The following is a 125,000-nucleotide window of genomic DNA, read 5'->3' as shown; positions in this document are numbered from 1 at the left end:
ATTTAAGTTTCTAAGGAATGTTGGTTTCAACTCCCACCGCTAAAGACCGCCCCCACCCCTTGTCTCTCCCCCCAACACTGCAGCAGTAACTGATCGTGATAAAGAGCCAGTAATTTTACATCGCCCCGGGGGAGACGCGAACCCGCGACATTTAAGTGACATGCCACGACACTAACCACTACACCAGCGGCCAGTTAGTTCGAAGAAGGAACTTGTACTTAGAAGATGAAGTGTCATAGGATTAAAAAAAGGGAATGTTAGATCGATACTCTCCAGTCTTGCGTAGAAATCGCAGTAAAACCTTAAACAATATATTTAAAAGCGTCATTTGGAATACATTTCACTTCATAAGGTTTTTCGTTCGTCACAATAAAGGCTCATTTGTCTTTAAAGATGGCTTCAGTTGCCAATTGAAAATCGTAAAAATTCATAATATCTCATTCAATAAACATTTCAGTAAACAAAGAATAAATTGGAAAATCAACTCAAAGTTACAGTAACTGTCTTTATTTATTTATTATCTTTTTTATTCACGAACCTGCTATAATGCAACCTGTACTATTGACAATGCAAGCATGCATGACCATACAGTAATAAGACAGCAGGCTATCCAGTTCACGTGATGTGGCATTTAACAAGAGGAAAGTATTGCCATGTTGGAAATAACACGTCAGTTCAACTTCAGTGTAACCTCGACATTGCATGTCATGTGCGGTATAATTATTCAAATGAAAGTACAGATGCGTAGGCTGTCAATATATTCTTAGCCTTCATGTAAAATCAATAGATTGCACCGTAGAAGATGAGAGAGAGAGAGAGAGAGAGAGAGAGAGAGAGAGAGAGAGGTGGGGGAAAGGGAGGCTGGAACCATTCCTCACCTATTCGTTTTTATAATGCCCGCTGCTAGCTTTCGTAATAAATGCTATTTGTTAATAGTGAGAGAGAGAGAGAGAGAGAGAGAGAGAGAGAGAGAGAGAGAGAGATCACTCTTTCATCCGTCTTTATAATGCTTGTCACCAGCGCTATCGTGAAAATTATTATTATTATTATTATTATTATTATTATTATTATTATTATTATTATTATATAATATATAAATTATTCCGAGACCGCGTCCATCGAACGAAACGTACCGATGACATCCCGTAGACTTTTTGAGAAAACTATAGTTATCGTAATTCTACGGTTCTACCTCACGTGCTATCCAGTCCATGAAGGTCTGGAGTAGACCTTGCACGCCACAGATGTATCTGGTTCGCGCCAGTTTCCCCTGCAAGACAAATTACAGACGCAAAGAAAACTGGCGTCTCAGAAGTGATGACACTCCTTGTAAAAAAAAAAAAATAAAAAAAAAAAAAAAAAAAGAAATACCAAAAAAAAAACTGGTGTCTATACTTCCTGATTCTGGGAAGGAAATGGCTACCTAAGACCTGGCCATGGATATGAATAAATGAGTTTATGGGAATATTTTTTTTTTTTTTTTTTTGCTTATATCACAGTCCTCCAATTCGACTGGGTGGTATTTATAGAGTGGGGTTCCGGGTTGCATCCTGCTCCTTAGGAGTCCATCACTTTTCTTACTTATTATTATTTATTATTATTATTATTATTATTATTATTATTATTATTATTATTATTATTATTATTATTATTATTATTATTATTTTGCGATTTTCGAGTAATATTACTCATACGTTCTAAAGGTGAATGATAGCCATCTTCTGAGCAAACTCGACGTATCAATTGTAAGAGGCATCGTTCAAGTGCATTTTTTAGATTACGAAGCATTTTCTGTTTAGCCGGCTGGAAATATCTGTAAAAAGAATTTATTATAATATTATTATTATTATTATTATTATTATTATTATTATTATTATTATTATTATTATTATTATTATTATTATTAGATTATTATTATTATTATTCAAGAATGTTATCTTCCCAACGGTCGGAGTTTATTGTCCACGTTTAGAACGATAACAGAAAGGCTTAAGTGGTACGATTATTCTTGACATTTTTTTTCAAAGGAGATTTCGTCAACGTCAAAGTCCAAGTTATTGTATCATGATTCATAAAGGTACCTATTGATTACCTGTTAGAATTCTGTCTCATCTGATGCCTCAGAGAACAGACAGCTGATATATCGAATTTGTAAGAACACTGTAATGGTATTCATCAAATTATTTGTTTAAAAAAAAGTGTAAATTTTAATTCTTCGGGAAATTTACTCTCAAAATTTTGATGCAGTTATCTCCATTTACCTCCAATCTCTAACAATTTGTGTATGAATTTTTTCAAAACAGAATATCAAACAGAATCATTCCACACATTTTTCTTTCAGCTGTTTGTACTGCCATTTTAGCATATAGTATATATTGTATATATATATATATATATATATATATATTATATATATATATATGTGTATATATATATAATATTATATATACTATATATATATATATATATATTACATATATATATTATTTATATATATATATATATATATATATATATATGAATATATAATATATATCTATATATATATTATATTATATATATATATATATATATATATATATATATATATATATATATATTATATATATATATATATATCTATATATATATATATATATATATATATATATATATATATATATACTTATATATGTGTGTGTATGATATATATAATATATATTATATATAATACATACATACATAATATATATATATATATATATATTATATATATATATGTGTGTGTTGTGTGTGTGTGTGTGTGTGTGTGTGTGTGTGTACAATGTAAATTTCTACCGTTGTGCATCAGTCTTCTCAAAGGATTCTTAGGACTAAAAACGAAAACGATCAGGAAGCATTCCCACCAATTCATCTTTCCCTGTGGTGTATCTGCACACACACGCACACACACACGCACAAATGACAGTAAGATATAGTCGGATCACAAACTCCCATAGAATCTGAGATCTTATGATCCCGTCACATCCCATTTGCCTCAGCTAATGACCTCTGCAACGCCTCTCCCTGAAGTTCTGAAGCTCTCTCGAGTGGACAGCCTCTCATTAGCCGAGGGCAGAAGTCCGCTGTTCAACGGCAGATCTCTGACAAGATTCAATGTTATAACTTTTTTTTTTTAACGTGCAATTTTATCTTTTGTCCATTCACATGGAACGCGAGAATTTGAGGGAGATGGGGGTGGGATCAGAGAAGGGTGAAATGAGTGTAGGAGTAAGAGGGGAGGAAAAGAAATGACAGAGGAAGAAGAAGAAGACGACAGGAAATACACGCCAATGATGATAGGACATCAGTAAACAGCAGATAAGAGAGGACTTATGATACAATATGATTATTGCGATGAGCACGGATCCTTGCTTTCAGCTGGTGTATGTTTACGATTCTTAGGTGAATGAATGAGAAAAATACATCCATCGAACATTGCTACTTATGCACATCATCCTCTGACCATCTGTCTCGTGGGTGAAGTAATGACATTCATGTTAGGATTATTATTATTATTATTATTATTATTATTATTATTATTATTATTATTATATTATATTATTATTATTATTATTATTATTATTATTATTATTATTATTATTATTTAATTTTTTTTGTTACTCTATCACAGTCCTCTAATTTGATTGGGTGATATTTATAGTGTGGGGTTCCGGGTTGCATCCTGGCCCCTTAGGAGTCCATCACTTTTCTTACTATGTGCGCCGTTTCTAGGATCACACTCTTCTGCATGAGTCCTGGAGCTACTTCAGCTCTAGTTTTTCTAGATTACCTTTTCAGGGATCTTGGATCGTGCTAGTGTTCCTATAATTATGGGTACAATTTCCACTGGCTTATCCCATCATCCTTCTTATTTCTATTTTCAGATCTTGATACTTATCATTTTTTCCCTCTCTCTCTTCAACTCTGGTGTCCCATGGTATTGCGACATCAATGAGTGATACTTTCTTCTTGATTTTGTCAATCAACGTCACATCTGGTCTATTTGCACGTATCACCCTATCCGTTCTGATACCATAGTCCCAGAGGATCTTTACCTGATCGTCAATATTATTATTATTATTATTATTATTATTATTATTATTATTGAAAAGTAAAACACAATAGTATGTCTGTTGGATTTTGTTATCTAAAATGTAGATAAAAAAAATAACTATAAATAACAAAATCCAACAGACATACTATTGTGGATTTACTTTTCAATTTTATTGACTCGTGTGATTATGAGTTTTCTATGGATTATTATTATTATTATTATTATTATTATTATTATTATTATTATTATTATTATTATTATTATTATTATTATTATTATTATTATTATTATTATTATTATTATTATTATTATTATTATTATTTTTATATTATTATTATTATTATATTATTATTATTATTATTATTATTGACTTGAAATTCAACCTTCCAAAGAATACGGTATTCATTAAGAAGAAGGTGGAAATGCAGAATAAACAAGCAAATAAAGACGCAAACAGTAATAACCAGTCATTTAGAACGTGATAAGGTCAGGTGATGTGCAAGTGACATTCCAGCATTTGCGTATGTTGCATAGAGACGATTGGAAAACAACTTTTGCACTGTTACCAAAACTAGATGTCCTCGAGGAGTTACTGGGCGCGTTCCATGATTATCATGTAGGTAAAAAAAAATTATTTTAAATTCAAAAGAAGTAGCTGTTTATCGCTGGAAAAAGAAGTTCACTTATCAATCCATGTTAAATAATCCGTGGATGAGCATCTTGCAAAAGCTAGGTTCACATTTCAGAACTAAATTTCTGATATTGTTCCCATGATAAATTACTACTTATGAAACAGAGCTTTTGACAGGTGGTAAATTTTTCTGAAATTGTTCCCTTAATTGATTCTATTCAGGAAACTGAACTTGTTATACCTTATAAATTCCACTCACGTTTAATTGACTGGCGTGAGCAAGTTCTAGAGAACACAAGGTCTCCATCTGTTACCCAAAATAAAACTTATTCCGCGTCCTTTTTAAAAAGGGGGATTGATAATATCCTGCAAGTCTTTGCTTAAGTTGTTTGAAAGGTTGAAGTCAAAATGTAATATCTCATACATAACCACCCACACATTATATCGAGATGGACTACTATACTCGGTTTTTTCCATCTGTCCACCCGCCTGTGGTGTTTGCGTATGGTAACACTGCGTCCCGGGCTTTCGACAGTTACATTCATCCTACATTCAACAATTATAATAATATCCTATTTCGAATATCAACGGTGTAATTCGCATACAGTAAATTATTAAAACTCTTTTCAGTTGCAAATGTACACCCAGATATCCTTTTATTTACCTAAAACTTACACATAGCGTAACTATCTAAAGCCCGGGAAGCAGTGCTACCATACGCAAACACCACAGGCGGGTGGACAGATAGAAAAAAAAACAGTATATTCTTTTTTTCATTTTATTTTTATATAGTTTTTGACAAATGTGAGGATGTTAACAGCACCCATGGCCAGTTGCCGTCAAATGCCGTGTAAGATCTCTTGTTCTTGTTGTTGGAGATTAAGCTGGCCTTATGCCAGCGCGGGCTCTTGCTCATAGAACAGCCCGTAGAGCAAAGATCTCACTTATTAGGAAAAGAGCTCCATGGTAAAAGAAGATGGTGCTGTGGATAATATTATGACGACGAGTTATTTTTCACGTATCCCTGATACAATGAAGCTCCGTTTCCAGAAAGAGATAGCAACTCGGCAAGCCGGAACTATAACCCTCTCTTGCGATGCACTTTTGTTTACCAGATGACGAATCATCAAAAGAAAATTACAGAAGGAGAAAGTTTACTTTATTTTAGTGTCTTCGTTGCTCATAAGTTTCCACAGTACAACTTTCTTGCATCATAAATGCCAGCTGGCGGTGACTCTTTGATTAATGCTATAAGCAGAGGAGGAGAAAAATGAACTGAACCTACCGAGGATTTTCTCGGGGAAACTGAATGTGATGGAGAAAAACTTTGCAAAGTGTTCCCTCTTCCGTTTTAGAAAATGTATAGACATAAGGTCTCCAGTTGAAAAATCATTTACTATTAATGTGACACGATCAAAGAACCGTTCCACATAGCTACACAACGCAATTCATATTATATGTTCCCTCGCTTAATTTTGGCATTTAACAAATTCAGGAGCAAGGCCAACGTATCCTTTAAAAAAATTGAAAAGGTTTAAAAAAGGGGCAAACCTTGACTGAAACTAAGGGAGTTAAGATCTAGAAGATCCTATATATTCTAGATTGTCAAGTATCAATCACAATGTAAAAATTAGTTTATTATTATTATTATTATTTTTTTTTTTTGCTCTATCACAGTCCTCCAATTCGACTGGGTGGTATTTTTAGTGTGGGGTTCCGGGTTGCATCCTGCCTCCTTAGGAGTCCATCACTTTTCTTACTATGTGCGCCGTTTCTAGGATCACACTCTTCGGTGATGAGTCCTGGAGCTACTTCAGCCTCTAGTTTTTCTAGATTTCTTTTCAGGGATCTTGAGTTCGTGCCTAGTGTTCCTATGATTATGGGTACAATTTCCACTGGCATATCCCATATCCTTCTTATTTCTATTTTCAGATCTGATACTTATCCATTTTTTTTCCCCTCCTCTTTCTCTTCAACTCTGGTGTCCCATGGTATTGCGACATCAATGAGTGATACTCTCTTCTTGACTTTGTCAATCAACGTCACGTCTGGTCTATTTGCACGTATCACCCTATCTGTTCTGATACATAGTCCCAGAGGATCTTTGCCTGATCGTTTCTATCACTCCCTCAGGTTGGTGCTCGTAACCAACTATTACTACAAGGTAGCTGATGTGTTCTTGCACAGGACTCCAGTGGAGGGCTTTTGCCAACTGAATCATGCTCTTCTGTACTGGTTCTGTGCAAGTGCCGGCATTCGCTTGCTATGTGGTTTATGGTTTCATTTTACGTATTGCACTTCCTACATATGGGAGAGATGTTATTCCGTCTATCGTATTTTGAACATATCTGGTTCTTAGGGCCTGATCTTGTTGCCGCTGTTATCATTCCTTCAGTTTCCTTCTTTAGCTCTCCCCTCTGTAGCCATTGCATGTGTCATCGCTGGCTAGTTCTTTAGTCTGTTCATGTATTGTCCGTGCATTGGTTTGTTGTGCCAGTCCTCTGTTCTGTTTGTCATTCTCCTGTCTCTGTATATTTCTGGGTCTTCGTCTACTTTTATTAGTCCTTCTTCCCATGCACTCTTTAGCCACTCGTCTTCACTGGTCTTCATATATTGCCCCAGTGCTCTGTTCTCGATGTTGCGACGCAGTCCTCTATAATCTTAGTAGTCCTCTCCCTCCTTCCTTTCGTGTTATGTATAGTCCTGTCCGTATTTGCTCTTGGTGTAGTGCTTTGTGTACTGTCATATGTTTCCTGGTTTTTCTGATCTATGGTGCGGAGTTCTGCCTTCGTCCATTCCACTATTCCTGCACTGTATCTGATTACTGGCACTGCCCATGGTGTTTATGGCTTTTATCATATTTCCGGCGCTGAGTTTTTGACTTGAGTATCGCCTCAAGTCTCTGCATATATTCTTTCCTGATCGTGTCCTTCATCGTGTGTTTTTTATCCCTCCCCTCCTTCCATTATTCCCAGGTATTTGTATCCAGTCACATCTAGTGTTTGATATTGCTCCATCTGGTAGCTTTATCCCTTCAGTTCTCGTTACTTGCCTTTTTTATATGTTGACTAAGGCGCATTTTTCTATTTCCAAACTCCTTCCTGATGTCCCCAGATACAATCCTTACAGTCTGGATTAGGGTATCTATTCCTTGATGCTCTTACCATACAGCTTGATGTCGTCCATGAACATCAGATGGTTGATTCTGTTGCCTCTTTTCTTGAGTTGGTACCCGGCATCCATCTTCTGTAGTACTTTTGTTATGGGAATCATGGGTACTACGAAGAGTAGTGGCGCCGTGGCAGAGTGGGTTAGGTCGTCAATGGACTGGTTAAGCAACATTGGGGCTGGTCAGTCGTTGGATGAGTGACCGCTCTCCTCGGCGTTGATTCCTTGGGAAAGGATCTTTACCATAATTTCCCAGTCTACTCAGCTTGTAAATGAGTACCTATCCCTGATGGGGTAGGGTCCAGCTTTGGGTTAAATTAGCAAAACTCAGCAATGATGTTAAAGAAATGAAGGAATAAACGACAACGACGTAAATGGAACCTCTGGCAACAGAGGAGCTTCGTCCGGCAGCCAGGTATTCAACCCAATTGAAGGGGAAGACGGTCAGGTACTTGGAGGTCGTCATCCAGCAACTGATCACCACAACGACATTATTATTATTATTAGTTATTAATTATTATTAGTTATTATTATTATTATTATTAATTATTATTATTTTATTATTTTATTATATTTTGGTTCCATAAAAGTCATCCTATTCGACTGGGTCTGTGTGTTTTTATCATAGTGTGAGGTTCCGGGTTGCATCCTGCCTCCGTAGGAGTCCATAACTTTTCTCACTGTGTGCGCTGTTTCTAGTAGCACAGTCTTCTGCACGAGTCCTGGAGCTACTTCGGCATCTACTAGTTTCCCAAGGTTCCTTTTGAAGGATCTTGGGATCGTGCCTAGTGTTCCTATGATTATGGGTACAATTTCCACTGGCGTATCCCATATCCTTCTTAGACCTATTTTCAGGTCTTGATACTCATAAATTTTTTATAGTTCATTATTATTATTATTATTATTATTATTATTATTATTATTATTATTATTATTATTATTGTTTAACCAGACCATTGAGAAATATTAATGAATTCTATTCAAGGCAAGCCAACGTATGTACATATGCTGTTTAAGTATCTTGAAAAAAACATTTTCTTATTTCGAGACCACTTCTGGGAAAAGTGATCGGGCTTCTTCTTCCAAGACCGTTTGGCGATGTTGACTCACCTTTCCCCGTCAGTCACGTACGTTAGGGCAGTAGAGGTCAAAGCTGTCATAACGCTTATCTAGAAATTTAACACATCTGATTACAGCATTATTTGGCCTTCCCTTCATAAACAAGAATCGCATTCATCTGTAATACGACTAGTATGTCATTAGAATTGCATCACTTTATCTGTTATGTGTATAGGTGTTTGGGAGAGAGTTTCCAGCTGATTGTACGGGGATTTTCCACGCTCGTGCAATGACGGTTCACCGCACTCTTCTAAAAGAACCAAAATAGTGTTGTCAGTTTCACTGAAAAATGCATTTGGCGGAAAGATAGGCAATTAAACTAAATTTTTTAAGTAAGCGAATGTCGTAATAACTCAGACGATGAAACTAGGAAAAACAAATTTATAAACTGAACATCTAACCAATAAAGGTCTGTTAAATGACGTTTGCATAGAATATCAACATAACAGGGCTTCGAACGAATATGATTGACAACGAAGAATTTGCATCATAAGTTACCATGACATTGTGCACCATTTCTTAGGGGGTGCTTACGACACGCTATGCATATATATTATATTTGAGCTCATTGCAATACGCTCTCGGCGATAATATTGGAACGGAGGGATGGCTGCGCGGAGACGGTGCGCAGTGACGTCAGCTGTTGTGCAGCCGCCAGCCAGACTTTGGTCGTAGGAGCAAACGTGTGGATGTGTCGTCGGCGCTCTGTGTCAGTTCTCTTCCTCACAAAGCACCGCAAACACCACACTTCCATATATCCACCATGAGGATTCACAGGAGTTTATTTCGGCCGGCCAGGGCACTTATTGACAAGAAGCTCGATTTTTATTCGCAATTCAACCCGTCGCCACTTTCGATGAAGCAATTTACGGATTTCGGTGAGTAGTATATACTACATTGGTTATTTTTTTTTTAGTTTATTTGTTTTTAAAGCTGACCAGTAGCAGCATGATGGTGACATAGCATACCGTTAATTCTTTATGGTTTTTATGTTTTTAAATAATTTGATTACCGCCTCGATGTCCAAATGGCACCCAACGTTTTCCTCAATGGAAACTTTCTACTCCGCACCAGCTTACTCCATCGGAAACGTTATGCTGCTCACGTAGCCCGTTGTCATTGGTACTAACGTTTGTAAAGACGATTATTGAATGATTTGCCATGACGGTGCAATGACTCCATTATATTCTAGGTTAATGCCTTTGCCATTTAAATAGGAAACTCCAATCATTGACATAAACGTGGGTACTCATTGCAATGTGATTGACGGGTTGATTCTGGCGTTGCAACGGCGCGGGGTACCAATGCTGCGTGTACTCAATAACCCCTGCGAATATTTATTGAAAACTTTGCTATAACGACCGTTGGGTAATCGTTGTTATTTTGCTAAATGCCTTCACATTGGCTTTCTTTTGAGTAGTTATTTGGCTAAATGCCTTCATCATTGGCTTTCTTTTGAGTTTTTCAGACGTATGTAATACATGACTAGATTTTATTCCTCCTAAAGTTTTTTTTTTTTTAATAGTATTGAAGTAGACGCAATTTTAGTGACGGCTGTTAAATATAATTGTAGCCCAGAATTCCTACAATGTTAATTAGATCTCGTTTAATAAATTTTAGCTCATAATTTTTAAATTTTTTTTTATTAGATCTCGTTAAATGTAATTTTAGACCAGAATACCAGTAATTTTAGTTAGATCAGGATGTCTTCAGCATGTATCATGCCAACTTTTTTTTATTTATTCAGGCCCCGTAGATGGCTGTATATTCCATTGACCTTGCATAAACTTAGGCCTAACCAGGTACTGTTAGGCCTAACACGTGCCTTTCGTATTGATTCAGGTGTGATGACCTAGTTTAAACCAGTTGCATATAATGCATAATGAATCTGTCTTCGTATATAATATAATTTTAACAGTTCCTTAGGCCTATCTTTTTTTAATTATATAGTAGTTACTAGGAAAAAACAGGGTAGGCCTAAAGTGAAGCTGGTAGTAGTGCCAAGGTGTGGCTTCTTCAAAGTACCAGTTGAAATGATAGGTTGGGATTCGCATGCGCTTACGCGTAACTGGATGCGTGTATACACACATGTAATGTTTGTGTGCGTATAATATATTTGTTCGTGTATAAAAAAAAAAAGAATAAAAACACGCGCTCTCTCACAACGTGAAACCAAAGAAGTTAATAATTTTGAATAGGTATAGTTTTTTTTTATATAATTTTTGTGTTGTTGAATTATGAGAAACCTTTGTGTAGTGCAATTTTCATGTGTTTTTGTTGTCTCCCAATTGTTAACTTGCACCATGTACGTCAGAATTTCGTCAATTGGAACTGGTGCCAATCCCTTCCAAAGCGCCTCAGTGGCGTGGTTGGTATGGTGTTGGCGTCCCCCCCACAGTGGTCGCGAGTTCGATTCTCGGCCATTCCATTGGGGAGTGAGAAATGTGTATTTCTGGTCATAGAAGTTCACTCTCGACGTGGTTCGGAAGTCACGTAAAGCCGTTGGTCCCGTTGCTGAATAACCGCTGGTTCCACGCAACGTAAAAACACCATACAAACAAACAAACAAACCAATCCCTTCCATGTGATTTTGAGAGTAATCATGACTTCATATGTGTGTAACCAAAACAACGTGATTGTAAGAATGTAATTACCACATGATTCACATATACTCGCAGTAGGTGTTATATGTCAAGGATGATGGCTGGTTTTGACAGTAGGCCGTACTTTGGAAAATAATTTTGAATGATTTCTAGGTCGGTCAACTTATAAGCACTGGGAAAGACAATGACTTACATAATTTCCGTTTTCTTGAAGTTAGCCATTAAAAGTTGTTTATAAACAAGATTTGCGTGAACGTTTTATAGATGGATGAATAATAATTACATGACGGTGTTCCCCTTGCAAGAGGAGGGCCATTATGCCTCTCTTTGAGTGGGACTTGCGTAGTAGACCTTGAGTGTGGTTAACAAGGAAGGAGAAAGGTAATGGCTAGGCCTATAGGTTGCTTGGGTTTGGGGGTGGGGGGATGGGGTGACCTTACATCGAATAATGCGCAGTCTCCTAAAACTGTGGGCCACTGTATCCTGGTTATTCATTCAAGATCTTCAGTGTATTTTGGTCATTGTGTTGTTGCGGTGTTACTCGGGGAGTAAGCCTACAAACTATTTAGTTGTTGTTCGTGTTCTTGTTGGGGTGGGGTAGGAAAGGTCTATGAAAGAGCCCAAAAAGGTCTGAAAAGGATGTTTCGCAATGAGTTACAGAAACGGAAATTTTAGGATATGATATTTATGATTTATTTATTAAAAGATAATGTACTAAAAATAATGTCCTTGTTAAACAGTACAGAACAATTTCTAATGAATTATAGCATTTTTATTGTAATTTTCGTTGGTGATACAAGGATCTGTTTGACTGTAGATTTTAGCACGTTGAAATTTATGTTAAAAAGTTAGGAATATAATGTTTACAACTTACGTGTTAGGGGAAAGTCATGCACGCGTCCCGAGTAAGCTGGGGGTCGGATTAAGCCTTGTTTTAGTTTTTATGTAATTTGGTCTTAAATTCTGATAATTTAATGTAATGAGGGTTACCACTGAGTCAGTGGTAGGGGCCTCGAAGATAGTAAACAGAAGAGACTCGTGTGAGGGAGCCACACGTGTACTCAAGGACCGAGGATAAAAAAAAAGTTACCATACATCAAGGACATATGCCCCGGGTATATGTGACGTTGCAACCATAAGGGATGGAGGTCACGTGCGCCTTCCACCTATATAAAATATAGTGAAAGTTGTGCCCAGATCGTGTCTTGGCTATGTTGTAATAGATAGATTTTTTGTTTATTTTTTCTGGAAGGAGATTGAGTTACATTGCCACTGGAAGAAGTTGCAAGTCATTGTGGGTCAGTTCTTCTAAGATGGTTTTGTCGACTGAATGGGGGCTGAAAATTAGCTTCAACGTAGTGGTTTTTTGTTTTTATTATAGTTTCATATATATATATTATATATATATATATATATATATATATATATATATATATATATATAATTTGTGTATGTATGTATAGTGTCTGTGTGCTACTTAAATGGGTTACACGAGGTACGAGGACTAAAGATGTAGGTTTATATATATATATATATATATATATATATATATATATATATATATATATATATAAATACCACGGATATAGGATATCACTTTATATATAACATCATAAGGAGATATATAATCTATAAGAGACATGGATTATGATCATTTCCCAATGGTAATCTTATTTATAAATCATGTGCATCTACTATATTTTTTAAGCATATATATATATAATATATATATATATATATATATATATATATAGATATATATATATTATATTAATTGCTCGCATTCGTCCGAACCAGTCCCTTTATGGAAACAGCATGCGCCCTAAAATTATAAATTATACGTGTATGTATGTATGCATGCATGCATGTATGTGTGTAATAGCGCGCCCGTCCCGTATTCAAGTCCGCAAAAGCCTCGCTGTCGACCTCCCACGTAATTGATGTGTCATTCTAGAAAGTTCAGGTTGCTTTGGGGAAGCCGACGTGATGTGCGCAGGGGTCAGAGCTTCCTCTGTATTTCTCTGTAACAATGAACCCCCCCCCTCCCCTCTCTCTCTGTATCTCTGTTGTTGTTGTTGTTGTTATGAGCTGTCATCCTGAAGTTAGTGAGTTTCCTGTTTCGTCACATCTCAGAAGTTATTGTTTGGATTGTCAATGACGCTTTCTTGGTGTTTATTGGTTTTCATTGATTTAATTTATTTCATTATTATTATTATTATTATTATATTGCGGTTGGTCCTGGATTTCACGTTACTGAATGTTGACTGTGGAAAAAACATTCATGTTACTTATATTTGAGGCTGTTATCTAAGAGTTTTGTTTTTTTCTGGCAGTATATTTAAGCTTCCAAGTTTGTTTTCATGGCCCAGCATTAAATGTTTAATGTAGTACTTTTGTGTTAGAGCTTTGTTGCTCATTTACGTGTGCTTTGTGCCCCGAGGAGTTGAAAAAAAAAGTACTTGGCACACTGCCTTTTCTTTTCCAACTTCTCCCTTGGCTGTCATGATGGTTGTTTTGTTTTTAAGATTAGCGAGAGTTGAATAAGTTTCTCGGTAATTTCATGTTGAAGCTATCTTATCGATTCAGTATCATAAATGGCTTATGATAGTTTTAGAATGGGAATTTTTAGCTGTTCTCTATGTTTTATAGTGAAATTTGTTTATTATTTTTTTTTAATTGCGGGAACTTGAAGACGCTTTGATATTAACAGAAAAACGTTTCCGTGTACTTCAAGGTTCTAAAACACTGGGAAGATGGTCGATAATCCAGAAGATGGTGGCTTTTTATATCTGTTTATATAACAGCTGTACTTTTCTCCCTAGCCCTGAGTTAAAAAAAAATACATATATTTCTGATTATGTAACTACCGCACATTTGTCCCATGTCCCGAACTTGTAATAAAACCCCAAATGAAAAGTATTTCCGTTATGTCGAAACCTTTCATTTTCTGCCGATTCCACGAATCCACGTATTAGATAGAAATGCAGTCGCTCGGTCGCCGCGCTGTCTACGTGCGCTTCGTCTTCCGTTCTGCTCGTCAATTGATCAAACTGGTCGTCTCTTTCTCTCTCTCTCTCTTTCTCTACGTCACTGCTTCTCGGCAACATTCCGGTTTTTACCGGTTTTGAAGTGGAGCGATCCACCTGGTGTATGTCAGGCTTACCGGAAGGCCTTGATATGAGGTGTAAAGGAGAATCTGGCCATGCTGGATGTGCAGTATCTTACAGAGAGCAAGGTCTGTAGAGATTCTGTGTTGATCTTATGGCCTTGAATGATTGCCAGTGCTACGGCTTATTTTTTTTGCCTAGAATGTTACGGAAGGATCTCTTGCAGTTTTTGGGAAATTGAGTGGTATTGCAAGGTTGATGCACTCTTGTTGATTTGAAAAAAAAAAAAAATGTAATCTTTGGTGGCCACAATGTTGTTTAGTTACGCCAGTTTGGTAATTTTTTTCAAAAATAATTTTTAGACCCAGCCTTTAAATTATTCCGTATGTAAGGGCACTGACTTGGAGATTTTCAATATCATGGATTCCACGTTGATAAGTTTCTCTCTCTCTCTCTCTCTCTCTCTCTCTCTCTCTCTCTCTCTCTCTCTCTCTCTCTCTCTCTCTCTCCATAGGTAAGGTCACTGTCCTATTTTTTTTTTCAATAAAATGGGTTGCACGTTGGTAAGTCTCTCTCTCTCTCTCTCCATAGGTAATGTCACTGTCCTAATTTTTTTTTTCATTTTTTTTAATAAATGGGTTGCACGTTGATAAGTTTAAGTTTCGTCTTCTCTCTCTCTTCTCTCTCTCTCTCTCTCTCTCTCTCTCTCTCTCTCTCTCCCTCCATCCTGTCACCGTGTGCTTGCATTGACGCACGTAGCCTGCCAGCTGGTTGCGTCATCACAAGGCGTCGGTCATCCGTTCCCGTCTGTTTCCCCACATGGGTTTCCCCGCAGTCCTACCTGAGCGTTTTCCTAATGTCAGAATGGTTTCCCTTCTCCTGAGCGGGACGGTCTGAACGAGGGCGCCTGATGATGGCGTAGTGGGTTGTTGTTTCTAACAATTCACTGTAGCCTAATGAGAACCGTAACTCTTTAATTCATTCTCCCGTTCTTGGGCTTTCTCACTTTTGTTTTTGTCAGTCACTACTAGACGGCAGATCTGCGCATGCGCAGTAGGACGATTCCATACGTGAAAGGCAACGGATCGCATGCCTAGGAAAAATACAAATTGCTGTTCTAAAATTTGGTCTTTAGTTGGTTTAATGTGTTATGCCGTATTCGATTTCATTTATTCAAATTTGTTTATTTAATTTATTTTCATTATTTTTGATAAGTGACCTCTCTTTCTGTATTTTGCATTACCTCTTATTGCATTCTTATGAATACCATGATATTCTTAGGTAGCTTGAATTTCAAGTCCATAAACACTTTATTCTTCGGAAACTTCTTGAATTTCAAGTGAGTGGGGCCTTTGGGCTTGTTCTATATGAATAGTGTTCATCTTCTGAATATATACTAATGATAATAACATTCAAAAGACCATTTTGACAGATTCTTTTCATATCTTGGATGCTTTTGTATCTATTCTATATTAATAAATTGCCATACGTCATTTTCAATGGCTCAGGACGTGAATATTTAGTGGTGCTTTTAAGCTGAGGATTTGCTTTGACAAAGGGTTTGAAGTACTAAATAAAAATGTACTCTATTCGCACTTGCTCTAATTATGTTGCATTGCTTGATGTTCACTTGTTGTGCGCGGGTGTTTTATGGATCTTGCATTTGTCACAGACGATGATTCCGGTATGCAATGTTTATTACTATTAATTCAGAAGATGAGCCCCATTGACTTGAAATTCAAGCTTCCACGGAATATGGTGCTCATTAGGAAGTTGATCTCAACTTGGGAGAACCGTAGTGGGCGCCCCCCCCCCCCCCCCTCCCCCCCCCCCCCCCCCCCTCTCTCTCTCTCTCTCTCTCTCTCTCTCTCTCTCTCTCTCTCTCTCTCTCTCTCATAACTAATTAATTATTGGTTTTCGTTAGAGGGCATTGGATTATGTTCGTGAGTAAGTTCGATTGTTGGTCATTTTAGCCGGCTGTGTTGTGACGTTACATGACGGGTAATAGTCTTTCAATATAATTAATTATTTCATAATAAATATATAAATATATAATATATATATATATATAATTATATTGGATATATATATATATATATATATATATAGTATATATATATATATATATAGTTATATATATGATATATATATATATAGACTTATACTCTTAGATATCGTTTGATATGGAATTCATATGTTGAGAAAGCTTAACAACTGGAAATCACAGGGAATTATTATGAAGTGCTTGTGCCCGGCCAGGCTTCAAATTTTGGCCTTTGTTTTGCGAATTGTCAAGGCAAAAGCACATGACACTTTTAATCTTTTCCCTCTGAATGCAAGTTATTTCCAAGGTCTGGTGGATTCGATGTCGAGTAGTGATGTTTTATGAAGCCGTTCGTCTTAGATAGTCTGTAGTTCCTCTGGCTTCGATCTATTTGGTGTCCTGTAGCAGGCGAGGGTAGTGTCATAACCACTACAAGAAATTTTTTATTTTCTGTCGTTGTCGTATTTGTTCTTTTATTCACTTTCATTGTTTTTTTTCTTCGTACTAGGTTGCTTTACCTATTGGGTACTTTGGATTCAGCTTTTCCAGCTTGGGTAATAATAATAATAGTAATAATAATAATAATAATAATGGAAGAAGAAACCCACCAGATTACCAATTATAATTTTGTTACTTGTAATTACATAGTATTAATTATATGTAAATACTTACAAGTAATTGTTACTTTAAGTATTTACATAGTATTAATTCTGTGTAAATACTTACAAGTAAACAAGTTATACTCGGTAACCTGGTGGGTTTCTTTTTCAATCTTCAGAAGAAAACTGAAAGAAGTTTTTGTTTGGAATAATAATAATAATAATAATAATAGTAAAATTAGTGATGATAGTATTTCGGTCCAAGGTGAACGTGCCTGCGTTTGCTTGCTTGCCCCTGTGCTTGCTTGCCCCTGTGCTTGCTTTCCTAGATTCACGTTACTTTACTTCTCAAACTAGTTTCATTTCAGGAGCACTGGACACGTGATCCTAATTTGGAATGTCCGCGACATAGTTAGGTGTCCGAAGGATGGTTTTGTGTGTAGTTCACGTTCTTACTATTGTAATAATTGTGATGGTTTTGAAACATAGCCAATCCTCGCTGGTGTACGTAGGTGCCTAGCATTTGGATTTTCTTGTTTTAAGAAAGACATTTTGAGCTGGAAACTTGGAATTACTGTAGTTCAAGTATGTTGTTCTGCGACGTGGTGATTTTGTTGTTAAGAGTAAGCTGGTTAAAATATGGTATATATATATAGATATATATATATATATAGTATATATATCTATATTTTATATATATATATGTATATTATTATATTATTTATATATAATTATTTAATTTATATATTCTATTCCTCTAATATATATTTATAATATATATATAATATCTATATATAATATATATATATATAATGTGTGTGTGTATGCGAATGTGTATGCAATATTTAGTGCATGCATTATAGAACCAACGTACATCCAGGCTTTGTTGACCATCTCCTTTTATGTAACAGGAATAAATTAAGAGGTCACTGGTAGGAGAATGCTAAAAAGCAATGCACCGGCTAAATAACGCTTTACCAGGTGGTCCTGAATACCAACTACCTGCTGTCCTGTGCTATTAGCAAACGTCTCGACGAATACAGATTTATTACTGCAACCTGGAAATGGCGAAGCTAAGGAACGATCGTGCAGTTTGGTGAAAGAATAAAAGACTAAACAGGCATTGACACAGACAATGGAAGATCTTTAGATATGCGTAATATATATTATATATATATATATATATACTATATATATATGATATATATATATATAAATATATATATATATATATATAATATATATACATTATATATATATATAGACATATATATATATATATATATATATTATATATATATATATATATATATATAATATATAAATATATATATATATATATATATATACTATATATGCAATGTAGCTGTTGTTTGTCCTGCAATTTCAGATTTGATCAGTCACAGATTTTTGACGACGGCAAAATTGCATTTAAACTTACGATTCAAGCAGAATCGGGTCTCACGTCAGCCATGGAAAATCCATTGCAACTTCATGCAACGACAGCACGAATTGGATTACGTTCTTGGCAGTCCATTACGGAATTATTGGAGCAAATGGGGCATCCCGTTAAATGGCGCCAAGATCGTGCAACGTTGCCATATTCCATTCGCGTCGTGAATCATGTCTTTGCATTTATCCTGTAGTCAGACACTTCTGTTGATAGATTTGGCATCGCCGCCGCAAGTGCTTTGCGGTAAAGCAATCGCCCCCCGACCCCCACCCGCCCATTCCTCCACCTACCCAGCCAGTCGCCCAGTGGGTATGCTTTTTAGCTCTTTTTATGCCTGCTCCTTGTTGCCGGCTGTTTGGTTTTTAGTCTCTGGCCAGAAGTCCGAAATTGTCTCCTTTCAGCTGGTGTGTTTCAAGGTCTGAACAAATGTAACTATGCTAGAAGTCTCTCTCTCTCTCTCTCTCTCTCTCTCTCTCTCTCTCCCTCCTCTCTCTCTCATCTCATCTCCTCTCTCTCTCTCTCTCTCTCTCTCTCTCTCTCTCATAGCTCCTTTTTGCTAGTTGACTATTTGTCAGGTACATGAGTGTTTTATGATTATGGTACACTGCATCTGCTATACACAACTATCGGGCAATGCATTGTGTGTGTGTGTGTGTGTCCGTGCATTGTTTTTAGCATACCCATACCCCAGTGACTCCTAGATGTACCCTTGTTACGTAAAAATACTGCGTTGTATAACTAGCTGCCTGTGCCCGCCCACTGAAGCTTGTTTATGCAATGAATGCAGATCGAACGCCTGCTACAAGCAAAGATTCTTCTACTTCCCAGTTATAGCTGTTATGCAAGATGAATGGAACGAGAATATTGTCGTTAAAGAAGGTGATATTCATGCCCGGCTCCCTCATTGGTCAGTCTTGAGAGGGCTTGGTTGGGCGTGCGGCGTTGCTATTGGCTCGGGCAGGGGGCAGAGCCGGCGGGGCATTGCTGCAGAAAATACCCGTGGCCTTGTTTTGAAGCTTTTGTTCCTCGTTTTTGTAAACATTTTCTTATACTCGTGACTAATGGATGTAATGGATTTTAAATATATTTGATACGGATATTTTCGAGTATATTGGAATTGCACGCACCTGCTTGCCTGTCTGTCTGTCAGTCAGCCTGACCGGTTTTCTTTTTACGTAAAAGGTGGTATTGCGTCGCGTGGTGATGACGTCATCAACCATCTCCCAATCTTGGAGCAGGACTGGGAAAACAGGAGTCAATTTCGCTAATGCAGCGTCGGACGATAATGTAATACAATACTAATACATACTATGTATTACCTTACTCCCTCCTATTGAACACCGTATTCTTTGGAAGCTTGAATTTCAAGTTAGTGGCCCCTTTGGTGGGTTTGTTCCATATGAATAGGGTTCTTCTTTTGAATAATAATAATAAATTATTATTATTATTGTCGAGGAGAAAGTGATATTCCGTTAAATAAAGCTGATTGTGTACAATAAAAGATGCACATTGTGTAGAATAAATTCTGTTTTGGAATAAATCAGGATATTCTTAAAGGCGTCTGTCTCTGTGATATGACTTCAGTATCATGAAAACAGGCTGTTGTTTGACCTTGGTAGTCAAGATAAGATGTTTGTACAATACAAGGGCTGTTATCTAGTTATATCTGTACGAATATTTTTTTCTCCAAGCATCCTCATTTTTATGAGGAAATTGAAGGTTGGAAATCTGTGTTTGTTTGTAAAAAGAAAAATCCTTTTCTGAACAAAGTGCTGATATATTAACATCATTGTTAATATTCTAAATGATTTAGCAGATTGTGGTATATTTTGAATTGTTATTTGACCGTCTCTAGGCGTATTTAGAATAGTGTGACCTCTAGTGATGGAAGTTCACTATCGACGTGGTCGGAAGTCACGTAAAGCCGTTGGTCCCGTTGCTGAATAACCACTGGTTCCATGCAACGTAGAAACACCATACAAACAAACGACCGGTAGCCAAGCTCAAAGAACTTGTCGACATATCGAACTCTGAATGTCTTCGGATACGCATCCCGCTGAAAAACTTGAACCCTAATTGGAAATGAAAGGGGAAAAAAAAGAATTACTTCAGAATTGCCTCCTCCATATCTTTCCACTCTCTTATCCTAATTCTCTGTAGCAAGGCTTGACGGAGTAGTGTTGGCTGAAGCGTTGCTATGTGCTAAGCATAGCTCCTCCCACTACTTCACTCCAATCACGGTAGTGTAGGGGGGGGGGGGGGGGGCGTCTCTGGTCGCTCTGAAAACCACCTGTTGCCTGCACTCCGCTGAAAGGGGACTTTGGGTTTCGCTGCTTATGTGTAGTAATGTCCTCCTATCATACGTGACCTATAGCTCCTCTCTAGCGTCTAGCTTAGATTATTGTCAGGATGGGTCCTTTGGGATTCTTCTTTCCCACCTTTATCCCTACATTAAGGGGTCGGTTGCCTGACTGCACCTTCTCCACTGCCTTCTATCAGACATCATCCTTTGGAATTATTGAACGTTAATCTTTGTAGGCGATGGCAGGCTCCTCATTAGATTTCTTATCCTTCCGGACTTTTAGCTTTGTCGAACCTCATCAGGTTTTCCTTGGTTCCTCGTTGGATGAGTGGTTTTCGCGCTCGGCTACCAATCCGGTGGTCCGAAGTTCGATTCTCGGCTCGGCCTGCGCGAAATCAGAGAAATTTATTTCTGGTGATAGAAATTCATTTCTCGATATAATGTGGTTCGGATCCCACAATAAGCTGTAGGTCCCGTTGCTAGGTGACCAATTGGTTCCTAGCCACGTGAAAATATCTAATCCTTCGGGCCAGCCCTGGAGAGCTGTTAATCAGCTCAGTGGTCTGGTTAAACTAAGATATACTAAACTAACTTTCCTTAAAGCCTAACGTAGCTTTGTCTCCTTGAGATCGGGTTATAAGCTACTTTCCTTGTATGTCAGGTCTAACTTTTAATCCTATTCTCCTTACTTTAGGCCTAACGTGATCCTGGATTTTTCCACTGTAGGCTTTTCTGAGGCCTCAATTTCTTTTCCGTTCAGGCTTTTACATTGCAGACCTGACGCGAACCTCAATTTTTTTCTCTCTCCATTTCTCCATTTTAGGCTTATACCTTAACCTTACTCTTCTTATTTATTTAAGACCTCACGTGACCATTAAATTAGCTTGTGTGTGTTCAAGGCTGTTAGCGCCCCCCCCCCCTCCCCCCCCGCTGGAGTTGCAACCGATTTATGTGGGATTGTTGGCTGGTGCCCAGAATGCTTGAAAGTACTGGGTGTGAGGTCTTTGTTTTTTTACTGCTTGCCGTCTGAGATTATCCAGATCAACTTAATTTAAGACTTAGTTGTCTACTCAAACTATAGGGGTAGAGTGCCGTCAGCGCACCTCATGCGGTGCACTGTAGGTATAACTTAAGGTCCTTTGCAAGCATGACCTCGGACCCTAGCTGCAACCCCCCTTTCATTCCTTTTACTGTACCTCCTTTCATATTCTCTTTCTTCCATCTTACTTTCCATCCACTCCTAACAGTTGATTCGTAGTGCAACTGCTTTGAGGTTGTCCTCCTGTTACGCCTTCCAAACCTTTGCCTGACAATTTCCGTTTCAGCGCCGAATGACCTCGTAGGTCCCAGTGCATGAGCCTTTGGCTTAAATTCTGTATGCAATTCAATATCGTATAGTTTACAGTGACGTAGCTTTGTACTTATGTATTCATACGTCAGTCGGTTTCACTTTCTGCCTTAAACAGTGGGTAAACTGAAACTGCTACTCGAATTATCCTTTTGAGAGCAAGGGACACTTGAACCGGGAAACCGCTAGTGTTGCGTATAGTTTTGCACGAGGAAGTGTGTGTGTGAAATTAAGACGCGGCTGGGTACCGTTAGGCGCTGAAATTCAAGGCCGCCCAGTGTAACTTCTCACTGGATTAGTCTGCTTTTGTGCTTTCGTGCTTCGAGTGTGGGCGATTTTTTTTTTTACGTATATTCAGTTTTTTATAGTGCGTATTGACTTTTGCATCTTCATTTATTGGAGATTATTAATGTTTGTTAGCTGGTGTCGGTGTAGTGTGTTTATTTTTTTATTTTAATTTAATTTTTCTTTAAAAAAAAACAATTCGTCTTTCAGTATTTCCTGACATTCAAATGACGCTGTGTTCTTTGGAATCCATGTGGGCTTTTCCATACGAGTAGGGTACATCTTCTAAATAATAATGATAATAAGCAAATCTTAATTTATAGCATTCAGTGCGAGCAAGCTCATTTGTCTGCCGTTTTCAGGACAGGCGAACTTGTCATGTTGCAAAGCTTCTCTCTCTCTCTCTCTCTCTCGCTCGCGTGTTTCGCACCCTCCTCTCGTCGCGCTCTCTCTCTCCGGCGGAGGATCTTGATTGCAGTGACGTCATTGCATTGATTCAACCAACAAGACTCGTTTTGCAATGCATCATATAAGATAGCTGCTCTTTCTCTTCCCCTTCAGTACCGAGCCTTCTCTTCATTCGGTGGCTGAATGCATTTGCATTGTTGCATTGAATTTATTTGTCTTGGTTAGGCAAAGTAGTTTACGCCAGTCACTGGGTAGATGATGAGTCATTCTTGTTTGTTTTTGGTATCGGGTGGTCGTCAGTCTGCTCATTTGACCTTCTGTATTGTACGTTATTGAGACGAGGCTCTTGCGATGAAGGAAGTTGATGTTGCGAGTGTCATTGTTATTTGATCATGTTTTGATGATGATTTATGTTGATATGTCCTGTCGCTGGTATTCAGCACATTACTGGGGCAGAAGTATTTGCGTGAGGTACTACTGCACTCCGCAACTGATTGCATGTTCACTCATTGAGTTCACTGATCAGAACAAAAGGATTCAGTCGTGGTTCGGAAGTCACGTAAGTAAAGCCGTTGGTCCCGTTGCTGAATAACCACTGGTTCCATGCAACGTACAAACACCATACAAACAAACAAACAAAAGGTATAACTGAATCACTGGCTTTATTTTCAATCCTTGCCCAAGTTCCAATCCCCCCTCCCATCCCCTACAATATAAAAAAAATTGCTCTAAGGACAGGAACATATTTTATGAAATCAGATTTGTCAATGTTGCCTGTGCTATTATCAAAGTCGATATAGAAATGTCGAGCTCTCAGGAACTCGTGTGTGTGTGTGTGTGTGTGTGTGTGTGTGTGTGTGTGTGTGTGTGTGTGTGTACTCCTTTAGCCGCACTGCAATTGCCAGTATTTCTGCCAGCAACGCGAGACACGTCCAGCCCTGCAATGATTGGGCAACTTTAAAAGAAAATCTTCCACCACGACTGCCTTTTAGCAGAGAGGACACGACGGCGACGTCCCTAGGCATGACAGCCTTCTGACAATCCTGGCTTGACCGTGTGCCTTACTCTGATTGTTATTTTTTTTTTTTTTTTTTTTTTTTGTGGGGGGGGGGGGTTGTTGTTGTTTTTGTTGTTTATTGTTATTTCCCCTTTTGAGTACTGACGTCTGTAATGGCTGTCCTGCCGGATGTATGTAAACAGGTTTTATTTTAGTATTGCGATCTGGAATGCCGTAAAATGAAGAAGAAAAAACTTCGTCTGTAAATTCGTTGGCTCGTGTATGAAGAAGCTCTGGCTCGTAGATATGACACCGTTGTTGGTGGCTGTTGTTATGTATATCAAAATGTGATGCCAGCGTTACGTTGTGGTCATTTTTGACAATTGGTAAAAGCGTGGCATGAATGAAAACACGATTATTATATATATATATACATATATATATGTATGTAGTATATATGTGTGTATATATATATATATATATATATATATTATATATATATAATATATATATATATATATATATATATATATATTATATATATATATATATAAGGTTTTCATACAATGTTGCTTTTTTGTGAATGCAGTGGTCATCGAGGGTTGTTTGGTCTGCATCTCGTCGTGAAGTTGAATATATTTGCAATGCCAACTACGTAGAATTTAATTTACGATGTCTGATTTTATTTTGAAAAGAGGAAGCTGGCTATACTTATCTGCAGTAGTTATCCGCAGTAGTGCAAAGCAAAATTTCAATTTTTGCCTGAGTAAGAGGAATGATATGATGTCTTGTGCAAGTGCGCTTGCGATTGTAATCGGGCAATAATTACACATTTTCTTTGCACTCCTGCAGATAAGTAGCCTACTTATCTGCAGTAGTGCAAAGAAAAACTGTCATTTTTTTTGCCTGCTTAAGATCGCAAGCACCACTTCCCTGAGAGATTACCATCCCTCTTCTGTGTTACCTGATAGTAAATAGGATTTTATGTTGTAATCGAACAAATGTCCTTCCTCGGGAGTATCAGAGATAGGAAGGTACTCCTCCTCCTCCTCCTCCTCCTCCTCCTCCTCCTTCCTTCCTTCCTTCCTTCCTTCCTTCCTTCCTTCCTTCCTTCCTTCCTTCCTTCCTCCTCCTTCTCCTTCCCTTCCTCTTCCTCTCCTCCTCCCTCCTCCTCCTCCTCCTCTATTATTATTATTGTTCATTAGATGAAACCTACTGATATGGATCAAGCCCACAGGAGCCATTGAATTGAATTCAATCTTCCAGAGAATATCATAGTGTTCATTAGGAGGAAGTAAGAAGTAGTAAAGTGAAATTACAGAAGCGGGACATCCCACGTGTAGACAAAATTAATCAATAAATAGATAAATAGGTAGAAATGTATTCAAATGCAAGAAGAATAGTATTAGGGTAGTAGCGCATTGTATTTTCGCTTGAGCCTCTCAAGTTCCAATAATTAGTGATATTAAGGTTCTATTGCTTTTATTTTATATCTTGAAGGAGAAAATCTGTTCTATCTTGATTGAATTTTTTTTCTTAAACCTTGACGTATTTCCGTAATAATCCGAGTTGGGCTGCAAAAACTTCATAAGAAGCTTGATGAAAAGTTCTCTCTCTCTCTCTCTCTCTCTCTCTCTCTCTCTCTCTCTCTCTCTCTCTCTCTCTCTCTCTCTCGCATGATTCACGTAAATCTCTTGCTTCATCTTCTCGCTTTTGTTCCTTATAAGTCTTCCAGTAGGCCTATTTTTTCTCCCCTCGGCCAGGGTTGGCCTCATTGATAATCTCCCCTCTTCGCCGGAAGGGAAAAGATGAGAGTTGGTTCAAACCGGTTTCACAGCCGGATCCTCCTTGGAGCGAGAGACACGTGCCGTTCAGCTCTTATTATTATTATTATTATTATTATTATTATTATTATTATTATTATTATTATTATTATATTATTATTATTATTATTTAAAAACATTCTAGTTGACGAACAAAGACTATAATATATATACATTCATTATATATTCAGTTATAGGAAGCGGTTGTGTACAGAAATATGAAGCTTTAGTGCTTAGTGAAATATGTAAATAATATTAACATTAACAGGAAGCAGTTGTGTTTAGAGAACCGAAGGAAAAGAAGCATTGAAATATATATACGTATTTCGCAACAGAGGGCAGGTGTTTACGCAGGTATATGCACAATCAGTAACGGGAAGCAGGTCTATACGTACGCTGGTAAATTAGGGAATATGAGTTAAATGTGCAACGTAATATGTCGAGTAAATATTATTAAAGTTGATGATATAGTCAGATCTGTTGATAATGAATTGCCGTTCAATATCAAGAGTTTCAATATAAATTAAGTCTCCTTTTACACTGAAGTTAAAATACCATCATCTTAAGTTTAATCATGGGAAAATATTAGTTAGTATCACAGGAGTCTTTCAAATTTTTATTAGCACTGCATTTATCGTAATTGAGCTGTATTATAAGTCGCCTTGAATACTGACTGGAATACTGATCAATTATATTTAATGCTTAATTAAACCACGGTTGTACCCGGTCTTGCGGTAGTAAGTTGCCAGAGTTTGAAGGCGTTTCATGCGATTTCTCAAAACTTGGCATGCTCGATATTTTCTCAAGTTCGTTTTGTGATTGTGGTCGCGTGCTTGCTATGGCGTGGGCATTGCGTGCGAGAGGCAGGAGAGGTCAGTCACCTGTAATGAGAGAGAGAGAGAGAGAGAGAGAATTTTAAGTTATTTTTTTTTTCTTAATATGCGTAGCGACGCGTCGATGATGGGACAACAGAAATTGGAAAATATCGGTTGCTAATTTTTTAGTAAAAAGATTCAATAAAAAGACTTGTAGAAGAAACAATGAAAAGAATCTTAGAAGAAACAATTAAAAGACTCTTAGAAGAAATAAATTAAGCCTGTTCGAGCGAAACTGTGCTTTGAAGAATTGAAGAACGGATATAGGAGACAATTTAGAATCTTGGGAAGGATCTTTTCACTACAGACTGCCTCTATATATATATATATATATATAGATATATATATATATATATATATATATATATACAGAAATCAGCATTGATTTTTAACTCTTTGCAGCTACGTCCAGTCCCAGGAAAGTATTTTCATTTTTTTCCAAGCGAGCGGCGCTCAGTAATTTAGTGTAGTTCCCATTCAAAACGGAAACAAAAACTTCATTTTGTATAATATATTCTGAGTTGAGAATCCCTGCAAATAGAAAAATCAATAACTCTATTTTACCATTACTCCAGAGATTTTTTATTTTTTATTTTTCCAAGCGATGCTCAGTCAGTAGTTTAGTGTAGTTGCCATTCAAAAGGAAAAGAAAAACTTTTATATAATAAATTTACCTTGCGATTAGAGGCCATGCAAATGGAAGACATCTCTTGAGGTTTTATGCAATTTTTTTTTCGACATTCTACTCCAGAAACTGAAGTCCTTTTACGACGTGGCATTCGTATCGTGACTCGCGCCGTTACGCCTGTTTTCATATATTTGGGCCCCGAGCGCCGACGGTTCATTGATTGCAAGCACACCCAGAATACTGCAGTAGTGATGTTTCTTACTCGGAAATGATCGCATTTCTTACGCGGAAACTTATGAACTGAATCTATCGTCTGGTCAGAAATGGCAAGCAGTTGCTATAGCAGATTCACATCAACGTGCATTTGATGTCTAGGCCCGTCCCTCAAGACGCTCTTGATTGGCTGTTGATAAGCCAATCACAGGGCTGGAACCTCGGTCTCTCGAGAGAGTTCACATAGGTAGGATGTATGTTCCACCTCTCCTGAGGGATAAGTCTTTCAAAAGTATCCCTCGGGAGAGGTGGAACATACATCCTACCCATGTGAACTCTCGAAGGAGACTGAGAGTTTCCAGCCCTGTGACTGACTTATCAACAGCCAATCAGGAGCGTCGTAAGGAACTGGCTTAGACATCAAATGCACAGTTGATCTACTATAGTAGTTTGTTTTTCTTTTCCCAAGAGCTTTTATAAAGCACTTTGGGTTTTGAAGTTCTGGAGTTTGTTTGCTTTGTATATAGTGGTAATATGTTTTTCCTTTCATTTTTTATTTTACATTTTTGGGCGATATTTTGGTCCAAGTTCAGGGTCCCAGTATTCGGCAGAACAAAAAACCTTTGCACGATATTGGTCACCGTTCGTGTAATTAGAATTGATCCAGGCTTGCTTGCATGCATAGAAAATAAGTTGAGAGAGAGAGAGAGAGAGAGAGAGAGAGAGAGAGAGAGAGAGAGAGAGAGAAAATTTCGCCAATAATCCTAACTATGAACTCTTGACGTCGAGAACAAACTTCAGCTTTATGATTAGAAGTGAAAAAAAGAAGGGTGATGGGGTTGTGGGTTGGTTTGCCTTACGGATTACTGGACCCGAGCCGGTTGTGATAAAGTTCACGTTACTTTTTCGTTTTTGTTACTAATAAACTTCAATAATGTAGACAAGACACGACAAAGGTACAAAGTCGTCGACGCGTTGACGTGACTGCAAGGTACAAAGTACGAAGTCCACCACAGAGTGATGTGTCAGAAAAAAAGCCAGCGGAGTAAATTGTAGCGTGTTAGTTCTCGAGGTGAATATTATTATATCTGCTTGAATAAATTGAGCTTGTTTTTACCGAAGCAGAATTCCATCATGTCCGTATCATCGCAGTGATATCGTGTTATCCCGTAAGACATGTCTGGCACCGTTCATCGGTTCGATTGCAAAAGTCGTGCTTTTAAAGCAGGCACTCGTCATGCAACAATGCAGCAACACAATGAGACTTACAGAGACTACAATGAGACCACAATGACCGTGTTTGTTCGCTCATTATCAAAATTGAGATAAACTTTAATGTAACCGTTGTACTATAGAACATTCATGTCCATCGTAAGTCACTCTGTGCACTGCTTGTCGTAATTTCTTTACCGACTCACATTCCGCCTCACGTGGTTCACTGTAGGCATTACCTCAGGATCTCTGCAACGTCCCTTTCGGCCTCTGGATGGAACCCCCTTCGTTCCCTTTACTGCAACTCCGTTCGTATTCACTTTCTCTCCTCATACTTTCCAACCCGCTTCTAACAAAGATTTCGTAGTGTAACTGTCACACGTTTTCCTCCTGTTAAACCTTTACAACCTCTCTCCGACTCTCGATGTCCCCTTTCAACGCTGAATGACCTCGTAAATCCCGGCGCTTGGCTCTTGGCCTAAATGTTATATTCTAATCCATTCAGACGTAAATTCCTCTCTTAATATTTTTATACCATATATAAGGTTTTGAGGATCAGGAATGGTGAACAAAGCAAGGGGTGCCCTAATTCCTAATTGTTGATGTTGTCAGGACCTCTCTCTCTCTCTCTCTCTCTCTCTCTCTCTCTCTCTCTCTCTCTCTCTCTCTCTCTATACATATACATATATATATATATATATATATATATATATATATATAACTGAATCACGAAACTTTGGGACTCGATGAATATATAAATAAAGGCAAAATGCACTGAGGGAAGTGAAACTATATATTATATATATATATATATATATATATATATATATTATATTATTATACCAGTGTACATTGTATATGTATATATATATATATGTAATTTTGGTAAATGTGTACATGTGTATATGTATATGTATAGAGAGAGAGAGAGAGAGAGAGAGAGAGAGAGAGAGAGAGAGAGAGAGAGAGAGGACTTAACCAATAAGTGCCACGTGACAGGTAAAGGTTTACATACACTTCATTGAAGAAGAGTTTCGGCCGTCAAAAGAAAACCAGTAGTGTCTGGATCTAACCAAGTCTTATCAGCAGGAAAATCCCCTGGCAGTGTCAAATGAAAACAAGATAATGAGAGAGAGGGAGGGAGGTCATGACGTCAACATTTCTGATCCTCATAACCTTATAAAAATGTTACGTGTGAAAGTTATCGTCATTACAAAGGCCCAATTGTTGAGAGATTCATGTTTACGACTAGATCGATCTCCAGGTAAATGCTGGTCGTGGTTAAACTCACGCAACTATCTCCCAGGTACCTCTTAGTTTCGTAGGCATTACTAAAGGTTCTTTGTAGCGCCCCTTCGACCCCTAGCTGCAACCTCTTTCATTCCTTTTACTGTACCTCCATTCATATTATCTTTCTTCCATCTTGTCATCCGTCCTCTCCTTATAGTTATTTCATAGTGCATCGTCGAGGTTTTCCTCCTGTTACACCTTTCAAACCGGCCTACTCTCGGTTTCCTTTCCAGTGCCGAATGACCTCATAGGTCCCAGTGCTTGGCCTTAGGAGGCCTAGGCTGTATATTCCATTCCAATCCAAAAAGTATGTGTACTTCTGTTTCATTCTTGTTCATTCTGTTATCTTTGCTTTCGTTAATTTACCTTCTCTTTTAAGGTGTTTTTATACAGTTTTTTTCAAATGTACTTTCCCGTTTTGGAATGATTATCAGAAACTAGGTATATATTGGAAGGAGACCCGACCCTCTTTCAAATAAGTATTATCGAAAGATATTGCTGCATCAACTGCATTTAACTTTTAAATAGTCTTCTCTAGGAATTTACGTATATATATGTATATAAAATATATATATATATATATATATATATATATATATATTATATATATATATATATATATATATATATATATCAGACATTTTTTTTTATAGCGGCAACTGACTTTTAATCCTTCTCGTGGTCAGGTTGGTAACGTGACCACGTTCGGATACTCCGTATGCGGGTTCGAATCTTGCTACGGACGTGAGAATTTCATCATATTCTTGCATTTGGATATCAGGCTTTGCAGTGACGAGATATCCAACAAGTGCGAAGAATTAGGGAAGCTAAGAGGGAACTGGGTTTTACAATTACATATTTAACATGTTTTAATATGATGGTGAATTAGTATAGTACATGTGACACCATTATTCTCTCTCTCTCTCTCTCTCTCTCTCTCTCTCTCTCTCTCTCTCTCTCATATACTAAAGGACCAGTGGTCCTGAAACTGCATGAAATGTTGATAGGTTTATACAGTTACATATTGAACATGTTTTGGTGAATATTTATATTACATATGACGCCATGATTCTCTCTCTCTCTCTCTCTCTCTCTCTCTCTCTCTCTCTCTCTCTCTCTCTCTCTCTCACTGAAGGACCATGAAAAGTTAACGGGTTTATCGCAGTCGACTACATTAGCTTCTGATAGGGAAAGACAACATTGTTATTGAGTTAATTTATATAACAGGACCGTCGGGTCGTCGATTTAGTGAATAATTTTTTTTTTTAATCATGTTTTACTGGTTTTATAGGTGTTCTTTCGTGTGCTTTGTAATCGATCTATTCATCTAGAACTGTTTATCTAGAACCTTAGCAACACTAGGTTCAAGATGCTTCTAGACACACTGCTAGTAGGTGATCAGAATACTCCTTTTATCTAGAAATATTGTATAGATACAAAGAGGCACTCAAGTTGACCCATTAAAATATTGTTCGATCCGCTTTACGTACTCTTATCAAGTGTCATTATCTAGTATAGTGGGCTAACTCTCTCTCTCTCTCTCTCTCTCTCTCTCTCTCTCTCTCTCTCTCTCTCTCTCTCTCTCTCTCTCTCTCTCTCTCTCTCTCTCTGGTGGTTTGAATACTTTGAAGAAATTCTTGGCTGTACTAAAGGTTTTAAGAAATAATCAGAAATTATATGTTTAATTAGGTTGAAGAAAGTAGTTTTGGATAAAAAAAATTAGATTTAATTAGGTTGAATAAAGTAGTTTTTGATAAAAAATTATATATTTAATTCGGTTGAATAAAGTAGTCTGGATAAAAATTTATATATTCAACTATGTTGAATAAAGTAGTTTTGGATAAAGAATTATATATTTAATTAGGTTGAAGAAAGTAGTTTTGGATAAAAAAATATATTTAATTAGGTTGAATAAAGTAGTTTTGGATAAAACAAATTATATATGTAATTAGGTTGAATAAAGTAGTTTTTAATAAAATAATAATAGTCTTCTTTTCTGGGCTCATTAGGGTGACGTGGATGATATTTTACCTATTAATATAACCCTAAATTGAGTGTTCTGGTTAATTTGCAGACTTTCATCACTATTTTTTTTTTATATGAAAGATTTAACCTGGGCCTTCAAGAAGATCAGAAACTGGAGGACACATAATTCTCTTCTCTCTCTCTCTCTCTCTCTCTCTCTCTCTCTCTCTCTCTCGTGTGTGCTTGCCAACAACTGCTGACGTCACGAGGCCAAGACTTTTCTCTTTTTCTCTAAATTCCACTTGTCTTATTTGTCCCTGCGTGAGAAATGGTTGTGGGGATTTTAAACTTGTCAGCTGTTCTCCGAAGTGACTTCAAGTATTTATAAAGTAGTTATATAATATGCATATATTTACAACATACGTACATAATAGTATACATATAATACACACATACGTATTTGTATAATATAATATAATATATATATATTATATATATATACATACATATACATACATATACATACATACACATAGATATACGTATGCATATACGTACCTATGAATTGGTATCAATATAAATTTAGTGTATATATCATAGGATGAAAGCTCATGTCAGAACATTTAAAAACAAAAAAAAAAAAAAAAAAAAAAAACCTTGTTTTGACACAGCATTTCAAGAGAAATGTGTAAACATAAATGCATTGTCAAGTCCTTACACTGGTCCAAATGATATAACGATACTCGTATCACTTGATACTAAATAATCCAGGTCAGGTGGCCCTGGAAACAAGATCTATGACTAGCACGCCCACTTTCTGTCCGAATGGCACCGTTTATTTCTCGTAGGTGTCAACGGCCTGTTATTATTAGTTTATTTATTTTTTTATATTTATGTGGGCTTTCCTTTTCTGTTGTGTATAAGTCCTGTGAAAATGGGAAATGCCATAATGGACGAAACCGGCAAGGAACATATTCTTTGTGTTAATTAGTCTTCGTGGAATTTTTCATATATATATATATATATATATATATATATATATATATATATATATATATATATATATAATGTATGTGTATAGTGTGTGTGTGTGTGTGTGCACGTACGTACGAAGAATACCAGCAATAGTTGTTCCTAAATTAAACATCCCGTAGAATCTCTATCCCCACACAAACCACATACATGTGCATTCCAAACTCCCATTGTTCAGTGGCACAAACAGATCAGGTGGTCTTCGCCATCCAAACAAGAACTGTACTAGATCTCGGATGCCACCCATATTCACGTTACCGCGAACCTGAGTAGGTTGTATGGTTAGTTCTTCTGAGCCTCGAGAGATCTCCTCATCTCTGTTCACTGGATGCTGTCGGGTGCATCTGTAGCCTGTGTGGCTGACGAGATATGACTGCTTCTGTGTAATAGGTTCCATCAATTCATAGTAAGCGCTATTGTTGTGTGTATGCGCTATAGAGGGGGGGGGGGTTGTTCTTACATTCGGTCCCCCCCAGAAACCACTGATATGCCCTTCTTTGCATTGCAGTATCTAGAAACGAAATAATAGGTAATACTTGAATAATTCACGAATAGGCACACTGGCGACTTTTGTCCTGGTATGATAAGTTTTATTATTTACATTGTAATTTATGAATTGCAAGGGTTCTTGGGGCTAGTTGGTTTTCCAAGGACATTATTTGTCGGCGTAGATCGTGAAATTTTTCTGCTCTCGGGATAAGGTTGGAGCGTCCAGTAGTATTATCCTCCCTCCTTGCGACCCACCTCAGTCGATTTGTCAACAATGGAGCAACTGACTCAAAGCGTCCTACGGGCTGCTTAATGACCAAGAGCCCGTTCTGGCATAAGGCCAACATAGGCTAAAATGGGACCTTACGGAAAGTGAGGAAAACTTTCTACTTTCCTGAGGATCGAACCCGGGCCATCTTTACCAGTGGTGGCAGGTGATGCGACGAATTTGGCACCGGGTTTCTGACGAAACTCGGCGCCAAGATGCCTTGGAAAGCCGCCAGGACCCGGGTTGTGGTGCCTACTAGGTGTCATATGTTTTACGTTTACTTGTCCCACATGGACAGGTTTTTGGAAGTATGTAGAATTAGTGGGGGGTTTTCGAACCTTACTGGAGAAGGAACGACATGAATAGCCCTAGGTAAAGATTGTAAGTCGTTAGGGTATAACATGTCTTCAGAGGTTGCTTTTTAATTTGTTTATTTTTGTTGATGTGTAATGTCATTATAAAACTTGCATTTTAAGAATTTTCTTTTTTCAAGAGCGAATGGAATTTTAATGTTTGTTAATTTGTTTGGTTTTATGTACTACAGCCCTCCACAGGGATGATTCCCTTTCTGGTGGGCTCTTGTACGTTATCTAAGTTACCTCTCATATTTTATAATTGTCTTTTAAGTGTTTTCAAATCAGTATTGTAGTTCCTGCAGAGTAGGAGAGTCATTAGTTCTTTTTTTTGAGTTTGCTTTCTTCTTGTATGATCTTATATGTGAAAAACTCTCTCTCTCTCTCTCTCTCTCTCTCTCTCTCTCTCTCTCTCTCTCTCGAGTGTGTGTGTCTGTCTGTGTGTTACAGTAGCACTTACTTTTTACTAGGTTGTCAGAACATGGGCGTGTGAGAATAGATTGGCGCATTCTTAATTTCCGTTACTTTGATTCGTGGATGAATTTCGTCCTCCTTTTGTATAAAAAATCGATGTATATAATAACGGTAGATTCCTTGAAATGTAGAGCACATTCCCCGATCCACCTGTGGAACAGGTGTCTGACGTTGATTATGAACTTAGGTTAGGTAATATCTATTCATTTTGCGCCCTAATAAGTTAGAATATCTCCTGGGAATTTTGGTCAAGTTAAAAAAATAATCTCAGGGCCTTGGTTAGTGAAAAACTGCTTGAGATTTTAACGACTGTGTCACGTTGTGGTCAAATTTTAAAGATAGTCTCGGGGTACGTGCGTTGAAGATGTTTTGTAAACAACCACCGCTCGGAGGGATCCCTTCTGCTCGTATTTTTGGGGCTCGTGTTCTCGTTGGAACGAGGGGAAATGGCCGCGTGAGTGTGACGTCATTTCAGTGTGATCATGTTCGCCTTACTTTTACTTTCGTACCTTCGCCTTTTTATATTTCTAGTTATTTTTTTATTTCAACAAACACTAGCTTATAACTGTGTAACTCGTTACATAGTTGTTGTATTTCTCTAGATGGTAAATAAGTTGTTATTGGCACTCGCGATCGATCTCGAAGGGGGAAACGTGTATGGGTTGCATCTGTCAAACTATATTGTGAATCATGTATCTGGTGGCGGTTAGTCAGCGTTGCTTATATACACTAGATATGAGAGAGAGAGAGAGAGAGAGAGAGAGAGAATGTCCTCCAAACGTCCTCAATGTATTTTTGCATACTTGAACTGCTTGCCAAATGTATATCGGCATTATAAGTACGTATTTATATTAATTAGCCAGTTTAAGAGAAGAAGTCTAGTCTCTCGAGAAGAAGTCTAGTCTCTCTCTCTCTCTCTCTCTCTCTCTCTCTCTCTCTCTCTCTCTCTCTCTCTCTCTCTCTCTCATGTTCCGCCCATTTAGCCAAATCCTTCCGTGAGGCAATATCCCGTTTTGCCCATTTTCCACCTCCATGCAATCGGGCCGGACCAGAAGGGGGAATGAAAGTCCTTCCTGAGAAATGGGAGTCCTTATCGCTGCTTCCTTCGGGTCGTCTCAGTCCTTCCACGTGGAGGAGGTTTTCTAATCTTTCCTATACACTCTTCCGCCGCCGGTCTTATTTATTTTTGCTCTTTCGTATTTATAGTTTTCCATCTTGGGATGAAATTCTTTTAGCTTGAAAGTTTCAGGGATTGACCAAGTGCTGGAGGCAGCCCTGATTCATATAGGGTACGTCTGGCTGTGTCTTACAGCCTGTATGTATGTATTTATGATGTATGTATGTATGTATGTATGTATATGCATGCATATGTATGTATTTGTGGTGAGGTATATTTTTTATCAACTGAGTAGTTTTCCTAGCATCGCTCGGATGGCTTCAGATAATAATAAACCCTGCTATATTCATGAATTTATTCCATCGTTAATGTCTAGAAACTTCTTAACATAATTCGCTTCAAACTCTTACGCAAAGGATCACCAGCTATGGGTAGACCCCCCCCCCCCCCCCCAAACACACACACCCAAGCAAACACTACGTCCTTCATTTTTTCGTCTCTGACCTCAACTGTCTCTTGCAAGTATTCTCAGATTTAACTTCACCTCTTCCACTCTTACATCATTCAATTCTGCTCCAATTTATTTCCCACATTTGAATATATAAAAAAACTAATTCGTTCATTTCCCCATATTTAAACTAATCATCCAAATAACTATAACATTCATTTCCCCACATTTAACTAACCATCTAAATAACTGGATATCGTTGGTTTCCTTTAATCTATGTAGATAAGAGCAGTCAGAGATTATCCAGGTGTACTGAAAAAAATGCCATTAAGTTGACACATGTATCATTGCACTTGATATCTAAAGTCTAAAGGTACTATATCTTTGGACGTTGACTGATAGAAAAAGGTTGATAATACTAATGAGTTGATATTTTTCTTATACTGTATTACTGGTGGAGTTGTAGACTTTTATATTATTATTATTATTATTTTGTTTTATTATTGTTATTCGGATCCGTTAATTTCGTACGTTGTATTAACAAAGAGTTAATCCTCCTCTATATTGGAAAGAACAATCTTCAAAAATAATATCCCTCTGATTTGCCTGTCATACGAAATCTGCCTTTATGCTCAGTGAGCAAATGGTCTATTTTAGTCATTTTCGTGTGATGAAAGCAAATTTTACTTCAGTCTCTTTAGAATATACAAGGTTTCTGGTCCGTCCGTCCGCTTAGGCTCAAGAAAATTAGTCATTGTAAATTATAAGCATTTTTTCCCTCATTGTATTTTGGCTTCGTTTATTCGAGTAATACGTATTTAAGGGAAGAGGAAACTTTGTGGGCCGCTGGACTCTTTTGACTATATAACTTCTCGTGCTCTTCGAATTTTTAATCAACAAATGTCAACGTTCCCTGAATTATTATTGTTTATATATTTTGCTTCATTTGTCCATAAAAATAAAACTCTGAGTTCTTATAACTTCGTCAACTTTTTAGTGATTCGTCAGCTGATAATAGTAAGGCATTATGATGTCAGTTTGAACAGCTTCGTGAAACTTCCTGGTTTGCCAATAATGCCTCTTCTTCATCATCTGCATACTCGCCTCGTAAAGTAACGAAAGAATCCAAGGGGGATACGTTATTGTAAGAAGGTCAGCGTGGAGTAGGCGTGCAACGTCGTCAGCAGCCAAGGGAGATGGGTTTTTATATTTCCTTCTCCCGTTGTTTCATCTTTGTCCTCAGATATGTTTGGAGGTGTAGCTGTTTACAGGCTCCTTGTTTTGTTCTTTGTTTTGTTTTGCTTGACGATGAATAATTCTGCGTTTATTTTGTTTTCTCTAGTAGTCTGTTCAGTCACTGCTCGCGCGCGCTCTTGCTAACACACACACACACTCACTCACTCACTACACAGAGCATCTCACATGGTAAACATAATTTTAATTCACTTATCTCACAGCCACCAGACTAAACTAACTAAGCTTAAACATTTGAGACAAGTTTAGAGAATGCTGCAGATCGTCCGCCATAAACGAGCCTGGATTTTAATGAAGAATGATTATTGAAATTCTGTTATATTTCTATTATCTAAAGAAAAAACGAATGAATATTGTATTATACCTCTCTTCTGGCATTCTTGGTGCGTAAATGAATTTTAATATAATGAGGCCATGTTTATATAAGCCTTTAGTTTCATCGTTAATGTTATTTTTCGAATAAAAGGTGAAGTTATATAAGAAAGTAAAGTCTGGTCAAAAACGCCAGAGGTGATTTATCCCAGGAATATTTTTACCCTTTGAGAGAGAGAGAGAGAGAGGTTGGGGGGGGGGGGGGGGGGTTTAGTGATTGTCTGAAGAGGAAATGAAGTAGAACTGGTGTTCTAAGTGTCAGCTGTTACACAAACATTGTTATATAACGAACGTGTGTTCACAAGGGACCTTTGTATTACTCAAGACGAGGAAAAATTTTATACAAAGCCTCGCGTTGAATTTCGTAACAAATACAGCAATGTATTGTTCACACTTGAGAGTGCGTATTTATTATACGTGGTCTTACGTGAAAAGAATTAATTCTCACTTCTGAAAGCAATGTTTTGGTTCACGTTGCTTTTTTGCTATTTATTTTCACGTCTATTTCATGCCCACGCTCTCTTCAGCTTCTATCAAGACTTGAATCAGCACAGGTTACTCCATTGTTCATGTAGCGGGAAATAGTTTAGTTAAATGAACCTTGGATTCATTCTCACGTATAATTTAGACTGAATTGACTCTATGCCCTGCCTAAATGAAGCCACATTTGTGCCACGTGATGTGAATCTAGTTTGTGAATCATTTGATCCATGGAAGATAGAGTTCGTAATAGGAATCTCGAGGCTTGCTCCAAATCTTCAATCTCGTGCTGGATTTGAATTTTTTCGTTTCTCGCGTGTTGATGATATTCGTGGCCAGGAGATGTAGGTGTATAAAATGGCACAGGGTGTTCATTCGCGTGATTCGGTAATCAACTTATGAATGCGGTAGTAGTTAACTTTATTTACTTTTTTTTCTGGAGATACTCCCTTATAGGGGAGACTGCTGAATGCATAAAAATATATATTCCATACTGATATGTGTTTGGTTTCTGAATATGCTGGGTATTGGTGGGTTAAAACTACTGCTTTGACTTTTTTTTCAACATGTTTATTTACTTGTCTGCAGTGCCTAGTCCTTCAATACTCAAGAGAGTTTGGACATCCTTTTTATAAGTAAACCTTTATGTTGAAAATGCTCATTTGTGGTAAAAAGCACCTTGAAATAGGACAATAAAAACTGCTCATTTGTAGTAAAAAACACCTTGCAATAGAACAATAAACTTCCATGAAAAGTTGATCGCATTTGCTTAAAGAAAACAAAACAACGAGCATGTTGATAAAAATGGACAGATACTGCAAGAATGCTCTAAATCCCGTATTTTTAACTCTAGTGTTTTATACAATGCCTGTTGAGTGTAAACTCTAGTGTTTTATACAATGCCTGTTGAGTGTAAGCAAATGTTAGTGTAAGATTCGGAGAGAGAGAGAGAGAGAGAGAGAGAGAGAGAGAGAGAGAGAGAGAGAGAGAGAGAGAGAGAGAGAGAGAGATATTCTGTGAAAACGTATCTAACAATATCTTCTATGAATGTGGTTGATAAATGGTTTGGAGACATTCCTATTCCCTTGAGTAAATAGAAACGTTTAAGTTCTCCGTAGCTGCGAAAATATTTTGTAAATAAACTTCTATAATCCAAACTTCACTTGAGTAACAAACTTCTGTCTGTTGCATTTTTATATTGGTTGTATTTCATGCACAACACGAGTGATACTGTTCTACTGCCACTTTTTGCCCTTCCAACTCATGATCGGGGCCAATTAGATGCGGTGCTAAGCGTGTAATTAAACTGTGTTTACGCCGATGTGTTGAACATCCTGTTTTAATGAACTAACTGTGTTTACGCCCGCACACATGGTGTTACCAACGCACGCGTGTTTTGAGTTGGCTTCGATAATTTCTTCGAAGTGATATGCTCCCTTGGTGTTAAGACTGGAATTTTTGACTTGAGCCGAAAAGATTGTGATATATAGCTGATGCTATGCTACTCCCGTGACTAAGTGCGCAAGCGAGCATGTGTGTGCCTGTGTGGTTGTGTGTGTAGTGTAGAACTGCGCAGGCCAACTACGCAACCTTTTAAATTCGTGTTAGCCTTGTTATATAACCATGATGTTCTGTACGTATAACCACAGGTATCCCTAAAAATAAATATTTAAACCTACACATCTATATTTGTTTAATAAATTCATTGACGACAAACACAAGTCAGTCGTTTCAATCAAATTTACATTTCCACTTCGTTTGAAGGTCACGTGCTTACGTCACGTGAGGGTGTTGATCATATACTACAGTAGGTTAGTTCCCACAACATCTTTCACGTTAAGACTCTCTAGTATGTAGAATTGTACCCTCAAGGAGTTACAAGGATTAGGGATGTCTCAAAGACTTATAAAAAGTTATTGGAGAGTGACGTCGTCATTCCTTCGTTTCGGATATATATATTTAGACGGAAGCTCTCCCGTGAGTTTACATAACTAACTTTGCTTGTGACGTAAGCAAGGGCTTCGGTGAATCCCTGAGCTTGGCAACGTAGTCAGCCGTTTATGCCTGGGTACGTGCGCTCCGTGTTGTTTGTACGTATGAGGTATAATATTATAGAATCTACTGGTTACATCTATCAGATAACGTTTTTAATTGTAATAACTGCAGTGCCTTCTAAACCTCTCGAATTCTTCACGATTTTTTAATACGCTTGGTATTGCAAAGCCTGGGAGTATTGTGATTACACACACACGCATATATATATATATATATATATATATATATATATATATATATATATATATATATATATATATACACAGACAGACAGACATGTTATATCAGACCTTATTATGTGTGACGTGCCATAGGGCAACAGAGCTTCCTGACAATTGAATTCGTGGGAGAGTGTGAATAGGGGCTTGATATACACACCTTGGAGGAATAATAGCTTGCGGAGATGCCCTGACCCAGATTAAGCGTAGCCATAAAGACCCAGACTCACCAGTCAAAATGACAGTTCTCGATTCCCAGTCCGCCACCGTATTGGAATTCGGAGTCTGTTCTATTCAGACCTTTGTTTAGAGAAGGTGACTTTTATTTTGCTTTTCACGACCGATGGCCCCTTCCTGTGCTGCTGCTTGTGTATGTAGGCAAAATTTCAACAAGATTTAAAAAGCCATCTATTACCTTCCATCTGTGAGTTAATTTTATCTACCGGAGGACATATAAATCGTGTTTTTTTTCATAATAATGCTAGTTCATATGAATGTCCCCCTTCTCTCTCTCTCTCTCTCTCTCTCTCTTTCTCTCTCTCTCTCTCTCTCTCTCTCTTTCTCTCTCTCAGTATCATTTCTCTACAGGGCTGCGTTCCCAAATGGGGCTCTTATGTTTGTAGCATTCTGCTTTGTAGTAATTTCAAACGCGTTATGATGTGGGTTATGAATCTTCCTTGGAGAGAGAGAGAGAGAGAGAGAGAGAGAGAGAGAGAGAGAGAGAGAGAGAGAGAAGGAACTAGGTCATGCCATCGCCAATCCAAATCTTGGAAAACAGGAAAATACGTCACAATCAGCATCAAACGCCCCTTTTTTTGTTCCAAGCGCTTGGGAATAAGCCTGGCGTGATGCAATATACCTGCTCACATAACACATCAGATGAATTGATGGGAATCACAAACAGGAAGGCAAGTCGCGCCCTTTAAGGTGGTTTTTCATATAGCTTTTAATGTAAGCTCAGTTCGACTTCAAGAGGAAGTCGACTCGTCAGATCATGTTACGTTGAGGCGTTTTTGGGTTAAATTTTCAAAGCCGATGATGCTCTTCGTACATTTCCGAGTCGGAGTTCTCGCTTGCTTTGTGAGAATTGATCATTAGATGTCTAGATTTCATTTTTTTTTAATAACAATGTTCTCCATTCATTTGATTTCCTCATGATTAGTCATTAAATTTCTTGAATACGGGGTTACTTGAAGCTTCTATAGCTATTAATCAGCTTACACACACACACACACACACACACACACACACACACACACATATATCTCGGTTATTGTATTAAGCAGAAATAGCAGAGCTGGGGATGATTTTTTTTCTCGTGTTTTTTTTCCCCATGCCTAATATGTATATATAAATACAGAGGTGATCCGTACGTAGACACACGCACAACATACATGGAAAATACACAGTCGTCCTCCCGTGATCCCGGGGCTGCGCCCGACGGTCTTGCCTTGCAATTGTTAAGTTGGCGTTTGATATTGATCAGAAGCAACAGGTCTCCCCTGACGTTGAGAGAGAGAGAGAAGAGAGGAGAGAAAGAGAGAGAGAGAGAGAGAGACACGAGAGAGAGAGAGAGAGAGAGAGAGAGATGAGGAACTAGGTATGAATTATTACTGAGCATAGAGGCCAGGCTCTCGAGCCCACCTTGCTAATGATAATACTGAATATTCTTCCCGTAGAATATCAGTATGACCTGTGCTTTAAAATAATAATCCCTCTAAACAGGTCACTAAAGGTCATGTTAATATGGACGGTCATGTAAACGTCAATATTGACGTTTTTGGGAAAGGGTTGTGGAAGAGGGGGGGGGGGGGGGGGGGGGGGGGGGGGGGGCGCTGAGTGAGGCTGGCTCTCCTTTCGTCGTCCAGTCCTAAGGTCGGCTAATAGCAGGCTACTGCGTTGCTTGGGAACGGATTCAGGCCGCGAGAGTATTAGGGGTTTGACGTTAATGCTCTACCTAGAAGGGCTGTTTTTATTACAGGTAATCATTATTAAGGCCTAATCTGTATTACATATATTCCAGTATATTTGTATCTGATGACTAGTAGTAAAGATTGTAACTTGATTATTGATTAACATTTACTTCAAGGAGTTTTACTTACCTCCCTCCCTACCCTTCGCAATATTGACCTTGAAAATAATACGTTGATTTAATCAGTCGCGTAGATCGATAGGCCTCTTCGTTGACTCTATATCGAGCGAGGTACCATGTCTACTCGGTGCTCAGGGCATCTGATAATATAAATATATATATATATATATATATATATATATATATATATATATATATATATATATATTATATATATATATATATATATATATATATATATATATATATAGTAGTATGTGTAATGTGTGTGTGTATATGTGTGTGTTTATATGTGTATGTGTATGTGTGTGTGTGTGTGTGATAGGCGAATACCACAGGAAAATGATAGGCAGAAATCCAAGCGCTTTCGTAATGTCTTAGTAAAGACGAAAGCGCTTGCATTTCTGCCTATCATTATCCTGTGGTATTCGACTATTTAATGAAGTCACGAGCATCTGTGATATTTTAGGATATATATATTATTATATATATATATCATATATATATATATATATATATAAATATTATATATTATATATATATATATTTCTATTACTCAAACGCGTCACTTTTTTTTAACATTCACAAATGCTAAGCCGTAAATATCGAGTAATGTCTTAAATTCACTATGCCTTGGGGACCACCTTAAACCCGTAAGGGATTCCTAAGGATTCGAAACTGGGCCTTTGGTTTCGAAACAGCGGCAAGCAGTCGACTTTGACCTTAATTGATTATTTACACTTCACCTTTAGTGTAAGTTGTCCTTCAAGTGTGGCGAATTTAATATCGTACTATACCAATCACCTATTTAAGCTAAGTGACATGAGATTATTCAACAAGGAAATCAAAATAATACGTAACACCTCAGGTTTTAGTTATGCAACACCAGATTTTTTTCCCCTATGACTAATCGGTCTAGTGCCAAAAGCTGTTGGTAGATGCCTGGGCGCCTTTGTTAATGGACAAATGTATGTTCTTCTCTCTCCTGCTCTGAAAGTCACCTTGAAAGATAATGAATGGGAGGTGTTTGTGTTAATACGATGAATAATAGAGTGTTAAAAGCTATTTTGAATTTTAAATCGTCGTCTGTTGGGTACCTATTAGCGCATATACTGACAATGGTTATAAAATTTATTTATTACTGGGTATTGGCATATATGATAACGAAAATTATACAATTATATATTAGCATTGGAATGTATATATCCGCGATAATTTATAACCTCTTGGCAGTGGTATATAAATTTTAAAAAAATCACGCAATCATGAAAATTGTATGACATATTTCATAGCGTTTAGTATGCGGTTTCTTCTGTCGTACAATGTTGCCGAATTACAGTTTGAGATCGCTCAATGTTGATAATATTTTTCAAAGACTTGCAGTAATATTAAAGTATGCATCTGTACTTATGTCGTAACACACACACGAATTTAGGCAGTGATTATCTCGCATAAGCCAATCAGGTTTTGTGCTTGCCTTTGTCCATCTAGAGAATATTCTAGTCATTTGCCGGCGTCACTGTGACTAAGTACTTTTTTGTGTATGTTTGCAAGAGTTCGTATCACTACTGAGTGCTGCCATGCAAGGCTATGCTGGTGGCAAGTTTTCTCGATACAGTGCTTTTTTTTTGTCGACAAGTTTTTAAATGAATTCCGTATCGTGACAATCGAAGAACATTTTCGTCAGCATTCTGCGAGTTTCATCAACTATAGCTGGTGTTTTGTTTCTGGCATTTAATGATTAAAAACCATTTTAATTTTGGTTTTAGTTTTGATTAATAAATGTGGGAAAATTACGATTGGTCAACAGGACAAAATATGAAAGTTGAGGTGTGAATAACATAGAATGTTGGTTCACAGTCACTGCCATGATGCTGGTCGATGTGACCAGCGCTGTGGTACGATTTGGAAAGTGCATTTGTCTCAAGGCCAGCAAATAACAGCTGCTCTCTCTCTCTCTCTCTCTCTCTCTCTGTGTCATGCATTAACGTGATATGATAAGAAGACCACAGAAAGTTGCCAGAAGTCTTATTGTTGCTTGTTTCTTTAAAAGCTAATTTCACAGGCGTGTTAACAAGAATGTTCGTGGTATTAATTTGTGTAATTTTTTTAAAGATAAGCACGAAAATCATAGAAATGATATGCAATGCATTTCAAATGATTTAATCTCCGTATTTCTCTCTGTAAAATGAGTTTCTTCATGGTGAGTGGGGCATTAAATGTTACTTAAAGTCGCTGTTATTTCTCTCCCTCTCAAGTGATGTATGTCATAGCGCAGCATCTGTTATCGATATTTCCCTACACGGGTGTATTTCTGGATGTCTAGAATCAAGAAAGTAAGTTTTTTTTTTTTTCTTTTTATTCCCAGGTCGAAATGCAACCCGGACAGAATCTTACCTGTTTTTGCGCAAGGAACTTCCCGTCAGATTAGCCAACATTATGAAGGAATTCAGCCTTCTGCCAGAGAATTTGCTCCTCATGCCCTCGACACGGGCTGTGCAAGACCTCTACTGTAAGAGTTTCGATGATCTCATGGAATTTGAAGGGAAGGAAGCAAATCCATCCATTATTGACAAGTAAGTTGACAGAGCATTCAGTTCCCCATCTTCTCAGAAGGTTTGTTCAAGGTTATTCAGAGGTTCTACTAAGGTTTATGCATGGAAGCCTAAAAGGTTTTTTCATTGCCTGAAAACATACATTATTGCATTTGATACGAGAAAGAAATGAATTTAGCTTATCTTGTTGATCTGGTTTTGAGAAGTAAAGGGTATTTTCAGCCTGAAAATTGTGAACCTGCGTAATGTATTATAATAATACCTGTGAAAGTGACTGTTGCTGCTGCATGTTGTGTTTATACACAGAACGTCTTTCTGTACTGTAAACATCACATAAATTGTTCAGTTGTGGATTTTTGTCTCGTGAGATGATGATTATTAGAAACATGAATGTTGGGATGAATTTGGTGACTTTCATTAAATTAATGGAAATAAAGTACGTATATCTTATGAATTTGCATGTTGAATACTTTGCAATATATAACCAGTTATTAGAAATGCTACAAGAATTTCATTTTGCTAAATATTATTAAAATATATCTTTCATCTCGGTTATTAAAACTATAATTCTTCATGGCTTCCATGTTTTGTTTGCTCAATTGAACTCATTTGGTAATAGTTTTTTGTTTTTGTTTAACACACTTAAATGCATAAAGATAAACATAAAGTCAAACTCAATAAAAAATTTAACAATTTTAAAGGCTGCGTGTTATTAAGCTGTCGTTTGTTATTACTGGACCTTAAAAGCTTAAGAATTAAAAGAATTAATCTTGTCAGCTCGAATGATGGTTGAACTGATGGTTATTGATGTGTATCATAGCGAATTTTGACAGATTTACAAACTTTAAAATTTTGATTGTGTGAAGTGTTTGTACTATAGATGTACTGTATTTTGTATGTTGCTTGCATTCTCCCTCCTCTTCCTCCTCCTTATCTTAAAATTTGCCTTATAGATTTGGGAAACACATCTTGTTTAGGAAACACTCCAAGGTTTTTACTGTTTGGTAAGTCTTTCCAGCGGCCATCACATTCTCACTCACTCATACTTAGGGCCTTAGGTATTTAGCATTAAAAGTACTGTACTACTATTCATTTGTTCTTTTTTTGTGTAATTACTTTAACCAACACACACTCAACTTGTAACCAACACACACACAACTTGTATGATTTCATCTTCACTTTTACTTTTAGATGGCATGCATGTTACTTTCAGTAATTACAATGTGAAAGGAGGACCCAGTTTTCCCCCCTAAATCTTTTATTTCATGAATTAGTCAGGTTGCAGTGCACAGTCACTTTTATTAATTATGGTTGTGGAACAAAAAATATCTAATAATAGACAGTGTGTAGTAAGTTAGTTGTGAATTTCAGTGCAAGATGAATAAAACTAGAAAGTTAAAAAGTTAAACATTAAGGCAGCTCTTACAGATGACATCTTTTTCAGATTCACAGATGCTCTAACAAAGATTCGGAATCGTCACCAGGATGTTGTCATGACAATGGCTCAAGGTGTCATGGAGCTGAAAGATGCCCATCGTATTGACAATAATATGGAGGCATACATCCAGTATTTTCTTGACAGATTTTATATGAATCGCATTTCAATTAGAATGTTGATCAACCAGCATAGTAAGTCGATTGTGATTTCTAATATCCTGAACAATAATGCCTCTTATATTGCTACTTTTACCTTGTTCCCATGGAATGACTGTTAGCAGAAATACTGTACTGACACATTATAAAAGCTTAGTAATTCACAAGATTTATTTTTTTTTTCCAGCATTACTCTTTGGTGATAGTATCAACTCTCACCACCACATAGGATGCATTGATCCCAGCTGTGATATTGTCCGTGTAATTGAAGATGCATATGGCAATGCACGCTTCCTCTGTGACCAGTACTACCTCGCTTCGCCAGAACTTGTTGTGAAACACCATAACGGTATAGTAACGTTTAATTAGTTGCTAAAATGTCCAACGCATTTTGTTTAGAATCTTGTGTAGATATGGTAATTTGTCATTGTTATTGTGCAAGGTCTTAGAAAACCAGGTTGCATACAGTATTGGAGTATATTTCTTACAGTTTTCACTTGTTTGTGATCTTTTCCAGAGAGGAATTACTTTTGTACAATGTGTAATAGTTTTGGTATTGCTTATGGGACTGTTGTTACTCGGTAGCCTGGGAGTACCCTACATTTGGTAAAATGCCTTTTAAAGGAGTTTCAGGCTGGGTGTCATTCTGTATGTAGAGTTTCTTGTAGACCTGCAAAATCTGAAAGTGTTGCTTGGTAATCTCAGCTAGCCTGTACTTATTTGTATTTAAGGTGCTCTAATTTCAATTTGATAAAATTTTCAGTATCCCAGCTCTAGATTTTGGTGATGAAGTTTGCTTATATAGCAGCGTAAATTCTTGAATATAATTTAAAATCAAGTGGAATTTAGTCAGATTGCTGGCATCTTTGGGTTATTAAAAATTTTTATAACTTTGTAATTATAGGTGTAAATTTGTACTATATGTACTCTTTTGGCTTTTAAATTTATGTATTTGTTGGTACGTGCTAAATAATCTTGGCTGGTCAGTTTTATTTTCTCAATTATTCAAGTGTTCAAAACTTTATTCTTTAGGATAATTTGAAAAAGTTGAGTTAATGTATATTGCACCCTTGTGATCAACATTAATGCTGTTTATAAAAATTAATGCTCCTTGACCATCCAGAATGTGCAGTACATAGTGTGAAACTATGGGTTTGCACCATTGGTGATAGTACTTTCTGCTAAGGAAAAGGGCCAGATTTCAGTTCTGATGTAGTTTGTCAAATTTCTGTCAGTCTAAACAGTGTCTGAATTATACTTGCCACTTTTTGATGCAAGATTCTGACACTCTTCATGAATTGGTGTGAGTTTGTCTGAGCTACTTTTTTTACGTCTTTTCATAATTATTTAAGATATTTTAATATTCTCCCTAGATAGAATATCTTTACACTTTTTATTTCCTATCTTTAAAATTCAGGGGTTTGAGATGTGATTTAAGAGGCTAAAGACTTGAAACGTCACTAGCATACTGTGACGTGAATATAGATTTCTTTGATTTTTAGTTCAAACCTTGCCCTCCTTTTTCTGTGTGAGAGGATTTTTGTTTGTGTTTCTCTTTATATGTGTTAATTGTATTATTTAGTGACTGTCCCTCTTAAAAAAAAAAAAAAAGAAAGTTTCCCTTTGTTAGTACTTATATTCCAGAAATTTCCCTGTTCAGCAATTTCACATTTTAGACCATCTTTAGTTTACATAAAGTATAATAAATTCATCACAGGTTCTATGCCACAGAATATCTTGGTTAAATTTATGCCATATTTAACAACATACCAACCTTTTTAAAACTTAAATAAAATAGATGTAAGCCTACAGAATATGATACGTACTTGGGAGTGAAAATTCTGTTATTTTGATGGTAGGTTAATCAGAGTTGCAGAATTTCTAAATTTTGGATTATAGAGCAACTAATCTGACTACACTATATTTTAGATGCAGAACATTACGTATGGTGGTGCTTATGCAAAGGAATTGAATGGTAGGAGTGTTAAGAAATAGAGTAGAGTTAGCCATCATTGAGAAAAGCTTTATATTACTCAACTGACAAGTGAAGTAGAAGTAGGTTTTACCTTTCACAAAAGTTTTAACAGGTGAAATGTGGTTTAGCGTTACATGTGACACGTAAACCACCTGAATCAGTTTTGTTCACTGACATGAGAATTTTGTTTACCTGTTGTGTAGTTAAAGGTCTGTTTAGCGAGTAATATACAGCATATATATTACACTTCATAGCCTTTTCCCAATTTTATTGATAAAGTATTTGGAAATTCCCAGTAGTCAGTACTGAAACCAAAAATTTTAAATTCTCACAGTACAGCACATATGACTTTTTGACTTCTAGAAGTTTTTTTTGTTTTTCTTCTGGTGAAAGTGTTAGGGTTATATTGATTACATCTGGATATGTTTTTTGGTTTTAATCTTAAGATTCTATTCCATTATACAATTGTCATAATCACATTTAGGTAACATAGTGTTTGTGTGCGTGTGTGTGGCATAATTTTACTATTTCATAATTTTATTTGTTTGTAAGGTTGTAGGCTTATAGTTTTAATTACAATAAAAACAACGGTAGAGCACTTAAAATCTAATAACCACATTAGAGTAGTAATCTAAAGTAGATGTTTCATGTCCAACCTTCTGATTTCACCTTGCTGTACCTGAAATAATGAGAAAGGAATATAATGTATTTGAATAAAATTTCAGAATAATAAAATTGAAAGGTGGAATTAAATAAAAACTTTACACTGACTACATGTACTATTGAGAGTATCAAAGATTTGAACAAATGAGAGAAACAGGTCATTGAAGACTTGAAACAAATTAATAGCTCCCTTCAAGCATTGAAAAGGAATAGTACTTCTTCACTGACTGCAACTTACAGCATAACAGCTATTCATTTAGTGGGACAAAACTGATCCTAGAAAAGTTTTAGATTTTAAGTGCTCATCTGTGATGTCTAGAGTTAAAAAGTAAATTTGGGGCTATGCATTAGTTAATGTTTTCATAGTATTTTTAAATGTTAACCTTACTTAAAATTAGCATTTGATTCCATAACCAGTGAATTATTAGTGGCAAGAGTTTAGCTGTAAACATTTGATTAGTTTAATATTTAGTATTATTGAAGATTTAAAATCCCTGATCAGAAGTGTGCGTTCATTAGCAACACTAATAGTAGATTGCTTTTGCTTACTTGCACCCACAGAGCACGACAAGAAGACAAATTTCATTAAAGAAGCAGGAAAATCAGGTACTGTGTCTTTTATATGTCCATGTATTTATCCTCCTGTATATGTGGTCTTTAGTCTCTTTAATTACTTTATTGCTTTCTCGCTTATATTTACAACTGTGAGATCAGTGTTTGGAGCAAACTATTAGGTTTAAGGAAGTTCTATGGTATAGGTTGTGTAGTAACTGCAAATATATGGCAAATCTGGTATTTTGTAAATTGTAATTATATACAAATTTTAAATATTTTCCCCTATGATAAAACTTTAAAATACGTAACAGCAATGTCTTGCAAGGCTTCTATACTGTAGCTTTTCAGTGTGTGATATGTCTATTGGCTGGGCCGTGGCTTTAACCCTAATTGAAATTGGGTTTTTAGTTCAGTAGCTAATACTTTGGACTGGCAACATGTGCCGACAATACATACATCATTTAGCAACTGTAATTTACATATTTATAATCTATGAGTACTGTACCTTACTTTGCAGCAATTTATAATCTATGAGTACTGTACCTTACTTTGCAGCAATGTAAGTTTTCGTATGATTGTAATCATGTGAGTTTTATTATAAACTATTTGAGATCATCTTTGTCTTTGAAATGTAAAGTTTTACAATATTCAAATCTTGTCCACATGTAGCAGAAACAATTGGCACTTGTTACTAGTTCAATAGTATCAGTAGTATCTTGGTCTCATTTCTTTATAAAATTTGGGGCTAAATAGTTACACTTGGTTATGTTTCTAGTTAAAGTTTTGTTCATAGTTAAAGTAATAAACTTTTATTTGCTGATAAGGAGTGGTTCCTAAACTTGGTTATGCTGCAGAATTGCGTACAGTAATGGATTACAAAGTAAAGCATTGTACTATTTTGATTCACAGCCTAGTTAGGAAATTTAAGAAGGTTTTTTTGTACTTCATGAAATACAGTGAATTAAATAGAGCAGAGCAGGTTTAGAAAATTAAAGTTTTCAGTTTGAATCAATGTTTTTGAAATGGCCTAGGTTTGTGGTTGGTGAATTCCCCCAGACATTCAGTTCATTCCAAAACCACAACTTTTGGAGTGGTAGTTAAGTATGTCTGTCCTCTAAATTCCCTGGATATCCAAAGAGCCAGCTGGTCACTTTGCTTGTTGTTTGGTTAATAGTTGTGAGAAGTGTTGAGTTGGAAGGTGAAAACTTATGTTACAAGTAATGAGATTGTATTGAAAAAAAAATTATTTTGCTTTTTATAAAGCTTTATTTGTTTCACAACAAACACATTACTGTGCTTATATAGTAGCCCAATCCAAATATTAAAAAGGGGGAAGCTCAAGGTAATGAAAAACCCAAGACTGGGTGACTAGGAATCAGGGTTTTGTGTTAGAACTCCTGGATCTTAACAATAATTACCTTGGCTCTTCCCAACAACAGTCATCCAAAAGGTTGAAAGAAGTTCCAAAATGATCTTGGTAAACCTTGACACTGAGTGAAAAGCTTGCACTAATAGGTAACTTAGTTCATATGAAAAAAATTAGTACTTAAAAAAGTTGCTGGAGTGAAAAACATCTGAAAATAACACAATTATTACTTTGTCAAAGCAAACTGCGCATATGTAATAACGAAACTCATAATTTTGAATAAATTGATTTGTGAATTTGAAGTACAGAAGTTAAGTGCTAAAATGTTTTAAAATTCCAGGAAGTTCACAGGCACACGGAATGTGATTTATGTACTTGGCTGCTTGATACCTGGATCAGAGTATCCCTTTGCCTGTCTATAGCTATTCTCTTCAAAGTGACCAAGTGTCTGGGAGAATTCACGTGCCACAAATTCGGCTATTATAAAGTAATAGGTTTGTTGTTGAAACAAAAATTTTATAACTGGAATTTTGTAATTATCAGTTGGTTGGTACCGTCATTTATTGGATACACAAGCTAACACCACCAATAATGTTGAAAGTAAAAGTAAGTTTTGTAAATAAAGAAATTTTTGCATTTACTAACTCATGTATAAAATTTCCAATTTATTTTCATTATCGCAATGTAGTGTAGTGTGTCGGTTTGACAACCATTTATGATTCATCCTTGAATGCATAGCAGCATCATTGATGAAATCTTTCTCTACGTTTTACTTTGCACTTTGTATTTGCTACTGTGGTAATATTGCACAGTCCTGTTCTTGTTTTGGATATTTTATCACCAGTGATAATTTTTTTTTTCTTTTTGCACTTCAAATAGAAAATCTTAATAAAGGTATGCTATACTTGAAAAACCACCCAATGAATTTTTACCAAAGTTTAAATATAAAAACGTAATATAATGCTATTTGGTAAAAAAAGGTTTAAACCTAAATAAAAGAGTTCAATTTTATTAAATAACTGCACTTCCTGGCGTTCAAGAACTTCTGGTCATGAAAGTCTAAATACGCAAAGCTTAATTAACTTCTACCAAATTTGTATTCTAGGATACAAAATTCTATTCTTCTGGTTAAAGTTACTGAGATCCTAATAGGGCTAGATAGGAGGATTCATTCTGTTTGTCAATGAAGGTAAAGATTTCGACTCGTGTAACAGGTTTTGAGGTGGGGAATCCATCGCATTCTGAGACTGGTGGTTGTGGTGCCCACTGTACATATCAGTTGGAGAAAAGATGTGTAGTTATATTTTGTGTTATTATTTGATCTTAAAAGTAAAGTACATACTGTATTCATAACAGGAGCATATACGTAGCTTTATGCAGTTTTTTTTGCATGTGCATGATACTAGGGTATAGCCTTCATAAAGTTAAGGTCTATGAGGTAAATAATTATTAGGATAACTAATGGATATGTAGAGATATATGATCACTACAAAATTATGCATTGATTATACAAAATTATGCATTGATTAGTACCTATCATGAGCGTGGATAATATTCAAACTAATAATGGCTCCATATATTATGTTAGCAATCTATATTCAAACTAATAATGGCTCCATATATGTTAGCATTCTATATTCAAACTAATAATGGCTCCATATATGTTAGCATTCTCACCGAGAAGGAAGTCAGTAAACACATGGTGCTTAGTTTGGGAAGCTATGCATGTCCTGGTCTTTGTCATAAAATCAGTACTATTGACCTTTTTGCTGAACTAATGATTTTTGTTAGTTTAAGATTTAAGGTTTTATGTCAGTGGTCTGGGTAACTAAAACTAATAAACTAATAGTGATATTAAGAAGTTACAAATAGAAAAGAATATAAACTAGTATTATTTACCTAATCAGCACAAAAAGATACTGTTTATTTAGCATTTCCACCTCTTCAAAAGTCTGTGAATGTTAACGTGGGCTTTAGTAATTTAGAACATCATGTTTAATAACCCATTTATAAGAAATATTTATCACAATAATTGTATTGACATCTCATTTAGAAACAAAATCTATGATTCTAGTTATGCTGTTTTGCTCTTTATGAATTAATTGTGAGAATGTTTAAAGTTGAAGGTTTAAAAAATTGTGATGACAGTGCCAATAAAAAATAAGTTTTGAATGACTGTTTACATTTAAGAATTGCTACTTCTCTAAAGTAATATTAATGGTTTACTAAATTTTGATTACAGGGCTTTTAAGGTTATCTATTGCTTCTTTAAAAGTAACATTACAATATCTCATGGTTCCCCTGCTAAATAAGATGTTCTTATGCTAAGAAATGAAATCTAGTTTTTCAAATTTCTTGACTATGTAAGTTAGTGACGAGGTTTGTATTTATTATTTTACACAACCTTTTAATAACTTTCTTGCTATTTACACTGCACCAAATACGTACCTCCTTTCTGGTCTCATTGACGCTATTGATGAATATGGAATTTTCATTTGGTTTAGGTTTGGGTTGATTTAATATTATCATCTCTCTTTAAAATGTTCAATAATTCTTTTCTTCTTCAACAGCTGACAGAACATCAGTATCTGTTGTGTATGTTCCATCTCATTTATACCACATGCTGTTTGAGCTCTTCAAAAATGCCATGCGAGCGGTGGTTGAACACCACAGTACAGGAGGAGATGATTTCCCTCCACTGGAAGTCCTTCTAGTCAAAGGCAGTGAAGATCTTACCATAAAGGTAAATACCATTTTGAGCATCATAAGGCCAGTTCTGTGAGCTTGGATTTTGACTCTCCAAGGATATTTGATGTTGATAACTAAGGGCACTTAACAGATGATGGATGTTAATTATAGTTTTGTTTTTTCCAGCTATCTGACCAGGGTGGTGGCATTCCAAGAAGTCATATGGACCTGTTGTTTAATTACATGTATTCAACAGCACCTCAGCCAGCTGCCTCTGGTATGGAAACTCCACCTTTAGCAGGCTATGGGTATGGTCTTCCACTCTCCAGATTGTATGCCAGATATTTCCATGGAGACCTCGTACTAACATCCTTTGAAGGATATGGTACAGATGCCTGTATATTCCTGAAGGTAAGGCAGTGCATTTATTCTTTGAGGTTGTTACAAAGTCATTACTCTGTATACACTGTCTGCTAGAATTTCTACTTGGTCAAGGACCATAACTGTGCTGTTCCATAATATCTTTGGTTTCAACTAGTCTTCATCTTAAATCTTGTATTTTTCCAAATTCTGCTTTCTCTCTTATATTACTTTCATCCAGTCTGTGAGATCTTAGCCCATTTTCTAGCTTGTGGATACAATCTCTGCACTTTAATTATTTGTAATAATTCAGTACGTATCTTAAATTTTTACTTTAAGTACATATTGAGATGCTCTCATCAGTTTAGCAATATCTTCCCACTTCATCCATGATGTTGCTAATCTTTCTATCTTCTCTCTCTGTATCTGCTTATATATTTCCTTATGCATCAGAACCTTCACTCCATTTATATTTTAAATCTTGAGCAAAAAGAATGGGAACTTTCATCATGTCACATTTGATATTTGATACTTAAGGTAATATTGATCTCAGACCAATATTTCTAAACATCATTTGCATAGTTATTTTCGTGGACTACCTCATCCTTTCTATTCTACTTCATATAGACTTTGTTCAAAGTTAATTTGTAGTCATCTCCATCCCAAATACTCAATCTTGTAAACATTTGTGGGGCATCTTCTAGGAAACTTCCTTTCTTATATGTCTATAACTCCTACATCACTCCAATGAACAATAAGTGCTAAAAGCTGACGTTGATGGACACAGTTTATCTCAAATTATTCTTTCCCACCATTATCCCTACATTAAATGGTCAGTTGCCTGATGCATCTTCTCCGCTGCCTTTATCAAAGGCATCATCCTCCAACAAACCTCTTCTATCTATATCTTCCTTCACTTTATCTCGCCATGTAATTCTCTGTCTCCCTCTTGATCTTCCTGTAATAGGTTCCTCCCAAGCCCTCTTCACTTGCCTCCTTGTCATCCATCCTCAACACATACCCATACCATCTCAATCGTGACTCTCTTATCACCTCTGTAATCTTTACTAAGCCTGCCCTTCTTATTTCCTCATTTTCCAATCGCTCAAGCAGCAATAATCCCATAATCCACCTCGGCACTCTCATCTCTGATCTGAAGCTTTACTTCCTTTTTTCTTCTTAGAGCCCATGTTTCTGCTCCATACATTAACTCTGGTCTTATCACTGGGTTACCGTATATTTCGGCGTATAAGTCGACCCTTTAGCCCCAAAAAAACTTGCCAAAATTAGGGGGTCGACTTATCTACCGGTAACAAAAAGGGAATCTATAATTTTGGCATATCGGTACATGAATCCAGGCTTTACAGTTGGCTAATAACAATGACAGCCTTGTTGAGGTAACTATGTATGTAAATACCAGTATTAAAAACATTTCACACTGTAATACGACAATAATAATACATTAGAACATCCAATACCTTAAATAAAATTAAACAAATCAAAGTAACTTGAAGAAACCCAATCGCACAGCAAGTGTAAACATTGCGTAGCCATTTGTAGTACAGTAATTGAGAAGGATGCGTTCACTCTGACAGTTTTGTATATACCGGGGTATTGTTCAAAAACATTTTATGGTATGAAATCTTTATTTATCACTTTAAATAAAATAAAAAAAATTGTATTTAATAGTAAATATGTATTTAAAATCCTTCAAAATTACTTGAGTCATCGTCACTTGATTAAACAATTCATCAGACAATTATCATTCACGGTTTCATCTAAGGATCCCAGTTTGGATCTGGTGAATCAAACTGCAGGTTCGTTTCCCTCAAATGAGCCTGTTTATGCCATAGAAGAACCAATGGTCAAGGAATATTCCAACATAATAATAAAATACCGGCACGTCGTTTCAACAACCCAATCAAAACATTAACTTGAGTGACAGTTTGTACATACATATATCCGTAGGCTGAAATGCAGCGTTAGTTAGCGCTTTGTTTGTTTACATTACACTCGAGTAACGTATCTTTCATTTCGTCATTTCTATTTATATTTGCCGGTATTCATCTTTTATATATTACACAGATTTGTTAATATACCGAGTATATTACCTGTATTTCTTATGGTAAGTAGAGCAACATATGTACCGTAATAACATTCAGGTTATTTTGTATGATACGTTTTACCCTGCTGGTTATTTTGAGCGTACGGTTGGCCTCACATTTTATAGGTTGACTAATATACCTGATATTAGTTAAAATCATAAAAATTTACTCAGAATTGGGGGGTCGACTTATCTTCCGGTCGACTTATACGCCGAAATATACGGTATATATCTTGACTGTAGCTTGATTGGCATTTTTTTCTATCACATACCACTCCAGCTACCTCTCTCCACTTCCCCCATGCAGCTTTTATCCTACTGTCAACTTCAGCCTCACATCCTCCCTCTTGGCTTAAAGTAAACCCTTAGTATTTAAACGTTTCTGCCTGTTTTATAAATTGTTTAACAAATAAAACACAATTTACTTCAAATTACTTATATGTACACAAATGTAAAAAAAAATGAATATGTATACGTATTACTTTACACTATTAAATGTTATTGACTAAAAATTTAGTACTAGTTGTGATGTACAGAGTTCTCTACAAATCCTCCTATGCTATGTTTTTTTAACAGGCACTATCCAGTGAAGCTAATGAGCTGCTTCCAGTATACAACAAAACTTGTCAACGGCAGTATTCTACTCCTATCCAAACACACGACTGGTCTTCACAAGGGCACTCAGCTATGTTTGTTCGACCATTTAGCACGAATTCTTTGAACAAGCTGACCTCTGCATCAAGTTAATTTATATATTTATTAACAGTTTTGTTGATTTCCTACTTTGGAAAGATTAGCATTTAATGTTAACCACTATTAATTTGTATGGCAGTATTTATATGATGGTAAAGGACGAGGTCATACGGATTAAAATGTGCATAGAAGTTGGGATTTTTCATCCATTCAGATGTTGGTATGATTCAGTAAGATTTCTTTCTTGCACTTAAGTAAAAAGTAGATTTTAAATTGGGTCAACATCTGGTTATTGATTAGTACCAATTGTCATTTTAGTTGCACAAGATTTGTTACCATAAAATACGCTTTGTTAAACTGCAAGATGGAATTTTTAAGCTAGGCACAATACTCTGTCTGGTGCTTATGTTTCTTTAGATGATTTGACATACAGCTTGTGGTAGATGTAGCTTTGCAAAAATGGATGAGAAATTTACCATTTATAAAAAAAAAAAAATAAAGCAGGTTTTCTTTTGACGTAAAGTAAACAATTCTGTTGCCATGCCGAAAGCAACAGATGCCATGACAAACTTTGATGTACAAAGCATATTTGCAGAAAGGAAAAATTGTGTGACTAAAATAGATATGAAGTACAGTACATACATACTAATAATAAGTACTGATTATGTGCTCTGAGAACTTTGTTGTAGAGATGTGTATGCATGGTAAAAATTTATATTTCTTTTTTTTTTTTTGTGATAATGTAAATATTATTTTTGCTGTAGCATAATATTTTGACAAGGAAGGCAATAGGGCAATCATATCACAGGTATCCTGCAGATAGCTGTAGTAAAACTAAGTAAATTTCAGATCTTCTGCAGGTAGCTGCAGTGAAACGAAGTAAAATTCTTGTAAACTTTTACACTTGTGTAAAGTATTGATTGCAGTCTTCTGTCAATTTTTTTTTAAACCAAGACAAAAAACTATTGTGTTTTGATTAGTACTATTAGATAATACAAGTTGTAAGTTTTGTATGTTACTTTGCAGTGATTATTTAGCACATCCTGTTTTGTATGAGAGGTAATTGCAGTATTAATGAGTTCTGTAGGTAACTGCATGTAAGTTAAAGTACGATCAGTGATAACCAGGGGTGGAGGAATTCATGGCATTGTGTTGATTTGTGAATGTTGACTTTTGTTTTTGCAGGTGACTGAAACCTGTTTGTGAACTATGAATGCATTGTAAATGTTTGCTTTTAGTCTTAATATTTTGTAAATAGAGAAGAATTATTTTTATTTAAATAAAATTTTACATTTTGGATCAGTGACCTTGTAATTTTTCCTTTGTTTTGCATTTTCTCATTTTAGTTTGACATCCATTCTGTGGACCAGTAGATTAAGATGATAGAAATTAGCAGCAATATAAAATTAAGTATGAGAAGACCAAAATAACAAGATCAGGAAAATTGTCTAATGAAAACTTTGATTGAACAAACTTTGTGCTCAGAAAGGGCAATCTTTATAATGACAACCCCTCTATAATCAATATGATATTCAACTCTTAGTGTTTTAAATGCAGCTATGTACATGTAGGTCTTGTACTAAAGGCCTTACGAATATCTTCCATGAATAATAAAGCACAACTTAGATAACTATTTTTATATTGGTTAAGAAAAGCATTTATCTCTTGACTTTTTTAGAGCCAGAATTCAGAGTCAATTTTGTTCAGTATACCTGTATTATATCATTGCTACTTAATATCTAGTTCAATAGTTGCCCTTACATGTAGTTGTCAAATGTTGTGAGTTTGATGTCAGTGATGTAGAACTGCTGCTTGTAAGGAAAATTCACAACTTGTAAATCTCACAGGTGTGTGGTTAAAAACTATGGCATCATATATTGTCCATAAACATGTACAGCGCCTCCATTCCCCTAACTGTACCATATAAATTATCCAATACACAAAAATCCCTAAATCATTTCTTTTATACTCCCTGCTGCATGATTAGGGCTGCCCAGGGCTCTATGATTTCACTTGTCAATGCAGTTTAATTATACAAAGCATTCTAGTCAGTGAGTTCAGTTATGGTGTTTGTGATGTTACTTGAAACCAGTAGGTTTTCTCGATACCTGTCTAGCAGCCTAAGCTGTAAGCTACAGCTTCATCTTGAAAGTTATCGTATTATGCATTCTTGAACAATGACTCTACAGTATAGTGCATCCTCTACAGTTGCAGAACCTAACTTCTAGAATAAATATAAAATTGATACTACCCTTATTGTGTTCTTTTAAGCCGATGGTATCAGGCCCTAGTAAGGTAAATGCTGAATTACTAAAATTACTAATGAAGGCCTTGAATATTTACCACCACGAATTTGGGAGCAGCCATAAATACTTTTGACTTGTATGTGACATAATGGGAGCCTAATATTTATATGAATTATGACTAGGCTAACAATATCATCAGGTTACTTTTAACTAAATCATATCTCATTCAACTCACATTGACTTGTTCATAGGAGTATATTGTAGTCACTTCCTATCTCATCTGTACTACCCATGAAAGGTGACAGGGTATACTCTTCACAAAAGAGATAAGTTTAGCTAAATATGCTCAAATGCATTTTAAAATATACTTACGGGAGTAGGTTGGAATCCCAAGAATGACCTGGTCTTGACTGCAAGGTATCTCCCTCCTATCTCCATGTCATGTCATGTCTTTCCAAGATCAACCTGCTGAAATGTATATTTATGTATTTTTGTATTATTTTATATCTTGATAGCAGCTTTGCTTAAAATGCCACTGACTGTACAACCATTTGCATTAATGTTCAATATGTACGATGAAGACTGAAATACAAGCTATATGATCCTGTCTAGCTTTGATTTACCTGAAGTTTGACAATCTTTCCCTAACATCTGTATTTTAAAATTCCCTTCATATAGTTTTAAATGGCAATACCTGCCAAACATCATATAATTACAGATTCATCTGTAAGTAGCGATTAGGAAACCAAAAATAATTGTTGTAACTTACTAACCATTTGTTTAGACCAAACTCGCCTACGATGCTGCTCAGTAAAATTTCAGACCTAACAAGCTAATTGGCAGATGAAAATTACCTGATGTTCAAAAGAACTACTCATATTGCCAGCCTAAAGCTATTTGTGATAGGAAAGAAGGCACAAAGGCACATAAGTAGAAACATAAATCGATGAAACCTATACTACATTGTTTTCAAGTATTTTCAGAGTAATCTAAATCTTAAATACCTTGATATTTACTAAAATAGTTACCCACCACGAATACATGAGGCTGGTTGTGGATGAGTACACCATGAATATGTGAGGCTGGTTGAGGATGAGTCAAGTGTTTGGTCTGATTGGATGAGAAGGGACTTAACCATTCCAGCAGAGCAAATATCAACCAATATGGCAGAATTAAGAAAACCTTGAAGAAAGTTAATAACAACCAGGTGCAACAGTGGCCTGGACACTTGGGTCACGGCCCAGATTTGGTCCTAATCAACCTCCCGAATGAAAGCATCACACCTGGGGTGGAAGGGTTAATGAACTAAATGCTTTCCTACTACCATTAGTCCCCTGCATAATTTAGCCATTTAGGTGTCATACCTCTTGACAAAACTTGGCCAAGGCATTACTGAATTCATCAACAAATGAACAGACATTTCATTTTGAAAAGCATACACAACTGAAAAGTTATTTCTTACACAAAGAACTCTACTGTGGTATCACCAATGTTGAATGAACTCTACTGTGGTATCACCACTGTTGAAATCTCCTAGTATGGTAACTGGTGGTCCTGTCCCCGCAACCCCCATGCATACACACTGTATCAGACCATACAGAATCATTTGTAGTGTTACAGCTTTTGTCCTAAGGTTGCAAATCTTAATTCCTATAAAGTATATCACTGAATGCAATGGTTATAATAGCGGCATTAGTGACAAAATAAAATGACACCTTTAAATTGCAATTTCACGTTAACGGCCTAAATATATTCACATAATTTCATACAGTTACATTGACAGTTTAATAACAAAACTATTGAAAGTAAATAAAAATGTCTAAGAACTTAATCAAAATTATGATGAATTCAATATCAGACTTCACCTTGACACAAGATACATTACTGCAATAGGTTTGTATAATCAGTAACGACTAAAATAATGTAGTTGAAGACAAATGCGTATGGAAACCTACAATTTTCCTGCTATCTGTTAGGCATAATTTGATTCATGCACTCCTCAAACATAAAACAGTATTCCTACACAATACAACACATTTTTAAAACTCCTCATATACAATTCCATTACTTGGAGTACCCATTTATCATTAAACTTCCCACTTAATAATTCTCCAAAGGAAAAAAAAGAGAGCTACTTATGGCAGGTAAGTATTGTTTATGCACAGCTAGGTCCATCAGTTATTGGTTGTCTGCCTGGCTCACATTTTTTCTTTTTGTTCCACCTTTGACTAAAAATGTAGGTCAGAAAAATTTGTAAAAGTAATGGTTTAGATAAAAAATGTTCTTAAAAAAAAAAAAACCTTCATTTCCCAATTTAAGTGGGAAGGAATATAGTTGTGCAGTAACTAACATATAAAGGATGTACTTGGTGCTTAAGGTGATAGAATAAAAACCTTACTTTACTAATGATCATGTAGTTGTCCAAGGTGATGAGTAAAAACCTTACTTTACTAATGATCATGGAGTTGTCCAAGGGAGATAACTGTAGTAAAAATATAAGTAATTTGAGTTTTGGCAACGAAACCCCAACAAACGACCAACCTCTGACAGATCATGCCCTTCACCTAAATTCCTAAAATATGTGAAGGCTAAAAGGAAAGCACTCTTTACAAACAACTGCTGAAATGACAACTCTTGAAGTGTCATAGGCCCCACAGTAAGACTACGGTGATCTATGGAGAGGTTCTATTTGGGCCACTGGATCGACCAACTGAAATTCCTTTTCAAAATGTAAAAAGATTTCTCAGATTCTGAATAGTTACTTCAGTGTCTTGGATTTCCAGCACCCTACAACCACTAATGCAGAGATTGAGTTTCTTCTAGAGACTTGTATGTACAAATCTGAAATTATGGAAATAAAGGTGTTGACTGAGATGCCTCTCTGCACCAAATGTAGAGAGACCTCTTTCAATACTCTCCGGGGATAGAGATGCAAGTTCTAGTAGCTGAGAAAGATCCCCTTCCTGATAAACTGCCTCACTGACCACTTTTCTCCATCATGAGAGGGGTCTGCTACAAGAACTTGTTGACTGAATTGGGGAAAACATAACAGGCCACAGTAAAATTCAGGTGATCTGTCCCTTACTTAATCACTTGTAGTCAATAAGTTGTGCAGGGAGTATTTGTGAAATTAACACAACAAAAAGTGAGACTTTTTACATTCAGCATATGTAATGTGAAAAAAAAAACACAAAAAGCATATCTGTAAAATATATTTCAAATGAGGCTTCATACATGTATATCATACAATAAGATTTCAGATAAGATGTACATTATATAGTTTTCTTTTCCATAATATATACTATGTACATAAAAGTATATCTACAAATATACAATACTATTTACACAATATCTATACTCATAAAAACCCAATATTTATATTATAAACAGCACACATAAGGTGGACTGAAACTTTCATATTCAATTGGTTAGAGAACAATAAGAATGTTTGTCAATAAACAGTACTCTTAACAAGTACAAATAATAGCAAAAACAGTACTCTTAACAAGTACAAATAATAGCAATCATATACAAAAAGTGAACGGATTAATTGGGATCCATCTCTTGAAAAGTCATAGAAAATCAGGAACGCCTAATGTTTCATGAGATTCTTCCTATATATAAAAGAGCAAGCAGCAGAGTACTTTCTAGTATATGTATATCAAAATTTACTGCAAATATTGTACAGTAGTGCTAGATTTAAAATGGACTGGAAGCAGCACCAATAAATAAAACAGGGCAGAAAGTTGGACGTAACCGAGATGAGGATGCTTAGGTGGATGAGTGGAGTAACCAAAAAGGACTGGGTTAGAAAAGAATATATTAGGGGTACAGTAAAGGTCACTGAAGCATCAAAGGAAGTGCAAGAGGCAAGGTTAAGATGGTATGGCCACCTGATGAAAAGAGAAGAGCAACACATGGCAAGAAAAGTGATGGACGTGGTGGTGGATGGAACACGAAGGAGAGGAAGACCTCCGACCAGGTGGAGAGATTGCATTAGAAATGATATGAGGGAGAAGGGAGTATGGGAGGAAATGACACATGACAGAGGTAGATGGAAGAGACTCATTAAAAACGACGACCCCGAATAGGGATAAAGCTGGGAAGAAGAAGAAGTGCTAGACTTAAAATGAGAAAAGACATAAAATGTATTACGTAAATTTGCACAAAATAGCCAGTAATATAAAGTGATTTCTGCATGCAGTATGAAGGAAAATCACTTCTGCCTCATACTAAGAAATGGGAATTTGGTGTTTTTTGTGTTTTCATGAATAGAGGGAGATACCTGCCAGTTTGGCAAAATATTGACAATTACCACCATTCAAGTGCCAAAAGATTAATGTATGAAAAAAATGCACCTTCACACACATGTGCACAATATACATACGTAATAAATTGGAAACTGAAATTAGAAAAACAAATTACTTCAAATGTTGACTGAAGGTTCAAGGAACAAATGACTTTATCATAAAGGAGATCAAACTTTAAGAAATGGGAAAATCAAAGGGATGAAAGAAGTGAGAGAATAACTATGTATCATGTTTGTTCCCAAAAGAAAAGTAACATGTCCTCAGAGTCCAAATGAAGAGATTCTAGGTTTCTCACAGTGTTGGACATGAATGCCAGCACATATAGAAAGAAAAAGAGTACAATGTTCTTTCAAAATACTCTTGCTCTTTTACCACATGACTTATAAAATCTAAACTTTTAAAAATGAAAAAAAGTAAATTATGTATTAATACTGAAATACACCTCTCAAGGTAAGCAACAGTTCATTAAGATCACAGAATGAAAGTCATATATTGATTAATGAATTAAACACTCAATATTGTACTGCATAACTTATAGTTTACCACACCCCTGTACAGTAGTACCTCGAGATACGAAATTAATCCGTTCCGAGGCGGCCTTCGTATAATGAGTTTTTCGTATCTTGGAACACATTTTACATGTAAAATGGCTAATCCGTTCCAAGCCCTCCAAAAACACCCCATTAAATTTCATAATAAAGCTAAATTGACCTATAAACAATGAAATACTACAACAATTTGGACCATTCAATACCTAAATTAAGAATAAAAATCCAAACCTGTAAATAAAGTGTATATTAGTGTACAAAAAATATTATTACTGTAACGTAAAATGTCGAAGCTTACCTTTCGAGTGAGGCTATCTCCGAAAGTGGCGGCAGAGGAGGAGGAAGACAAACGGCAGATACGTACACTTAACTTTACGAAACACATGAAAAAATGTCAAAAAACAAACTAAACTTTACAAAACACATTAACAAAACTGTAACACTTGACTTTACAAAAAACTTAAAATAAAATTTATTTTGTCTTTTTTTGATTTTTACATTTCGTTTTACTTTTCTATAGTTTACGTAATTTCAATTTCTTCACACCGAATGGATGCCAGTCCGTTTACGGAATTTTTTCGAACCACCCATGAGAAGCTTTGAACTCTGGGGTTGCCGTTGATGTCCCCTCTCTGCCGTCGTCTTTGTCTTGGGCAATCAAATCGCCGAAAATAGCGCTGGCCTTCTGGCAGATTGCCGTCTCGGTTATCGTATCGCCATCGATTTCTTTGTCCTCGATCCATACAAGAAGCAGCCTTTCCATTTAATAATGCACATGGCTCCTCTTGGTTGGACAAAAAATAGTGACGCCCTTGGAAGGTGTAGCTGCTTTGCTGGCTTCCTTCTGCTTAAGGATGGTGCCTATCGTCGACGGATTTCGGCCGTATTCCTTAGCGATCACACTCAACCGCAAGCCAGCTTCATACTTTTTTATTATCTCCATTTTTGTCTCCATAGAAAGCATTCTCTTCTTTCTGTGAACTTCAGCAACTTTCTTGGGACCCATGACTCTATGTACTGTACGTAATTAAGTTACGTTCTCACAACACGATAAAGTAGCACAACACGATAATATGTATGTACGCAACGGAAAGCACTAACGAACTTTAACGTTACCCCTAAACTAAATCGTGAAAACCTTCGGATTGGGCGAACAAAATGCCGATTGCATATGGTAAAGTTTCGGGTGCGAAGTGGCCGAGGTAAAGCACGCCAACACGTAGTACGTATGTATAGAAGATGCATGATGGGAGGGGTGCTGTCCAATTAGAGAGAAGGATTTATGGCTTGGCTAGCATCAGGAACTAATGGGAGAGCAGGAGGATGGTGGTGAGTCTACTATAACTAAGATGGCGGCGTGCGGCGCGAGTTTCAAAATTGTTATGGGGCGATTCTCGGACTTTCAGAAACCTTTCGTATCTTCAAAAACTTTAGTATATAGAGCAGTAAAATATTTCGTCTTTGCTTTCGTAACTTGGATTTTTCGTAAGTTGAGCCTTTCGTATCTCGAGGTACTACTGTATTTCATTATAAAAGAATGAAAAGGACACATTTACATAAACAAAAAGGTTTGTGAAATCTATGTATTAACTGTATACATAAAAGGTGAGAAAGAAAGCTAACTAAGATTTTCTAGAATGTTGGTACTGTACAATGTTAGTCTGCTCCCAAAGGGGGGGAGCATTTGGATACAGTTGTGCCTCAAGAAAAAACGTATGATACATCCAAGTTTCCTGTCACAGCTGTTTATGTTTATTAACCAAGTCTCCAGCTTTTCCAGTTTTGTGCTTGCCACTAAATCAATTAATTTTTTTTACATTCTGTTTAAATATTGTTTTTGCTAGATGTTTCTTTGATGTTAACTTTTAGGTGTTTGGTGCACAGACAAGAGATGTTAAAATATAAAGAGCTTTTCAAATTATTATTGATAAGAGAATCAGTTTTTAATTCACTGATGCACAAGTAATAAAAATAGTAGTCTGAATAATTTTCTATTCATTGTATACAAAGTTATAGTCACATGCATAGTATTCTATAACCAAATATCATCAAAAACAAGTTCCAGTCATTACAAGTTAATAAATAAGAAAACTACAAATTTCAAAACTATAATTTCAATTGTTGCTTCAGTATAATAAATGAATGAAAATCAATACTTCAAAAACAGAAAGAAACTCTTTAATGAAAAAAAAGTTTCTTTTAATTCAAGGAATCAAAAACTTATAATAACGAAAATACTATGTCAAAATTTTCTGCTATGAAAGTGAGCCTTCAGGAAGCAAACTCTTTAATGTGTTTTCAGATTACTAGCCTAATTCTAAGTGGGCATACTTTAAAGCTGTGGTGACCTCAAATGTTGTTGAAAGTTTTCTCTTCAGCCTCCAACCCTGTCAGCTCTGTCCAGCACCCCACAACTATTTCCTCACTGCAGAAACACTATTTTCAGCATTCTTATCATTACATCGTAAGTCAATGTCTAATTCATCCTTCTTTCCCATGCCTATTCACTTCTTTTTACTCAGTAAAGTGATGAATGCATGATTTCTTCTCCGCAACAGATGTTTATCCTTCATGAGTGTCCATCTTGGGTTGAGACTTCAGGGTGCAGTTAATACTCAGCACAGTAGTTGCAAAATTATTTATCCTACAAATTACAGTATGTCACTGACTTACAGCGACACTGACTTACAGCCAATTCAATCATACAGCGCTTTCTCAGCACCATTAACGGTGTTTTACTGTGTTGCATCATCAAGTTACAGCACCAAACATCAAGTTATGGCACCGTGTGCACCATTAATGGTGAAACACCAACTTACGCTGGAAATCAACTTACAGCATGGGGCTGGAACAGAACCCCACTGTAAGTCAAGGACCTACTTCAATTCTCTGCAGTTTTTAGCAATGTACAAGTACATTTTTTAGTTATTGTAATCAATTCACAATTGTGACCATGACATGGCTAAGATGGTAAGCCACAACAGAAGAGAAAGACTACTGAGAACATTCTACTGCTACTGTTCTTTACTTAACACTATCAGTGACTTTTTGGATGCTCAATCTCATGAAGCTGGCACCAGCACTGATAAGTCAAGAAGACCATCTAGTACGCTACCATCTTCGACCACAGTTACAGATCACAGGAAACCAGCTGCTGGATGCAAAAGTGACCATGAGACCTCAAAGGAAAGCAACTTGACTTCCAACTACACCAGGCAGTGGGGCAGGTTTGGCAAAAAGGAGAAAGTAGATAATTAACATGACAAATTTTCTAAGACAATTAGTATTTTTCATAGCTACAAATCTGAGGCCTTAACAATAGGGTAATTTCTAGCTGGATCCGGTTAAATTGCAGATGGAAGCAAGGAATCTTGTGAGATCTGGCAATGCGTGCGTATATCGGGTGAAGAATGGTCAAGGACCACGCACCCACATCAGAATGTCAGTCTTTCTTAAAACCGCCTGGACGAGAGTTGTGGTTTTATAAGAAAAGCACATGTTTTGTTTGATAGGAGGGTGCCATGTGCTAGCTCTCTTGTATTGTCTTCCAGGACGTCTCCTCTTCTGATATGGCTGGAGAAGCCTCAATGAAGCCCCAGAGAAGACTTTAAACATGATTAGAGATTAGTAATGCTCCTGCAGACCTAAAATGAAGTGACTAAGTATTCTACTGGCAACAGTGACAAATACACCTTCTATGCCTGTGAAATGGATGCAATTTGACAGGACCAGAGACTAATTGGTACTAGTGGAACAGATGAATTAAGAAAAACTAGAGGCAGTCATAGTATTTCGAGGTGAGAATTCAGAGCTTCATGCTGGGATGACCTAGCCGGCTGTGTTTCTGACCCAGCACTGGCCCACACTTTGTTGGATATTATGACATGTAAATCTAAAGATGGAAGGAAGAAGGACAAGCAGAGGTACCTAAGGCCACTCCATATTCCATTTTGTATTTGTTTCCCTCAATTCTTACAATTTCAATTATCGAAGGTAATGGCTTTACATATTTTTGGGTAAGACTTCCCATTGTTCCTTTCCCCACTTTACCTTAAAAACCCCAAAATTTCAAGACTCAGATTGCTTTCATGTAATGACCTGAAATAAAAACCATGAACATACTGTAGAAACAGGTAAATGAGTTCCTGTAGAGAATAATGATCACTACAAATAATATATAATCACTCAACCTTTCCATATAAAGTGACTGGCTGGAGTTGTAATTACTCAAAAATTAATTATTTTAATATAATATATATAATTTATATATATAGATATATTTATATATATTTATATAATATTAATATTATATATATATATATATATATATATATATATAATATAATATTAACTCTTCAGTCAGGAGCCCATTACATCATGGATAAGGGTTTCATGCCATGCTTAGGTGTAATACAAGTTGGGCAATAGTAACATATTTACTCCTAATACTACTGTGTGCTATTTTAGTTAATGTAACACAAGTAATCATAAGAATTTTATATAGCAAAAGTAACACAAGCAATCAAAAGGACTTTATATACTAAGATGAAATGTTGTTTATGTATTCTACGTGATCTTTGGATGCTGGGAGCTTGGTAGATTTAAAATGTGCATATGGGAACCTCCCAATTCTTTACCCAAAATATTCCACCTCAACATTTTCAAATCAGTGTAAGTGAATCCTGCACATAAAGGGCTGACTGCATCATACTAGTAATTCATATTAATAATCTTTCAACATTATTGTGTGGCAGTTATTAAATTTTGCCTAACATTACAGAATAAAACTTAGAATGTAAGGAGAAACAAAAAATAAAACCTCAATTAGTTATCTCACAAGCAACTCATTTTTCAACTTTTTCTTCACTACCTTCTGTTTCTTTCACTGTTGCTGCTTCATATAACTCATACAACTGATTTATCTGCTCAACATTAAAATCATCTAAGTCTCCCTCCTTCAACTGCATACCAAGAGAGCGAGCAGTGTGAGCCCCACGTAAACCAAGCTGTCTGGCCAGAGTGATAGCGTAGTTAGTCCATTCCACCATAAAGGTATTTGCCTGTTCGGTAGTTGCATCTTTATGCCTTTTGAACTCATCTCGGGCATACTGGTCACCTGAAATCAAGGGAGCACTGTGATCCAACTAACACAAAAAGTGCTCCAAACACAAGCTAATGATCTAATTTCAACTCAGAACTTATATTAAGGCTTTAATGTCTATACTCCAAGAACCTTCAAGAGGTATTTCATTCAATGCTAAAACTGTGATGGTCTTATGTTTATGAGTGAATAAAATGCTATTTTAAACCATCTTGCACCACTGTTTTTCTGACTTCCGTTACTGTATTCTTACCATACATCTATTTCACAACCAACCTTATAATTATAGTATCCCAAAGTCCACGGTCAGTGAATTTCATACCCATACAATTCCTGATTTAAAGCAACTATTCAGCTGGCCAGCAGCACAGCACATGCTTCTCATGGCTTCCATATCCCTAGACATTTCTACAGTTGCAGAATCCTTGAATGAAGATTTGGCATGTATTCAAGAGTGGAGTAAGCTTTAGGAAAGAAGCTTAACCTTCTCAAACTCAAAATATTATTAGTCGATCCAGAACACTTTTGCCTTTGAATCCTCATTTGCATTTACAATTGTACTGGTTTAAATGCCAGTGATTCTTTAATATTTCAAGTGTAACTTTTGATATGAAACTGACTTTTAAGAAGCTTTTACTCAATACATCATCTTCTGTTTTTATGAGTACTGTTCTCCAGTGTGATCATCAGGAGCTGACTAATCTCAGAACTCTTGGACAGAGTTATGACATCAGTCAAGATTATCTAGCCAACACCTAACGTTAACTTGGCATATAAGTAAAGTGAGTTCTTTTTGTTTGTTGCTTAAAATGTACTACAACATCTTTACCTGATCTAGCTGCTTTTCCTAGCAACACTAGGCAAGCTGCTACTGCTGCATGTCATTCCCTAGTATCCGGTTTAATGCTACAGGCAGTCCCCAGGTTACGACGGGGGTTCCGTTCTTGAGACGCGTTTTAACCCGAAAATCGTCGTAAGCCGGAACATCATCAAAAATCCTAAGAAAACCTTATTTTTAATGCTTTGGGTGCATTCAAAACTATGTAAACTGCATTCTTATTGTATTTTTCATCAAAAAAACCTTCAAATATTGTATACGTATAGGTGAGCGAGTCAGAGGTTTCTGACATGTCCAATTTAGCAGTTCTCTGGTACTATAGCAATATTTTACTAGAAATAGTGCTAAAGGAGACATATTTCAAGGAGCGACACGGCTTCCTCACCCAGAAATAGATTTTTCCTACGTTAAAATCCCTTTATTTTGCATTTTTGGTGTCATATTTCTTCTGCCAGATCAGCATTGTAGGCATTGTAACCCTGGAAATAATTTCTGATGAATATAACTGAAAAGCGCCTTAACCTCGGAACGTCGTAAGCCAAACCCGTTGTAACCCGGGGACTGCCTGTACTCAGTTTCCAAGGAATTTTATTTTGGCCACAACGAAAATGTGGAATAGTCTGCGTAATGCAGGTGTGGGACTTCTGATCTCCAAATGTTTATGAAAAGAGCAAATTCATTCCTGCTCGCTGTTGACATCTCTTGAATTTAGGTGTACTGCTTTTATTTTCCATTTCCTCCTTTTTACTAATTTACCACCTTTACATATAACATGTCTCTCTGCAGGCTTATTTCCTTTTGGAGTCCTCTTGGGTATATAATCTGTTGACTTGGTCAATAAATGTTTGTTTGTTTGTTTGTTTGTTTGTTTGTATGGTGTTTTAACATTGCATGGAACCAGTGGTTATTCAACTGCTTTACGTGACTTCCAAACCACGTCGAGAGTGAACTTCTATTACCAGAAATACACATCTCTCACTCCTCAACGGAATGGCCGAGAATCGAACCCGCGACCACCGAGGTGGGACGCTAATACCATACCAACCACGCCGCTGAGGTGCTTTTGGTCCATCAATGTTTTCAGTTGAAGAATTAGACAGAAAGAAAGAAACACAGGCAAATAAGGAGGATCTTCTGGAATGCCCAAGAAAAAGCCCAACAGCAGGAGTGTTAGTCAAGGTAGTGAAAAGCACTGGAGTTTCAATGCACTATTACCTTCAGAGTAGTTAATGGTACCTTCTTTGACTTCCTCCACCTTGACCTGAACTACTTTGACTGAGCAGGCAACCATGAGAGACTAGATGCAGTTCAGGGACAGCATACACTTCTAACTTTGGCAAAAGGAATACAGTAAGTGTACGAGTCAGTCCTCTGAGAGTGCATGAAGCTTCTAAATTCATGCTCTAGGCTTATCATTCCAACATTTAGAAGAAACATCAGACATCATCAGTCTTACAATAACCATAACTGAGATAAGGAACAAAGAAGCCAAATTCATAAAAATTATTGAAAAATGAAATACTTATGAAACATTCAATATCCAAAATTAGGAGTAGCTAAAGATGCCTGTTAGGTAATGAGGTTGAAACGACACTTGTCACTCAACAGCTGCTAATTAATGACTTTGCTTCCAGACTTCAACAACTGGACCAGCTTTAGCCGAAGGTAATCCATACAAAAATACCAAATTTGTAACTGGTAATCCATACAAAAATACCAAATTTGTAACTAATTTGTATTTTTCATAACTAACAAACCTGAGGTTTTAACAGGTAAAGGCCCACCTCGAACCACCCCTCTAGCAGTCTAAACTGGGTTAGAAATATAATTGGTGAGTCACAGGACGCCAATGGCATTCTGGGTATACATGCCCCGTGACCTGGTATAGATGCCAATAGTCCCTGGATCTCACAAGTGTAATTTTAATTCTACTGGTTTCCAGCTTGGCGCTAGTAAATCCTAATGTTAAGACCTCAGGTTTGTTAGTTATGAAAAATACAAATTAGTTACAAATTTGGTATTTGTTCATATACAGAACAAACCTTCGGTCTTAACATTAGGATAGACTTACTTATTGGAGGGAGGTAAGTCTCTATAACTGACTGGGAGTTTGCCACCTTATCCATTTCCGAATATCAGGGGAATTCCAAGAGAATGGACAATGAACCTAGAACCAAAGATATAAGCGAATCTATTGGTTTCCCTCACTGGGTGCTGATACCATTCTATGGTTTACACATTATGGGAGAACAGAGAACCTTCCCTTCTCATAAACTACTCTTGTCCCTTGTATCTGGATCCACCCTCACCCCTCTCTTCCCTATTACCGAGAGGGGTGTGTTGCTACTAAAAAGTATACTATAACCTAAGATAACTTCACAGTATGGCTGACCACCTCACCTGCATCTAGTCCGTTCCAGCATATGATGGTACTCTCATTCATACTGCCTGTAGGTAAAGGAGTAGAAAGAAAGTAGTAAAGAAAAAAGACCAGTCATCCCATTCATTCTACTTTCATAACTTTGTCTTAGACTAGACACAAACTGACCCGCCAGGGGTACCGGATGAGCTATATCACTTGTTGGGCTGCCACCAGTGGACCCAAGGAAAAAGTGTCCAAGGATCTATGGGAAACGTCTTTTAAATAAAATGAGGTGAAAGTTGTTTGGTGTTTCCAAACACCAGCTTTCAGAATTCTCTCCACAGACATATTCTTCTTAAATGCTAAAGAAACACTCAAACCTCTGATGTCATGAGCTCTAGCCCTCTCCTGGCTATTTGACCCCCTGTCTTCTGTCATGTAGGCATTTCTGATCGTCTCCCTTAGCCAAAACGATATTGTATTCCTGGACACTTCCTTCTTATTCCGTCCTGTACTTACGAACTACCTACGGCACCCCGGCCTGAGGTGCCTTGTCCTTCTTAAGTACTCTCTTATTACCCTGACGGGGCACAGAAGCATCTCATCTTTGTCATTGTCTACAAAGTCTACCAAGGAAGGTATGGAAAAGGAGTCGAATCTGCCGTCCATTATTGCTGGGTTTTGAGTCTTGGCCAGGAATTCTGGAACAAACTCGAATACCATTGACTTCCAACCTCTCGAGTGCTTTATGAGATATGACAGGCCATGTAGCTCCCCCACCCTTTTGGTTGAAGCTAGGGCCAATAAGAAGACTGTCTTCAGGGTCAGGCTCCTATCTGTGGACTGCCTTAGTGGTTCATAGGGGGATTTTGTCAGACTACTCAGTATGTACTATGGTCAGATCCCCATCTGGGGGTTTTAGTTCCTTTGCTGGACATGACTGTTCAAAGCTCTTCATCAGCATGGCCAACTCCCATGAAGATGAAATGTCCACACCTTTCATTCGTAAGACTATGGCTAGAGTAGCCCTGTGGCCCTTCACTGCAGATACAGACATATGCCTTTCTGTCCTGAGATATACCAGAAAGTCTGCTAACTGCTGAATAGTGGTACCGAGTGGAGACAAGTTCCCTCTACGACACCAATCACAGTATGCCGACCACTTTCCTTGGTATACTGCCCCAGATGATTTTCTGATATCTCCTGCCATCTGAGTTGCTGCTTTTTGCGAAAACCCTCTCGCTCGAAGGAGATACTTGACAGTCTCCACCCGTGAAGCAATAGGGACTTCACCGACTGGTGGTACCTCTCCATGTGCGGCTGACTTAGTAGGTTGCTCCATGGGGGTAACTCTCTCGGCATGTCTATTAGGAGTTCCAGGTCTGGAAACCACTCTGCCTTTGGCCATAAAGGAGCTACCAGGGTCATTTTGAGGTTCTGAGACCGCATTACCCTGTTCAGAACCTGACGGATTAGACAAAATGGAGGAAATGCGTACACATCCAGATTGTCCCAAGGGTGTTGTAGCACATCTTCTGCTACTGCCTCTACGTCTGGGACTACCGAACAATACACTTCCAACTTTTTGTTGTACCTGGTTGCGAATAGGTCTATGATCGGCCTTTCCCACAACATGAGCATCCTGTCCACTACCTGTTGGTGCAAGGACCACTCCGTTCCCAGTATCTGATCCCTGCGGCTCAACTTGTCGGCCACTACGTTTCTTTTTCCCGGAATATATCTAGCCCTGATGTCTACTAGGTTCTCTACAGCCCACTGATGAAGTCGAACTGTCATCTTATGTAACTGCAGAGAAACTAGGCCTCCTTGTTTGTTTATATAAGCTACTACTGTGGTGTTGTCTGACATCAATACCACTGAATGTCCCTTCACTCTCTCCCTGAATTCCTGTAGAGCTAGAAATGCTGCTTTTAACTCCAGCACGTTTATATGGAGTTCTCTGTCTTCGCAACTCCATTTTGCTGACACCAGCAACTCCTCCATATGGGCTCCCCAGCCTTCTAATGAAGCATCTGAGAACAGCAAGAGGTCCGGGGAGGGTTGTTGAAGGGGGACACCCACTGTCAGATTGTCGTCGTTCACCCACCACAGCAGGTCTTTCCACACTTCTGCCGACAAGGAAATTTGCTCGTATGGGTGATCTACTATTGGTGACCATAACTCCTTCATCCTCCATTGTAGAAATCGAAGGTGTAGCCTCCCTTGTGGTACTAGCTTCTCCAAGGAAGTTAGGATTCCCAGTACTACCTGCCACTGCCTTGCTGGCTGTGTTTGTTTTCCCAGAAAAGGCATTCACCACTTGTTTGCATTTCTCTATTCTCTGGTCTGTCGGGAATACTTTGGCTTTTATTGTGTCTATAATCATTCCCAGATACTCCAAACTTTGACTTGGATCCAACTAAGACTTCTGATTTATCACAATACCTAGACTGTGACAAAACTGTAGGAGGGTCGCCCTGTCCCTGAGTAATTTCTCCCTAGACTTCGCTATCACCAGCCAATCGTCTAGATATCTTAATAGCCTGATCCCGAGTATGCCCCCATGTCGACACGAGAGTGAACACTCTTGTAAAAACTTGAGGAGACATTGTCAATCCGAAGCACAGGACTTTGAATTCGAAATCTTTCTCTGCAAGACTGAAGCAGAGAAATTTCCTTGAAGACTGATGGACTGGTATCTGAAAATATGCGTCCTTCAGATCGATTGTCAGCATAAAGTCCTTGATCCTGAATGCTTGTAGAACCGTTTTTGGAATTTCCATTTTGAAACTGGTTTTTCTTATAAACATTCAATGTTGACAGGTCTATTACTGTCCTCCACTTCCCGTTGGCTTTGGGTACAAGGAAAATCCTGCTGTAAAAGCCCTTTGACGGAATGGATAATTGTTCCACAGCCCCTTTTTCCATCATCTTCACTTCCTCTTGCAGAATAATGGCCTTCTGAGATTCCTGAGCATAAGCGAGGTGAGGTAATGGCTGTTCTGTCAGGGGTGGGGTTACCTCAAATGGAATCAAATACCCGACCCTGAGAACATCCACCACCCACTGCTCTGCTCCCAGTTCCTGCCACACCTTCCAGTGATTTGCCAGGCAACCCCCCACTGGTGTGGCCAAGTGATGAGCCTCTCTCTCTTCCACTTATCCCCCTTCCTCTGTTGTTTCTATTGTGAAAGGGCCGATGAACTAACCTTTTTGGGGAAGAGGGTCTTGTTGCTCTATTAGGGATGTTATGTCTCACTGTCTTCTTCCGAGGTATTTGCGGTTGCCTTACCTCCATAGAGGTAGCTTGACTGTTAGACGTTTTCCTAACTGCCTGCTGTACCAACCTATCATTAGTGTCCATCCTTCTTCTATCTATAGCCTCTTCCAGTATGACCTCTCGCAACAGCAATTGCGACTCCAAGATATCCCCATTCCTCTTCGCTAACAGGGAATCCTAATCAATACTGCTGCTTAGTCTAGCCAACGCTGCATCTCTCCTCATTAACAGGATATTTGTCCAAACATTGGCACTTAAATTTGTCAAGGATGCAATCTTCACCACTGCTGTTGACCAAAGATCTAACCAAGAAGCAGTCTGAAAGACAGAAGCTGTTGCTTCTAAAGTAGCAGCCTCTTGGTAAGTCATCAAAGGGCCCTCCATTTTAACCTGATCTAAGGTTAATCCAGACCTTAACCTTACCACATTAGGGTTCACTTGCCTAGACAGCAAAGGGACCGTCGGTGTCGTATAATATTTCCTTTGTTTTATCATTGGAGGAGGAATACATTTAAATGATCTATTAGATCTTAAGGAATTATCTCTTCCTGCAATCCGTGTGTTTACATGTTGTAAAACAGAGTCTGCATGACTTGAACAAGGCAATTCACATGAGACCTTGGTATCCTTTTTCAATCCAAATACCATATCAATCCCCGGAGGAAGCATACTGGCAGGTGTTTCTGTCTTCTCCGAAAGGTTATTGAATTGACGAATCAAATCAATCACCTCCGCATACGAGGCCAGAAACTCTTGGTTTTCTCCTTCCTCCGGCTCTAACATACTGTGTTCCGCCACAGGGGATGTTATCTCACCCCTATCCTCTGACAATCCTCTGACAAACGGCCGGGAATTTCGCGGCCGCCTGCCCCTACGGCTGCGGCCTCTTTGATCTCTGATGGCCACCGCCAGCTCGATCCCGAATAGTCAGCAGGAGAATGAGAACGCCTCACTCTTTCTCTGCTCACGGATCTAGACCGAGAATCTCATCTAGACCTCCAAGATGAAGACTCCCTTGAAACTGAGCTAACTTCGTCTCTATTTGGATTGTTATCGTTTCCCACCACCGTCGGAAAATTCAGCCTCAATCTTTCATTCAGGCGAACAACACCTTCCACCAATGTATCAGACGAGGTTGCCAACTCTCTATTCTTCGTTCTTTTAATAGGAGCCTTATCATCCTTTGTCCGTATTTTAAACGGCCTTATGGGCAAAACTGGAACCTGCATTCTATTCTTTGCTGCACTTTTCGCCCCAACGTTGATTTTGCCAGCGGTATCGTAGTCTTGCTTACACTCTTTGTAATCTGTACTAGCAACTCCGGGTCGGCAGCTAGTCCATCGCCCATCGCCTCTCTCCCTCGTTCAGACTCTTGCAAACGGCTTCGTCCGCTAGCTTTGCGCTTACCAGCCACTGACTTCTCGACTTTCCTGCTGACTGGGATACATCACGACAGTCCTGGTCTGAAGATGAAGAAGAATTCACTCTTCTCCTCTTAGCCCGAGGATCAGTCACGAAATCCCAAATCCTCCAACGCTTGACTGGCGCTCGCCGTGACGTCATCGAACTTAGTGATGACGGCGAACTAGAGGAAGAAGACGAAGAAGAATACGAATCACGCCTTTTCTTTTTGTCTTTCTTAGCCATTCTCTTCTCTATATCCTGTAATTTCTTCATTACAGTGTGTACTGCCGAGTCAGAAAGCGTATTTGGGTCCGGGTGCAGTGAAGTAGACCGAGAAGCAGTAGTCTGTCACGTCATCGCATCTGCCATATCGGTGTGTGACGTATGTTGTGACGTCACCAATCTTGTAGGGAGAGACTGTACGGCTTCTGCTGGCATCCGCACGTTTGCCGCAAAACTAGCCCCCACGTTCTGCAATGCCGTAAATATAGAATTTAATGGCGTAGCCGCGGCATTATTTCCCATAAATTGCAAGCCAGGGGGATGAGGAACATTCAGCGCTGCCGGACCCTGCTGGAATCATGACGCCATATAATGCGACAGCAAACCCTCCAAGGTTGGTACGCCTGGTAGGCCTAGCGCCGCCCACTTACCTTCCATCCTATGCGCTTTGGGAACCGGCTCCTGGAACAAAGATAGCGATGCTTCCCCCCTACCTGCTGGGAACAAAGGAGCGTACATATTATGCATAAAATTACCCAAAACCCCTCCTGAAGTTTCTGATAACGAATCGCTAGGAGAAACCGAAAGGGTATGGGACAAATCAAAAGCAGGTGGCGAAACATATGGAGCAGTCTGGTTTATTGCCGATACAAAAGAAGCCGGTAAGGTTTGGTCATCCAAAGTTGGCGTCACCTCCTTCCTTTTGTACTTGCCTTCCTCATAAAACTTTTTCCACTGTTCCACCGACCAACCCTGACAAACAGAACATGGATTAGTAATTGTACATACGTTTTCCCTGCACCTACTACACCTTGGATGAGGATCCGTCGACACCGAAATTAGGAATCTAGAACACGGAAAGCCACTGACTCCGGGGCATTTCCTTTGTCTCCTCTTTCGAAACGGCAGAAGATCCCGATGGTGAAGCGAAAATTTCCATCTTACCATTTATACGCTCTTACCGATCACACTCACATCAGATAGACAGTAAACACGTCTTATCTTAAAGGCAGTAGGAATATAACTGGTGGGTCACAGGACGCCAAGGGCATTCTGGGCATACATGCCCCGTGACCTGGTATAGATGCCAATAGTCCCTGGATCTCACAAATGTAATTTTAATTCTACCGGTTTCCAGCTTGGCGCTAGTAAATCCTAATGTTAAAACCGAAGGTTTGTTCCGTATATGAACAAGATAAAGGTTTGTATTATCATAAGAATAAATGACATAATCACAGAAATTCCAGTAACAATTGTGGACAAAAGAACAAAATTATGTTACCAGTGAAAAAAAAAATGTCTGGATAACTTTGTTGTAGTAACTGAAGATGAAATAAGATGATGAATGAGCACTTGATATATATATATATATATGTATTGATAATGACAAAAGCAAATCAGGAAAATATTCTTGGTAAGTGAAACAGTGGTATTGACTAATTATGACAAAAACAAGTCATAAAAATAATTTTGACAGGTGAAACAGTGGGAGTCCAATAATAATGGAGGTTCTAACTATAATTGCAGCTGACTAATATTGCCATATTACTGTTTGTCATATGATTAACAACTTTGGAAAGAGATTTTGGCATTTATTGAAATCTAAACACCAGTCGCCCGACTGACAACATGATTTGTCCATCATACGAGTAAGTAAAAAAAAAAAAAACAGTTTACAGATTGTATGACCAAATCTTTGTAATAAAACTACTAAATACCTAGGGCTTGAAGTTCAAGGGGCATCCCTCGATGTAACTTTAGAATCGTCTTATACAAAAGTCGAACTCGTTGGTGATGTGTGAAAGCCTGCTGTGCAACCTTTGCTCCACCCATGTTTATCACCTGAAATATAACATTTGCTACAAAATTTGATATCAATAGCTCATACTCAAAAAACCATTAATCAAGTCATGTTAAGAAAACAACCTAAAACAACTTTTCATTTCATTTATAGAACTGTTTTATAACACACACTAAATACAACCCAGAATTAAAATCCCCATTTATGATGAAGTTAAGAGATATGGTGTATTCTTTTATATATTTTGCTTCATAAATTCAAATCACAGCCTTACAAACTGAGTGTTCACATAAATACAGAGTAATGCTACCCTAGGGGTAATCTTCCCATTCAGTTTCATAGGAAGATCCTCTTGGCACAGTTGGTTCTCAAAGTTCAGAATAATCAATTATTCCAAATATGAAAACATACTCTCAAGTAACATTAAAAAACTATGTTAACTTTCCAAAGAGAATGTATAGAAAAAGAATCAACAAAACACATCACAGCAATAGCATGAATGTGTTACTACTTCTTGCAGAACACTTAACCTATTAAAATAACATCTCTCTTGGTAAATCACAACATGTCACTGAATAGAGTTTATAGGCTTTCAATAAAAGAAAATGTAAGGTTGTTGTGCTGTTGCTTAGGGAGTTTGGGAAACAATAGCATGAATATCTGCCATTACCCATTACAGTATACGTAGTACTAATATTTAAATAAAAATATTTAAATAAAAAAAGTATGACAATAACAAAATATTAACACAGCACTTATATTGCTCTAAGTATCACAGTAAATCCAGTGCGTATGGTTTACAGGAAGATGTAAGTAGGTTATAGTATATACATAAGTCAATACATATATACCCCACAGTAAGATGTACTATTATGCTTTTACATACACCAATACAGACCATATTTCGCAACCTAAGGCAGTAGGTCTCCACCAGGTTCCCTTAGACTTCTTTCCCAACAATCCTGACCCTAAGCACCATCATCCATAGATAGCATCTATACAAAGGCATCCAACAGACTTGAATTTATCCATTTGTAAAAGTCTCGTGTAGGCCTAGTATAAATCTGCAAAGATACCTAACAACACAGGAGAAATCTAGGGTAAAATACCAAATGGCCAGCCTCTACCATATCTCGACCACCTTCCCGAAAATCGGAAATTGGGTGTGCCACCTGGGTATTTCTACAGAAGCAGTCCGCATGGACTGCAAGGAACATACCTGCGGATACGACATCCAAGGGATTGGGGCGTTCAATGTATTCCGCCGTGTTTAGTACTGGCCCCTGGGGTAACCCCCAGGGGCCAGTACTAAACACGGCGGAATACATTACAGTCGTCCGAATAAATATTAGTATACATAGGTAATTATGAATTTGCATTTCGTGAACTTGGCCAAACCTTATTCAACTCCGTGGTAAGCAAGTTTCATAAAGAAACAATGTGGTTAGGCCTAAAACACGCTGTGCCACCAGGTTATGTAGCTATACTCTGTTTTTTTCCATCTGTCCATCCGCCTGTGGTGTTTTTGTATGGTAACACTGCGTCCCGGGCTTTAGATTGTTACATTCAGCTTACATTCAACGATTATAATAACCTATTTCGAATATTAACGGTGTAATTCGCATACAGTAAATTATTAAAACACTTTTCAGTTGCAAATGTACACCCAGATATCCTTTTATTTACCTAAAACTTAAACATAGCGTAACTATCTAAAGCCCGGGACGCAGTGTTATCATACAAAAACACCACTGGCTGATGGACAGATGAAAAAAAACCGAGTATAGTTACCTAGCTATCACGTACCACAGGTTAGGTTTGGTTGGGCTGTCCTATGCCTTGGCTAGCTATTAGCTATTCCAATGGTCAAACAACAAGGTTAATAAGAGTTACCGGTTAATAAATGGTCTAACTAGCCTATTAAACCTCGAAAATATGGCATAGGATAGGTCTAGCCTACTAGTAGGTATTAGTAGTAGCTACCTACCTAATAGGTACTAGGCTATACCTATACCTTAGCCTAAGTAGGTAAGTAGGTTGTTGCATAAAAGCATATTAACAACACAGGAGGCCTAACTTACCATGATAAATAAGAATAGACCATCAAAAGTATGGTAAATTACCAATTTTAAAACATAGGTACACTTCCTTTACTCCAATAACAATTCGTCTGATAGGCCTAGCTTAGGTAACTAGGTAAGAGAAGTAAGCCTAGCTAGATTAGGTTAGCAACAACTAAAATGTATTCTTTTAAGTATTAGGTATACCTTATTGGCTGCGCTTCCTTTGGATGATCCCGCTAATGTTAAAGTTTTTATAGATAAACTACGAGCCTTGTAGCAAGTTTGCACCTTTAATATAAAAATCTGTATCGTATTATGCAACGGGGTGAGTCAGCCACCATTCAACATTGAAGCACGTTTACGCAATCTATTGCTTACGAGCATTTTCACGTCTGTGGAATTGTTCCTTACACAGTATTTACCTCATTAGTGTATATTTTTCGTTTTTAAATGTCATATATATTATATTGACGTTATAAAACTAAAAATTAAATGGATAAAAACCTGAATCAGAACATCATTTTGAATAGGTTACGCAATATGTAAAAATTGTGAATATTCCTATAAAATATTCTAGTCCCACGGGTGGATCGTTATCCTTTACATTTTGTAACCAAATTTTCTATTTGCTAATCCTGATAGACGTTTTTCCATACCCAGTGAAAGATAGTGAGCGTTGGAAGTTCACCGCATGCAGTAATTTTTCATTTCTTTGGCAGACCACATGACGACGAATATCGTAATCTGCCGACCTGACAAACTTTATTGTAATGGATAATCGACAAAACCTGCTTAAACTTTCTTTTTTTCTGTCTCTAATCCAGTCTACGTTTAAACACCAGAAAGTGTCGTTTACACACCTCTATAATCACATCGCTCTCCTGTACTACACAGTTGCTTTTCCATTCAAAACTATACTACAACTAAATGCCCTTGCAACTCTTGGTTTCCTTACCCGTATAATGGACAAATTATTGCTCTTAACCTTTGCCGTTCGTTCCTAGGCACCTTTCAAAGCTTGGTCAGCGACGATCTTATTGTTTCCCCTTAACTTCTGCTGCAACCTATTCAGTCTTTTAATTGCTCACTTCAGATCCAAAAGCCTTTCCCAACAAGCATTCTCAAAATGACAGTGACCATTATCACCATCACACCCGTGCTACTCTTTCCCACTTTACAATATATTAAAATTATTATCCACTAAGCTTTCAAACTTGTCTTAAAACCACACTTACAAGCGAATGGCCAACTTAGCATTTGCTTTATGTTAATATATATTAAACCTTGCTTCAACCTCTATATTTTTAATACACAAATAGTTCTTTACCATGCCATTCTCTCTCGAGTTTACGTACATGGATCTTTGGAAACAATATTTACAGAGCAGATATATTATATACAAAGTACAAGAGAAAATCATGACCCTTTCTTCTTGTACGTTGTAACTCTTACTTAGCAAATTACTTTTTTTCTTTTCTGTTAAATACCTTTGCATTAAATTTACCTAGCTTACACACACTTAAATACTTCCCAAAGGCAGCCAACACAGACTCAAGCTTGCCCAAAAACACCTCAATAAATACAAACTGTTCTCTCATCTACTTAAGACATCAGTAAATATACGCCGAGGTAGTTTGCTACTGAAAACTCAGGTTGGCTCACCAAAAATTTTTTTTTTTCTTCCATTTGACAAATCCTTGTTTCTATGAGTTGCTTCCACATCAATCTTCTCTTTAGCGATTGCCAACTTTAATTTGGTATGAAAGAACCACCGTCCTCTTCCCTGTTCCAAGAGTTTGAGGAATTGTATAACAAGGCATTCCTTACACAGTAATTTGTGATCTAGTGTTACGTCTGACTTTATCAAAGTTCAAAAATATGTCATGGACTGGATCGGCAATCATCCATAATTCTTTACAAATGTATGCATTTACTGAACAGATTTTTTTTTTTTTTTTTTTTTTTTTTTTTTTTTTTTTTTTTTTTTTTTTTTTTAAATAAAAGTCAGTGGAGAAATAGACAACAAAATACTAAAGAAAATTTATTTCTTAATCGAAAAGACCGAAGCCCATGTCATCATCAGACTCTTCTTCAGGTTCTTCCTTCTTTTCTTCCTTTTCCTCAGCAGCAGCAGCAGCTCCACCACCACCAGCAGCAGGAGCACCTCCGGCACCACCACCACCACCACCGCGGCAATACCTCCAGCAGGCATTGACGACAACATGGTGGCTCCTGCAAAGCAAAATGTTTGGTAAGACACTTGAAAAGTAACTTAACCAGTCCTCAAATCTTCAGAACTAATGACAATTACACATCCATGTTAAACTATCCGAGAAAATGAAGTTTTTATTGTAAAACTAATATTGTAATACCTACCTGAACACCTGAACTAGCCGCCCTGGTCACCTTACCAGCCCGAACCAATCATTCTTTATTAAAAATTTACCAAATCTTTGGTTAAAATAAACGATCAGTGTTGCCAATCTCCTGGCAAACACCCTCGTTACCTAGTTACCAGCCCACCGCTAGTAGCCCTGCCTCACGGGCCGGTCACACCTGCCCTCTCACGTCAATCATAACTCAATAACTCTGTATGAGAGAGGGGAGGAGGGTGGGAATCATTCAGGTGTTCAGGTAGGTATTACAATATTAGTTTTACTAATAAAAACTTCATATTGCAATACACCCCTGAACACCTGAACTAGCCCGATTAACAACTTATTAATTTGGAGGTGGGGAATCAATCTGCCCGACACCACTGTACTAGTTGTCAGTCAATATAATTGAGTACGCGAGTCAGTCTCAAGTTCATTTGTCACTCGTCCAAGCTAATCTCCCATGTGTGGCCTTCTAGGCCTGCCATAGTGGAGGGAAAAAAACTCCCTGCACCTCTACCCTAAGGTCAAAACTCATTGAGTGCGGAAGGGATACAAACCTGTTTCCTCTCAGCTGGCTATGTGCCTCACCTGAGTAGAGGAAAAACTGAAGACCTCCCATGTGGCTCTCGGCCTCTCATGTATGGAGGGAATCTGAAGACCTCCCATGTGGCTCTCGGCCTCTCATGTATGGAGGAATCTGAAGACCTCCCATGTGGCTCTCGGCCCTCTCATGTATGGAGGGAAACTGAAGACCTCCCATGTGGCCTTAGGCCTCTCATGTACGGAGGAGACAACGGTGTCGTCGATCGTAGTGATGTTCCTCTCTTGTAGTGTTGTACCTGCCTGTCTGTACTCTGCCTGGTTGGCACTTGGAAGAATACCCTCAGATAGACCCAGACATGTTCCTTTACCTATCTTTCCTAATACTTAAAATCCTCTTGTGATATATCATATCATGAATACCTTATACATATTCCGAATATTCGCACCCTACTCTAATACTAACTCAGACAGCAGATGTTGGGTTTAAAAATAGAATTTAGGCCAAAGGCCGAGTATTGGGACCTATGAGGTCAGTCAGCCGCTGAAGGGAAATTGAGAAAGTTTGGAAAAGGTGTGAAGGAAAGAAAAACCTCTGTTGCACAATGAGTCCAGTGTTAGGAGAGCGTGGAAAATAGGATGAGAGAATATGGAGAGGAATATGAAATCAGGAGTGAGAGAGAGGAGAGAGAGAGGAGAGAGAAGATGGGAGAGGAAGATGAGCAGAGATGAGAGAGACGAGAGAGAGAGAGAGAGAGGAGAGAGAAGGGAGGGAGGAGAGAGAGAGAGAGAGAGAGAGAGAGAAACAATCGTCTAGGATAAAGAGAGAATATAAAATCAGGAAAAGAGAGAGAGAGATAAAACAGGAAAAGACAGAGAGAGAGAGAGAGAGAGAGAGAGAGAGAGAGAGAGTAGAGAGAGAGAGAGAGAGAGAGAGAGAGAAATTACGATCGTCTAATATCTCCACCTCCGCAAATTGCAGCAAGTTAAAAAGGGATATCTTAACGATATACTCGTATAAACTCCGTACAGCTATGAACAACCCGAACGAGAACTTGTTGCTAATGCGATCGACTCCTATAACAACATCACTTTATTGTATTGATCAGCGTGTGACAGTAATCGAATCCGATAGCAACATCCGTTATTGTATTCATACCGCGTGGGACGGTAATTACTGTATTCATGTTATAAATGCAAGCTGAAGCTAATAAGGCAAAATTACGTTCATCAGCACCTGGACGAAGAATCCCGAGCTTATGTATGAATCCAACGCAGCCGTGGTAAAAGAAACTAATAGCATGAAAGAGCTCATTACTGTTGTTTTCACACAGACAAAGGATTAATAACGTATATAAAGTGTAAGGTTCGTAATACCTATGAAAACGAGTGAAAAACGAACGGAATCCTAAATTTAACGCCATCTAACCCGAGGGAAAAACTAGCTTCCAGAGACGTATCAGTCAAATTTTGGTCTTAAATTACATCGTAAGACGAACAGTATGACTTCGTTACATAAGTTAAGTATCCAGATATTCATTAATATGCTAACTAAGGACAAAAACATTAGCCGAGACCAAGTGATATGGTTGAATCTGAAGCCAAGGAGGAGAAAAAAAAAAAAAATAGACTAGCCGGCATCCTTGTCTGTCTAAACCACACCTCCTTACAATAGTGCTGTTTGACGACAAGCTAGTGTAATTATAATTTAATTAAAAAGTAATAAAAATAATATTTAGGTTTAAATAAATTAATTAACTTTATTAGGCCTAATATTTAATTTCAGTTGTCATTGTAATTTGATAAATACGACTGGTAATAATTTGTAACTGTAATTGACATAAGCTCAATGTAAATACTGACGGCAATAGTCTGTTAAACGTATGAAGAGTCATACATACAAATTCCTTATATCTGACATCTGATTATATGCCCCAAGATAGATACCTCAATGACTATATTAAATGTCAACATAGTTGAAGACACGTCTCCTTTAAGACGTTTGTACAAACTTGGCATAAGTGAGAGTGTTGTTACGTAGTCATTTTAGTCAATCAGGAGAGAATGAGATGGATACGGCGACGCAAACCCGTATTCGTCATCCGCTGATTCCAGCGTGAATGACTGCCGAGTTTAGTGTTTATACTACGCCAATGATGATGATACACCTAATACAATTATAATGCTTTAGTCGGACAGAATCCGATCTTCATTCTGTTCGATTACATTCATATTAATTATCCTCAGATCGGATTCTCGTTCGTTTTCAATTACACCTGTATTGAATATCCGAAGTCAAGAATGCCTTAAGCCTACAGCGTTAGCCAATATAAAAATAACTACCGATATGTTGTACAGCGAATACTTTAGGTTAGGCTAGGCTACTGAATATGCATACGATATATCATCGTGAACACATAGGCTAACCGTAGTTAATTTTATTCGATTTCTCTTCATACTGAATATCGTAAGTCAATATGCATTGAACGGAGAATTAGTTGATATTAACAATTATCGTATCGTATACATAGAGGAAAGTAACCTTAAAGACGAAGGAGCATATCTGAAAGACCAACCCTGGCCTAAAAAGCTTCTGATGCAAGGAACTCGAAGCAGGAAAAAGCCTAAAGATGCTCTAAGGACACTGTGCCTCTAAAAACTACTACTTTTAATAGAAAACCGACCCGAAGAAGCCTGCACTTCTCTTCCTAAACTAAACACTATGTAGCCTATTATCCCTACTCGTCTTATATGACCTAAGTTTTTATCCTGAGAACTTACACATCGAGGGAAGGGGGAATCTGCTGCAACACTGCCTGCTCCGCGCCAGGGGGGACGGCGGATCCTGCCCGTGGGCTTGCGGATCCCCATAACCCCCAGCACCGTTAGGGCTGATTCTGGAACAGGCAGGGGAGCTGGAAAAGAACGATTAGTAATTTCAGTATCCCTATTGCTCGATCTATCCTCACACAATCTTGACCTAAAATCGGTAACAGAGATATCACGAGGGAAGGGGAATCTGCTGCCAACACTCCCTGCTCCGCGCCAGGGGGGACGGCGGATCCTGCCCGTGGGGCTTGCGGATCCCCATAACCCCCAGCACCGGTTAGGGCTGATTCTGGAACAGGCAGGGGAGCTGGAACAGAACGATTAGTAATTTCAGTATCCCTATTGCTCGATCTATCCTCACATAATCTTGACATAAAATCGGTAACAGAGATGTCATACTCGATGTCAGCGTACTCTCAAGTCTCTTAAAGAGCACTGTCTCTAAGTCTTTATCTTGATCTACGTTAGTCTCTTCCTGCCTACAGTTACTTCTTAATACGAGACCTTTCCTATGTTGAGATACCCTAACATCTGTCCAAAGACCACTCCTGACATTCCAAACATCTGGTCTTTACATTATATTGAACAGGCCTACATTTACGCATAAGGAATGACTATCGTGTCATAGGGTACTCATCCTTTTCTTGCATTGTTGGCAAAGACGATACGTTGTTGAACTCCCGCTCGTCGTTTTCTGTGATGGTCCGTGGCCGAGGATGCAGTAGTCGTTGTCGTAGTCTGTGTTGTTTCTTCCTTTGCAGAATCAATGTCTAATGACAAGGTATTAAGAGCAATCCTAACCGTAATCCAAAGGGATGCGTAATTCGTCACCAAATTCAATCAAATCAAAGGTGCAAATGAAGGCCGTGCAAGACCAAAAAGGAGTTCGCTGTGGATACATCTGTACTCCACCGCGAACGATAAGTGATTGACGTGAGAGGGCAGGTGTGACCGGCCCGTGAGGCAGGGCTACTAGCGGTGGGCTGGTAACTAGGTAACGAGGGTGTTTGCCAGGAGATTGGCAACACTGATCGTTTATTTTAACCAAAGATTTGGTAAATTTTTAATAAATGATGGTTCGGGCTGGTAAGTGACCAGGGCTAGTTCAGGTGTTCAGGGGGTGTATTGCAATATTCAACATTACACTACGACTAATGAAAATTACAAGTGCATATTAAACTATCTGAGAAAATTACATGTCAACATTACATTATCTCAAAAAACTGAAAGTCCATATTAAACTATCTGTGACCTTGAACCTTCTTGTGTACCCATAGGACTTATACCATGTCTTGGTAATAAAACTAAAGTACTTAGCATCTCAGTATTTCATTTTTCCTTCATGGCTGTAACTTAGTTCGTATCGTATTTTGCACTACCTGAGATGGTTGCCAAGCGCTACACTTACCAAGGGAAATGAGGTCATTTACATTCTTGCCTGCAAAATTTTTCAAGAGAACATCCAACTGTTTCTCGTCTGCTTCTACACCAACGCTTCCCAAGATATCTTTGATGGCACCTGCTGTGACTTCTTTGCCACTCATCAAGGCAAGCAGGTATGCGGCCACGTGACGCATTCTGTAAGTCAAAGTATCTTGTATTAATTTCACATTATAAACCACATGTAAAGTATACCCCTACGTATATTTTTTTTTCAACATCTCATTGCGAGGTCAAATGGTGGGTGGTAGGCAACAAATTGAGCAACAGACCTTCATGAAGTAAAGCACTCTTACAGTACGTACTACAGTACCTCATAATATAAACATGTTAAGTTGCGTAATTGTTTGCAGAATATACATGGCATATGATCATTCAAAGGTGGTAAAAAATGTAGGGACAGAAAAAGTTGGGAAATAGCAAAATGAAAGCATGGATTAATGTTTAACAATGGCAAGCTCATGTGGACAAATTGGTTGAAAACACATTGGTGAAAAAAAAAAAAAATTTATATATAACTTGGGAGTGTTAGAAGGAGGGTGGAAAGGAAGAACTAGGATAGTATGTGCAATACTAATGGTAAATAAAGGTAGCTGAAAACAAGGGCCATAATATCCACAAAGCGTGAGAGCATAAGCAACATACATAAGAGGTGAATGGCAGTTTGTGCAGGGGTGTATAATATACTGTTGAAGAGCCAAAGTATATGCCACGTGTAAGTGTATGCCTCGTGCATAGGTATATAAGCATAAAATTTTGTTAAAGTTTTCTGCACAGCAGATTAATCCATGATACAACAGATTAAGAATGAATAAATCAGTACCCATACTATGTTTTCCTATGAATAAGCTATATGGTAAAAAAAGTTGTCAAAGCCATAAGTAACCCTATTACAGCATTGGCCTTAGGATAATTTCTACCACAATTAATTTTACTTACAACTTCAATATGAAAACACCCATAATTGCATTGGCCTTAGGATAATTTCTACCACAATTAATTCTACTTACAACTTCAATATGAAAACACCCATAATCTAACAAATGTATTGAAGTGAAGTTTGTCACATACATCCTGATAATTTCAGTATAAATGCAAATTATGCTGCTATGCACTGTTATCAAACTGTAAACTAAAATAGGCTAATGTTAGAATTTGATGTGCAAAAAGAAACAAGGCTGTCATAACTGAACACCCAGAAAGCTTTTATTCTGTACATTTTTTTCTTTTAAAGGAAGAGGTGGGGAATTTGTCGCTGCTCCTGTCAGCTGCAATTCTATTATTTGTTTATGAAGGAGAGAGAGAGAGAGAGAGAGAGAAGAGAGAGAGAGAGAGAGAGAGAGAGAGAGAGAGAGACCCTCGTTTAAGTATAGTAATAAAAGAGGTAATACTATACTGTTTTTTCCATCTGTCCATCCGCCTGAGGTGTTTTTGTATGGTAACACTGCGTCCTGGGCTTTGGATAGTTACGCTATGTGTAAGTTTTAGGTAAATAAAAGGATATCTGGGTGTACATTTGCAACTGAAGTGTTTCAATAATTTACTGTATGCGAATTACACCGTTAATATTCGAAATAGGATATTATTATAATCGTTTAATGTAAGCTGAATGTAACTATCTAAACCCCGGGACGCAGTGTTACCATACAAAAACACCACAGGCGGATGGACAGATGGAAAAAAACAGTATAGTGCGTAACCTGCAGAACACCATAGAAGATAACTTCTTCTTCATTCTAAATTACACCTGATGATACACTTACCCGACCAAAATAGGACAATTTCATTATCACACACTTTCGTTACCAGACAGGATTTTTTCTAAAGTTCCCAGTACTTCTTAATGGGGGCACAAAAGGTCGCTCTCAAATATTACTTCTATGTGTTAAACAGCTTAAAATGCTAAAATACCACTTTATGCTTCAGTATCATTAAATAGACGTCAGTCTGTAGTTGACTTGGTGAGAGATGGAGCTCCCTCGACTTTGTTTTTTCCTGAGTTTTTACATTTTAAAGTGCGTTTTTTAGGACTAATAAGCATTTCCTCACTTAATGACTAGTATCTAAGAATTCTATACACTATTCTCCATAACTCTAGGTAACTACTTTTTAAAAGTCCATTTCCTATAGAATCACCCATAATTCAAGCACTTTTTTGGGAAGTGGCTGCGTTCCGAGCGAGGTGGCTGCTACACCAAATGGCCAGCCTCTACCATAATGGGACCACCTTCCCGAAAATCGAAAATTAAGGCCTTAATTTGTGTTGGGAGAAAAAGCTTACTTCGAGAGGAAAGAAGAGGTTTCGAGACGTTGCTTCGACGGCCGCTAACTCCTGACTGTCTATCCTGGGTTACAAGAGTGTTAAAGTAGTTTTTCGGGAAGGTGGTCGCGCTACGGTTGAGGCTGGCCACTCGGTACTACCCTATCCTAATAGGCTATGATACTTTACCACAGTATTAAGTACATTGTAATACCTAATACCCATAAGGTCATAACCATTTCTGCAATAAAATATTTCTATAAAAAATATAAGTATTCTTTGGCTACGTTAGTAATGAGGATAGTACGCTTGGCACCTGAATATTAGTACTATAGGTCTCGGTCATATTGAGCCTATCATAGCATAGGGCAGGTCCTGGGAAGTGGGAACTAGTATTCATAAAGGTTAATTAGGTCCTGCAGGTCAATAATTTGACAATTAGGCTTCGAAATAGCAAACAATGATCCTGCATAAATGGCTTGCAGAAACTCGTAACCTACGGTAGCTTGTAGCTCCAAGTCAAAAATGGGTACCCAGCCTGAACTTTTGCAGTTATACGCACTCAAGTACATTCAAGCTTATTTCCTATACCAAAATATCCTGCAGCCTTCGTTTAACACGGCTGCTAAACGATAAAAGGCGAAAACAGAACACAACTAGATAATATTTACGTGAATATTTGTGGTGATCACACGTGTACGACGAACGTAGAGATCTTCTCTCACAGAAAGGACGGGAGGAGATTCTTCTTCTTGAATTTGTCAGCGCATCTTGAGATCTTAGTTGATCAAGGAGCCGTTACAAATCCTTATACATTTTTACGCAGTTTAGACATGTTTTCATTAATTTTGTTTGTTTGTTTGTTAGGGAAATATTGTATACCCTAATTCTAATTAGATAAATCGTATTCTATGTGGGTATCGGGACTGGTGTTTTCAAGAGAAGCTGAAAGAAGTGCGACCAAAATTTTCTTGGGTCCAACAAAAATCTTATTGTCTTCACGAATTGTGGTCCTGTTTTTATTCATTTTGGTTCGTTTGTTTCATATTGAATTATTATATGTATGATTGTACAATGTGTGAGTATCGTGATTGGTGTTGTACAAGAAGGTGAGAGAATTACGAACACAGTTTTTGTTATGAAATTCTATCTTCGAGATAACGTAATTTGGTGTGTTGGTGCACCCAAAGTCTTCGACAATTAGTAATTTTTCCTTTTTATAATGATTCACGATCTATTTTTGTATATAAAATCTTAAGTAGCTACAAAATATTGTACTTATGTGTCATATTGGAATTATAATTACCTAATGTCACTTACAGAAACGGCACAGTAGTCAGTTGAAAATGTTCACTATACAAAATTTAAGCATTCCTATAATATCCAACGAGATTAAACAGAACTCATTATTAGTAATATTAATTATAGCTTTGATTGAGCAGAATCAAGAAATGTAAATAATAGAAAACGTGACTGGCATAAGATGCTTTCACAGAAAACGTAATTCTTCATTTTTATTAAGCCTAAACTAAATAATGTTGGATGTTTTCAGCTACTCTTTTATAAATTGATCAATAGCTCACTTACTTTATTGTTCCAGCTGGAATCTTGCCTTAATACCAGGAGATTTAGGCAATTTAATGCATAAAAAACGTAAAAACGACATGAGGGAATTCAAAAAGGCACTACAATGCTTTGCTTTTTAATCGAATTCGTAGTATATAGGTCCAGTTTGCAGACGTTGTACGAATAAATGTAGGTCATCTGTACACGAATAATTATTGAACCAAACTACAGCTTCAGATTTCACATTCTGTTTCGTTATTTCGTGCTTCAAAGTCCTCAAAACATGACCATTATTTTAAATCCAGTTCCTTCATTCTCATCTTCTCTCTCAGTGGGATACTAAATAACTCCTCCATTTCACCCCCTGTTGAAATAAACGATAGAAGTTCCAGTTTGTTACGGTTTCTTCGTAAATTATCTAAGGTATGTGAACATTATTTCATTGTGGATTATATTCATCATAGCCTTACCATTATAATTACTGTCACTCGTCAAGAATCTTCATTCTCACAGATTGTTTGCAAATAATTTATTCCATATCTAATACATTTAACACATCACAAAACATGATTAATCCTTATTTGCAGCAAAATCTTCTCATTTCATCGAATATTATTGAAGAGTATGAGTGTTTCATAAAGCTACTTTTAAAATCGCACTTAGGATTTCTTTAGATATCTAATTCCTGAATTGGTGGGACAGCAATATGTTTAAAATTAAGAAACTTAAAGAAGTTCTATAAATTGTAGAAAATTATTTCTTGTTTTTTACTTTCAGAGAGACATTACATGTAACCCAAGTGTATCATTTGCAACAGATAGTTGTTATTTTACTGTATAATGAAATGGAGTAATAAAAACAAAGGTCGCCGATGATAAATCTCTGGAGTATATGAATAAATTAAACAAAGGTACGAATGACCTTATAAGAAAAAGTAACACTGAAAGATATTACCATAATTTCGGGACTTGGCGAACATCAGCCCCACTGATGAATAGCTTCCGACAGTGCCTTTGTCAATTCCTAATTCATTCTCTCCCAGAACCTGCGACAATATGAGGAAAAGATTAATCATATAAGATTGATATCAAATTAACAATTGAAATTCATTGTTATCATAAGTGTTTAGTCACTACAGAAGGTGCAGTTGTTTAGACTAGCAGTTCAGTGGCTAGGATGCTAGTCTCAAGGTTTCCTTGGCTCGTCTCACCAGGAAGAGGGCTTGTATTCGATTCATGAGTGAATCAAGCACTGTTGTGGGTTGTAGCCAGTACAGATGAGAGTAATAGAAGAGCAATCCCATCCCAGATGATGAAATAAACTCGCCACTAACCTTGGTAATGATTATAGGCACCAAGACTCCAATGAGGAAAACAGCGGCGATGTTCTTGTGCAGTGGCATGTTCTGGAGAAGAAAAAGAAGAAGAAGCCAGTTCAGTGCTGTGTAGAAAACGGTTCTCATTAAAGATGTTGGCTGCAAATTTCCAGAGAATGCTCGAGTACGTCAAGTTTGTCTAATTTATCAGGTTTTGAAGGTATCGGTTAACTTAGGGATACTAACCACTCTCGGTTGAATAGACGGCTCAAGAATCGTCTTTTCCTTGTGGAAGCAGACCAGCGAATGCCTTGAAATTAAAGCTATTCGCACCACCAGCAATCACGCACACTTGTGCGGACCTTTGCTAGACCTATGCACACCTGCACGGAAGCCTTTGGCGGAGATATACTGTATAAAGCTCATTAGACATCTCCCGGATGTTCTATAAGGATACGACAGAGTTACGTGTGTTTTATTTAGTTAAATGAGTCAAATGACGCCTCTATCTCGCGTTAGCTATAGACCATGACAGGCTTAACACAGCTGGTGCTCATGACGCCCAATGAAGATCAATCGATTGGCATTTTGCCAAGTGAACGAACTTTATCGGTAACTGGTCCGGCTGTCATCCAAGATCTAGATAAACTAGATTTTGCTGTCATCTGTCTGGCAATGAACACGTAATTTTAATCGTTATTTATCATGAACCTGGCATCATGTTACTATTCACGGTGCTTCTTGAGAGTCGAAAAGTCAGGAAATGGGACGCTGAGAGATAAGGGTTTGAGATTTGGATGAATAACCTTTCGTTACTGTTTTTAACTTGAACATAAGCTCAGCTATTATATGTATTCATGGTGAGTATCCTAAATTTGTCCCTTCGTTAGTTCTTAGAGATTTTAACAAGTCATTCATTATGATGCGTTTTCATCAGTTACTTTGACGGAAATACTATTCATGTCGACCCATATATCAAAATTCATACGCAATCATTATTTGTATGCTCTCATTATTCATTCCGGTAATCTATACACATTACTAAAATTCGTATTTCAATTTCGAATTGAAAAGTACTTTCCATATGTCTTAATTTTGGTGAATAAATAGCGTTGCAGCCATCAAAAAAAGGGCAAGGACATATATAGATTACCGTAGTGACATCTGTTGGCAAATATTATATATAATTTGAGTTTTATAGTCCTTGCGTCCAACTCACGAAGTTGTGTTGGGTATTGGGGATTTAAATGAGACAGTCTGAAATAGAAGGAAAACTGTGGTTTGGGCTCCACAGGTAAGTGCATTGTCTATATTTAATTTATTGGCTAATATGTTTTATTGGCGAATGTGTGAGGTAACTTGTATGTTTGTGTTTTATTTACATTTTGTAACTCGAAGATTGTTTCAACAGGAGTGTCAATAAATTTTGGCTGTTAGTAAGTAACGTTCATATTATTATTAGCGTCAAATTAGTTTGTTTCGATTTTGTGTGTGTGTGTGTGGTATTCTATTTCGACATTTGTGGTAGCACACATTTAAGCTTTTCATTTACATGGTTATTTCTAATATACTTCGTCTGTGGGAGTGCTTGTAGTTTTGTACCTTTTTAGTTAAATTTTTTTTTACAAGGATTTTTTTCCTTGCAGGTCTGTCCTCTTGACGTAATGGATGGAGGGGAAGTTTGATCCTCCATTGGGACATCTCCGTTGAGCATTTCCTCCATTTGGTTGGACGAGACTATTTTAATTCTTACCTGCTTAGTACTACCGAACTGACGAACGTCTTGTTACGAAGAAAATGTAAATCAGTATTGTAAATTTCCAGAATGGAGGTTCTTCAAATTTTGCAGCTTAACCGACTTTGTCGATTTTGACTAGCTTCTTAGTTTAGCTTTAGTTGATAGATGTAGTGTTGACCATCCAAGATATTAACATTCCAATAGTGGTTCTATCCCAAAGTTGAAATGAGTAGGTAGTTCCACTAGCGCTCAGGCTTGAATTAATTGCGCAAGGCAGTAGCATCTAGTTTATTAATAATAAAAAGGCTAGTCAGTTTCAAGATTATGTTGAACGCAACGCAATGACACTAGTCACTTAAGAAGTCTCAAATGAACCGGACTTTATTGGTTATCTTTAGTTAAAACTTAATGTTTAAGGAATCCTTACTAGCTATACACTATTTTATTGGAAATGTTACAATTTTACTGCCATGTTGTTATTGGATTTTTCTCTTCCAGCTGTTTTTTTTTTATTAGCGATTGCATTGAACATCGCAGGATTAATACAGGGATTGGGGACTGCCGAAAACAGAAGTGTGTAGGCATTTTAGGCGGATATTTTAGCGAACTGCCGAAAGTTGAAATGAGTAGGCAGGTTAGGTGTAGTCCAGATAGTGTACTCAAGTCTGACTATATATATATATATATATATTTATATAGCTCGGTGGCAATTTGATGCTACTTTAAAACAGACTTTATTTTAAGTTGTGAAGAATTTTAATTGGTTTTGCGTATGTTTACTAAATAAGAAAAGTCTTTGTTGAGGTACTTTTCACTTTAGTGTGAGGCTGCTATAACTTTTTAATAAGTGAATCCAAGAATTCTCAACTGTTAGTTGATGTAGGCATATGTTGGCGAAAGTGTTAGTTTCCCATGTAGTAAGAACTTTTGTCTTCAATTTTTCATTTGGGAAAGTAAGCTTTGTGTTCAAGCTGATATGTATGACCATAGAATGTATACTGACAACTGATAGATTTTTTGTTCCTGTTAAGAATGTAACAGAGATAAAAGAATGTTGCGAATATGTAAAGTCCAACCTATTAATGAAAATAAAAATTACCTCAGTTTCGTTAACCCTAAATTTTTGAGATCTTGCTTCCCTTCTGTAACTTTTTTTTGTTGTCGTAGAGTATTTGTAAGTTTCAATCAGATGTTTGTTGAACTAACACCCTGAATGTTGAAGTACACAAGGTTTTGCCAGAGTATCTGATACTGTCAGTAATACCGAATTAAGAATTGGGTATGAAAGCCGTTCCTGAAAGTGGTGGTATGGGACCTTTCATTTTGTGACTTGGGAAGCTTCCTGGTGTTATTTGTATATGCTGTTGTACTGTATTTTGATGTTAATCTGTCTAAAGGCTTTCTAAAGCTTCAATGTTAAGTATGGAGTAACTTAATTGCGTATTCTTACAAAGCTCAAAATTTTAAAGTTACTGGTATGACATGAAACAATGCAAGCGAAATGACACTTAGTGTTATCAATGTTGGCCTAAAATTGTGATTTTTAATTACTAGACAAATTAAACTTCAGAAAATTGGTTATTTACTCCTGAAGTAACAGGTAGTCACACTTAATATGTTAAGCCCCTTTAGTTGTTCTGTATGCTTCCAAACATATTACAACTATTTGCAACACCAATAAAGAAGCAGAGTATACTGTGAATGAAAACTATCGAAAAGGACAATCAATCCGTTTAAAAACGGACCTTTGCATAATAAAATCGGAGTTTTGCGAGGCTCTTCTTACTTTCAGCCTAAAGCCTTTTTCTAAAGACCCCTTTTTATTGATTTATTTATTTATTTATTTTTTTTAAATGATCTGGCCTTGAGAAGAAGAGGGCTTTGCAAGTGACAACTGACAGAAGGACGTGTATTTGAACATACCTAGATTCTGCAGCAATGAGTAATAAAGTGCAATTCCTTCAGCCAAAACAGCAGATAGACTGAATTGAAAGGAAAAGGTTTGAAATGTGTAAGAGGAGGAAAACCCCGCAGTTGCAATATAAAGCCATTGCTATAGAGTGGTCAGTCAGAAAGAGGATACGAAAGGAGGTACAGTAAAACAAAAAAAGGTTGCAGTTAGGAGCCGAAGGGATACTGTAAACACGCTTAATGCCTACAGTAAGATAATGGTTTGGATTGTCTCTATACAATTAAATAATTTTCACAAAACTTAAATTTGGAGAATGATCAACTACGTATTCGCAGCAGTCTTCATGATGTCTATCTTCATTACATATCTGGTATTTAATCTACATAGGTAGAATCCTAATAACAATACTACTGATCTAGAGTGACGACAGATTAAAATTAAAATCATGGTTAGAGCAAAATTTAAAATGTGATTCTAACCTATCTATATATTAATTTCTCCATTTGATCTCTTCTTTCACTCTGTCAGAAGATTCTTTACTAGTCCTGACTTCGTGTGGTCCTGGAATTAAAGTTTTAACAGAAAACATCGTTTCGCGCGTGAATGACTGTCTGTACTTAAGTAGTAAATATCTGCATTACTGAAGGCCAATTACTATTTTGTAGTTTAGTTTCTTTTATACAGGGCTGCAGTTCTTGAGAGGGACAGTAGCTGGAATCAAAACCACAGAATAGAGGGATAGTGTAATTATTTAAAAGTAATTTGGAAGCATCAATCATTTTCTTTAAATTTGGGTTTTGCTGGACATTAAGCTGAACTTGATACACTTGACTGTTTCATGATGCGTCGAAATGCCAAGAAAATTGAACCAAGAGTCCAGGAAGTTCCCAGGCTTCGCTGGAGGGGCACTTGAGTAGATAGTGACCCTCAAGAGGGCAGCTGTCTAGGACGTATTTTTAGTAGGTCAATGTCTTTCCATTTAAGTGTGTTTTGTTTGTTTGTACGGTAATCCCCAACTGGCATGTACTAAACACCTCGCAAGGGTGGACACAGACAAGGTTAAAACTCGTGGGGGTCACTAACTAGGAAAGATCCGCTGAAAGCTTAGCTGTGCAACGCTCCTTTCTAAATAAGGTAATATATTGGATAAAGCTATACAACAAACCTATAGAACTAGGGATGATTAGTTCCAGAAAACAATTTTTATTCTTTAAATATATTTTGATATTCAGCTGCGATTCAGAAATGCACGTTTGCCAAATTCCCCATATTTTAATGAATTATTGTCTTTATTCCGCGTTGATAGATAAAGTAGTACTACAGTCGGTTCTACTTTGGCTCATCTGCGCATCACCTACTATGAGATACTAGTACTAAACATGGCGGGAGCTCCATTGGACGTAGCATTTGTTACTAAATATCGTTTATTGATATAATTTCTCAACCACACAGTATACAAATGGGTGTATATAATACTTTGATCCCCGAGGGATTAGTACTAAACACGGTGCCCCAAGGAGCCTCCGCCCTGTTTAGTACTAGCACCTCTGACTAGGTGACGCGTAGATAAGCCAAAAAAGCACCGTTCAGTCTCCTAAAGGCCTGTCCACACGATCGGGCCTGATCGGCGGACTTCCCCTCTAACGGGCACACTTGACGGGCAAACCGTCAAATTGCCCGATGGGTCTTGTAGCAAAATCACCATGGTGGTACCCGATGGCTTGAGCTTCGACCCTGGCAGACGTACGTGAACCATATACATTTCTTTTACTGAGCCATTATTTGCACCATATTCTTTTCTTTTTCATCACGCACAAAGCAATTATCATGCTACACTATCTTCTTCTTTGCGGTAGGCACCATGTTTATCGTACCGCACTGAACACACTACTGGCATCGTCGGGCACGCCCACCTCTCCTCCATCGCCTCACCCGTGTGGACAACATTCACGGATAAGTCCGCCAGAATTTGCCCGTCAACCCTGGAGCACACCGATCAGGCCCGGTCGTGTGGACAGGCCTTAACAGTAACATTTTCTTTTTACCTAATCAAAGCGTTAATGACTATAGCAAATGATTGTTTAACCACCTATGAAACCTAAGATACATCCGACATTTCATTCAACCCAACCTTACAACACTAACATTTATACTTCTTTCAGTTCAGGTAGCGACTGTAGTACAAGTTGGACCTCTTCAGAGATTGCTCCCACGAGTAGGCAGGCGAGTACCCGAGACATAATTCGGCCCTCATCCGACTGACGACCGAAATGGTCCGGGCAAATTGGTGGAGAGTCCAAATGGGCAACGCCTGTCCCTGCCCGCCCGCGGTCAATCCCATTCTCGTCTTAAGGCCGTCGACCAGATCGGCCCAATAGAGGGAGAGAGAAATGGCCCAGTACGAGTCCCTGGAGGAAGGTTGGAGATGGGCGTGCTCCAGGAATGGGCTGGCCAGGTCGACGAGGTTGTTTGGGGGCGTGTCGTCTGTGATGTAGACAGGCAGGCCGTTGCAGGTATGTAGCTCTGACCTGCCTTCGTCTGTCAAGAGGTGGTTGATGGCGCGGGCGTAGGCTACTGCCACGTTGCCTGAAGTGGATGATAAAAAGAGGGTTTGTATTTGAATATAAATTTCTATACTAAAGGCCTAGCGCTGGGACCTGTGATGTCATACAGAGCTAAAAAATAATGTTGAAACAATTGCTAGGAGAGGGTGGAAAGCAAAATGGAAGAAAGTGAATACGAACGGAGATAGAGCAAAAAAAAAAAAAAAAAAAAAAACAACGAAGGGCTGCAGCTATGGGACGAAGGGACACTGCAAAGAACATTCAAATAATGCCTGCAGTGCACTGCGTGAGGTTTACTTCTGGCAGTAGGTACGCCCCTACCGGCTTAGGACGGATGGGAATTCACGTAAATCGCAATTACGGAAATCAGTGTAGTCTTACCTCTAAATTCAGACTTAAAACTGAAGTTGTCGGAAACGGATAAAGTTACAAGTTGTAGGCTTAAGTGAAAATAGAACTCGATGTAAAACTGGCTTCAGTTTTCATATTCTAGGATATCATCACTAAATCGTTGGTCTGATATTTCGTCTTTATAATATTATAATACAATAAAGGAAACCTTCAATTGTGCTTAGTCGTCTGTACACGAAATTTTCTGAAAATGACGATTCATTGAATTTTGGAGTTAAGAATGCACGGATATTCCACAAAGAAGAACAGTAATGGACTTTATTACGTCACCAAACATTTTTATAACTTTTTTTTTTTTTTCTTGTTAGTTGAACATCCATTATGCTCCAAAATTGTGTCTTTGAGTTTGCAAGCAAAATGTTACCAGGTAATGACACACTAATCTTTCAAAGCATTCTTAACCGTTTGCTTGCATCAAGGAGGTTAAGATAGTATTCTATAATTAGCCGGGGATGATATAAAGATTATCTAATCTACTAGTGGCCGTGTTGCATCAGCAACCTAACCTTGAATTATGCTTGCTGGGTGGTGGGGTCACATTAGATTGGAATTAGGCCAACACGGGTCCATGTATATATATATATATATATATATATATATATATATATATATATATATATTATATATATATATACACGCAGTGAAGGCAAGGGGAGCACAACAACAGGACAAGGAACTTGCATTTTTTAAGTTGTAACGTTTCGAAGCCAACCAGCAGGCCTCAGTTTCAAGCTAAAAAGTAACTATCTAATTAGTACAATAAAATTAAGCTACAATATTAAAATACACAATGTAAGGTACAATGAAACAATCACACTTAAAAATACAAATAAGGACCAACCGTTGAGTTTGAAGACAGAGGAAGGACTAACAAAAAACGTTAACAGTTCACGAGAGGTAAAGAGGTGTAGACGTGGCATGGGTGTTCAGTGAGGGGGGCCAGTTTTTTAATAAACAATGATTCATTAATTGCTAAAACCTTTTGACTGGAAGCTCTGCCCAAAACCTCAAAGTCCTGGTACTGAATAGAATACCTACATTTATCGGTTTGTTCCCTTATGTTGGAAAATTCGGGATTCGAAAGATTCGAAAGCTTAGTGCCAGTTCTATAGCTGACAGCTCTATGACTGTCGATTCGGACCTTAAATAACCTATATAGTGTCTGATCCAATATAGGTTCCTCGATTACATCGAGGACAATTAAATTTGTAAATAACACATAAGGTCATCAATGGATCCAAACGGTCCTTGAAGCTGAAAAGGCTACCGATATGCAATGGGTTTGTGGGTATAATTTTGGTTTTCATGGCAGGGAGATGACCAGATATTAAAGCGTGGAGTTCCTCATAAAAAGTTGTATTGTGAATAAAAGGAAGGTTGGCATAGAAAGGTAATTTAGGAACGTGAGGAGTAGGATGACGTGGAACAAAAATATTATTTAAAAATTTGGAGACATGCTTAAAGAACAACTGGGTGGGAAAGAAGTTGTTGTTAAAATATTTTTGCAAGAACGTGACTTCATTGTGAAAAGATTGCCAACTGGTAGACAAAGCAAAGACTCGGTGAAGCATGGTTAATAAGGCATTAATCTTAAAATACAGTTGGCAATCTTTTCACAATGAAGTCACGTTCTTGCAAAAATATTTTAACAGCAACTTCTTTCCCACCCAGTTGTTCTTTAAGCATGCCTCCAAATTTTTAAATAATATTTTTGTTCCACGTCATCCTACTCCTCACGTTCCTAAATTACCTTTCTATGCCAACCTTCCTTTTATTCACAATACAACTTTTTGTAAGGAACTCCAGGCTTTAATATCTGGTCATCTCCCTGCCATGAAAACCAAAATTATACCCACAAACCCATTGAATATCGGTAGCCTTTTCAGCTTCAAGGACCGTTTGGATCCATTGATGACCTCATGTGTTATTTACAAATTTACTTGTCCTCGATGTAATCGAGGAACCTATACTGGATCGACACATAGGTTACTTAAGGTCCGAATCGACAGTCATAAAGCTGTCAGCTATAGAACTGGCACTAAGCTTTCGACTCCCGAATTTTCCAACATAAGGGAACAAACCGATAAATGTAGGTATTCTATTCAGTACAAGGACTTTGAGGTTTTGGGCAAAGCTTCCAATCATAAGGTTTTAGCAATTAATAAATCATTGTTTATTAAAAACCTGGTCCACTCACTGAACACCCATGCCACGTTTACACCTCTTTACCTCTCATGAACTGTTAACGTTTTTTGTTAGTCCTTCCTCTGTCTTCAAACTCAACGGTTGGTCCTTATTTGTATTTTTAACTATGATTGTTTCATTGTACCTTACATTGTGTATTTTAATATTGTAGCTTAATTCTATTGTACTAATTAGATATTGTTATTTTTTAGCTTGAAAATGAGGCCTGCTGGTTGGCTTCGAAACGTTGCAACTTAATAAATATGAGTTCCTTGACCTGTTGGTGTGCTTCCCCTACCTTCACTGTATAGTTGGGTTTAGAGATCTATTTTATAACTTTACTTAACCAAAAATTATTATCACTTTCAATACTAGTATAACTCATATGCTACCCTTTCAAGCACACGTATACAAAGGGATATATCATTCTAAATACTATAACCGTATGAGCGCGAGTCAGTTTTATTTACATGTAAATAGAAAGCCACATACATTCTACGACGTCGCTTATGTTTTATGAATTAATCAAAGTGTATTTACTTAAAATTAAAGCACGCGTTATCGAGTCGAAAGCTAGAAGGTTAATCTTATAAGCCTGTATTTACTTAAAATTAGCAAGCAAACAAACACGCGTTATCGAGTCGAAAGCTAGGAAGGTTAATCTTGGTTTTAAAAAGCCTGTATTTACTTAAAATTAGCAAGCAAACAAACACGCGTTATCGAGCCGACAACTAGGAAGGTGGACTTTGGTTTTATCAATTCTGATTTTGGTCGGAACTTACCAGCATAGGCTGCTTGCGTGAAAGCTCCAGGACTGCCGATGGAAGGCAACTTGTTGCCCGCAGTCTTCGCCAGGGTGTAGATTAAGGGCACGAAACTAGTGTCCCCCTCACCGTAGATGATCGGTGGCCTGAGCGCTATGGTCCTCAATTTCGTGCCTGAGTAATAGTGATATTGTCATGTTGGAAGTAAATCCTCTTTTAAACATGTTTTATTAAAAAGTAATTGCTTTTTCTAGTTATTGTTTTCTTATTGTTGCTCACCAGTTTTAAGCAACAATGAGAAAACAATAATTAGAAAAATAGAGAAGAACCTTTATCAAATTAACGCAACTGAGGCAGCAATTACTTTTAATAATAATAATAATAATAATAATAATAATAATAATAATAATAATAATAATAATAATAATCGTTATCGTAGTTTTAAAAAGGGAAATGCTTCATTGACAAAATTAACCTCCTCACCGTTAGGGGACACAGTCCCGCTCGCTTCGAGGACCACCCGCTCGGCCTCGAGGCGTCCTCGAGCGTAATCCCCGAGGACAAGGTCGTCCTCGGACACCTCGGGAGAAAGGCTCTCCGTGTGTTCGATGAGGCGCTTCCCGCCCATCTTGACGCACGTGGAGCTGGTGTGGACCAGGGCCAGGACCCCGAGCTCCTGACAGGCTTTGACGATGTTCTTGGTACCTGGGTGAGAAATTTAAAGAAGGGGAAAAATGGTTTTAGTAACGCCGTCAGTGTACCTCACGTAGTGCACAGTAGGCATTACAGTTAGGTACAGTTCCTCATTGGACGAGTGGGTTCCGCAGCTGCCCAGTGGGAAATCGGAGGAAATAATTTTCTGGTGATTAGAAATTCATTTCTCAATATAATGTGGTTCAGATCCCTCAATAAGCTGTAGGTCCCGTTGCTAAGAAACCAATTGGTTCCTAGCCACGTACAAAAAATCTTAAAACTTCAGGCCAGCCCTAGGAGAACCATTTAATCAGCTAAGTGGTCTGGTAAAACTATGATATATTTCTTAAATTACAGATAGAGAGAAAGATTAGATAGACAGACAAGAAGAGAGATAGTACAGCTAGTATACATGTTGTCTATCCGTTTATACCACTGTTGCCAATTGGTATGTGTTTACCCTACAAACTGGGTATAAGATTTTCACAAAACCGTGGAAATAAGTGAAATTAGCGTATCTATTTTGTACTATATATATACATAAATATTAGAGCAATTTTATCATTATTGCATTACTATGAAAACTAGTATTCATGGAAGCCGATTGTAAAGGCATCGGCGTATGTGTGAAGCTCCACTAAATTGGGAACGATGGTTTATACGTGTTATACAAAAACGGCCCATCCCAACTTCTTAATAACTGACCTTACCCTCAACATTGACACGACGCATGTGCTCTCCACATCCCAGGTCCTCCTTGAGGAAGTTCGGAGAGACAACGGCGCAGTTGACCACAACCGAAGCCCCTCTGAGCTTCTCCTTCAGGTCACCGAAGTCTCTGATGTCACAGGTTTCGTAGGTCACACACTGGGCGTCTTGCCTTTGGGCTTGGAAGGAAATTGGGAGTGGGGTTAGCGTGGCAAGAAAATTGTGAATGGGGTTACTGTGTCAAAATTATGTAGTATGGGGTTACTGTGTCAGGAAAATTATGTATGGGGTTTTTGTGTCAGGAAAATTATGAACTGGGTTACTGTGTAAAAAAAAATGTGAATGGGGTTACTGTGGCAAGAAAATGGTGAATAGGGTTAATGTGCCAAAATTATGTATGGGGGTTGCTGTGTCAGGAAAACTGTGTATGTGGTTACTGTGCCAAGGAAAATTATGCATGGGGTTACTGTGTCAAGAAAATTATGCATGGGGTTACTGAGTCAATAAAATTATGTATGAGGTTACTGTGTCAAGAAAATTAATGTATGGGGTTACTGTGTCAAGAAAATTATGTATGGGGTTGCTGTGTCAGGAAAACTGTGTATGTGGTTACTGTGTCATGGAAAATTATGCATGGGGTTACTGTGTCAAGAAAATTGATTCTGTATGGGGGGTGACTGTGTCAAAGGGAAAACTGAAAATTATGTATGTGGTTACTGTGTCATGAAAATTATGTATGGGGTTACTGTGTCAAGAAAATTAAGAAAATGGGGTTATGCAGGGGTTTGACTGTACCCTGTCAATTAAAATTATGTTAATGGGGTTACTGTGTGAAGAAAATTATGTATGGGTTACTGTGTCAAGAAAATTAGTATGGGGTGGGGTTACGTGTCAAGAAAAATTAGTTATGTTATGATTACTGTGTCAAGAAAATAATGTATGGGGTTACTGTGTCAAGAAAATTATGTATGGGGTTACTGTGTCAAGAAAATATGTATGGGGTTACTGTGTCAAGAAAATTATGTATGGGGTTACTGTGTCAAGAAAATTATGTATGGGGTTACTGTGTCAAGAAAATTATGTATGGGGTTACTGTGCCAAGAAAATTATGCATAAGGTTACTGTCTAAATTATGTATGGGGTTAATATGTCTAAATTATGTATGGGGTTACTGTGTCAAGAAAATTATGTATGGGGTTACTGTGTCAAGAAAATTATGTATGGGGTTACTGTGTCAAGAAAATTATGTATGGGGTTACTGAGTCAAGAAAATTATGTATGGGGTTACTGTGTCAAGAAAATTATGTATGGGGTTACAGTGTCTAAGAAAATTATGCATGCGGTTACTGTCTAAATTATGTATGGGGTTACTGTGTCAAGAAAATTATGTATGGGGTTACTGTGTCAAGAAAATTATGCATGGGGTTACTGTCTAAATTATGTATAGGGTTACTATGTCTAAATTATGTTTGAGGTTACTGTGTCAAGAAAATTATGTATGGGGTTGCTGTCAGAAAATTATAAATGGGGTTACTGTCTCTAAATTATGTATGGTGTTACTGTGTCAAGAAAATTATGTATGGGGTTACTGTGTCAAGAAAATTATGTATGGGGTTCCTGAGTCAGGAAAATTGTGTTACTGTAGCACCTCAGTTGTACTTTTTTTCGGTATTTAGATTGATTGTGCTGCTTACATAGAGCTACGTCATGGCATTTATTCTAAAATAATATCAAGGTATTAATTTTTTAAAAAGTTATATTGGGAAGCTTATACTAAATATTTCGGAGTTGTCGAGACTTGTATATGAATCACAATATATGATAGAGTATGCTCTGCAACACATATGTCCTCCCGTGTTCTTTATCTCTTCCAGTTTTCTTTATTTCCTCCCGTTTACCTATGTAACCATTCTTAATGCATAAATGCAAGAGAGCCGCCGCCTGCAGCAGTACCTGTTAACAGGTCCTCGTTATGCGCCTTGACATCCAACACTTTGATGCCTTGGATGGACCACGGTTTCTCTCCCTTCTCTGTTCCGTTCCTGGGTTCCTTAGTCAGCCTCTCCTTCTCCGTCAGGAGCTCTGCTACAACGTGTTGTCCCAGGAAGCCACAGCCACCTGAGAGAGAGAGAAAGAGAGAGATTTTAAGTGTATGATCCTCTGGACAAAGTCCTCTGGCTTATCGCCTGAGTACATGATTATTCACAATGACATGTCAGTTCTCCTGAAGTTTTTAAGATTCGACTACTTAAAATATCGGGGAGAAGGTTAATACTTGATTAGAACCTGTTACAAAAATCAAAATGAAAGCTTATCAAGTGTGTCGGGAGATAAACGGAGGTGAACAGCAGGATTCAGATGAGGTAAATGATAACTAAACCGAGTGGGATGTACCGTTTGACTGATAGCGACTTCACCGAAGCTTTTCTTTTTAAACGTCAGGAGGAGGAGCTTTCAAATTTCGCATAATAATCAACACTGATTCGGCAGTTTCTGCTGAGGAGTTCAACGGTTGAAACATTAGAAGTATTTTTGCCGAAAGTTGCCTTCAGGCAGAAACCATTTTCATGTTAAGACAAATGACAGAGCGTCAGCAACTAGAAACCTTTTGCTTCAGCTTCGATATATACTAGGCCGATGAGTTGTAATGTGCTTCGGTCTCGGTTGCTTGGGCTTAGTCCAGAGTCCAGAGGTTCACACCAGGCCTTATAAACCCGATCACACTTAAGGCTAGGGTTCCAGCTGGTACGCACCAGCAAAAGTTAAACCACCCAGGTGTCAAAAATGACTCGACAATTTTTATTAAAAGCTCTACAGCCTTACCAGAAGATTTCTTTTAGTGCGACAATCATTATTTGGAAAGTTTATTAAGCTTATAATTGCACAGCAAAGTCATCAGGTCACAAAGGTCATAATGTGCATGTTTGTGTAAAATGCAAATCGTCAACTTTCTCTGAGTGTACCGGCGAAATAAGGATATAACAATACGCAGCTCTCTCCCCTGGAATTTTCTGAAAGTCATGCTGGAAAGTTTGATCAAGCGTTTGCCAACATTCCTGAGGACTTTAGGAAGAAAGATTTTGTCCTCGGGCTGGAAGAGGGAGACACTGTGCACTCGTCAACAACAAACATTTCTTTTTCAGCCAACGGCCACACCACGTTGGAAGCACCGCTTCTCGCTTTACCATAATACAATGAAACGATCTGGAGAGGTTCTAGCTTACGAGGGACCAAGGTCTAGAGTATTCTCTAGACCTATACTCTAGACTTTGCTAATCGACAACCTGGATCGTCGTTTCGTAGGGATAAACCTTCAGGCAAGGCTAAATGGTGATGAAGCAGTCAGCAATGTGGGATCCCCTAATGACATTACTGTACTCGCAGAAAAAGAGAGAGAGAGAGAGAGAGAGAGAGAGAGAGAGAGAGAGAGAGAGAGAGAGAGAGAGAGAGAGTCACCTAACTGTCACCAGTACCCGAAGCAGGATTTATACCCAGACGAACTACGACAATGAAAGAAGCTGGTCTGTGGCTTTCGTGTCACGTAAATCTGTAGCCAGTTTACTTGCATCTGAGGAAGTTTAGAAAAATGACAGTGAAGCCTAGGCCTATTATATAGACAGGTGTTCCCTCTCTGTGTAAAAACGAATACTTAAAAGTATTGACGATTAATTTATCGTTCGTATGTTTTTCTCTTATATAACTTAATTTAAGTATTTGTACTCGCATGGATTACCAACTGAATGGCCTGTTAAGTTATATCGTCAGCTGCAACAAAATTTGGATTTGTGAAGTTACATTACTACTTATGGCTGTTTTTGTGAGTAATATATCTAGCCCATCCACATTATTACTTGAGGGTATAATTAGATAACTAGTTAGATAATGCGATTCGATATCTTATTAGATAATAAATGTAGAATGTGAAAAATTAAAACACAGAATGGCACTTCAAAATGATTGGCAAAGCGATATTTATTTAAGCCAAGTCTAGAAGTCATAATAAAATTATTCAATAAAAGTGCACACACACACACCACACACACACACACACACACACATATATATTATATATATATATATATATATATATATATATATATATATATATATATATATGTGAAAAAATATATATTTTTACTTTTTTACATCTAAACTTTTAACATAATTCTTATTTTAATCATGGTCATTTTAAACATAAAATGACATAACATGACCTCTTTATGACCTTAAAAATATCTTAATTCTCGTTTGTCGGGTCAATCATAGTCACCGTAGGCCTACCAAAAGGAATAATTATGGCGCGGCTGGCAACTTATACAGGATGACCCACACATACACAAACACACGCTTCGAAAGTCACTTTTGAAAACTGCCAGGTGAATTAATATCTTAAATCTAAGAGAAAGACTTTCTTGCACCATTCAACTTGACTGTCATGTGTGTATGAAGCTTTCACATACGAAGAACAGGATACGAATGATTATCTCACCTACTTAATAAGTAAACAAGGAACACATTGTTAAGTGTTTTAGACTAAAATCTCAATCATGCAAGTCGTGTTATGCGTGGATTTCGCTCTTACAACGTGAAGCACAACTAAAACGTCATAAGACAAACAATTCACAATGATGCCCTCTGCGTATCGTTTTGTTTACTTGTAACTGAATGACCTTGGGATGGACACTTAGTAAAACGCATGCCCTTTGAAGGAGTTAAAAGCAAACTTCTGACTTAGTCTGTATCATGTTTGTATTTCTGCGCAATACATGAAACTCGTAAGTAATTATAACTTAGGCCTTACCTAAAACCACGATGTTGATATCGAGTGACATCGCTCTCCTCTGAACAGCGAACTGTGTACTGTGTAGTGTGTAGTTAGTCACAATACCTCTCAACGCTCTCCTCTTCCCAGACTCTCACTAAACACGGACGAAGTCTATAAGCCTCATTTAATTTTTTACCCCTCCTCCGGGAGATAAGATACGAGTTCTTAGTTTCAGCCCGCCATGAAATATCTCGAGCCTCTAGATAACGAATAACATGTCCGTGTGTTGCCGTCGCGTTCCGTAAACAGACGATTTTTCGACTGTGAAATGAGTGTGTGGCACTCAAGAGGCACTGGGACACTGTTATGTTGGTGTTGGTAGGAGCCGCAGTAACAGGGTCGAGGATGAGTTGCCCTTTGGAGTTTTTAAGGGTAGTGCGTCCTCGTTGACTTTACACACCAGTATCCAATGATTGATTTATCTAAAAAAGATTTCGTTCATCAGTTCAGTAACCCATTGACTAATCAACCTAATTTTTTCCTTTTAAGGTAATTTAAGTACGTCTTATCGTTGTTGCAAGAATCGTTAAATGGTTGATTATAAACTTGTTTCTTATTTCAATAGATAAACTAATATGGTGGGGCGTGTCACCACCAATACAAAAACTGAAATTTAGACTCTGCGTTTCACAATGAAATTCAATCTTTCAGTCGTACATCTGGCATATCACCAATGCTTGGGGAGGGTATTAAGGGTCGTGACTGTGAATTATATTGATTGCTGAAGCTTCTGATGACTCCATTGTCTCTTAATCATCAATATATTTCAAGTGTTGGAGATCAGATAAATCGAAAAGAACATGGACGCCATAATGCAAATCAAATGGCGTTCAAAGCGTTAGAATAATTTTGATCTGTTTTCTGTCCATCGTTGTAATAGAAAGTGTAAGTAGCTCTTACATTGGGGGTTTGGATAATCGAGGAATTACCACCTTTGTCGTTTCCCTACCTGTAAGAAAGCTCGTTTTTTTTTTTTTGCCTTTGGCGCCTATAGAAGATCCACATCAACCGCGCAAATTTGATATCTAGACCAGTTCCTTACGACGCTCCTGATTGGCTGTTGATAAGCCAATCACAGGGCTGGAAACTCTCGGTCTCTCTCGAAGGTTCACTTAAGCAGGATGTATGTTCCACCTCTCCTGAGGGTTACTTTTGAAAGACGTATCCCTCAGGAGAGGTGGAATATAGATCATACCCATGTGAACTCTCGAGAAAGACTGAAAGTTTCCATCCCTGTGATTGGCTTATCAACAGCCGATCAGGAGCGTCGTAAGGGACTGGCCTAGACATCAAATGCACGGTTGATGTGAATCTACTAATAGCTACAACCCCTTTTGTTCCGTTTCCTATCTCTTTTCATATTCGCTTTCTTCCATCTTACTTTCCACCCTCTCCTAACAATTTACTCATAGTGCAACTGCGAGGCTTTCCTCCTGTTAACACCTTTGTAACCGTATACTGTCAACTTCCGTGCCAGCGCTGAATGACCTCATAGGTCCCAGTGCTTGGCCTTTGGCCAAAATTCTATATTCAGTTCAATTCAACATTAATCAGATATGGCATTATTCAATATTTTTCTATACACGAATTTAGTATCTTGTTACAAAGTACTTTAAGTATATATTTATTTATAGTTACCTCTTAGCATAATTTGTCTTACCTGTTCAAAAAAAAAAGATACTTGAAGAATACGGATAGTAGGTATTCAGTTAACACAGGTTCCCCAGACACCAATCCTATTATCGTATTACCTCGACGTATTAAAAGATTTTCTAAAGTAGCTCTGGATTCAGCCATTAATGTTAGGACGACAAACCGAAAAATGTAAGTTTGGACCAGTCTTAGTTCCACGAATGTTAGGGTACGTAAATAATGAGTATTTTCTTGTGAGACTTATTTTGGCAGTGTAAAATTAGCAAGGGTGATGTAGAAATTAGAATATGTTTGTTTACGTATGTTGCCCTACTTACTTTGGAAAATATCATAAGCTTGTTTAGTCTAATCATACTAATGTGTTGCTTTATTTGGACCTTATTAGCCGAAGATCCCCGCCCCCCTCTGACAAGGCTGGACTCAAATCCCAGATTTAGAACACAAAACCCTGAGTTTGGTTAGGACACAAAGCCAAAGGTTTAAGTTTAGGACTCAAAATCCTAGGTTGGGTTAGTACTCGAAGGCCTAGGGTGGGAGACTTAAGCACTATTTATTAGATAGGGTTCAAAGCTCCAGGTTGGGTTAGGACACAAATCCCTGTTAGGTTAAAAAAGCAAAGCACTATTAGTGAAGGACACAAAGTGACTTACCCTAACCAAGGATTGGTGAAGTCAAGCCAGATCGTTTCTTGTAATTGCCTGTTAGTTGCAAGGTACAATGAAAGGGCTTCTCATTGCCAGTTGCTGTAGTTTGCATTTTAGCGAGACCCTTTTTTTCCCTTTTTTCTTAACTGACCCCATATTATTGCTAGGTGAGTAGGGATAGGGTCTTTAAATTGTGAACCTTGATGGAAATAATGTTTCACCTTATTCTGATCATAAATGGTATTTACTGGTCAGAGATGCTCTCATATTTTACATTTTCTTTTTCCAGTTGAAACTTACACTATACCAGTTAAAAATTCAGTTAGAATGCTATGGAAACATTTTACTCATACAGCATATATATTGCTGTTAAAAAAATCCTAGTATATGATGGAAGTGTAGCTATAGCCTACTGTAGTTTTCTACTAAAAAAATTAAAATGTTTACAGTGGGTCCTGCAATTACTGTATTATACTCAGCTATAACTTTTTTAATTTGTCTCTACAAGTGCTTTAAATTTTGATGTATATACTGCACTCAATTGTTAACAGTGAAGTAGAGCTCTACAGGACTAGCTTTTTTACATATGTATTTGCCTCCTTTAATCCACAATCCCTTTATGCAGGCAAATTGTTTGAGCTACATCCTGATGGTCAGCAGGTTCAGATACTTTAATCAGGCCATCTCAGACTCCTAACAGAATCATCTGTAGAATGCAAGTTGCAAGCTGGAGTAATAGGGAGCACTTTCTTTCCTGCCTTGCTTCACTCAGAGAACCTAGGTCTTATACCTTCTGCTATCCTCATGAATTAGCAGACAGTTCGCAGCATCTACTGGTACTAGAGTATCACCCTGATGGAGTTTGTTTTGCAGATGGTATGTATGCAAGAATAAATATATGCACATACTAGTTTTATCCATTCGGAATTGCTTTTGGAATTCTGTATTGGCTGGTCTGCAAATATCATGCAATAATTTCAGAATTTATTAACTCCAGCAATATCATTGCTGTTTGAATACTGAAGAAAATAGGCGCACTGTTATTTTCTATGTTCACAGCTTATCAGATCAGGATCTTTTAATTGGAATATTGAAACTCAAGTGCATTTATATTTTGTATATGCGTTGGTCTGGTATTAAACATTTCACACCACCAACACGATCATCCTGTTAAGGAAGTAGGTTTAAAACCATTATCCTTGTTTGGGGTTTGCTACCTGACCCCTGGAAAATAAGACTTTCAGTTAGAGGTTCTTGCAGAATGGTAATAGATTCTATATGTATAATTATGCTATAGATGAGATTTCGTCTTTTTCTGGGGCTGAATTACTAAGCAACTGAGTAACATGGCTTTTAAAAGCTATCAGTGTTTTCTTTTGGGTTAAGAATTTCTTTGGAATTTCAGTTTAAAATTGAATGTGTAATCAGCCATTCTTCTTGGGTGTGTTGCAAGTCAAGATGGAAAAGATTTCCAGGTGTAGAGATTGCTTATACTTACCTTACTATGACATATTTGGTCATTAGGCCCCAACTTTGACAAGTTTCAAACTGCAGCATTTTGGTCATTAATTTTATTTTTACTATTTTGAAAAAGATTCATGGTCTTTTATCACTCTGCTTCATATGGTAATATGTACTTCAAGTTATTTCAGAAGTATTAATTTGCTTTCAGGTAACTTTACAGTGTTTTTCACCACACCCAACCACATCAAGCACTCTCCAACTTCTACTATCAAAATCTTGGCCATGGTTCAACTAATATATGAAGAGTTGGACAACAAGTTGGAAGAATGGAAGGAGGAAGAGTCTGAAAGGGAATTCAAAGCAACGTTGAGAACTGAAGGAATACTGCAAAAACTCTAGTATTGCCTGGTGGGCTGTGAGAGGCCCATTGTATGCAATAGCTCCTCAATTTGGTTCACACATGCCTGCTTTACCAGTGAATATGATCCACACGACAAAATTGGAGGTGAAGTACATGTATTGAGAGAAAGTTTGATTAATTTTCTTGGAGAATTAATATAAATCCACAATTTTTAAAACTCTCTGCTGTCGATGAAAGTTTGAGTGAACAAAGAGTAACCATGTAATATCAAGAATGTGAAACTCCACTGAACATGATAGCATTAATTAATTAACACCACTGAAACTATTTTCTTAAGTCTCCTCCTGAAATTTTTACTCTTCCTGTGGGCTTGGAAGTACTATTGGAATTCTCAATATGATTGCAGACAGTAATTCATGGATTTCTCAAAAAATAGACATTTTTCCTTGGACCATTCTACAAAGCACTGTTTTAAATGTCAGATTTCCCATTCATAGGTTTGACTTGCAATTCTCTTTCCTCTCTCCTGACATAATCACATGAATCCCATGTTTAATTTTCCCACTAAAATTGGCTCATTTTAATTCTTAGTGCAAACATCTATGAAGTGTAGAGATCTGAAGTTAGGACTAAATATATATAGGCTTTGTTTATGAATGGGATATTCTTATTTACCCTCATTTCAGAAATGTGATTGCCAGTCCTTTCAGGCTGCTATAGCAGTTCATCTCCTGTCAGTGGTAAGGCTAAATTTGTGATGGGTAATTTATTTGAGCTTATTTTTTGTTATAACACATTTGAACACCTTTTCTGTTCACGAGGATAATAATACCAAAAGTATATTACCTTTGTATATTTGGCCTTTTTTATGACAGCAATACAAAACTAGAAAGCTGGATACTGTAACCCCAACAATGCTGGTCATCCAGAGGAATATTATTAATTTGATGAAGAAACTTCGCTTGCAAAGACTACATCTTACAATGTATAAGCTTAAAGAGAACAAATTGTGGACAATACAGCAGTGGAGGAGAAGAACCCAAGTAATGTGGAACACTCAATTGTACAGACACGTAAGGAGAGTACAGAAACAGGGGATGAGAATATTGTGTTAAAGAATGCTATACTGTAATTTTTTTTCCTAAGATTTTACTGTATGCTTATCACAGGAAAATTTTTAGAAAACACTTTTTTATAAAAAAAGAGATAATTGAGATAAGAGCTAGTTGGACTCTCTGTTTCAGCAAAAAGCACAACTGCATTAGAGTAAATAAAATACTAGATATTACTGTACATTAACCTCTAACAACGTAAACAACAACTCGATACGCAATAAATCTCCAAATTTCATACAGTTCTTTTTCAACTGAAGGCGCTGTTGTTGCAGATACAAAGAGTCTACGTAACATTGGCCCTGTCTACTGTACAGTAACATAGAGGGTCTAACCAGATGCTCTTGCATTTTTCATATAGAAAAAATGTGAAGAGAAATACATGAAGGAAGCTATATTATAGCTTCCTAATATACCTTACTGATACGGTATATGAAAAAAATAAAAATTTTTGTCCTTTCCTAAAACCAAAAGAAAAATTAGGTAGATTGTTTCCAATACCAATGGCATGTAATGTTTGGTAATTTCAGCGGCTCTAGTTACATACGCCGATGACTATTACTTGCTAGTAGTGACTTCCTGGTCAACAGAAATACATTCTGTACTGTATAAATGCGTGAATAAAAGAAGACACTGTTGTTGCTGAAATGTGTTCTGGACACACACTACGTCAGACAATATTCACTTGATGTATATACCTAAGGGCTGCTAACACTAAATTTCACTAAATCACCAACTAATAAATTGGTCGTACATACATTGTGCTAATCGCTTGCCCGTCAAGCTTTCAGCCTGTACAGTATTTATAATGTGTTTAGTCAGCCTTCATGCAGTGATCACAATGCTATAAGGGAATTTGAAAACCACAGCCAAAATATAATAAATGGCCCACCATCCTCCAAGACTTAGTCGCATTTTCCAAAAAAGATGAGAAAAACCTCGTGATGCAAAATCACAAAGTTGTGTTGACATTGAAAAAATCATTTGTTTTCTAACTTGAACACAAATGAAAAGCCCTTTGGAAAGAGTTCTTGAAATACAGGGTAGTGGTGCGTAATGCTGCACTACTACCCTGCGATGAAAACCTGACTAGATATCTATCCCTCCTCCCCCTGCCTAATTTGTACAGTTCTGCATGTGTGGCATTACTAAAAATTCTCAACATAGGATAATACTGCCACACGACAAAAAGTAAATGATGTACTTTCATGACAAAGTTAATCCTGTAAAAATGAAGACTGTACAACAACAGAAATGTAGAGAACAATCATGAAACAAGACAAGAACTACGTCGGAAGAACTCCCCATCGAGTTGAAGGCAGCTCAACTCGACATGACTTTTCCTTGTCAGCCCTACCAAGACAAATACCACAAGATGTGGAATTTGTTCGTGCGAGAGGTAACGAAAGACATAACATAAACATCACTAGCTATCCTGCTACATCCAAGACAACTTTAGTATATGTATTAATATGAATGAAATACGATCCTGAACTTCCAAAAGCACGGATACAGTGCTCTTCTTGATCATTAGCTTTACCTGTAAAGTTTTGGGTAACATTAATACAAGAAAAACTCAATAAATGTTGAGTAGCATTTTGCTCAATTTTCCTTTACAAAAAATTTAATTGAATCCCTTTCTTATAAGTAAACAATTGTTCTGAACACAAACTGCCTGTGTTGAACAAGACAGTGCACTGACTGACATAAAAACTCAATCCTTAGTAACTGAAAAACTTTTGAATGGTAGTAGGAGAGTGCATTGAATAAAGCATTGAATAAACATAATAGTAAGTCCATCATCCTGAGTCAATAAGAATTTCTGAATGGTAATAGGACATCCCCTAACAAAAAACAAATAAGAATATAAGCTGGGAGACATCTAGTCTTAATTAAAGCTAGTAGCAATTAAAGATACAGTACTTAATTTAGAAATGCACGGTGAATTAGCCCGTGAGATGAAGAAATAGCATTGGGAGGAAAGTATCTGCAAATGCTGCTGCTACTGCTGAGCAGAGGGCAAGACAAGGCATTCGCCAGGGTAGCTAGAGATCAATTGATGGGTAAAGTCACAATCGTTCCACTGCTTGAGCGTTTCGACAGCCAAATCCTGGAAAGATGGAAAAATGCAGGGAGATTAACAAGGTTCTAATAAAACTAGGGTAAGAAGTTCTAAGTAGAATGTCACAAATATATGAATGTTAATGTTCTCAAAATACTTTCTAAGAATTAGAAACCATAAAACAAACAATCTTAAATATTCTTCATACTACTTTATTCTCTAACTACCAAAATCTTTGGGGAATCCAAAACATACTTGTATGAGTATTAATGTTCTTAAATTAGCTTCTAAGAATCAGAAACCATAAAACAAAGAATCAGATTCCATACAACAATTTTAAGTATTTTTCATATTCTGTAGCTACCAAAATCTTAGGGGAATCCAAAGCTTTAGTGCACTGTAAATTAAAAAAAACATGATTTCCTGCTACAGCAACAAAAAATATATCAAATGGCTACTTGCTCATTTTAAGATGCGAGATATTAGTGAATTAAATACGCACATATTCCCCTAGAAAGTAGTTAATACTTGCACTGGTTCAGTATTGTGAGACAGATGGTGAGATGATTACTACAAAAGTTCCAGCTTACCCAATTCCTGTGCCGATGAGGAGGGACAAAACATTGGTGATTAACAGTGTGTAGAGAACATCCCTTGAAAACAGAGATGACTTCCCCACCATCACACGCCGGATGCTGGCACCGCGATTCACTCCCTTTCCAGGGTGACTAAACCGCCACTCCCTGCACAAGAGAATCTGGCATTAACCACAACTGACAAGACGTAAATATGACAGAATGTCAACAGAACAAAGCAAAGGTTGGAAAAATACAATAGTGGTTTCGTTTCCACATTATTCTCCTGTCAACAGTTAATTCACAAACTAGGAAGAAAGAACTGTGCCTTATTTCCCTCTGCTCATAAATTACTGTCTGGTAAGTTAATATTTAATTAAGCTCATTACAAATTATTAATTACATTTCCCAGACAACTGTAAAAAACTGAATCTGCAACGATGTATACCATTTTATTATTACAATCATTCCTTGGGAAGCAACAAAATTTTTATTTGTTTTGCTGAACCGAGGTACGTTATCTATTATCAAAATCCCTAAATTAGGTGCTGTATACCATATACAATTTACTCTGCACAATGACCTACAAGCAGTAGTAAATGATAACTTCAATTGACCTTCCTATTTAATTTTTCACTACCAGCCCAATCAAGTTTTAACCTCAATGTTTTAAATGGAAACAGAGGTGAATCTCATAAATAATTCCATCAGCTGACAACTAGGGATTGACATAAAACAAACCGGAAACTTTCTTACTCTGGGAGGTACTAAATACCTCTGAACTGATAATTTTCCTAAATTACATTTCTTGCAATAATCATTAACTACTTGACACACAGTAAGAACTTGTTACATTTTTTGTGATGATATTTACAGTACCAAGGTTATAGACCTTGTACAGTACTTTGTATATCAGCTAAATCTAGACACAAAATACTAGGTTTCAATTACTGACTTCTAAACAATAATCTATTGATGACATAGGAGAGTCATAGTACAGGTACAATTCTGGGAACATAAAACTATAAGCTAAAATCAGAAAAAAAATGGGTTTATACAACTTGTGCAAATTGGATAGAAAGAATGATCATCTACACTCTACAGCATCTTTACTAGTGAAACGCCTCAACAGAGCTGCTCAATCCTTTTTTTAACTAACTGATTATTTAAAATAAACTGGAACTAAGGGACACCAATATTGGGCTATATAACCAAGTGGGCTGAATGAGTGTGCCACCTCAAAAACACCATTTGGGTTCCTGATTGTCAGGATTTATGTCCCATGACTAAACGTGGCATTCTTTGCAATGGTATTTATATTAAATGGTACATTCTAAATAAAATGCTGGGTCTGTGTATACATTCTCGAAATACAAACGTCAGAACTTGTAGAAAAAGAGCAAATTTCAAGTAGAATATTGTGCAGTACGTGCCTCATCAAATTCTCAACCCTTTGCACAATGGCAACCAGAGTACCCTATGTTGAATGTTGCATTTGAAAGTAGATCTTACATCTTTCAACTTTTCATTGACTTTCCTTGACTGACTTCTATTCCTACGAATGATGAAACAATCCCCAATTCAAAGATCACACTTCTGAAATATACTGACAAACAAATTCCTTTGAACTTACTTGGGTGGAGTCTGGTCAGGCCGACTGCTCCAGTCCCAGATCCAGTCAGTTTCAGTGTTTCTCTCAACACTGATGAAGTCACCTTCCTGAAAGAGTCAAGGGTTGTTTAGTGGTTGCCTAAAAAATTTCTTAAACAACTAGTTAAAAAACAAACTTTCAAGAGTTCATACATTGACCAAAAGTAGACAAACTGCCTAACAAAAAAATATTCCTAAGGATTGCAACCTGAGTATAAACTGTGGCATTCATTAACCAAGGAATTAGTCTATTTAATATTCTGTAGCAATTATGTTTATACTCATAAGAAATTGCGATAAGAGCAAGGAGTTTTACTCAACAATGTCTCTATAGTCTATACATGACCAATGTTTAAAAATTCTACGGGAATCCCAGTGAATCTTTCAACTCTACCACCTAAAGTATGATTATTGCAACGTTTAGTTACTCATTTTCGGTACTGTAACATATAAAATGACTATTATATTCAATTTTCCTATATTCCACGGTTAGCTGCACCTCACAGATTATTCACCTTTCAGGAAATATGTTCTTTGCATTTACTGTACGTACTTGTTTTTAAGCTGTGAGAATTATACTGACTTTTTAAAAAATGTATAATTAACACATGAATTTATATACAATTTATATAATGTATGTATGTTATGTATGTACTTGTATATATTATATATATCGTATATATATAATGTATATATTATATATATATATATATTATATATATATTATAATAACATAATATACCAATGACGAGAGGATTTACCTTATTGTAATAGTTGATGTAGACATCTTTCGGTAGGGCCTCCTCTGGGTCCGTGGTCATTTCTGTGTTTGGACTATTTGGAGGAGACCTCGGTCTGAAAGCATTCAGGCACAGAATCAAAATAACGCACCAAATAAGAATAGATACACTGAACTGTACGAAGCTCATGGAGGACTAACCATTAATACATAATAAATATGGAAAACTCGTGTCTAATATACTATATATTATCATTTATGGTCAAATTATGGCAATGGTTTTAATTGAGGTTAATGAAATGGAGAGGGATTTCTTGCTGGAATTTGCAATTGCAAGGAGAGAGAGAGAGAGAGAGAGAGAGAGAGAAGAGAGAGGAGAGAGAAGAGAGAGGAGAGAGAGAGAGAGAGAGAGAGTGTCTTGGAGTCGGCGTAGCAGGCTCCCTACACTGGAAGCTCTATGGCGTTGCAATCTTGGAATCTATAAATAGCTCTCTCTCTCTCTCTCTCTCTCTCGCCTGTGACGCAGAAGGCTCAGGCAATAAGTGTTGGTGAAAAATTTAATGACACCTTTTGACCTTGAAATGAATGGGGGTCATCCTTCCACAGCTGTGACTGAGATGTAGTTTTATAAACACAACACCTGAGCATTAAAAACATAACACAACAACAACACCAGAAGGCCACTTACGAATCGTGAGGGGAGTCCCTGGGCGTGTCACGTCGGGACGAGGCGAGGGACACCCTGGCCGAGGAATGGTTGCTCTCCCTCTGCGCCTCCCTCAGGAGGCGGATGTACTCCTCGCCGTTGCCGAAGGGCAGAGGCGTCACTCGATCGGGGCTCTCCTCCGGCTGGTTGGACAAGTCCACCCACGATTCTGCTGGAGCAGAGAACGAGGGATGAGTTCAACGGGGTCGCTCGGCTTCTTGTGTTTGGGTTTGTATAATCAATGAAACAACTTCTTGTGGTTGTATGTATTCTCTGAAATACCTTCTTGTGTGCACGTATGCATTTATGTATTATGAAATAACTGTGTGTGTATGTATGTATTCTGAAATAACTGTGTGTGCATGTTAGTATGTATTCTGAAATAACCTCCTATTATTATGTATTCTAAAACAATTTCCTGTATGCATGTATGTGTTCTAAAATAACCTCCTGCATGCATATATGTATTCTGAAATAACTGTGTGTATTTGCGTATTCTAAAATAACTTCCTGTATGCAGGTATGTATTTATGTATTCTGAAATAACTTCCCGTATGTATGGAGGTATATTACTTGAAATAACTTCTGTTTCTATGGATATGTTATGCAATTTGCATTTATGTAATATGAAAAAAGTTCCTGCGTGTACGTATGTATGTATTCTGAAAAATTCTGCAGAACAAACCACATGGTTCCCAAAGAAGCTTTAATGTAGAATGTATGAATATAGGTGAGTATGTGTGCATGCACATGTATAAATGATGCAACTTCAAGCAATAAATACCTTAATCAATGCCCACATTTTACCAAGTGTTCTCACGATGTATAATACTTATACATGTGTGAATATATCTACTATACATGAATTTATATAAATAATCTTAATTATTTAAACAAGATACAGAACTGAAAGGGCTGACCAAATCAGACGCATATTTCAACAGCTATTTTTAGATATTTTACGTGGTTAGGAAACAATGGGTTGCCTAGCAACGGGACCCTACAGCTTAACTGTGGAATCCGAACCACATTATATCAAGAAATTGGTTTCTAATCACCAGAAACAAATTTTTCTGACTCCACGTTGGCAGAGCGGTGAATCGACCTCGGGACTGCCGAATCGGCTGGCGAGCACGTAAACCACTAGTCCAACGAGGAACTAGCTTGATGTGATACAATGATATGCAAATATTCTCACTTAATTACAGAAAAATCGAGCACACCAACTCGAAGTCACGCAAATGTATTACGTACGAGTTTTACGTATAAATTATATATCTAGGCACATTACTATATTCACATGATTACTCGTTTTGCTGTCAAAGCATAGGTCAATATTTGACACTCCTTTCTTAAGGAACACACAATACATAGGAATGTGACTATGGAGTCTTAGGTATGGAAATGACTATGGAATCTTAGGTATGGAAATGACTATAGAGTCTTAGGTATGGAAAAGACTATGGAGTTTTTGGTATAAAATTGACTATTGAGTCTTTGGTATGGAAATGACTATGGAGTCTTGAGTATGGAAATGACTATGGAATCTCAGGTATGGAAATGACAATGGAGATTTTGGTATGTAAATGACTATGGAGTTTTTATGGAAATGACTATGAATTCTTAGCTATGGAAATGACTATGGAGTCTTGGTTATGGAAATGACTAAGGAGTCGGGTATGGAAATGACTATGAATTCTTAGCTATGGAAATTACTATGGAGTCTTAGGTATGGAAATTACTATGGAGTCTTAGGTATGGAAATGACTATGGAGTTTTTGTTATGGAAATGACTATGAATTCTTGGCTATGGAAATGACCATGGAGTCTTGGGTATGGAAATGACTATGGAGTCTTGGGTAAGGATATAACTATGGAATCTATGTGAAAATGAACGAACGCTACACATCACCGTAATAAACAATATTTGAGAATTACAGGATTGCAACATGAAAAAAATACACTTCAGCATAGCATGTAAATACGAATTCAGTATGTTCGACATATATTAGCAATTCGATATAATGAAAGATGATCGTCACAACGGCGTCATTTCAAAATATGCTTCATTAATTAACTTCTACCAAAGCATGTAGTTCCGTAATCGGTTCTGATATAAAGATAAATAAAACCTGCTTTTATGACGGAGAATATATCAGATAAATGAAGAATATTCTACCGTATGCATAAGCACTTTATTTTAATGGACCTAAGAGTATACACACAAATGCCTTACAGCTCATTATACCTGGTTCATATTAAAAAATAATGAGTTGCACAATATATTTTTCAACTATATATATAATAAATTAATGCTTTACAGTTTCATAGTTTCATATTAAAAAATGTGGGGTTGTACAATATTTTTTTTTCAGTAATACACACACACATATTTATGTGTGTGTGTGCAACTATTTTTTTAATATGAAACAAGTATAATGAACTGTAAAGCAGTAATATTATATATATATATATATATATATATATATAATATATATATATATATATATATATATATATATATATATATATATATATATATATGAGAGAGAGAGAGAGAGAGAGAGATGAGAGAGAGAGAGCGAGAGAGAGAAGAGAGGGAGAGAGAGAGAGAGAGGAGAGACTACGATTCACATCGGAAGAAAAAAGACAAGAGCCATCGCAACACATGCGAACGTGGGCCCTCTTTTGACGTCAGCATCCATTGATTGCAAAGAGCAAAGGGGGAGGTGGAAGAGAAAGGGGGAGGTGGAAGGGGAAAGGGAGGGGGTAGTGGGGGGAGAGGAAAGAAAACACATGGAGAGAGAGAGAGAGAAGAGAGAGAGAGAGAGAGAGAGAGAGAGAGAGAGACGTATTTATCACAATCCGTCATTCACGATGAAAATTCCAAATCTAAGGGCAAAGTCCAAGGGTCAAATGGCGACGGGTGGAGATATACAAAGAGATTAATGAGCATGGTGATTGACATGCGATACAATCTGATATGAGAGAGAGAGAGAGAGAGAGAGAGAGAGAGAGAGAGAGAGAGAGAGAGAGAGAGAGAGAGAGAGAAATTCCTTGCTCAAGCATCTGTTTGTATAAAAAGGTTGATCGCCGTCACATGCGTCATTAAGAAATACAAAAATGAATTACTTAAAACTTTCGTTCAAATGACTTCGAATGATGGCATGCTGTGTGGATTCAAAAGACCACTGTCGTCACTCAACAGAATAAGACTAATTAGCCAGCAGAAATAGCACACGGACTACACTGCACGTGTCCATATCAGGAAAATATAATCTGTTTATGATTTATAACCAGGACGCTGGCGAAAACTGGAGGGTGGTATTTATACTAAAAGTTTACTGTGACCTAAGCTACAGATAAGGCGTGATCAGACCTCCAGCTTACAAGGGGCGCGTGCTAAAATCTACGATCAACACGTGTTTTGTTTCACCAACGACAATATAAATACGCCATATTTTATCAAAAATAATTTTTCTGTATTGTTCAACATGCACATTATTTATTTTTTACATTTTCATTCTAATAAATAAAACATAAATATCCTACCCTAAAATTCCTGTATCTTTTTATATCAAAGCGAAACACTTTTTTCAGACCTTTTCAGGCTTACCAGTGAATGAAAGGAATTAAAGATGAATAATATAAAGCTAAATTTTTTTTAGTTTTATTAATAAAATAAATTAGAAACATACGCTATTGCTACTCGTGGCATGTCCCCGCAGGGGGAGGGGGGGGGGGCAGTGCCGTCAGTGTACCTCGCACGGTGCACTGTAAGCGTCCCTTCGGCTCCTAACTGCAACCTCCGTTTTCATATACTGCACCCCTGTTCATATTCTCATCCTTCATTCTGATTTTCCACCCACTCCTTGCAATGAATTCACAGCGCAACTGCTTTGAGGTTTTCCTCCTGTTACACCTTTCAAACATTCTTCCAGTTAATAACTTCCCTTTCAGCGCCGAATGACCTCATAGGTCCCAGCGCTTGACATTTAGCCTAAGTAATATATTCTTATTATATTCTGCTCCTGTCATGGCGTTTGCAGGGTTAATATAATACTACATTAATCCTCGGCGTTTGTCTCCTGAAGATACGGAGCCGCCATCTTCGATACGAAGCAGTTTTGTCGATTTGTACCCAAAGGACGCACGAGAGAACCAATGACAGCCACTGACAGATATCAGCTGATTGTGGTTCTCGCGACAGACAGACAGCAGGGATCTTTCACTCACGGTTCAAAATGAGTGGCTGACGATATAAAAGAAAAGCAGAACAACAATTAGGCATATTAATGTATGAAGACGAAACCCGGGTTTGAAAACACCGGCAAACAAAGGATAGTACACAAACAACACTCTCAAGTTTGGTATAAACAACAA

General features: G+C 37.3%; 5 protein-coding genes across 19 annotated transcripts in view; 1 reads left to right on the top strand and 4 right to left on the bottom strand.

Annotated features, from left to right (window-relative positions):
• Window positions 1-9,641: 9,641 nt before the first annotated feature.
• On the top strand, window positions 9,642-58,648 carry LOC135202442 (pyruvate dehydrogenase (acetyl-transferring) kinase, mitochondrial-like). 2 transcript variants are annotated; one of them, XM_064231837.1, is made up of 8 exons: window positions 9,642-9,871; window positions 45,166-45,373; window positions 46,797-46,981; window positions 47,133-47,294; window positions 50,145-50,189; window positions 54,075-54,247; window positions 54,379-54,603; window positions 57,233-58,648. In XM_064231837.1, the coding sequence occupies exons 1-8, from the start codon at window positions 9,757-9,759 to the stop codon at window positions 57,401-57,403; spliced, it is 1,284 nt and encodes a 427-aa protein (XP_064087907.1). In that variant the 5' UTR covers window positions 9,642-9,756; the 3' UTR covers window positions 57,404-58,648. The 2 variants fall into 2 exon arrangements, with proteins under 2 accessions (XP_064087907.1, XP_064087908.1); XM_064231838.1 differs by lacking the exon at window positions 50,145-50,189.
• LOC135202443 (succinate dehydrogenase assembly factor 3, mitochondrial-like) lies at window positions 49,341-82,619 on the bottom strand. 13 transcript variants are annotated; one of them, XR_010311742.1, is made up of 4 exons: window positions 81,543-81,677; window positions 79,379-79,502; window positions 59,968-60,063; window positions 49,341-49,599 (listed from the first exon to the last, which is right to left on the bottom strand). XR_010311742.1 is itself a non-coding variant. In XM_064231840.1 (4 exons), the coding sequence occupies exons 1-4, from the start codon at window positions 81,543-81,545 to the stop codon at window positions 68,529-68,531; spliced, it is 396 nt and encodes a 131-aa protein (XP_064087910.1). In that variant the 5' UTR covers window positions 81,546-81,677; the 3' UTR covers window positions 65,617-68,528. The 13 variants fall into 13 exon arrangements, 6 of the variants coding, with proteins under 6 accessions (XP_064087910.1, XP_064087912.1, XP_064087913.1 ...); XR_010311743.1 differs by having other exon boundaries at window positions 59,968-60,060; XM_064231840.1 differs by lacking the exons at window positions 49,341-49,599; window positions 59,968-60,063 and adding exons at window positions 65,617-68,551; window positions 69,324-69,569.
• Window positions 82,620-83,552: 933 nt separating this feature from the next.
• LOC135202440 (large ribosomal subunit protein P2-like) lies at window positions 83,553-91,800 on the bottom strand. Its single transcript, XM_064231836.1, is given in 4 exon segments — window positions 83,553-83,725; window positions 83,728-83,756; window positions 88,680-88,849; window positions 91,643-91,800. Coding segments are annotated over 3 exon segments (351 nt in total). The 5' UTR covers window position 88,849; window positions 91,643-91,800; the 3' UTR covers window positions 83,553-83,572.
• An 860-nt stretch (window positions 91,801-92,660) lies between these two features.
• Window positions 92,661-110,030, bottom strand: LOC135202439 (3 beta-hydroxysteroid dehydrogenase/Delta 5-->4-isomerase-like). The gene is made up of 9 exons (XM_064231835.1): window positions 109,628-110,030; window positions 106,780-106,944; window positions 104,829-105,005; window positions 103,909-104,130; window positions 103,444-103,599; window positions 94,099-100,088; window positions 93,871-93,942; window positions 93,492-93,582; window positions 92,661-92,901 (listed from the first exon to the last, which is right to left on the bottom strand). The coding sequence occupies exons 1-6, from the start codon at window positions 109,656-109,658 to the stop codon at window positions 99,661-99,663; spliced, it is 1,179 nt and encodes a 392-aa protein (XP_064087905.1). The 5' UTR covers window positions 109,659-110,030; the 3' UTR covers window positions 92,661-92,901; window positions 93,492-93,582; window positions 93,871-93,942; window positions 94,099-99,660.
• A 4,581-nt stretch (window positions 110,031-114,611) lies between these two features.
• The window catches only part of LOC135202438 (nucleoprotein TPR-like), a 114,984-nt gene continuing 104,595 nt past the window's right edge, over window positions 114,612-125,000 (bottom strand). The window contains exons 3-7 of one of the 2 annotated variants that reach the window (XM_064231833.1): window positions 120,600-120,789; window positions 119,934-120,027; window positions 119,156-119,241; window positions 117,538-117,690; window positions 114,612-116,995 (exon numbers count right to left, since the gene is read on the bottom strand). In XM_064231833.1, coding sequence (XP_064087903.1) covers window positions 116,938-116,995; window positions 117,538-117,690; window positions 119,156-119,241; window positions 119,934-120,027; window positions 120,600-120,789 — 581 coding nt within the window. In that variant the 3' untranslated portion in view covers window positions 114,612-116,937. The remainder of the gene's footprint in view (window positions 116,996-117,537; window positions 117,691-119,155; window positions 119,242-119,933; window positions 120,028-120,599; window positions 120,790-125,000) is intronic. The other variant, XM_064231834.1, reaches the window with a different exon arrangement.

This window comes from Macrobrachium nipponense, chromosome 30 (assembly GCF_015104395.2).
Source record: "Macrobrachium nipponense isolate FS-2020 chromosome 30, ASM1510439v2, whole genome shotgun sequence".
In the NCBI taxonomy this organism is placed as follows: Eukaryota; Metazoa; Arthropoda; class Malacostraca; order Decapoda; family Palaemonidae; genus Macrobrachium; species Macrobrachium nipponense.
Note: the sequence above shows the minus strand (reverse complement) of the source record. Positions and strands in the feature narration are given on the sequence as shown.

Bases quoted from the DNA above. Each gene is read 5' to 3' on its own strand.
- LOC135202442 (XM_064231837.1), top strand. From the start codon at position 9,757: ATGAGGATTCACAGGAGTTTATTTCGGCCGGCCAGGGCACTTATTGAC. The intron at 50,190-54,074 runs GTACTGTGTCTT...CTTCTTCAACAG, and splicing joins TAAAGAAGCAGGAAAATCAG to CTGACAGAACATCAGTATCT. The intron at 54,604-57,232 runs GTAAGGCAGTGC...TTTTTTTAACAG, and splicing joins ATGCCTGTATATTCCTGAAG to GCACTATCCAGTGAAGCTAA.
- LOC135202443 (XM_064231839.1), bottom strand. The intron at 69,570-79,378 runs GTATTTAGTAGT...CCTTGATTTCAG, and splicing joins CCTTGAACTTCAAGCCCTAG to GTGACCAGTATGCCCGAGAT.
- LOC135202439 (XM_064231835.1), bottom strand. From the start codon at position 109,658: ATGTCACTCGATATCAACATCGTGGTTTTAG. The intron at 103,600-103,908 runs GTGAGGAGGTTA...ACTATTACTCAG, and splicing joins CGGGACTGTGTCCCCTAACG to GCACGAAATTGAGGACCATA. The intron at 100,089-103,443 runs GTAAGTTCCGAC...CATCCACTTCAG, and splicing joins CACGCAAGCAGCCTATGCTG to GCAACGTGGCAGTAGCCTAC.